We start from the raw sequence: 114,345 nt of genomic DNA, 5'->3' as shown, positions 1-114,345 counted from the left end.
CTATGTCTTTGGCATTAGGTAGTCTCTTTTACAATTGGATAATTTTAAGCAAAAATTCATCGCCTTATGCAATATAATATCCTAGTAAAAAAGTAAAATTGATTTTCTGTTTAAATTAATCGGAAAAAAATTTTAATTTCCATTCATATCGATTAAAACTTTCAATTAATGTTGTCCCGTATATGGGAAATTCAAGTGTATGGTACATTCACCTCAACTTTTTATTCGACAAAAAATTTTTTGTGTTTTTACTTGTTAATGGCTCGCATAAAAATATTCAATTAAAAAAATTCAAAATTTTTCTTATAAAACCAAGTTTTAAAATGTCGCATATACGAGATATTGGTCTTCAATGGCTGTTAGTAATTTATTAATTTCAAAATCTAACTTTACTAGCCTATATTTGAGATAAAGGTTGTCAACGGGTGTCAAAAATTCATAATAGTTGGTAGTCATAAGGTTAATAAAAAACAAAAAACTAGGGGTTGTGGTACTTAAAAAACGAGACTAGCTGAAATCCAACACGATGAAACGAGAAAACACGATTTATTTTCACGGCTTGTATGACTCGCAGGAAATCCGTTCAAGGCTTTTAATGGTATCTTTTTGTATAAAAGTTTTCGTTGAAAAATAATATAAAATTCAAAAATAGATGCTTCGGAAAAGCCATGAGCGATCGGTAACGAAGCAATCTACGATAATTAGACACGACATTTCTGTTGCTTGTTGCTATATGTACCTTCCTATCATTAGTAGACTGTTTTTTTTTAAATTTGAGTCTCGAACCGAATTCCTTCATCTACACTCCAATTTTTTCCAAAGTATTATTTTATTAAAATTACTATTTTTCTCTTAACTATCGTGGAAAAATTTTTTTTTTGTATGAAAATTCTCAGTCTATACTATTAAGCTTATCCTTCAAATTAATATAAATGTTAATTTGTGTGATATAATAAAAATTTTATCATTGCGACGTTGCTCAATCACATAACTATAAATATATAATAGTGCATTTGTTTGCTTCAGTAATATACCACTTGTTCGATTTACATCTAGGCAACTATCACGAGTATGACAGAGTACATGCTTTAAGCAATGCATCTAAGTAAGAGGTATTATAGATGCTTTCTGAAATTGCAAGTGACTTGTATCGTGGTTTCGATGTCTTTTAGGCTATACAGTTCTTCTGTTGTCAACACATGTATATAATACCTCTCACTTAGATGCATTGCTTAACGCATGTATTCTATCGTACTATTGACATTTATATGCCTAGATGTAAATCGAACTAGTGGTATGCGTTTATTATAAGCACGCGTGCTAGAATACCTTGAATATAAATTATTACAGTTTATAAGAACTGATTTAGAAATACCTCGAGTATAAATAACTAGCTGTGAACTATCTGCTTTGCTGGGCAACATCCCCAGTTTCACCCCTCCCCCTACATCCCCTTGTGCAGGGATTACAGTTTTTAATTTACATGTCAAGCTCTTATTTGATACCCCACTTGGTTATATTTGTAAATATTACATTATTTATTCTCACTTTCTCGCTCCACCTTTCCACCCCCTTCCGAATTTTATAAATAGATAAAATCAATCCGTGAAGCTGGTTGTACATCTTGTCAACATTTGAGCTTAATCGATGCTCAATTTTTTAAGTTTTTGAAGCACATTCCTTTCAACCCTTACTCTACTATATTATACTTGTATTATATATACAAACCTTCGTCTTGAATCACTTTAACCATTAGAAAAACCCGTATCAAAATCCGTTACGTAGTTTTAAAGACCTAAGCATACATAGGGATTAGGAACTGAGAGATGGATTGAAGGTGCTTTGTTTTATACTATGTATTGATGATTAGAGCTTCACTTCTTGCACGTACACTTCGTTGGACATGTCTTTCTTAAATTTACCATTGTCATATAGTAAAAATTGAATAAAAATACATTTTGGAAGAGAAATTTTATTGACTAATATAATCAAAATGATTTCAAGTAAAAAACAATTATTTTTTTTATTATATAATATAATATATAAATTACTTTTTTTATATCAATATTCACACCTTAAAATATAACAAAAAACGCACTCACACAATGAAATTACACTAATAATGAATAAAAAACATGAAATTTTTTCATATTTCAATATTTACAAAAGTCTCCAGCTTGCAAACACGTACGTAATAAAAAATACTACGTAAAATGAATTCTATAGAGGGCAACGATGGTATCATGTAAATTATTTTTATCTTGATGGAATGTCATTCGTTATTTACAATTCGTCGTGTTCCTCTGGACCACCATGAACGCTATCTTCTTCTTCCTGTTAACAAAAAAAATTACAAATAATTAATAAAAATAATAATTATTATTTGTTTGTTTAAGTAACAATATTATTTTGTGTAAGCTAATTAGGAACAAATTTTTCGTGTTCGTTGTTTCAAAATAAGAATCTAGAAATCTGTAAAACTATCTTTTAAATCTTAACAAATAGAAAATTCAAATTCAAGAAACTCTTCAAAAAATATAACTTTTTTGTGAAACATTCTGTAAGAGGAAATTTGTTTGTATTTTAAATAAACTTTAAATAGTTTAGAAGTTAGAATTGCAAACTTTGAAATTTCTTCACTTTCAAATACTGATCCCGAAAAACCTACAGATGAATTATCGGAGGTCTAACCATGAGGGGTTTCATCCTATCGTAAAAATATACAAAACGAGCTTATTTAGTTAGATCTGAATGGAATTTTTTTTTATAATGTAGTCCATGTTATGATTACACAATAAAATTATTTTAAAATTTTGAAAATTGATTAGTAAACGAGTTCTAATTATGAGCATAAACTTCAAAATCGTGAATTAGTGGAAAATTTTACACTTACATCTGCTGGTAACTCTTTTGGTGATTCATCTTCGTCATCTTCATCATCATCTTTAACATCTTCTTTAGTATTATCTTGTTCATCTTGTTTTTCTTTCATTTTCTTTTCACCTTCTTGAGTTTCTTTTAATGATTTTAAAGCATCTTTGGCATAGTTGATGTCATCGGTAACTAAAACATTGTCAAAGATTGTTCCAGCTTTCACTTGCCATAAATCAAAACCAACAGCACAAATTTCATCGCGTCTGTATAAATTGTCATCAGCTGTGAATTCAGGATTGTCGATTAAGGGATGTTCCCAAATTCCTTTGAAGTTTGGATTGTTAATCTGAAATAAATAAAATTTTGTTAATATGTAACAAAACGCTAATTGAAATTAACAAGAATACAAATTCTGTTTTTAATAATTTGGGAGATACCATATAATATTGAATCCCATAAATTTAATTTCTAAAATTTTCGTTTTTATTTCAATGAATTTAAATTTTGAATTAAAACTTACTTGTTTTGGTGTCCAGACTCCTTTATATTCTGGATTATCAATCATTGGTGGTTCCCATTCACCGTCCATTTCATCGTCCCAATCGTCAGGTTTTGTAGCTTCTGGGTCAGGAATATGTTCTGGGACATCCCAATCTTCAGGTTTCTTATCATCAGGATCTGGAATTTTTTCATTATCATCCCAATCTTCTGGTTTCTTTGCTTCTGGATCCTTGATTTTACGTGGTGGTAAGAAATCCCAATCTTCTTCTAAAGAACCTTTTGTATCTGATTCACCATCAATTAAAACTTCATAAGTGTTGTCAGGTCGAACAACTAATGTGTAGTAATGAGTATAAACATCATCTTTGCATCTGATATCTTTCTTGATTAGATGATTTTGTCCTTTGTAGCTAAAGATCACATGAACTTTCTTAGTTGATGGTCCACATATATCAGGTCCAAACATGATTTCGTATGGTGATTCACCATGCATATCTTCTTGATTCAATTTACAATCGAATACTTTAATGTAACCACCTCCGCAATCAATATTTTGTTCATGTTTAACACTAAACTGAATGACTAACTCTTTTCCTTCATTAGAGAATGGTGGAAATTTGTGACTAAGTGCATAAAATCGAGCATCTTGGGAAGTTTGTAAACCTATAAAAAAAAAAAACCATTTGATAAATATGAATTGAATTGTATAATAGGAGAATACATAGTAATTCGAGGAGTTCCTCGATAGAAGTATATGAGTAATATTTAATTGCGACAATTTCATCCATATGAAGAGGAGAGATTAAAATATAATTGTAGTTTTAATTTTTTTCAAATTTTTGAAAAATCCTTTACACGTATGTATATTCACTCTATTTCGTTGGCTTAAAGAGTGACTCGACAGTAGTAGGAAAAAAAAAAAGAGTAGAAAATGATGCGAATTTTTATAGTATGTTATAGTTAAGGAAACATATTATTAAAAAAAGTTGGATACCTTACCGATAAATTAATAGGCAAAGTACCCAAATTTTTGTTTTATATAATATGTTTCGCCAACTTTAACATACTAAAAATTCGGATCATTATCTACTAAATTACTTTTTCCTATTACCGTCGAGTCACCCTGCTTAAGCATATTCAAGCCATACTCAACTTGAAGCTTTCGAAAAATGTATAAATTTTATCAGTTTCTTACTGACTTGTACAAAAAAACGAATAAGCATAATTTTCAATTTGCAATGATTATTATTTGATTTACAAAATAGCAGTTATTAACCAAACTCAAAAAGGGTAAGTTCCCGGTTTCGCCGGTATCTACGAATGAAGGTAAGTGACTGAAAATCAAATGGATAATAATCAATTTCGATGCAAGTTTCACTTATCAAATTTACACGCTAAAAATATGCTCTTTATTTTTTAATTTACACCTGAAAAAGTGCGTTAGTTATACTTTATGTCTACAAACCTTAAGGGAAAGTTTTTTTGATTAATAAAACTTGTATCGAAAAACGATAAGCAGTAATTGCACTTTTAAGGGAACGCAAACAAAATGTCTTTTTGAAGTCGATTAAAATTTGTTCTTTAGTATTCATTTTAAATTAACTTGAGTATTAAAAAGTACGCCTTTCGTAATTTTTTGGTCAATTAAATTTATGGACATCTTATCAGTTGAAAAACTTTTTCTGAAATAGACATACCAAGTGTAAAATACATTCAGTAAACTTTTTCGAAAAAACTATTATGTTAAACTTGTTTAACTCGCTGCCGTACATTTTTCGCCGGGTGATGTTGTAAGGCGTGTATTGTATTTTAAAACATTCAGTAAATCATTAGCTGTGACATAACAATAGTTTTGACGAAAAGAAAAAAGTTTCTAAGTACAAGGTGTTTCTATTAAAGAAACCTTAAAAGTTTGAAATAAGCTGTCTACAAAAACTACACCTCCGGTTAACACCCCTGATTCATATGGGTGTAATTGTTACATTTCAACTGAAGTACTACCCTTTTTAAGAAAGGGTTGTATTGAATTATCAAACATTTACAAGTACAAAATTTGTAAAAGTATTGACTTTACATGCCAAGTATTCACTTTACTTGCCACCTACACTAGAACGTTCTAGAACAATTTGAAAGCAAACATTGTTAAAAATTAAAACCTACCTTGATCTTGGACTTCATCGTTGTAAAACTTTCCAGGAGTTCTTACAAATTTACCAAATTCTTTACCGGGATGTTTACTATAAATCCAATTTTTCTCCCAGGAATCTATAATCATAATTGCATAAATTAACTAACCGGCTTAAATAATTGATATAACAAATAGGAAATATTTTTTCATTAAAAATTAAATTAAATAATATTTATTAAAATCTTACCATCTAAGAATTTCTCTTCTAAATACACTTCACAATAAATATTATGAAAAATCGCAAACGCGACAAATAATATAGAAAACGACCGCATTTTGATCATAAACCCAATCACTCTGCACGGTTAGCCACGAATACAATGCGTTTATCCCAAACCCGTCAATGTATACATTCAATATATTTTAAGAATACTTCTACGGTATTGTAGTTTTATCTCTTTCTAACATTTTATGATACTATGGTTACAATCAAGTTCCGTTTGTCTTTGTGTTTTAAATTGTTTGTACAGATGGATACGTTCGATTGGTTGATATTAACCAATCATCATCTCACAGCGCAACGCTTAGAACACAGTGGACATTTCTATTGGTTTACATTTAAACAATTATAAATAGCGCAAAAATTACAAATTTTAAATTACTGTATGGTTTGTTAAAAGTTGATTAATTATTATTAAATATTTAAAATTATTGTAATTTTATGAATTTTTATTATATGTTTATATATTTGTACTAAACGTTTCAGATAACACCATTATTTAAGTCCTTCAATTTTATTTTTAGAAAATTTCATATTTTTAAACAAAATTATTTAATGTTAACTTCTGATGTGATATTCAATTGTTGTGAAGGGATTCTAACAACTTATTAATTTTGTTCTTAAGACAAAAAGGTTTCCACGGTATAGTATTATAATCCAAAAATCATTTACGTGAGAATAAATTTTAATCAGAACATCGAATTTATAAATGCATACTTAACCAATTCTTCTCATTGACGTTTTTTCAAAACTATATCTTCAGAAATTAATAATGTTTCACTAATCATTCTAGTTTTTCAAATGATTTTTTATCGTCCTACAATAAGAATCAAGAATTTTTTGTTCGAAATTTCGTATCTATTTATTAAAAAATGCAAGTTTTTGTAACTCAAATAAAATATTTTTTTCATGGTTACATGGGTCATTTTACACTAAAAAAGTCTCTAAGCAATAAAGATACTTTAACAGTTTTGAAAACAATGATATGAAATAAATTTTTGAGTTTGGTTAAGTTCTTAAAATAATAATATTTGGTCAAGATCAGGAAAAGTAGTTAATTGCAAATAAAGGGCCTCTTTTAAACAAAATTTGATTCAAATTTTTTTACAATAATTTTTTTGAATCATATTGATTTGACTTTTCAACCCAAATTATTATACCCTGTGTGTATGAAATAGGTAGGATGTCAAGTTTTTGAGTTGACATATGCTTGAAACTCGAAAAATAATTTTCATCGATAAAAATCCTTCAAGGGCGTACATATCTCACGCAGACATTAAATTTGACCTAGACTTTCAAGCTCAATGAAAAGCTCATTCTATTCCTCAACTGGTAATCGATAGTTGAACACTTTAAATTAGAAAGTTGTTATTGTTTAAAAAAAGTAAATGATCTAGCTGTTAAAAAGCGACCTTAACAGACGGACAGACGGACAAACGGAAATGGACCTAGATATTAGATGATTTAATGAACATCTATACCAAAATTTTGTTCATAATACCTATCAATATTTTTAAGCGTTACAAACTTGGGACTAAACTTAGTATATTTTGATATATATTACATTTATACAGGGTATAAAAATGGCTTTTGTATGATGGATAATAGTTTTGTTTTTCATCATAACCCAACCAATAAATCAGTAATATAGTTACAACTAAGCGTTTTTGGAAGAAAAAATTATAAGAATTGAACCTAAGGGGGGGGGGGGGGGTTGGGGAGTAGGTGAATGTTGAAGTGCTTATAGCTCCCCTTATTCATAAACTTAATAAAGAACAACCAAATTACCTGGAAGATAAATAAAAATCTTGCGAAAATCTTAAGCTAGAAAGTATTATTAATAGTTATGTGCTGTAAATAAAAAAAATTTCTAGAAAATTGAAAAAGTCATTGTTCGTATGTATTATTTTTTGCATAGAACATTATGAAAATCACTACATATTATAAAACATAGTCGCTTTTTCTGTCCCTATGTCCATATGTACGCTTAAATCTTTGAAATTACGCAACGGATTTTGATGCGGTTTTTTTTAATAGATAGAGTGATTCAAGAGGAAGGTTTTTATGTATAATACATCCGTATTATAGTAGAGTAAGGGGTTGAAAGTGATATGCTTCAAAAACTAAAAAAGTTGTGCATCGATTAAGCTCAAATATTGACACGATATACAACCAGCTTCAAAGATCTATTGTTTTTATATACTTTTAACCTTCGGAGGGTAGAAAGGTGTAGCGAGAAAGTGGGAAGGAATTATCGAATATTTACAAATATACCTAAGTGGGGTATCAAATAAAAGAGCATGCCGTGTACATTACAAAACTGTTATCCCACGCAAGGAAATGTGGAGGGAGGGGTGCAAGTGGGGATGTTGCCCAGCAAAGCGGGTAGTTCACAGCTAGTATAAAGATAAGAAATGTTAAATTTTAATTAATTACCGTCTCTCTACTTTGTATTTAAAATAAAATATAAAAACATTTTTAAACAAAAATTCGCTGCGTTACGTATACAAGGCTAGTATTAATAAAATTTTGTTTGTATTTCAAAATTTGTTACGATTTATTTGTTTGTATAATATTTGTTAAAATATATATTTAAATTAATTTATGGCAATTATCATAATCTGGTATTTAAAATTATAATTATAAAATCATTAAACTGATAGATACCTATATAATTTATATTTAATTTATATTACTGAATTACCAATAACCAGGATCCCAAAGTCTAGACTTTAAGACAGATTATTCTTTAAATTTAAGAAGTTTAATTCTTAATTAACTTTAATTACCTACTATTCTTAAGGATTTACGAGTACCATGGCAATTTTGGATAATAGGTTTGATTTATTTAATATGAAGTTGTGCTAAGTATTAATCAGTTCTGAAAATTTAAGGGAGATTAAAAAAAATATTAAAACCTTAATAAATTATTGAAAACAAAAATACCCCGTTGTACTCGACTAATTAAGGATGTATGAGTACGGTAGTGTGGAAACAAATTTAAAAAAATATATATTTTCAATTTTGATGGTGAATGGTGTTATAACTTGACAATATAATACGAAAACTAAGAATAAAATTTTCGATATCTGGAGTAATTTTCAAAATTTCGAAAATTTTGTTTAATTATTTAGTTTTCAATATTTCGAAAACCGTAAATATCAAAACATTGCATTCTTATTTTTCGTCTACATTCATGTAGTTTCGTCTACAAAATTCATCAACAAAGTTGAACATAATTTCAACCACAAGTATAAATTTGCCTTGACGTTCATACTACCTTAAGGAGCCACATATATGACAAATATCATTTAACGAACATAGACAAGTGTAAAATATATAACATCACAAAATTATTGTAATCCATTCTTTATATTCCAGCTTTACTTAGGGATTTAGTTTCTAGGAAATACATTTTTATAATTATAATTTTATTGATAGGTTCAGCAACATTTTACTTCTGCAGTAAGATGGATCGAGATGCGAGTTTTTTGCATTCTATTCACGTTAATAAGATTTATTACAACTTTTTTTGTAGGCGTGTACTAGGGCGCCAGGATAACCTTGTCCTAGAAAACCACCTAATGAATTTTATAAATTTGCTTCAAAAAGTATCCAAAATTGTTATTAAGAGATTTTTATGGTGCCCAAAATATTCTAAAATAAACATGAAAATCAGTACATCCTGGTTGAAAGCATTAGCTGTATCGATTTTGGAAGAATTAAAATAAATTTGACAAAAAGTCACGGTGATGATCCTTATAACCAGGATGCTCTTTAGGTTCATTACGAAATATTCTGGCTAGCATGTCCTTTATGGCGACCTCTAAAAGCATGTCCTTTATGGCGACCCGTGTAACGATACTGGATGCATTTTAAATTTAACTTACACAAAAGCTATCTCTTGAGGAAGAATTGATTCTCAGGTTCATTTGGAAATATTTTAGACTCAATATTCATAATTAGCTCTCTCCAAAACCCTGTGGTCACTTTGAATATATTTTACAGCAAAGGACGACGTCCAAAATTACATGTGATTTTATATACCTGTCGAATTAATAAAAAACCACATGCTAGGATAGATTTGAAGGTCAGCCAACTATACCTACTATAAATTCGAGTTATTTTAAAATCAAAGCAAAAGAAGAAAAACAAGGAAAAATGATACGACTAGCTTACAGGGGTAAAGTTATGTAATCATAGCGGTAACCAATGCCGATACCCAAAAATAAACTAGTTTTCTCAAGCTATTTTTGAGTAGCCGTTTACCATATTCCAGAAATCATTAATTTTCAAATAAATTTTTGGCAATATGCAATTCAATTTTTAATTTTGAATTTTATAAATTATACTGAACTAATCCCTATATATCATCAATGTGAAAGTAAGGTGGTTGTTTGTTTATTACGCTTTCACGCAAAAAATAATGAATGTATTTCATTGAAACTTAACAATAATATAGCTCATACATCAGAAAAACACAGGAGCTATAATTTATAAAGATATATTTAAAAAAAAATTAAATTTAATCTGATAGTATCATAAATTACAATGACATTTTTTTTTAATATCCTCGATGAATCAGGTTGGTTTGCAGGAATTATCCAAGGAGGGGTTCAAACTTTTGTTCGCCATGTAAGGTCAAAATGTGATATTCAGTCACTGTTTTTCAATAAGTTAATTCTGCGATCTACAGAAAAAACTTTTCCAAAACTCTGTGTATATCGACCTCTATATCGCTTTGTACAAGTATATTGAGTGAAGATTATACCGTTTAGCCGATCTTCAGACATTGTCGATCTAAGTTATGTTTTTGAGACGACGCAAGGTTGAAAAAGAGCGTTTATTCATTGCTGTTTTATTTTATTATTTGTTTATTGCAAATAACGAGTGCTTCGAGTGAATTTTTGGCCCGCCCGTCAATGCGTTTTAGCCAAAGTTGACTTGCGTCGAGAAAGAGTTTTAATAAAAATTTATCATTTTATTGAGAAAGAGAAAAGCTTAATTTGATAAAATATTGCGATGATTAAAAATTCTATCTATAATCTTCAACTGAATCAGTCTGTATATTCTAGGAGTTTGTTTGATATAATAGATTGAGTTTGTTTGTTCTGAGCTGAGACTTACTCAGTGTAAATACAAAGATTACCGAAAGGTTTGCGGGCTAAACTTGTGCCTTGATAAAACCAGTTAATATTTGAGAGAGATCTAATAGTCCAGGAGGCAGCAATCCTGAAAGCTCCGTGATCACGGATTTTAATATTTTTAATAAAAAATAAAAGTAATTGTTCAGACGAACAAGATTTGCTTGGTCAGCGTGGATTTAATTAGCCGGAAATATTTAAAAAAAAACATTTATTATTAAATTTCCGGAAATTTTTTCCGTCATCACGGATTTTGATCAATCTTATAGAATTTTGTGCGAAATATTATAGTCAACAAGAAAAAACCCGGCCGACCAAAGATTTTTAGCCGGAAAGGTCCCGCATACTTATTTGAATGGTATGATAAGGGGTAAAATTTATCCATTATCACGGAAACCTTTTTTTTTTTTTTTAATTGAAGCGTTTCAATGTTACATTTATTAATTTCTTGGTATGCGGGCTTACAAACGGCCGGAAGTATCGCGCATACCAAATTTTAACGTGTAAATGAGGATTATACTATTGAAGATTTTACTTACTTAAGGACAACTCTTTTAAGATCTTTTTTTTATCTCTGATTTCTTCCTTAAATTTTTAACTATTTATTCTATTAATTAACTCAAATAAGAGGAAAATGAGGAGGATTTTTATTCAACTTGATCATATAATAAATGAAGGTTCGGACGAAGAATATATTTTATACTAGTTTATTGATCAATAATCATCTACATCGTTATCATCGAAGTTATCATTTCTTTCTTAATATGAACACTACTCAATAATATGAACACTACTCAAAAGGACTTCCCCTCGCTTTCAAATATAAAAATAACCTTGTGGTTGAGAATACGGCCTTGAGAACAATCTCTAAAACATCTGTTCTTGATAAAATGAGTTGACAAAAACTACGCTGCTCGTAAACATAATATATAAGGTTAGTACGAGCACCAGGGAATTTTATGTTCAGGGTTGAAATTATTTGTACCTTATTTTAAACTTTGATGACTTTGATGAATGAATGTAGGCGAAAAATAAGAATAATATTTTTCGATATCTGCCTTGGTTTTCGAAATACCGAAAGCTAAATAATTAAACAAAATTTTCAATTTCCGATATTTTGAAAATTACTCCAGATATCGAAAATTTTTATTCTTACTTTTAGTCTTAAATTGCCAATTTATAACATAATTCACCATCAAAATTGAAAATATATATTTTTTAAATTAGTTCACAACCGTGCTTATACATCCTTCATTAGTCAGGCACAACGTATTTTTTTTTGTTTTCAATATTTTATTAAGGTTTTAACTTTAATTTAAATAGTTTTTTTTTTTTTTTTTTTTTTTTTTTTTACATTTCGACCAATAGTGTGATCAAATAAAAAAAAAATGGCGTCAATTTTTAGATAATTCTGAGTTCGGAGAAAAAAATTGAATTTAGTAGATCATTATGATACAAATTGAGGAAACTAAAATCCAACATTTTTTGATGGTCGGAAGGGGTCCAAAAAAAATGGTAAAGTGGCCTAATCCGGTCTTTCGCGTCAGACACCGTCGGATTGAGTTAAAAATAAAAAAGTGTTCAATGAGCTTACGCGCCTTAAAAAGGCGAAAAGAATGAGCTGCGAATGAACCCGATTGGTCCATCGATGTCCCCACAAATTGCAAAAAACCATCGATTTTGCTCGAAATTTCAAAACTTCATAGCTCTTGTTGTTTTAAAGATTCAAAGCTGAGATTTAAATGGATTGTAGCTTTTGTACCCATGAAGTATCACACACAATTTCAGCAAGATCGAATGTATACTTTTTGCAAACCGCAGCTGAATGCAAAAAACAGGACTTTTGTAAAATGGCCCTAAAAAAGTTGTGGTGCGGTAACGCGCTATTTTTTTTACGCGATCATATGCTTCAATAGTTAAAGTAATACCTACTTAAGTGCCAACCTCTCATCTTAAGTAAAAGTTAATAAAATATTAATTTTAAATTACTATTATTTTAAATTATAACATTAAAAATAGGATGGGAGTAATGGGAGCAATTATTAAGACAATAATGTCACATAACTTCTGTCTCTTAATAATTGCTCTCATTACTCCCATCCTATTTTTAATGTTATAATTTAAAATAATAGTAATTTAAAATTAATATTTTATTAACTTTTACTTAAGATGAGAGGTTGGCACTTAAGTAGGTATTACTTTAACTATTGAAGCATATGATCGCGTAAAAAAATAGCGCGTTACCGCACCACAACTTTTTTAGGGCCATTTTACAAAAGTCCTGTTTTTTGCATTCAGCTGCGGTTTGCAAAAAGTATACATTCGATCTTGCTGAAATTGTGTGTGATACTTCATGGGTACAAAAGCTACAATCCATTTAAATCTCAGCTTTGAATCTTTAAAACAACAAGAGCTATGAAGTTTTGAAATTTCGAGCAAAATCGATGGTTTTTTGCAATTTGTGGGGACATCGATGGACCAATCGGGTTCATTCGCAGCTCATTCTTTTCGCCTTTTTAAGGCGCGTAAGCTCATTGAACACTTTTTTATTTTTAACTCAATCCGACGGTGTCTGACGCGAAAGACCGGATTAGGCCACTTTACCATTTTTTTTGGACCCCTTCCGACCATCAAAAAATGTTGGATTTTAGTTTCCTCAATTTGTATCATAATGATCTACTAAATTCAATTTTTTTCTCCGAACTCAGAATTAAATTATTCAAAAAGTTAATTTGATCATATTACAACTAGTTTTTGAGAAATCTATGAAAACATCATCCATCTACCGTTTTCCTATAAGACCAATTTTAAATATGCCTACTATTGAAGTCATTTATTTATTTAAATAATCGGGCAATCTCCCCTTAAATTTTCAGAATTGATTTAGACTTAGCACAACTTCATAAAAAAAAAATCAAGCTATTTATTTAAAATTGCTTTGATGCTCGTACAGTCTTAATACCTTCAATTTTTAAAGTGGACCATGGATTTTGTAGGATAGCCATTGTCCACTCTAGGCCCTTTTTTATTTACAACAATGACTTACTAGATATAGAAATTATGGTCAGAATAATAGATAAACTTTAATTATATAAAATTTTATAAATTTTGTAATTATTTGGATTATAACTATTTTATGTTCGAGGAATGAGTCGTATTTTTATACCATTTACAGCAGTCAATACCATATATGTTTTAAATTGTGGTTCGTATGGCGTACCATCTTCTTCATAAGCGGGTAATATTTTGAAATTTCTTATTATTTTACTGACAGTTAATTTCATTTCAAGCATCGCAAATTTTTGACCTAAAAATTAGACAAAATCAAACTTTAATAGTTATATTTAGATACAAGTGAAAATAACATCTTTCCAATTAAAAGTTTTTTTCTATCTCTTACCAGTTAAAAGTTAGAGTTCACTTATCAATGGTTTATCAAATTCTAGCTTACTTCAAGGCCAGAGCTCAAACGAAACCTTTAGCTCTACAACTTTTGTATGAAACTTTTTTTTAAATCGAATTTTTGTGATTTTTCCATCTGTTCTAATTTCAGCTCGCTAACTTATTAGCGTCAAAAATATAGACTAAATTTATAACAAGTGAAAACAAACAATTGACTGAATTAATTGTTGAAATACCATGTATAGACATTGATGATTACTCTATCTCATTACACATGCACACATGTCACATATACATAACGGATATTCCCATATAATACATACTATAGAATTTGCGCCTAATTTACGCCTTCACCGGTAGACAGTGATGTTTACGAAAAAATGTTTCAAACAAAAATTGTTTATTTTTAATTAGAACCTTCTTTACATTTAAACTTTTGTTCTATCTCTAACGGTTTACAAGATGGGTCTTACGGACCCAAGACTCAATTAACCTATGTTGCTCATTTAAGAACTCGACTTCACTTTTTACGTCCTGAGTACGCTGTAAAAATTTCAGTTTGATATCTTTTTTCGTTTTTGAGTTATCGTTTTCACAGACGGATGGGCGGACAAAGGGAAATGATCTAATTAGGTGATTTCATGAACACCTATACCAAAATTTTGTTCGTAGCGTCAATATTTTTAAGCATTGCAAACTTGGGACTAAACTTAGTATACCTTGATATATATTACATATATACATGGTATAATAAGTTCAAGTAATACAAATATGCAGGGTACAACAATATATTGAAATCAACATACCTATACAATTTCTGGAACCTGCACTAAATGGTATAAATGCGAATGGTTCTCTTTTTTGGACGTTTTCTGGTAAAAAACGATCTGGATCAAATTTTTCTGGATTTGGATAGATTTTTGGATTTTGATGTAACGATGTAACAAATATAGAAAGCATAGCACCTTTTGGCACAACATAGTTATCTGAAAATGAAAACGTTTTTTAAGGCATTCCAACGTCTTTTTCCTTAATGAATTTTTCGTTATACTTACTTGTTTTTAGTGTAATATCTTTATGAACATGACGAGTTAGAAATGATACAACCGTAAAATATCGTTGAGATTCTTTAATGGTCCGTTCTAAATATTGCATTTCTTGAACTTCTTTAAATGTGGGTTCTCGATTTTTGTTCATTAAAACTGTACATTGTTCTTTGAAAATTTCTTCCTATAATTTTAACTTTACTCATAAGTCCTTAGTTTTCCATATTATTTTTGTTGGATAAAATGTGGGTACTAAACTAATATCATATCAGTGGCCAGAAAAAAAAGAATAATAGTAAGGTATTTCTAATGACATAAGAGAGAACGCGATATCTTTAAAAGAGAAAATCATGTATCAGCATGTCATAGTCAACATCACACAGAGTAAATTGAACAACGTTGTCATTTATACAATTCACTTCTGGATTGTACTAAACATTTGTCAAAAAGAAATCTTTTTTCATTGTTTTTTCGTAAATTGAACTGTTAATTATCCCTGATTTATTTATTTACAAATACAGAGTGTTTTATAACTGATAGTAGAAAATTATACCAGTAAATTAAGCTTATCGAAACAAATGGAAAAGCTTTTTACTAAATTTCGATCCGAGGCGTACTTTCTGATATTATTGACAACAAACATTTAATTAAATATCAATAAAATTGTCCAATACAGAGTTAAGGTAATACAAATTCTAAGCAGCATACAAATAGTCCGAAAATGTAGTTAATGGTATAAGTAATTAAGGAAAAATCGACTCAACTGACTCAATCGCGGCTAAACTATTCTTTATATATAAAAAAGATAACAGTAAAAGTAGCAGATAGTAAAAAAATCTAAAAAAATTTTGCTGGAAATTATTGACCTCAAAATAATCGCGAAAAATGCAAAAAACCGATTTTTGTGGAAAAAAATTTGATATTTTCATGAAAATTGGTGAAACTGTTCTTTTTTTATAAGGACAAACAGGACCAAAGATTCGCTAAACACGTGTAAATGAGCAAAAGTAAAATGAAAATATATAAATTTTTGCGATAGGTATAAATAAAAAAAAGTCGTAGCACAGGAGCTGCGTTAGATAAGCAATTTCCCTCAGAGATTGAAAAATAACATATTTTTCTTAAAATCGAATATTGCATTTATAATTTTTCAAGAATTTTTATTTCAAAAACTAAGCGTCTAGATAAAAATTCACAAGAGTACTTTTTTAAAATATTTCATTTTGAAAAAATTCAAAAACTTGTACTTGGCGCATTCATTGGTCATTTTTAACATCTATTAGGTAGGACCGATGTTCATTCGAAGAAATTTTTTCAAAATTCCATCATCAGTGCAAAAGCAATAGCACCTTTTCCTTCGGAAATTCGCTAAAACGGTTTTTTGCTTTTTAATCGATAATTTTTAGGTTATGGTCAAAAAGTTTTAGATTTTTTCATTATCTACAACTTTTACATTTAACTTCTTTCGATAAGATGCATTGCTTAGCCGCAAATACATCCCTTAACACCATTCTACCCTCTTTCGGGACTTTTACACAGCCGGGTCGATTTTTCTTGAATTACTTACACCATTACATTTTCCGACTATTCGTATATTGCTAAGAATTTATCGTCTATTACGATATTTAAAACGTTTTGGCCCTGATGTAATATGTTATAATCAAAGTTGATTTATTGGGTAAAATTGACTTTATGTAGAGAGAATTTACTTACTGAAAGAATTTTATCTGTTTGTTTGACACTGTCGAAAAATACGAATGTTAAAGTGTGCGTCTTACCTGAACATTGGGATGTTTAGACAAAATGTAACAAAGCAAGGACAATTGCGTTGAGGTTGTGTCATGACCCTAAAACACAAAGTTTTGAGTAAAGTAAGGAGTAAAATTGAATTGAGGTATTACCAGCATGATATTTGCAGTTCTTATACTAAAGCTATGGTAAAATTTTTTTCCGACAGAATTTAACGAGAAATTAAATATAAAACTTAATAGAGCCTACTATGAAATCCCAAAATTAAAGAAATTTTGACTGTTTAAAACACAAGATAATTATGCCCACGTTAATAATTTTGACTAATTTACATCAAAATTAATATCTCGAAAACGTTCCAATTGTTGTAACTTGTAATGACGCAAACTTGAAGTTGCATTTTTGTTTTGTAATGTTTGGCTCATAATCAAGTTTTGAAAAAAAACCATTAGCACTATCCGACAGAACATAACAAACGTGCTATTTAAAAAAAAAAAAAAAATTAAAATCGTTTTTCTCAAAATGGAGGTTATGTATCTGGCTAAAATTTACCACCCTTTTGTATTAACGAAAATTACACCTTTTTTCCACGATTGCAACTCAATTCCTTCATTGAAAAGTTATCAGAGAAAGTTGAATATGAGGTAACAGCGGTTTTCTTCAGATTTTGAGGTTATTTTGCTGTTCGGGGTTTAATATCAGGCAAATTCGATGCAGAAATTCTTAACAAACACTTGCTTTTTTATTCGTCTCAATCTGATCAATAGAAGCAGAATATATTCAACACAACGTCACCAAAGAAAAAAATGCAGAGATAAAAACCGCGTGTAGAAGGTCGCGCGGATCGTTCCGGAACCGAAAATATACTTGGCACATTCATTGCATTTTTTACAACAAAAGAAATCTACTACAAAAATTAGCTATTTGCAAAAAATTTTCAATTTCATTATCAAAATCCGCTAGATTTATCCAACTATACTTTTTTTTTCAATTCCGCCGTGGGAATTTTTTAATATCGTAAAAAAGAGCTGGGAGGATAGTCAGTTTTACAAGCTTTGAAATGGAGAAATCGCGAACTTCTGGACCTCATATTTAACATTACTCTGTGAACAAAAAAAATAGGCCAAAACCTATATCAACAAATGCATTCATGCTGGAAATTAAGCTTAACACATACGGCAAAAATAAATGTCGCTACTTCTTCACGAATTTGTTTATTCGTTAAAGGTGTACCATCAAGATTCTTTGCTTGAAGTAACAGATCTATAAAAACTAAACGTTTTTTAGTATACTCAGAGCTTTCGTCTTTGATATTTGAGACATTCGATGTAGATAGATTAAACGAATACTTTTTTCGCTGGTGTATTATCTAAAAAAAGCAGAAAGGAATATCATTGAAAAATTAATAGTAGAGAAATAACGTATTGGAAAGATTCAAAATACTTCGTCACTTTTTTCGTTCAAAATTTGTAATGATTTTCTATGAATACGTCCATTTTTTGTGAATTGAAATATAAAATCGCTTTGATGAAGGGGAGTATATAATCGTTCTAGCAATATTCTTTGCATTCTGGAAAAAAAAAATGTTATGCATATTTGGGAATGCTGTAAATTGTAAAATAAAATGTATACAGATAATCATCTTCACAAGAATTCTTTTTTACCATGAAGTCTAAAAGACTTTAATTTCGTTGAAATATTGTTAATTCAAGTTGATCTAAATTCTTTCATTTTAAATTGACCTTGGCAATTCGAGGTTTTTATATTTTTAATACTCCACCAGCTTCACTAAATTTGAGATAGAGCAACTTACAAAAATGTTTCTAATATAATAAAAACCAACAAATTTTGTTGAAAACAAAAACGGTACACATTTAAAAAAAAATTCTCAAAGGTGTGAGGTCTGTAGTTCAGGGAGCAAAAACGGAATGCTTTTCAATTATAAAAATTAACACACAAAGTACAAAATCTTCATATTCGTATATGCTTCAAAAAGCGGAGGGGCTCGGAAAATTGTGAGAGTGGCCAGATTCAAACGGAGGCATTCCTTAAATTTTGTTTATTTTTTGTAATCAAAATACTTTTAATTAGAGAGGAAAGTTGGTATGTCGTAAAGATCTATTTTTCAAAAATCTCCATCCAACGAGCCTTTCACAATCGCTTCAATTCTACATGACCAGTGCTTGTTTTTTGCTGAATCGAGTGGATAATATAAGGGGAAGTGCATTTGCGGTCTTAAAGCAATCGATTATTCTGGGTTAATATTTTCAGGAAAAATAGAAATGTGATCTCATCCCGAACAAGAGATTGGAGGAATTCGTTGAATCACACAAAAATATTGAAGAATTGAGATTTCCTCGGTGCTCGCGAAACAAGCATGCAATTGCCTTGTTTGTCACTATGCGAATTGGGATGAGATTTTAGAGAAATTACTTTGATTGACGCCTTATTTCTGAAATAACCAATCCTTAGAGGCTGGCGGGGTCGCCCGAACCCACTCTATGAGTTTTTTTTTTATGGAGGCTAAGGGCGTCCTATGTGGTACAAATGAGTTAATAATTTCAGGAAAAGTAAAAATGTGGTCTCATCACGAACAAGAGATTGGAGATAGCTGTTGGATCATCCTAAAATTTTGAACAATTGAGATCTCCTCGGTTCTCGCGAAACAAACAAGCAGCTACCTTGTTTGTGACGACGCAAATTGGGGTGACAGTTTAAAGAGATTACTTTGATGGACGCCTACTTATCTCTGAAAGAGACAATCCTTAGAGGCTGGGGGGGGGTCGCCCGATCTCGCTTTATGAGTATCTTTTTTTATAGGGTTAAGGACTTCCCATTTATGAATATCCGATTTTCCGTGCTGCATTTTGTATGATGAAAGTATACGCAAAAAATTATCTTCGAACAAAAGCGAGAAGTGTTCCACGATCGTGTTCAGATATTACAATATATTTAAAATTTGCTATTTAAAATAAATGTTTTTATTAAGACTTCTTAAAAACGGGTTTGTGAAAATAGAAAATTAAAATTATTTCAGTTGAGAAATTCATTCCTTTCGAAAGGTTGAGTTTACGAATTTTTACTTTATAAAGGCACATTCTATTGAAACTATTTTTCCAAAATATGGGAGGAATATCGCTGTAATTGAATACTGTGATACATTAAAAGAAGTTATTTCAAAATTTTTATGGCAATAAATGCGACCAAACGTATCAAGATCTACTTCAATAATTATGAATAAGTAAATTACTCGTTAACTGCAGTAACGTAATCCGTATCAACTGATATTGTTTGGGAATGCATTTTAGTTCCCATAGCTGTTTCTACAATAAAGAAAAAAGAGAAAATTTTAATTATAGAATTTGCAATAATTATTTATAAAAAAATAAAACTTACCACAAATAACATCTAACGCAAGCGCTTTTATGAAGTCAAAAATATCTAAATTGGTTTTGCCATCTGCCTTTTCTTTCAAAACGTTTATTAAAATGTCACCTTGTTCGTCAAAAACTTCGAAAAATTTTTCTAATATGGAAAAATGAAATGTGGGTGTTATTAATTTCCTTTGTTGTCTCCAATAGGATCCTTAAAACAAAGCAAAAATATTTTGATAACGTCAATATAACAAGATCTTTCCTTTTTTTCCATTACCCTCACTAAATAGCAATCCATCTCCAAGCCAATCGTTGACAAACTTCTTTATTATGGGAGGTTTGTTTATCATTTCAGCGTCCTTTAGTATTATCTTAAAAATTTTAGCTGTCTTGTTATTTAAATTATTAATATCTGAACTAAATAAACCTTATTCGCCATCAATGTTTAAAAATTACTGCTATACAAAGATCAGTTTCACTATCTAAAATTTACTCAATTTCCACTTTCTATGGTAGAACATTCTTTATCTTCCGGGCATGTGAAAATAACTATTTCATTGTCATCATCTTCGTTGTCTCGAATTCTTTTTTTACGAGGTACACTAAGTGATGGTTCACCTTCTTGTAAGCGTCGTTTCAGGCCCAAGCGAAGGAATTACCCAAGGGACGATTCAAACTTATTCGCCATGTTAGGTCATAAAGTCAATAAAAACAATAAATTCTTTTTTCGAGTAAGAGAACATTTAATTAGTTAATTCTGCGAGGTATAGAAAAAAATTATGCTTTAAGATATGTTTTAAGACGCCACAGAGTTGAAAACGAGCGTTTATTCGTCGCTGTTGTTACAAGCAAAACTACCAGAACGCAAAGCATTTGGTAGACATTCGGAAACGCATTTTCATTGCAAATATCTTGTGCGCTTCGAGTGAATTTTCCTGTCCAGCAATGCGTTTTCACTACAGTTGAATTTTGTCGACCCAGATGTTACGGGAAACATTGCTCAAAATTGAATATTCTAGTTCAAAAGGTCGAGCAAGAGTATTCATAAAAATTTTCATTTTATTGAGAAAGAGACAACCTAAAGTTGATAAAATATTGTGATGATTCAAAAATCAATTTAAAATCTTCAACTAAATCAGTCTGTATATTCGAGCGTTGAGTCTGTAATGACGCGAACCTTGTCAGCCGCAATTCTATGACGTATTCATCGCAGATATCGCTCATGGTTTTGAAAATTTTTCTGAATTGCGTTTCTTCTTCTTTCAAAATATGTTCCGCAGCATCAGCCAGTTCGATAGCCTCGCCAAGATTCAGGTTGTCTGTTTGAAGTGCTCAACTCCAAGACAGAGCAAAGAATGTACCGAAATCAAAATATGCATGGATTTCTGATCCATCAGTGGAAATGTGTCTCATAAAGGGGTGCCTTTACAAGACTATATTGTTGGTTTTGACCCCCAAAATCCCTCCCTTGCGCACGGGCCTGTTCACAGAGGTTAGTGCAGTATTTAAGAAATCTATGTGTCCATCATTTATTTCGATACTAGCAGTTTTTAAAGTTTCAGGCCACGCAATACATTAACAGCTTTAATTTTTCACCCTTTTTTAAAAAGATCCTTTTTTGCAATTATTTTCTTGATAGAACAAAAGCCTTCTATCTCAAAAACTTTTGGGTCCATGCAAAATCTTTTATAACAAAATTTGTCTCATATTTTAGGGTCCACAATTTCCATAATAAATGTTCATTGGAGCTATAGAAACCGAGATAAACGCAAAAAACTGATTTTTGTGACCTTTGGCTTTGAAAAACTTACATGAGACTTTATGAGACCTTTGAGACAACCCCTGACCCCTATTTTTGGCTTATTTTTCTTATTTATTTTCGTTTTTTTAAAAGTACAAAAATGGAGCTCAGATAGCATTAAAATAAAGTAAACAGTAAAATAACAATAAAGACTAAATAACAAAATCCTCGAATTGAGTAGCTTAGGCAAATGACATCACCAACTTAACATTTTCTCAAATACTTATACCGATAATTTGTAGTATTTGAATTCCAGGCAGATGTAATAAGCTGGAGTATTAACAGGGAGAAGAAAAAGGATTGCGTCATAACCTATTGAACGTAATTAAGGTAGTACCAGCATGAAATCACTTTTCGACAGATTTGGCCGAATTTTTTTTCTCGGGTTTATAATAGCTTTATTTATGAATTCCTAAAATTTCATAATTTTTGACCGTTTAGATCGCGAGATATTTAAAGACAAAGTTCGCGATTTTGAGGGTCATGTCCCATTTAAAGCATGTAAAATGTCCGGTCTCTCCAACTATTTTTTTATGATATTATTATATATTGAAGAAAAAGTAGAAAAAAATGTTTATACAATACAATTCTAAAAAAAAAATTTAGAAATTAATTTTCACTTTCGAGATATTAATTTTGACGTAAATTGATCGAAATTGGGACGTTGGCATAATTATTTCCCATTTTAAACGGTCAAAATTTCTGAAACTTTGGGAATTAATAGTAAGCATTATTAAATTCTTAAATTTAATTTTTCGTTAAATTCTGTCGAAAAAAAATTTGTACCATTGCTTTAACATAGAAACTGCAAATACCATGCTGGAACATCCTTAAAGACTTACTCTACTTTCTTTAGTCGAAAGGGTGGTTGAGTTAGAAGAGCCTGAAGCTGCATTTCTTGAACGAAGAATCAAAGTTTACATTCATTATTGTATTTAAAAAAAAAATACAAAAAACAAAAGAAGTAGTAATTTTATAAACTTTATGGCGATCAAGGTACAGAAAAATGTATTTGTTACAAATGTACATACTTCAACGTCTGCCACATCGCTAACAATAATGTCCACTCGTGCAATATGGGACACTCGAAATACTGGACCATATTGTTTCACACAAAACTTACAATATTCAAGTAATTCTAATGCAAAAAAAAATTATTTTACTTTCTACTTAATTAAATGATCCAGACGTATTTATTTTTTAATATTGATACGTAGATGTACTTATTTGTGATTAAATAATGATTTTCGTGAAATTATTTTCTCTGAAAACGATTTCTTAAAAAAATAAAATTAGTTATATAAGACCCAGTGGTTTGATATGACAAATTTGCGTAACCCTTGTGTTTATTGAAAGCTGACCCAATTTTATATTTTAGATTTCAAACATATACTCTCTGATTTTTGCCAAAGTCGATATTTTAATCTCTATATCTCCATATCTCCATATCTATATCCATAACTATAAGAGATAGAAAAAAATGAATAGTTTTCTCTCGATTTTGGGGACAAGCTCATTGACGTCAACAACATCTGACTCGCATTTTCTGTTTTCTAGTTATAAGCAAAAAATCGATTTTTCGATTTTTAAACTTATGTGAATAAGGCCGTTGTTTGAACTGTTAAGAGACCATAACTTTGACATCCTGAAGGCACTTTTTTCTTTAGAATTCAAAGGCGTCACTAAAATTTAAATAATCGGTCGGTCGGTTTTCAAGTTATGACCCAAAGTTGTGTTTTTTAAATAGGAAGCATAGTGGTTATTGCTTAGTTATAATATATTTTGTTTTCCTTTGTAACCATGTATTTACTTGCTGGCGTCGCTTTGACCTAAAAAAATTTTTTAGGTAGAGTAATAATATATAAAATTATACAAAAAAACCAGCAACAACTTAAATGAGCTGAGACAAAATTTTGTAGACTGTGTAAATTCCATTTTGAGTCTACAAATTTATAACGCTTAGCAGAGTGTTACAAAGAGATGCAATTTATATATCAACCAACAGGGCCATCAATTTGAATATTTAAATTAATTTGTTTTTTAAAAATTGACCGTTTTATTTAAAATTTAATGACGACAGTGAATTCTAAAGAAAAAATGCCTTTATGATGTCAAAGTTATATTCTCTTAACATTTCAAACAACGACGTTATTTATATAAGTTTAAAAGTCGAAAAATCGAGCTTTTGCTTATAAACTCTAAAAAAAATGCGAGCCAGATTTTGTTGACACCAATGTACTTGTCTTAATAGTTGAAATCGAGAGAATACTATCCATTTTTTTCTATTTCGTACAGTTATGGAGATACATCTAACATCGAATTTGGCCCATTCTGTACACTGTATATCTTCTGTTGATTTTACAATTACAGCATTGGTTAGTTTATAACCGAATTTTAAAAAAGAATACCTCATAGCATATTGCATCCAGCATCTTTTAACAAAATTTCCTCTGGCCAGTTTGTTGATTAAATACGAATATTATTAATATTGCGTGAATTAGTTACATAATTTAAGTAATTCTTATCTTTACCAAAATAAAAGTTAATTTTCCACGCTGTTCTAAATATTTTATTCAACAAAAAGTATAATTGTATTTCATCAAATCGCACGACACATGGAATGGAAATTTTATAATTCCACAAGCGATTTAATCGAATTTCGTATGTTCAATCCATAAAAATATTTTTTATCATAATTGAAAATTTTAAGAAAGTAGTAGTCCTGGCTCAATTAGACTGTGATTACATTCAAATTTTCGGCTTGAAATTTTAGAATCCAACGTTTTCGACATGTGCTTCTGTATATGAAAGTGCGTGTTGTTACTCACAAATATGGTCGGTTATTTTTTCAACTAACTTACTTGACATACAGTTTTTTGTTCCGAAATAAAAAGCCCTTACATATTTTTGCCTAAAGTTAAAAAACTTGAAAAACTTTAATACTTAACTTTTAGAATTAACTTCAAAACTTTTTAACCAAATTTCGAATTATTACAATTAATTTACACTGTTTTTTAAATAACTACTTTTCAATGGTGAGGCGCTACGTTAATGGACATAAGTGAATAGTGCTAGCCTTAGACAATCAATCATAATATACATACGTAACTTGAGCAATTTTTACAACATGAGCTCTAAATAACTCGAAACAGTGGATGTCACTAAAGTATATAGTTTTGAAATTAAATAACATAGGCAATGACTGATACAGAAATTTAGAAAACTGTTGTTTATATTCATATAATTTGATTGAAATGTCATATCAACCGTCTCCTCTAGTTGAAAATTAAGAAAATAGAGAATAGGCCAAAATTTTAGTTTCATAATAAAAATGTGCATACAAGCATGGGTACTTAGTATCACCTTCAAAGAAGAATACAGTCAGTTATAACTATAACATTTTTATATTTAATAAAATTAAAAGAAACAGATATATGTGAATTAGTTTTGTCTTATTGGAATATGAGATATGGTGATGAATCGAAATGAAATAATGTATAAAAAATCCACACTCAAACATACCTGTTACGTCTATCCAGAGTGCTACACTATTAGGTCCCGGAATATGCTGTGATAATTGTTTAATTCTTCTTATTGGAAGTGCAAAATATATCCAGAACACCACAGACAAGGTTGCTACTATTACAAATATAATTGCCAAAACCTGTTAAAAAAACAAATCAATTCAACAAATTCGAAAATTTGTTTCAGCACATTAAAATACGTAAGGGCAAGGATAATATTTATGTAGTCTTGGAGCTCGACTATGAAAAGTTTCCTGTTAGCAATTTTTTATTTTTCCACATCAGTTGAAAAATATAAAGAATAACTTAGCTACTGAAGATTTGTGGACACAAACCAAAATCGGTTTCTTAAGGTACTGAGGATATATTTAGAGCTTACAGAAAAACTTGTTTGGAGTTTTTTTGGATTCATTTTTTCACGTAATTTGTGCACTATTCCGTGAACACGCTACAGGACACCCCTTTTGATTGTTGATAATATAATTCTGTAAATATAAAGTGTGGGCCATTGTAATCTATACACCTAAATATCTCGTTTTGTAGCTAGCCAATAAAAAAATAGTTTAATGGGGGGCATCGTGTTCTGACATCAGATTGAACCTAGTTCTTCGGGTTTCTTTACTAGCCAATTTTTTTAAAAAGACTTTAAATTAGAAAGTTGTTCCTCATAAAAACAAAAAATTATGGTTAAAAAACTTTTTAAAAAAACGTTAGCTTTCGGAGGAATATTGACTTAAAAATAGGTCATTATTGCATTTAATCGAAAGAAAACACACTAACTACACAAAATGCTTTAGCCAAAAGTTGTCAAGGACAATAGAGGATATTCGCCTGTGTCCATGACTGACTATCAAAGAAATAGAGATTAACTAATTGAAGAAATAAAATAAAGTTCAAAAACTAAAACCCCACCGATTACAAAATTACACTCTGAAAAGTATCATAAATAAGAAAACATTTTCATCTGAAATTGTTATCATAAGTAAAATCGTCATTACAGTCGAGTGACCTCTTTTCCGTCCTGTGAAAAACGTTTTAATCTTAGCGGCCCTCCGATTGTCATGATGATTTTACTTATCATAACAATTTCAGATGAAAATATTATCTTGTTTTCATACTTTTAAGGGCACGATTTTGTGGGGACGGCTTAAAAAGTTTTCTTCTTAATTCATGTATGAGGCTTGTAGTTAACAGGTTGTTAGAAATGTTAGAAACAAAACTAAGAAATAGATAAAAATATTACCATTTTTTTATAATTTTACACAAATTTTTAAAGATATTTTTAAATTAAAAAAAAAAAAAAAAAAAACAAAAACAAAACAAAAAATATTAAAATTTTTATAAAATTGTGTTTTAAATATTAAAATACTGTCCAGATACAAATTTTAGTAATAATGACACGTCTTATCTCAATGCAGTTTTCATTATCTTTTAAAATTCTTGATAGTCAGAGATAAAATAATACCAGAGATAAAATAATAAAACCAAAATCACCGCAAACCATTCGTAATTTGTATAAAGAATTTAGTAAGAGTACCTAAATGAGAGATGTATATATACCAAATGTCGTTTTTACGCGATAGATTTTTTCCCAATGCAGACAATGTACGTGAAAATACGTACATAAAAATAGTACGCGTAAAAAGTTATGGCATCCTTACTTAATGTTTCGTACATCGTTCTTAGGATCACTGTGGTACCAAAAATGGTCCCCAGCTAGGAGTTCCACAATTTTAATTTTGAAAATTCTCTCACTTTGACAATTTTTCCTAACATTCTACAGCGTATTTTGGGGTTAAAGTGAAACTACGTTTTAAGGGTTCGTTCATCTTGATAAAATACAAAAGAAACAACCACAGGAAAGTGATGTTGTGGTTGATAATGAATGATTTCTTTAAAATTGGCATATTAAGTATTGGAGGTAAGCGAAATTAAATAAATTAAATTATATATAAGCGATAATGTCGAAATGACAAATTGGCGGCTATTCAACACCTAGAGGTACTACCAGGCAGTCAGACTAAATGGTCATAATATATATTCAAATCACAATCACAGTATATTCTCAATTTTCACACCACCTTCCTCTTTTAGCTTACATAAGTAGACCCCCGGAATAAAAAATTCAATTTCATCTTTTTAAGACATGAAAAGTTTCTAAAGTCGCTGATCTCAAAATGATCTTTGAGATCTCAAATAGTTGGAGGAACAAATTAAACATTTTGACTTAAAATTCTAGATCAGCGACCCCAAAACCAAAAAAAGGGGTTAAAAATTTAACGAGGTACCTGAAAATATATACCGCTATACGTCATTAAAAGTCTTAATTTGCAAAAAAAATGTTTTTTCATCGATGGCGCTTATGATCTGTACTATAATGTAATAAACTTGCCACATATAAGAATAATATACTTGATTGTAATATATTCTGTAAGCGGAAGCTGTGTATAAGAGAATATAGCGTTCTAAATGCTCAAAATTTTGATTTTTCTCGTGACCGTGTATAAAGTGCATCTATAAATGTCAACTTTTTACATTAGTAAATGTTCATAATTTAGATTCTTTCGTTTTTCCAGATTTTGTCGAGAACGATAACTTACTTGATGGCAGTATAATTGATAATTTAAACGCTCAGTGAAAAATTTATCCCTAAAATTCTAAGTGATGGTGAGTCATCAACTGATGATGGTCAATTTACATGATAAAACCACCCTAAACTGCATGTTGTATTGTTGTATGAGAAAAAGCTTTTTAGAGGTACCAGAAAAGGAAAACTAATTCTAAATAACTCTAATTTTATGAGCATATATCCACGCAAGGGAAATTTTACCAAAATTTAATCCAAAGGTGGAAATGGCAACAAAATCAGTGCTATATATTACATATATAAAGAAAAATGAGCAATTAATATCTTAACAGACTCAAACCACGAAGATTTTTTATAAGCCCCAAATTTACCCTTTTCAGGGCACTTATATCTAATCTCTAAAATCGAAAAATTTTATCAGGGATTCTTCAAACATCAAACATTGAGAAAAACCTCAACATATGCTTGCATGATTACTATAAGCATTTACCTATACATATAGATATTTTTTATATGGTAAAAGTAAAAATACGCCAGTAATATCTTACAAAGAAAAAGCTAAAATCACAAACGCGATGTAAAGTTACTTTTTTGGTATGTTATTTAATTTTCAGACTTTTTTCAGATTTTGCAGTTCAATTCAAAAACTATGAGTTTTTGACATAAGAATTTAGTACCTATCATTTTGAAATTATACTAAATTTGAAACAATTGAAGCCGACCTACAGTTCCGTATGTCTAATGGTTTTTGATACATGATATGCTAAAATTTTGAGTTTTGCATATGTTAAACCGTTAGAGAAAGAACAAAAGTTTAAATATAAAAAATGTCTTCAATCCTAATTATGGAGTTCCACATAAAAGTATAAAAGATAGAGAGATGAAAATTTGTTGGTAGCTTAAACATGCGAGCTTCATGAAAAACAACTAGTATAAATGGCGACCGGAAGGTGATATAAAGCTGCTTTTTTGGTATGTGGACACCTTAGGGGAGTGTGACATTACGTTTTGCAAGCAAAAAAAAACTTGTGCTACCTGCGTAATACTTGAAAAACTGTGCTACTGGCGTAATACTTGGCAAATTTTCGGATTTTTTTTTTCAGTTTTCGCAGAATAATACAAAAACTATGGACTTTTGAAATAAGTTGCATATCATTTTCAAAGTATATGAAATTTGAAACAATTGAAGTCAATCCCCAGCTCCGTATGTCTAATAGTTTTTGAGTTATGGTGTTTAAAAAATTGACATGAAAGGTAATTACCTTTCATTTAAGCGCAAAATAGGGTCTGTAAACCATAATTATCTTCTAATCGTAAAAAAAAAAAAAAAAAAACTGACAAAATTGTGGGCATTATGTGAAAAAAAGTTGAAGAAAGTGATAATTTTTGTATTTATCTACAAAAACTGAAAAAAGTCCGATAGTTTTTCACGTATTTCACGTATTTTTGCTTGCAAAACGTGGTTTCACACTTCCCTAAGGGGTCCAAATAACATACCAAAAAAGTAGCTTTACATCGCACTTTGTTATTTGAATGTAGGATTTGACTGTCGATAAAAATTTCAGAATTATTTATCAAATCATAAATCACTACAATTTTTATCAAAAGATTCGCATAAACACTATAGTAACAATATTCATGTCGTTTAATTTCCGCTTTTTTCACAGGAAGCTATAGCGTGTAACTACTCACTATTGATAAGGTTATTAATAACCACAGTAAAATATGACCTTCGTTATGTTATGTCAATGTTTTAAAAATGCATACAAATTGTTTTTTTGTTGGTTAATTAATACACGGTATCAAATGAATTTAATTACGTTTTCAGGTTGTAAAGCTAAAAAATAATTATTATAAAAATCCAATGAGTCTAATATATAACCCATACTATAGGCGCTGAGTAGGTTTCGTATGCATTTACAGGTCTCACCGAACAAGGAACAAAGTTACCTATACTTTGTAGTTATATGGCCCGTAGCTCGAAAACTCCTCGTTAAAAATTTTTGGGGCCATTATGCTTTTGATTAGAATGATCCAAAGAATATTTATGGATGGGTTTAAAAAAATTTTCACAAAAAGTTTCATTTTCCTATCTTATCTTGCGGGGTCCTTTGCAAGATTCAGATTGCGCTGTCCTTTCAAGATTGTTTTTTCTCAACTGCAGTGTCTTTTTTAAACTGTTTTTATTTGTTTTCAGGTAAGAAAGTGCACGTATTTTTGCGTCTCAACTTCGGTGGCGTGTCCTATTCTTGTGTTGAAAACTGCGATGAGTGAATAATCACACCAGAAATATAGCACTCCATGGAACAAAATATGTTCTTATTTCTAAAATCAACTCGGGCGTAATGGTTTTGCTATACCTCACTATACAAAATTTTGTTTTGGAATTTAGAAGTAAAAAAAAGGAATACAATAAACAAATTAACAATTTATTTTGCACAAAATATACATTATACAATCAATCTATTGTATGTATACACTTATACAATAATTTTATAAACAAACGATTTTGGACGAATTCAACTTTATTTTGCTTCCGTCCATTTCGATTTTTATAGTAAACTATTAATAATATAATGTGACTTATATATTCTCCAGTGATATAATACATTGAGAGGTATTCGTGAAGGTCGGAGAAATTTATATGGTATAGTTAGAGGATTCACCTATTACACATTTTCTATCTAGTATTCCAATAATTATCAGTATCATCTCGAATTATGTTAAACAATTTTCATCGGAACCTCTTTTATAATTTTTTATTTATTTAAAAAAAGTTATAATGAGCTTTTAAAACCTATGTTTAATTTTACGAACAAAACTTCATTCAGGGTTGTTTGTACCTACCCAAAAAACAGTCGTTCTTACAAAGATAATTAAGTTAACCATAAAAATTGTAGATCAAGGAAGCACGTTATTATAGAATACGATGGAAAAAATTAAGTAGAGTGAACCAAGGCCTTCCCCAATCGTTTTGAAGTTTTCCAAACTTCATTTTTTTCGATGATATCATGTATTAATATATATTATCAAGAGATATACTATTAGGATTCCTATTTTTATACCATGCATATATGTAATATGCAAGGTATAAAAATATTGATGCTACGCATAAAATTTGGCTATAGGTGTTCATAGAATCACCTAATTAGTCCATTTCCGGTTGTCCGCCCGTCCGTCCGTCCGTCTGTGGACACGAGAACTCAAAAACGAAAAATGATATCGAGCTGAAATTTACATTTACAGCGTACTCAAGACGTAAAAATTGAGGTCGAGTTCGTAAATGAGCATCACAGGTCAATTGGGTCTTGGGTCAGTAGGACCCATCTTGTAAACCGTTAGAGATAGAACAAAAGTTTAAATGTAAAAAATGTTCCTTATAAAAAAATAAACAAGTTTTGTTCGAAACATTTTTTCGTAAACATCACTGTTTACCCGTTAGGACGCCCATTAGGCGGAAATTTTATGGTATGTACTTTACTTGAATATCAGTTATGTATGTGTCACATGTATGTATGTGTTATGGGATAAAGAAATCAACACTGACTATGTATGGTATTTCAACAATTAACTCAGTCATTTGTTTGTTTTCACTTGTTAATTATATCCAATATTTTCATATTTCACATTCAATTGGAGCTTGTATGTAAGCTTTAAAAATTATAAGATCTTCGAAGCTTTCATTAGCACTTTATTTTTTAATAAAAACGGACTGATTTATGAAATATTCAGTTTTAAAGATAGAAAGAAGCATGTAGTCACACAAATAAATAATTAGTTTTGGATATGAGGCTATTTATGCCTGTTTTTATTATTTGCCTTTGATTTTAACAAAATTTTCTTTTCATAATTACAGGATCGTATGTATCAAAAATGTACTTTTTTTAAATAGAACATCCTGTTTCTCATTTCATTTTTAGGTTCTACGATCAAAATAAAGGTGTTTTTCATTAAGGTTTACACTTTAACTTCACGGTTTTCGAAATATTCTGTATTTTCTTAAATTATAGTAGCATTTTTAACGTATAATTTCTCAAAGTTTATACCAGTTTTTCAGACCAAATTTAACTAGGAGTCTACTATCGATTGAGTTATTTGTCGCAACTGTGAATAATTGAATTACCTACAGGTTGTCCGAAAATTATAACTAAAAAATTACAAGTTTTAAGCGACGACAACTTTAACTTAAATACAGCACAGGGTTTATGTCAATTATTCACAGTTGCGCCAGAAAACTCAATCGATTAGTAGACTCCAAGTAAAATTTGATTTGAAAATCTGATATAAGCTGTGAGAAATTATATGTAAAAATTGCTAGTATAATTTCAGAAAATACAGAATATTCGGAAACCGTTAAAGTTAAAGTGAGGTTAAAGTGAGGACCTTATAATGAAAAACACCTTTATTTTGATCGTAGAACCAAAAAATAAAATAATAAACAGAGTGTTCCATTTAAAAAAATATAACTTTGATATAATTGAATAATCCACCCTGTATATTATGCAAAAAATTTTAAAACGTACAGCCAACAACTCTGTATCTTTTTCTTTAAGGAATCTTTTAGTTGTAATATGACAAGCGGGACTGTCTGATGTTTCGATTCTCCATTGGTGCCCCCTGAGAAAAACTTCGAGATTCGTAATAAGTCTCGTTTTCGTTTAAGAATTAACAGATTTATAATTGAATTATATGAGTGTTAACCTTTTTGAATGTAAAGGACAATGTGAAATTATACTAGAGTAGAAAATTTCGTTTTTCAAAAATTATAATTTTAAAGAACAATCAGTGGCTGAAAACGCTCCGCTTGAATGGATATCTTGGTCAGAGACTCGAGGTTAAAATTTTTGATGACGCTAATTTAGACATTATGCAGCAAGAAAAGGAAAATCCACTACGTGAATGGGTGCTGCTGGGTAGGGGATGGCAATTTTTTAATCATTTTGTAACTGAGACACAGTGCCGTAAATAGGGCGGTGCCACCGGTGCCCAGGCACAGGGCGTAGACTCTGGGGGGCGCAAGAATGATCAGACCAGGCAGGACTATTATTTTTTCGGTTTGCTATATGTTCCCGCTACATACGTTCCTGCTCGATTCTAACACATACGTACATACATGCCAGTATCATCAAACAGTTCGCGCTCAGTTTTTAGTGTTTATCGGAATCAACCGGTCGGCCGGCCACACGGTTGGTCTGAGAGTAAGCGGTGGGCGAATAATAAAATACTTTGATGACCAAGAAAGGTTGATCGAACTAGTGATTTTGCGAAAGCACGAAAAGTAAACCTTTAAAAAAGTTTATGGCTTGTTTTAATAAATCTTTACTTTCTGAATTCATTCATTTGTCGTCTCATTCATTTATGGTATTATTTGTGGTATTGTGTAGTTGTGAATAATCTTGCAAAAATTTTCAAATAAACTTTTTTTCACCAATTCATACTTAAACGCAATTTATATTATGTTACCTTCCTTATTCAATATTCTATCATATCAAGTACTTAAATTTAAATTAATTTTCAGTTTACTGAAACTTTGCAGGGTGTTATTTTATTATAGAAGTATGAAGACCATAGTGGCCCAAAAATTAAATCCTTAGCACCAGGGTGGGCAACGCATTTGTACTAGTGTAACATCAGATGGCTCGTCTGCTTGTTTGCCCCCATCAGTTCTTTAAAAAATAGATTTTTCTTCCAAAATATAAGATAATTGTTCCACCAACATCAAGTTCCTTGTGAATTACTTTATCACTCTGAATGAAATAAAGTATGCCTATACATAAGGGCGCAGTTATACAAGCTCGCACACGGCGCAGAAAAGAGTATTTACGGCACTGCTGGGACAATCTCCCGTTTTTAATAAAATAAAAATGGTCACATTAAGCATTATTTATTATTGCCCCTCCTAGACTCACATTTGTATATTCGCTTTTGGATTTGCTTAAAGCACTAATACTGCAAATTTATAATTATATCTAATTATCAGTATCATTTTTATTTTCAAAATGATTATCAACAGCAATATTCAAATGTTTTGCATTACATTGTAAGCAACTACTTAAATCAGTTGTATAGCAATGTGGTAAATAAAATCCAGAATTGTGCTGTTGCAAGAATTCATTAGCAATGGATGGATTTGCTGCTAACATTGGAAAAAATGGATAAAAATTACTCATTAACAATGAAGATGGATTATTGTGATTCCCACCACTAATCGTGGTGTTATTAATTAACGTTTCTGTTGATGGATTACATAGACCAGTATTCACAGAATTTCCTGCAGCACTTAATGATAGTAAACTTGGCAATGATGGAAAAAAACTTGATGAACTACTGGCAGTAATATTTGGTGTTGTCGAAGATGATGTTTTAACCGGTTTAAATGCTGATGTGTGTTGCATGATCGGTCTGTTGTACAGTAAAGGTAAATTTGTGGTGCTATTTGTTGATGTTAAAGTATTTGGTAAAATTAACTTTGTATTTGAATTATTCTCTTTGGTTGCTGGTGGAGTGATAATTTGTGAGTCATTAAAATGTTCAATTGTCTTTAATAAATCATGATTACAACGTTTCAAAACTAATTCTAAAACTGAACGTTTTCGTTGTGGAAATAATTTACTTAAAAGATCTAATGAAGCCTGATTTACAATTGAATTATTCGTGGTATTTCCGCAATTTGATGTCGAAGAAGTTATATTGTTTATATCAGACTTGTTTGTTGTATCAATTACGTCAATTGGTGTGGCTGTAGATGTCGTTGCTAGATCGTCTTCCGCAGTTGATGTCGGTTGATTATCACTACTCGATGGTTTCTCTGATAATTTTGAATTTGACGAATGTGAATCATCTTCGTCATCGTCGTCTGTACATGGAGATGTAACTGACATACCATAAATTCGGCCTGGTGGTAGGTAGTCATACGATTTACCACTTTCGGCCGCCGCCAAATGTAAAGCAATTGCATCTTCGGCGGCTTGTTGGCGTTTTAAAGCAACCTGAAACAAGCATATATGATTAAATTATGGAAATAATTCTGGGCGTTCAAAAAAAAAAGTTTTTTTTCGTTGGGAAAATAGTATATAGTTTGTAAATCTACCGGATATTGATAATCAATTCGGGAAGTTTTGGAAGAAGACTATTTTTTTAAATAGGTTTCTTTCGTTGTAAAAAATACAGAAAAAGAGTTTTCCTTCTGCACGAGTTTTTGGGATAGTTTATTTCTACATTATTTTCTATGGTGGCGTTTTCTTGCATATCACAGATTCTATTAATTTGCTATCGAAACCTGAACATAGCAAAATATCATAAGAAAGGGTGGTCAATTTTAGCCCGATGCATTACCACAATTTTGAGAGAAATGATATTTCAGAAACTTCTAAAGATATTTCAGATGGTAGGAATAATCACAGGACCATACGGTATATTTATTTACACACGGAGTCGGAAAGTATGATAAATTGTAAAAAGACGCTAATATATAGTAAAACACTAGGTACAACTTACACACTGGCAAACAAAATCAGATAAAATACAAATAAAATAAAAGCTAATGTAATTGATTCAGACTCATTGAGTTTCATATCAAGAGACAAGAAGAATAAACAAAATGAAACAAATATTGTTTTTGTTGTTACTGGCTGTGGCTGGCTGGCTTCTAGCTATAGCTCAATATGATAAGATTAGAACAAAACATTGTATACATCAGAGATATGTTTTGTGTATGTTTAGATCAAGTTACTAGGTAAACTCAATTACAATTCTATATATTCATCCTCTGCTTGATATATATTCTCCATACCATTCCATTCTCCATTCTACACCTATCGATAACGTCATCATCATCACAATAAAATGCGATACATATAGTGATCGATTTACTATGATAGATTTCACTGCGCAACCATTTTCCTGTGCTTGAGATTTTAGAACTTTTCCAACATTACGCATTAAGCATCGGTAAATCAGACCGTTTTTAACTTGCTTTTATTAGCTTCATACGTATGTTACTATGTTGGTATGTTAGTATGCAACGGAAATTTTGAACATTATTTTGACCCCATTCAAAACGTCGCATTAACTCGAAATTTGGCATACTTATCAAGGATTTATGACAATAAAATAATTTAATAAGTTTATTTGATTATCATGATCAACATTTTCAGGAATAACGATTTCCATATCTGAAAAATATACATTTATTTGAGCTCCCACCATATATATACTGAATTTTTGAGAAATAAATAATAAAAAACTAAAAAACAAAAAATAAATAATAGTTTAAAAAAAACTAAAAATTCGCTTTTGTAACTAGCTGAACTAAAAGGTAGCAAATAATTTCTTTAAATTCAAAAAAATCATTTTATTGTAAAACAAGCGTGGAGTGCTTTTTCAGATATTTTATAATGACTTTACTTTTAACAATATCTGTCTATCAAATATTTATAATCATTGAAATTTAGCACCCCACACTTTTTTGCGATAAAATGATTTTTTTGAATTTTAAGAAATTATTTTATACTTTTAAGTTCAGCTAGTTACAAAAGCTTGTTTTTTAGTTTTTTGAAAAAATTTTGTATACAAAAATCTTTCGAAGATTTGATATTCTAGCATAAAGAAAATATTGTATTCGCGAGTTGGTGTTGAGTTTCCAACGGAAATATTTCGTCGTTTTATGACGCATACATTATAAGCCATTAGCCGTAGAATAACCAAATTTTGCATTTAGGACTGTTATAAAATCTTGATGTGTGTCTCTCCCTTTATACTATATCTAGTGCATAGTGATCATGATAAATTTCGATTATCCAATTTCAATAGAATTAAAAATTATGAATAGGTCTGAATATGGCTAGTTTAAATAAGCGTACAAGTTTGTTGGTAGGTTTTAGGCAGTTTAAGTGATTAAACAATTTAGTTTCTCTTACAGCCTCGTCTTCAAGCTAATGATTTTTTCTACAAGCAATAATCTTCAGTTTTCTAGTGATTAAACGACATATTCGAGCAAATTGTAACGCCCAAAGAGCCCCATAATTTGGTAAGTTTAAGTTTTAAAAAACGAAAAATCTGTTTGTTCTTTTATGAGCTTTATTTTGTGAAGTTTTAGTAAAGATTAATTTTGTTGAATTAGTTAAGAAAAAATAGCAGCCTAAGCTGAACAAGAAGATAAAAAGAAACGAAATCTACAGAATAAGGAATGGTTTCTGCAGTGAAGTGTTTCATCATCCGCTTATAATTTAGTTTAAGAACTGAATGATACTTATGAAATTGATTTGAAAAACTACTTCGGAATGAGTATGTGCTTGCTTTAACTATTCTTAAGGCAATATTCTGGTCTAGAAATTTGAAAAAAAACGATTTTCCCCCTATATTTTCAAAGGTTAGACCTTTAATTTAAAATTCGAATTATTTTTCTGGTAACGAAGTACGAATTGATCGCTCTGAGCTGCGAGCTTCTGCTGCTTCAAAAGAAGGCAGAACAGCTCGGTTAGCAAAAATAAATTTGCGAGACATTACATATGAACTAAAAGAAAGTCCAATGTATGGATCTGAGATTGTCGATAAATCTAAAGTGAGTAATATTATTATGCGAGTTATTCTGGTGGAATTGTTTCTTTCTGGAACCTAAAACGCGTTTTTCTCGAAACTACATTTTTCAGGGTGGTTGACATGATATCTCAAGTTCCAGTCAACCGATTTCTTTGAAATTTGGTGGGAATCTTTTTTATAAATCTGTCTATATTTGTGCCTTGGATTTAAAAAAAATTCAATTTAGATTATTATTACAAAAATTTGAAAAAGTCAAAAAAAATTGAAATGATTTTTGATTGTTTTTGTTCAGAGGTAAAGATTTTAGGGACATCTTTACTGATTAAGAATTTTTCAAATTTTTACTAGTAAGACTGGAATTGTGTCAGCCAGGATGCTTTGTATTTATTTTGCAGCCTCCACTTCACCGGAATGTAATTCGAAGAATTTTTTATTTAAGAAAGTTTTTTTTATATATTTTTAACATTTCAAAAAAGATCATAAGACTACAAAAATGTTTTTCATTTCTTTTGGTTTGAAAAATGCCTAAAATTTAGACTTATAGACCAGAATATCTCCTTAAACATAATTGTATTTTTCATTAAGAAGGAATACATAAAGAATTTTTTTAATACAGAGAAGTTTTGAAGAATGAAAGTTAATGCTAACTAAAAGTATAGTGTTACCCATAGACTTATCACTGCTATGAATACTGATCAAGGATTTGAAAAAGGCAGCATTATTGCATGCCCTCAACTAGCCATCTTTGTATGCCTTTTGTTTCCATTCATATTGAATATTACATTAAAATTTCAATTACATTCAAAATTTTATTGCTTTAATGAAAAAATCTGTTTTGATCTGAGAGATACAATAAAAATCAAAATCAACGTAAGATTATGCAAATAATTGTTGTAACAACTCTATTCTAGTATATGAAATTACTTGTGAAACTAGAAGTTACTCGAATAAAGTTGGAATCAAGTGGGTGCGCAGATTGGAACTTTTTAGCCAAAATCTTTAATTGCAAAAAATGTAAATTTAAAAACTTTGAACTCTTTTATACTTTCGATTAGCATGCTAAGAAAGAAAGCTAATCCTGAAAGCTACTCCTTTCATAATAATAATAAAAAAAATAATAATAATGGGGTTTAACCTCCGTTTCTCTGACATATGCGCCTATAACAGAGGCCACCCACATCATTATTTGTTAATCTTTATTCATGTAACTTCATACATGTTTTACAATTACAATTTGATGTGGGTGGATTCGGCTGCTACGTTCTTATCCAAGCGACGACAATGTAATCAATTCTACCGCCCTCATTATTATAATTTATTAAATTGTTCACACTGCCGCTGCCTGGATTCGAACCCGCAACCTTGGTCTAAATACACGACCGGTCTGAGTCAAATGCCTTAGACCGCTCGGCCATTTAGGCTCAACTCTTTTCATACAAAAGGTTCTTTAATTTCGGGATAAAGTAGAATAATGATAATTAGTTTTATGTATATAATTAAAAAAAAAAGAAAGCTAAAACCTATGTATTATATATTAAATTTTCCGGAAGTTAATTCAATGCTTTGCCTTACTTACCTACCTATCGTCTAAATCATGTTATCAGAATAAAAAAATCATACTGTACTAAATCATTTATCCTACAGGCATTATAATACCACCACACTTTACCAATTTATATGAATCGTCTCTATGTATTACGACTATTGAATATAAAAATTAAGCATGACAACCCTAAAGCGGTATTTGATACTACATAATTCTATAAATTAAATAATATCTAAACATTTATATGCTTTTGGTTTGCGTTATATTTTATTTCAAGAACGATATTTACATTAAAAATTACCATTTTCTTACAGTTATCGTTTCTGGGAGTAATAGATTTGGAATTCGCGTGCAATAGTCACAAATATAATTAATAAAACTTTAGATCCAACGAAATTTACAATATTTTAACAATATCCTACTAACGAATTTTCTGAAAGAATAGTTATTATTACGGTAGGATCCATGATATGATTTCGGAAAATGTTTTTGTAATGTCTATCGATACTACCCTCTAGTGTCAAAATCTTACATACTTTTTGTCGTAAAAAATTTCGCACTCTTTGAAGTCTAATTTACAGGTTTGAAAGAGTATATATTGTTTTCCGTGGATGATTCTGTAAAAGTTGAATTAAAACAGGCGTATCTAAGTATGAAGTTAACCCTGCGCCAGTCCTACAGTATATTCCAAGAGATATTGATCCTGTTGTCAAGAATTAGAAATGCGTTTATCTTCTAGAGTTTCTTCTTTGGAACTATCAGGCAGCTCTCTGCTAGTAGCCTGATAAAGAGGAGTCAGGTGGAGGCACCTTCCTGCCTGCTCAGTCCAGATTTTTGTATTCATTATCAGTTACCGTGGTGGAATTCGTCCTACTCTAGAAACCAATCTTTCTCAAATTTTGGTTTTCATCTTAGTTACTTCTATGAAGGAGACTGTAATTAAAGGCACCCTTCGTATCTTGAGCTCCCCTAAGACTGCCGAAGGTCTGGTTGGCGAGGACATCAGACATGGCTAGGACATGCACATTCGAATGTATTGATTACACTAAACTGACGAACGTAGTGATTTCATGACTACAAGTTAGTTAAAGTTCTTCAAAGTTCGTTGTTTTCTTGTGAAAATTTATGTATCCCAAAGAGATAGGTCGCTCTGGGATGCAAAACTAGAAGTTGTTGCCTAGTCAAATAGCACAATGTGACACCAGTTCAAGAAAAAAAAATCCGCTTTAGTCAAAATTAGTTTGGTTGGCACTATGATATTTATATAACAATTTACTAAAAATCCTGTAGGACTCTTTCGTTTTTGCTGAACATCTGCACATCTTATGAGAAATACCCGTATACAAAATTAAAGTGGACAGAAAATTTCCGTCAAAACCTTTTCTTTCTAGGAATCTTTGTTGGAGTGAAATTTTCAACTTTTGTAGGAATCACAGTCAGAGGCTTGGCAAGTTTCGTATTTATGAGGAACTTAACTTTTTTACTTTATTATATTATAAATATAATAAAGTATTGTGATCGAAAAAAAATCGATATCGGGGTTTCAACGGAAATACACGTTTTGAGGGTCCCTGATTCCAAAAAAGTGGTTTTTAAAAAATGTTGCGTCCGTCGGTATGTCGGTATGTCGATATGTCTGTTACCAAGCTGGAGAATTCAATTTTCAACCGATTTTTCTCAAACTCGGTACATAGGTTCAGTTTGGTCATAATTCCAGACAATTTTTTCATAGGCCTTTTTTTATGGGTACTTCCCTCTAAGCCAAAACATTTGATTGAAAACCCTCTAAGCCAAAATTTTTGGAGTTTTCTCAAAAACGATTTCGATTAAACTTGCCACAAGGCTAGACCTTCAGGTGTTCGTAGGATTGGTATAGGCTACATATCCAGGAAAATTCGAGAAGGCCACACCCTAGGTTTGATATAACTACCCTCTGGGACCCCTTCCCCTGGAGCCGTGGAGCTGGAGAAAAAAAAACTTAACTAAGAAAAATTAGTGAAGTTAAGAAACTAAAGCTTTTCCTTGTTTTTAAATAATTCTTACAATTGGCTGCTTTCAATCAAAATATTACAAGAATAATATATCAATATATCAATTTTATACTAAAGTCTTGTCCTATGTTTCGGACCGTTTATTATAGTTTTATCTAAAATCGAATTAGAGGTTGTTTATCATATCCAAGCAATTGAAAATCATTCTTCTTAACCTCACTTCAATGTTAGTAGTCCAAGCTCACGAAAACACTTCGGTATTTTCGTTTTAAATTCAAAATTTTTCAAATTTCGATCTAAATTTAACAAAAAAGCACACTTAATTACAATTCAGTATGAATATTTAAACTTAATGTTTTATTTTTTTTTGATTTCATTAGAAACTGGAGTTAATCAACTTATTAGTTGTGATGTGATGATGTAAACCTCAAATCGGTAGGAGATGTAATGTTTTAGAGCTTTAACAGTTTAAGTAAGTTCGTGTGCTTTGTAGCTTTGTCTGTCTAAAAGTAAGTTAATGAGATTTACTCTGTAACTATAGTTTTTTGATAATGCTACCTGAAAAAAAATTAAAATACGTTTAACGATGTTCCAGCATGGTATTTGCAGTTTCTATTGTATTGAATTGTATTGTATAAACATTTTTTTCTTCAATATATAATAATATCATAAAAAATAGTTGGAGAGACCGGACATTTTACATGCTTTAAATGGGACATGACCCTCAAAATCGCGAACTTTGTCTTTAAATATCTCGCGATCTAAACGGTCAAAAATTATGAAATTTTAGGAATTCATAAATAAAGCTATTATAAACCCGAGAAAAAAATTCGGCCAAATCTGTCGAAAAGTGATTTCATGCTGGTACTACCTTAATCATTTAAATGATTGTAAAAAATTTAACAGCACCTCACCTCACTCTTACATTAAACTTGACATAAAAAAACAACTTAAACCAATTATATTGCTCGTATGTTTCTTATGTACTACAAAATCATTTCTCCAACATTTATGGAATCTGAAAAATCCAAACTTTCAGAGATATATAAGTCTTGTGCAGGTTCAGGCCTATTCCAGGCCGACATGTTATACCTTGCGACACCTACACCGTGTCTCACAGCCAGCATTCACTCCTCATTTCCAACCGAATTTCTCTGGTGTCAGAGTTACGCAACCACGTTTACATTTAAAATTACTCATGCTTCTGTGCAGAACCTGTTGTTTGCGAGATCTACCTTTTTATACCATGCATATATGTAATATGCAAGGTATACTAAGTTTAGTCCCAAGCTTGTAACGCTTAAAAATATTGATGCCACGCACAAAATTTTGCTATAGGTGTTCATAGAATCACCTAATTAGTCCATTTCCGGTTGTCCGTCAGAAGGATATCGAGCTGAAATTTTTACAGCGTACTCAGGACGTAAAAAGTGAGGTCAAGTTCGTAAATGAGCATCATAGGTCAATTGGGTCTTGGGTCCGTAGGACCCATCTTGTAAACTGTCAGAGATAGAACAAAAGTTTAAATGTAAAAAATGTTTCTTATCAAAAATTAAACAATTTTTGTTTGAAGCATTTTTTCGTAAACATCACTGTTTACCCGTGAGGGCGCCAATTAGGCGGAAATTTTATAATATGTACTATACTTGATTATCAGTTATGTATGTGTCACATGTTTGTATGTGTTATGTGATAAAGAAATCAATACTGACTATGCATGGTATTTCAACAATTAACTCAGTCAATTGTTTGTTTTCACTTGTTTAGTTTCTATTTTATGTTCTTGCTTTCGGATTCTTTCGTTTTCAAGATAGTAATTTGATAGACTCCTTTTTTATAGATAATTTAATGCTTTTAAATTAGTAACATAACTTTTTAAGTTTGAATATTTTTGACCATATTTTCTATCAAAATTTATCTGAGCAACTTTTTCTTTATTTGATTCTATTTATCAAACAGTATATTTATCCACTAAGTTTTCACGCATTTGCATTTTTTCGGAGATGAAACACAAAGATGGTCGTACTAGTAGTCTAACATGGGCATAGACTTATTTGCTATAATTAACAATGTCTTTAAACAAGTAATACCATTATACACATAAAATAAACTACCTCCCAAAACTTTGTAGCACAAATTATGTTTTATCAGGTTTTACGAACTAGGAAACGACATCTTTATAAACCTGTTGGCGCTATTATTTGTTTATAGGAAGAATGAAGTCAAATATTTAAAAAAAATTAGTGTTTCACCAACTATTAATAAAATAAATAAGTACTATGCCAAATTTATCTAATATGCTATGGATTTCTTTTCGTAATAAATTGAGTAAAATTAAAGGTACAATTTGCCAATATAATTTAAAATCGAAGATGATGCTCGCCGCACTTGAGTAGTCTAACAAGCTGTTAATTGAATTTAAAAGAAAAAGTGTTAAAAATTTTATTTTAGTTTCCGTTTCGTTAACGCTTTTTATTATAAAAATTAGAGGAATGGATTAGAAAATATAATGCTTTCATTAGCCCATTATTTATAACATTTATGCAGATTAATTAATAGAATATTAGAATAATTAAATTTTAAGTCCTTAATTATATTTATATATTAAAATATTTAAAAATGTAAAATTTGTTTTGTTTTGAGCTAAGAAAAGATACATAGTTAACCTTTGCTCATTATTTATTGACAAAGATATTCAAATAAGAAGAAAATAAATTGAATCAAAAATGCAAAAAAAATTTTACGTCCAATGCTCGAAAGAACGAGAGGTCCGCCGCTCGACACCTTAATAATTACAATTTTCAAAGTATACACGACAGACACCCTGCTTTGCTGAGCGTCGGACAATTTTTTGGTATTAATCAATTAATATCTTTCTTGTTAAAAGTAAGCAATTATATATCGAGGTTTTATTTAACTTTGCAAAATTTCCTCAAGTGTATTTTGTATTTCAAAATAGTATTAACAGTAAAAACTTCCGGATAAAACTTTTACTCTATCGATTCCCTCTAAAAAATTTAGATATTTAACCCTCGAATACTGTGGAAAAATCGTATATTTTGAAAAACATGTACACAATTTAAAAAAAAAATGTACTACCTTAAAACAGAAGTTTTGACAGAGACGCATTTCAAATTTTCCGATACATTTTATATATAAAATATATATAGAACAAGGGAGAAATAATCAAACACACAAAATTTTAAAAATGCTTATATCCAACACCTACATGTATTATTTTTAACACAGTACATACCAATTAAGAGCTTGATAAAGTTTTAATAAAAGAGAAGCAAAACATGGCAATTTAACAAGTTTAATTTTTGCCGAAAAAAATTATTCTCTAAGGTTGTCCATTTTATTATTTTTCTCTACGCTTAGTTGCGTCAATGGATACATAAATAAGGCAATCATCGGAAGGTCCTGAGAGCTTCGATTTTGACTATTCTTCTTTTTTTAAATTTTTTATTATTATTTAAAATCAGATATCTTTCAGATGTGGGAAATATTTATTTATTTTTTATTTTTTTTTGCTACATAACGAAAGATTAAAACTATTATTTTTATTAAAATTATATTAATTATATAAAGTATTTATTATATTTATTATAATTATCACAATAATAAAATAATAAAAATAATAATATTTAAAATTATATTATAGTATATTAAATACCTATATTAATTTTTTTACGGCATAACAATAGATTGAAACTATTAAATGCGTATATGCTATATTAAAATGATGATATTTCAAAGATTTCGCCTGCTGCAATAGTGGGTGATTATTGCAGTTACTTCCACTGCATACAGTGCAGGCACTTGAGCAATGTAGGCCACTTTTTCTGCAGCCACACGCAGCTTTGCATGCTATTTTGGAGAGCAAAATATAATTTTTTAAGTTTTGGATATAATTTTCGTTTTACCAATCCCGATTTTCAGGAGGTATTAATGAAACATGCTTTCATGCTTTATATGTCTTCTCTGATAGAAGTAACGAGCTAATGGTTTTAGGCGCAGGTGGATTGTGCGGGAAAACATTCATCATTTCGTTCCGAGAAAACTGACAATCAGGATAATGTAATTTCTCTATATCTTCAAGTTCTTTCGCTAATTTTGTTGTTGTTGTGTTAATTATTGTAAGGAGAAGGTTTATATGAAAGAAAAAATTAAGGAAGTTGAGCGGAACATTAGAAAATTTAAGAAAAAATATTAAAGCAATAAATGGTGGCAAACGCAAACAAATAATGAATTTATTCAAATACCTGTTCACAGTTATAGATAAATATGGTGGGAGCGCAAATCAAAACATAAAATATAGGAAGATTAAATATCCTATGTTTTTATTTGCGCTCCCACCATATTTATTTATAACTGTGAACAGGTATTTGAATAATATTGATGTATTATTTATTATCATTCAGGTATTGTGAATAGGTATTTATTAGATCTATATGCGAGACCAGAGAGCTCCACTGCCTTAACGGACTTAGCGGACGGGCTAAACATAGTACAGCTATTATTGAATTGGAGCTGCAGGTTAGTTATAAGATTAATAATCGCTGATGAATAGCTACAATTAAATAATTTGTAGGTGAAACGAAGTTCACCGGGTCATATAGCATTCGCAATGTCGATAAATAAATCGTAATTACTAAGTGTTTGTGGCATCAATCTTGAAAATTCATGTTTTTCACACGGACAATTGTGTTTCGCCTGTTCTCGTGCTGGTTTGCCAACAAATTCATACACGTACCAGAAAATAAAACGAAGAATGTTGTGTATCGTAAAGCATTACGTATTTTTTAAATAAATTATACCAGTTCGTATTCAATATTCATAGTTAAGAACGGACAACGTCTGTCGGGTCAGCTAGTTAAATATAATCAATTGGATCCATAGCGATTTATATTTCGTGTATCAATTGATTTTTCCGGTGTTTTTTACTGTTTTAAAATATTTATATAACACGATTTATGGTATCTTGCATCTATGGACCTTAAAGCATTGTCATAGTTCATTCTTAAAAGAAGATATAGACAGTGGTGGATTTACACTAGGGGCAGTCGGGGCTAGTGCCCAGGGCGGCAAATTTTCTAGGGCGGCAAAATTTGGAATGTGAGAAAATATTTTCAATACAATATATAATTAACTAATTCTTTTAAATAAACATTTTATTTTTCAAGAAATATAATTTATGCATTATGTATCAAATCAAAATTTTGTATATTATAATATAGGAAATTTAAGTGAAAACTATTAAAATAGTTTAATTAATTTATTTCCATAAAGGTTTGCAAAAATAAAATTTGATATTTTTATTTTCTGGAATTGATAAATTAATATAGTTTTTTTGAAGAATTAAAAATATTTTCAAATTATGTATGTCTTTTTGATAACAGAAACTTTAATTGATCAATGAATTTTCCTAAAATTGGAGAATTATCAAATAATATTAATTAATTTTAATTTAAAAGAACAGTAATAATAATATGTAATACATAATAAATTTTCTGCAATTAATTAGTTATTCTAATTTTTTTAAAATAAGGTATCAAAACTATTAAAATAAAATTTCAGTCATAGGGCGGCATTTTCTAAAGTGCCCCAGGGCGGCAGAAATTTAAATCCGGCCCTGGATATAGAGAAAACTCGTCTCTACATGAAGTATTTTGTATGATGTGAAGTGATACTGTTAAACTTTTTTGTGGTCAACTAATAATTTGGGACACATAAAACAATTACGATTCCAATCAAAAGAGAAATTTAAAGATCTTCTTAAGTTCGTCCCTTTCAGAGAAAACTTTTCGTTTCATAGTTTTTTGGTAGAGATTTCCAAGCGAAGTACCGTTATTTTCGACACTCTTAAGGCTTTTATTATATCTACACTCACATTCGCTTATCTGCTCAATGAAATTGAGATGGTTGGTTAAAAATTGGAATATAAGATGAATTAATGCCAAAGAAGCAAGACAAACTTTGCGCCCGTATGCAGTTTCAAAAATTAGCGCCCCCTTAATAAAAATATATTATTAAAGACTTTTGTTTTAGTCGTCGTGAATCTACCGCCGGCATTTAGTCGTTTATTTCTTTTGTTGTTATAATATATTTACATGCTTGAACATGGAAATCCACGCGGCCTCTTTGAGAAATATCTGACAATGTATGTGTGTTATAAAAGCTTAAAAGAATTTCTTGAAGCAAGAAAAATTTTCTGCGTCTACAGTTCCCATGCGCGCACTTTTTGGAATCTCTTATTACATCACTGTGGGGCTATGTATATATGTTCCCTATGTGTTTATGAGACGCTTTTTTTCACAGGCCCCGGAAAATTTTTGATTGCGAACCCAAGCTTCAAATTGATGAATATCTATCATTTGAATCACCAAAAGGGATATCCATCAATAATTGGCGGAAGTATTCAAAATATTTTCGAGATATGTAAACTAGAAAACCGCGAAAATTTTCTTATTTAAATTTTCCTAGCTAAAAACTAGAAAAAAGCGAGACTAGCTAAAGTCAAATCCGTTCGAAATTTTACGAGAAAACACGATTTTATCGCGAAAATATCGCGTTTTTCGCCTTTTAATTTCTCCGCTTGCATGAAATCGGAAATTCTTTCTGGCCAGAAATTGTAGATTTTCCTCAAAAGATTTCCTCAAAATTTGCGAAAATGCAAAAATAGTTTTCCTAAAACCTCTACATAATTATTGATCTCGTATAGCAACGGGCCAAGGGTGGAGCAAGTGGAGCGGGCGCTAAAGGCTTTAGATTGCAAGGTGCGCCAAAACCCCAAATTCGAAAAACAATTTCACAAATTAATTTTTGGAAAAAAGGTGCCGAAAGACGATCTCGCTCTACCTTGATTCTGGGATAGTATCGGCGCTGATCTCGTAGATGTATGGTGAAACCGTGAAAAAGTAAAGAAAAACGGGAATTTAAAAATTGTAATAGTTAATTGACACAACACTCTGAACTATAGTTTAATTGTAAATTACCGTTTTTTGACACAATACTCTGCACTAAACTTTGCGTTTTCAGGGTTCGATTATGCTTCTACGAGGTTAATAATTATGTGGAGGTTGTAGGACAACTCTTAAAGAAGAAAATATTTTTCTATGTTTGCATTTTCGTAAATTGTACATAAACCTTATATTATTTTGCAAAAAGATACTATTAAAAGCTACAATTTCAGACCAGAAAAGATTTCCCGCAAGTCATATAAACCGAGAAAAAAAAGGCGAAAAACGCGATATTTTCGAGATAAAACCGTTTTTTCTCTTCGTAAAGTTTCGAAAGGGTATTTGAGTTTAGCTAGTCTCATTTTTTTCGTTTTTTTTCTCTGGAATCCTCTATTTTTTGTTTTTTACAAAAACCTCTTTTGGTTTTTTTTTTTTTTGTTTAAAAAATCTGTTTAAAACAACCTCCTACATTCCGAATTTTCTCAAAGTATATTTAAAACTGATAAAACTGATATTTTTCTACTAAATATTTCGTTGAAAAACCGGAAAAAATAATAAGTAGGTAGATATTTGGTGCATAATTACCTGTGCAGCCATTATTCTTTGTCGTTCTTTGATCAAGTTACACTTTGCACATTTACAGTTTTTGTAAACACACATTTTTTTATGACCACGTAGACTTGAAATCATACCATGATTACGACATCGTGCACATTTTGGAATTCGAACATTTTTTGGTGAGCACATATTACCACGTAACATAATTTATTCGGACAATAATATAGATAGCTTTGAAATTGATTTATTATTATATCATTCAAAACACGTTACTGTTTTGAGATTTAGACACAAATTGTTATCATGCATCATTTACCTCCACTGTTGAGAATATATTCTTCTTTTTTTGTAACTATAGCGACGACCATCGACGCGAATTATACATTTATTCCTGTATATTTTAAACGGGATATAGATACAACATGTTTTAATACATATGCTATGTTATTCGATTGGTTACATTTTAATACCAATAAGATTGTATATTTTATTGAAACCACTCCCATCTGTTCGAAAACAAATTTGTCTTATTTCGTTTTTTATTACATATGTGTATGTATTTTTCGCGTTTAATAACGTCGAATATGATACAATATTAGTTTTCAAATTAGTTAGACATCTTAAATGTGTTAAGCATTTATAACTAATGTTTTTTTTTATTCTCATTAAGTATATTTTTTCTCATAATTGTATAGTATCTATACTATATAATAATTGTTTTAATATAATGTTTTTGGAATCATTATTTTAAAACCTAAATAGTACCTAATTAATAATTTAATAATAATCTAATCATTTTTTTCAAAAAGGGGTTACCTTGAAACCAGTGTTTTTTAGATTTTAGGTGCTCTTTTCGAATTTCCACTTTGCTACCTCGTATCCTTGCCGCTTGCGCCGCCATAATGAAAAAAATGGCGTCGAAAAGCAGTTTTTTGACGATAAATACTTTCTTAATAATTATACGAGGAAAAAATCTTACTACAAAATTAAACTGGTAAACATGTTCTACAATTTATTACCATTTTTAACCACCCCTTCTAAAAGGTAGTAAAATATATGTTGAAAATGAAAACGGGAATCGATAGAGTGGTGAAATTTAAACAAAAAGTGTCATTGAAACACATTTCGAAAAGTCAATTCTTTTCGAGTTATTGATGATTGAAATTTGGAGTATTTAACGTTAAATTATATAGAAAAATTTTTTTAGAAACGTTTTATAAAAAATCTTGAAAATGAAAAACGTTTCAAGAAATTTGCACGAAAATTAACGGTGTTATAATGAAAAAGATGGTTTCTGGTACCTTTTTTTTTATATTTTATTCAGTTTAAAAACTGATGAATTTACTACGAGAACTTAAATTAATACGTGCTGCTTTCCAATTTACTTTATTAAGATACTAACAACATGCTCAAAATGTTCTAGCAGTTTCGGATATATATTTTTTGAAATATTGGAATTTAAATTTAAAAAAATTGTTTCGATAAAGACTAAAAAATGTCATAATTGTTAAATAATTTGAAAAATAATAAAGTTTCAATAAAGTTTGAGAGGTAAAATATTCTGCGGAAAAAGAGCTAAATTTTTTTTCTAAAGTATTTTTTGTAGTTTAATTATTTTTCGAGTTATTTAACGATAAAGACAATTTTTACGTTTCTTCCTAAATTTTTTTTGCATTTAAATTGCAATATTTTGAACCGAAACTGTTACAACTTTTTGACCATGTTGTCAGTACCTAATTAAAGTAAATTGGAAAGCAGCAAGCATTAATTTTAGTTCCCGTGGAAAATTCATCAATTTTTGTGCTGAATAAAACATATAAAAAAAGGTACGATAAACCATTTTTTCATTATAACTCCGATAATTTTCGTTTGACTTAAAAATTTTCATTTTCAAGCTTTTTTTATACTACTTTTAAAAGTGTATGATATACTTTTTTCAAAAAACCTCAAATTTTTCAGTTAAATATCTTCTTTTGGAGTCATTTTTCTCGTAAAATGGCTAGAGAAAGAGATATTGTATTGGAAAACTTATACTATATCGATAAAGTAGAATAAAACAAGCTGGTATAGTAATTAAGAAAATTCAATTTTAACAATTATTAGAATTATATAGTTATATATGCTTTGAATATAAAGATAAATAATTAACCAAAATCATTAGAGCTATATATTGTTCGATAGTTTTTGAACTACGAATTTGAACTGTTTCAAGACCTTAGCGATGTTAAGCTAAAGGGCATAAAATCGAAAACTCAACTATATACATAGATATATTTTAATATAGGTATTTTTTCAAAAATTATTAGTAATTTTTGACATAAACTGATTAAAGTTTATTTTAATAAGCATGTAAGTATGTAACCGAAATTAGCCAAGTACCAAAAAAAAAAAATCATTCAATCAAATTTGATGTTATTAAATGAAAGCAAATCACACAACAGTAGATATAAATAAATTATACAATAAATAGATAAAAGCTTTGTACACGTCCAAAAAAAATGTCCAATTCACAATAGTTTTTTGCAAAAAAAGGGATGTTTTTATTTTAATTTTATGCCACGATAGAAAATCATTCGTATTGAATGTGTAAATATATAAGTTATTTTACGTAAACATGATGTTACAAGAACAACTGTAATTTTTTCTTTAAAAGGGGTAGGGGGTTTAACTTTCGCGATGTAATATTTATAGAAGGGTTGCAAAGCATGTAACGCAGCGTGGCGACGAGGGTGGGACTCCAAAATGACGAAATTCAGGATGACGTAGTTTATGAAAGAAACCAAATAAAACGGAAAATAAGAATTCTAAATTTTTTTTAAACCTTTATATTAATGTTTGTCGTATGAATTTTCCGATTTTACTCAATCTCAGATATTTACCTTTAAAACTGCTTTAATTTCGTAATTAATTTCGAGTTCGAAACATTTAACTATACAGATTAAAAGAGTTTCCTCTTCAAGTTCCTTAAAGTATCATTTTAAAGAATGGGCAAAATTTAAAAAAAAAATAAATGTTAAAATTTAATTAGGAATAGTATACATTAGTTATCAAACACCTATCTAAGGCCAATTGCGGTTTTAAGACGAATATAACAATACCTTAAATTTGAATGCTAAATCGAGAGCGAATCTAGCTTAAGGGTTGAAGAACACCCAGAGGTCTAAAACTAGGTTAAGGATTGAGGTTTAAGTACTTATCTTGTGTGGTGCAATAGAAGCAGAAGGCGAAGAGTAATGACTAAATTTTGTTTATTCTTTGGTTTGGTATTGAATTGACATACATGCTCTTGAAATCAAATCAATATAAAATACAGGGCATGGGTTAGTGTTAAACTGTTAAAATAAATTTTGCATAAAATAAATTAAATTTCGAATTATTAAATACATAAAAAGATGCACCTTAAAAATTCCTACTTATTAATTTTAGTTTTAAAACAACTACTATTTTTTTTTTATTTTAGACGAAAATATCTACCATTTGTTTGTTGTTTTAACAGATATCATATGTTGTGTTTTGGGATAAATTGTAATTGCATATCGGCATTTAAAACTGGATTGAAAATGTTTTTTTGTAACTTAAAAGAAAATATTTATTCACAGCTGGATGTTATCACCTATTAAATTACCCACAAAATACAACATTTCTTGTAGTTACTTCATTTTAAACCTAATACTTTTTAATAATTGTTTTTTTTTTTTTTTTTTAATTTTTTTATGCATAATATTTACTAAATAATTTTTTTTAATTTAATGTTTATATAAAGAATTGGTATAATATCATAGTATTTCCGATATTTCATTGGTGGTCTATTATTATTAAGATTGCTTCATTAGAAGAAGATTAATATGTATATCAAATATAAGTAGAGCCGAGCTTAAAACACAAACTAGGTGGCCACTTAACTGAAAATACATGTCAATTTTAGCCAAACCGTGTTCGAATCGTGCGAACGTATCCTGCCACTGGGTTTGTTATTCCACCATGGGTATAATTGGTATGTTATTATACCTTGGAGACCACAAAAGTCTATCTATTTTAATAATAATAACAAAAATCTTTATTCATATAAAACTATTTTTCATCGTATTGAATACTTACGTTACAAAGAAAAAAAAACAACAACAAAATCATCAATACATAATATAATGCTAGACCTTTAAAACTACGCAACGGATATTGATGCGGTTTTTTCTAATGGATAGAGTGATTCAAGAGAAAGGTTTGTATGTATAATACATGCATAATAGAGTAGGAAAACACCGAGGTTTTACTGGTTAAACGAAATTGTGAACAAAAGGGAGATAAGTGACGGAATATGAAGAGAAGATTACAACGGCGAAGCGAGTAGTTCACAGCTAGTTAGTAAATAAAACTTTCGCTTAAAACTTTTAAACAAATTAAAAAATCTTGGATATGATAACCCCGCGGAAATAAGCAACTATATTTTTCCAATTTCTCGTGTAATATTCTTTCCACTAATGCTCAATATACATAAAAAACAAATGGGGGAAATTGACCCAAAAGAGTGAATATTATTTAACAGTATGGGTCCGGGATTCAGCGAGGCAACCCATTAGCGCTTATCAATTTTATTTTGTAACATATAGGCAATCTTTATCATCATCAAATAACAAATGAAGCTATACATATATTTCTTATACATCTCGTACTAATATGTAGAGGTCCACTGAATTGAATTATGATGTCAGATAACATCTCTTCGCTGCATCTGTGGTATAAATAAATGGATGTTGAATATTATTGTCCTTATATAAATTATTGACCATTAAGTGCCTGAAGTTGCATCTATTCACCTACTGCTTCCTTAAAGTAGAACTTCAATAACAGGCTTAAATTAGGTTCACAACAACTATTCAATGTATGAATGAACTGTCTAATAAAACATTACCCACACTTTTAATGACCTAGTCATTCTTTATACTACTGCCTTTTTTTTAACCCCACAACAAAAAGAGGGGTGTTTTGATTATTTTGTTTCGTTTGATTGATATTTTAACGGAGAGTGTTCTTAGCTATGTTTCAAGTGCGAGTTTAGGGTTTCGTGCCCGAAAAAACTAAAAAATTGACGATGATCTTCAAAGTTAGTTCAGTTTGGAAAAGGCTTTAAGGAAAAATAAACTTTAATGGAAAGTGTTTTTAGATATGTTTCAAGTGCGGGTTTAGGGTTCCGTTCCTGAAAATTTTGTCGGGATTTTTAAAATTTTCTAAATTTCACTTGTTATTGGTGATTTTTGAAATAGTAATCGATTCTTGATTTGGGCTTTTTTATGGTTTTAAACGGTTCCACTTATTTGAACTTTTGATTAGGATGACAATATCGCCTTGTATTTATAGTTTTAAGAAATTTTAACCCAAAACCAAACCCAATGTTTAATTTGCTAAGCCCGTTAAAACTGATAATTTTTCTGTAATTACGATTACTGAATACTTACAACAATTTATGTACTAAATAAAAATGTTGTTGGTCTGGCCAATAACTTTCAAAGGCAATATTCGGATTCGCCATAGGTTCGCCTGACACCGACGAATAATAAATTGTTTATAACTGTAAACATAAATTTTGATTATTTAAAAATAAAGCCATTTATAAGTAAACATTTATTTATATAAAAATCATTTATTTTTAAAACTTAGTAATCATAATAATAAAAAATAATTTTTTGTAAGTAATTTTCTGCAACATATAAATAATATAAAAATAATATAAACATTTATATTTAAAATAATAAAATAAGAGTAATCTAAAAGTAAAAACAAAAACATCTTATATTTGTGATATACGGAGTGTGAAAAAATACCTTGTATCCTAAAATTACTCGGAAAGTAATATTTTTAGAAAATTACGTTAAATAGGTAGGTATAAAAGACAAATAATTGTACTAGGTGAAAACCTTGAACTCCAAAATCGATTTTCAATGTCAATCTGTGCTAACTTGAGTATTTAACTGGAAATTTATATTGAGTATTTAACTGGATACATTTTTGACATCGGAAATGTATCAAGCAAACAATTTTACGTCGAGACATGTGTATAATGTCCCGGGGTAGCCACGAGTCAAATTGTCGTGAAAATCGACTTTAAAGACCTTAAAAACGATGAAAATCAACTTCAAGGTATCAGGCGCGGATCCAGCTCTCAAAAAAGATGATGGGCACAACACAGCCACTCCAAAATCGGCCAAAGGCGATACGGAATATGAACTCGCTCATGATCGATATGATGTGGGCAAAGCCGTGGAGCGAACACTAGTAAATTAATAAACCAGTAAAATGTTAATTTGTTCGCTCACAAAAATTACAAAAGTAAATGTGCGTTTGTTTGCACATCACCTTGTCACATTTAGACTCTAAACTACTGAACCAATTTTGATAAAATTTATACAACTTCATATTAAATTAAACGCCAGTATACATTTTACAATAAATAATTTTCAGTTCTTTACTTAAATAACATATTCAACCTTTCGCGAAAGCGTTGATAATGTCGACTTAATTCAGATTTTTAGGAGAGCTAGCTCGAATAAGTTTTCGTGTTCCATTGAGACACACAAACAATATTTTACCTCGCAAAGTGTATAAAACGATCTCTCTGCGATAGCTGCGCTGGCCGTAAGAGTTGCCATTATTTGTAAGTACATTTTTATATTATGGTACAAATATTGGTCGCATGCTTCAATGAGATGAACTACCGACTCTGGTATGGGAAATTCAACATTAATTTATTACAGTTGATTGACTATCATTAACGAATCGCGGATACATCTTAACCACATTTTTCACTGCCTGGATATCGATATCCATGTCCTTGGCACCAACTTTTGGTTCAGACAGTAAAACTCTAAAGTGAAATTGGTCGAGTACCTCCGGAGACAATCTTTACCCCAAATCATTGGTAACGGAATCTAATAGGGGTAAGTAAATTGATTTCAGAAAGTATTCTCCTAATAATTTCGTCAGGATTTTTTTTTCGAATTTTGTACCCACATGCTTTGAAACGAATTTTCAAACAAAAACAAGCCCCCCCCCAAATTATCAGATGGGGGCTTAGTATGAAATTAGGAACAATAGACTAACTATTTGAAAAGACTCGTTGTTTTTTAAAAATATTATTAAATCATATTATCAAATATTATCAAGTCTACTTAGGTGATGGGCATGCCCATCAAGCCTATATGAGTGGAACCGCCACTGCAAAGCTATCCATCGCTTAGTAAAATTATTTCATTTGTAAAAGAATTACTAAATGCTGATTTTGAAATATAAGTACCTATCTTGGAAGTTGATTTTCAAGATCTTTAGATTCAATGCTATGTTTCGATACAATATTTTATGTACTATTCGTTTGCGATGAAGAAAATTAGTGTTTTTATTTGAAATTCTCAAGTTAGGTAGAAAGTAACCCGACTTCAAGGTCATTACCTATTACAACTCTTTGATCCCTCCCACCTCGGTTATCGATTTTCAAGGTCTTTAGACTAAATATTATCAGGTATACAAGTTTCGAAGCAAAATTTTGTTCACATTCGTTCAAAGTAACATGTTTCCATTTAACTTGTTGTCTAAAATCATTAATTATTTTTGAGTGCCGATATTTCTTTACACCCGGTATGTGTTTTATTAGTAATCATTTGAGATGAGAAAAACAAACGACACAGTGGTACTCAATTGTGGTTGAATCAAGAAGAAGAAATGTTTTCTTTTTCATTTGATTAAATGTATGTTTTCCTGTCATTAGTCATCTGCATTGTGTAACTCTAATATGGTAACAGAATTGTGTAACTTTATCAATTTAGAATTTTGTTTCTTACACTTTATATTTGTTACGTGTAAAAAACTGTTGGGCAGAGATCTTCAATAATGTTTTCACAAAAAATGAGATCCTCTTATCACTTTCACTAATTTTGTACAAATATCTCTGAATACTTTTAAATCATTATAAATAAACTTCCAGTTAGAAATCATTTTGTGTATCGCTTTTTAGGAAACGCTACAAAATCAATGTTTTAGTGTCATTAAATAAATAATTTTTTCATTGAATTAATACAAATAGTTTAAACTAGGTGTCCTCCGGCACTTTGTACTCAAGCTTTTTTTCAAATCAAAGAATAAAGATCATACCTATGCGATAATACAATGAAACCCTCATGAATGAAACTTCCAGCGCAAACATGCTGACAGAAAGACACAAATTTTAATAATATATATGTTACAGTCAAAAATCTTAGGCGGTCAAAAGTACTTTTAACTTACAAAATCAGTCAAAAGTACTTTTGACCACAGGCTCTCGACTATAGCACTTTGGACTGAAATAACAGTCAAAAGTACTATTGCCCAACGAAACTGGTCAAAAGTAATTTTGACTAACTGAACCAAAACTATTTAGGAGTATTAACCAATTATTTTCAGACAAAACTAATCAACATTAAGAAACTGAAAAATAGAAATTTGGAGAATCTAGAGAGAATACTTGAGGAAGCTGCACATATGATAGAAGAAATATGAAATGAAATTTGCAAGAAGATCATGATTTGATGAGGAATATCAGGAAAGCATAATAAAAAGAAATGCTTACACAATAAAATGATTAAAGCACATAACAAATGAAAACTAGCTAACTTGGTATAGTAGCAGAAATTTTAAAAGCAAAAGGTGATATTTTGCGAAATATTTTGGTGACATCGAGCAGGAATAAAGAATTTCTTCTTCTTACCAGTACATAACAAAGGTGATCGAGCAATCGGACTGTGAAAATATAGAGAAATGCTACACTAGACATTTCCTATAAAATACTAGCAGTTTAAAAGCAGGATAGAAAGGAGAGTATATGAGAGTGATAGGAGAGTATCCGTGTGAAAATTTTTTTGGAGTAGCGGATCAACTACCGAACAAATAAAGCATATTGAAGATAAAAAGTTTATAGATCCATTTTACAGGCACAAGATTTATGAGAAGATGGAAAAGCCAAAAGGTTCCAACAAACAAATACCAACAACAATTAAGACTGGTAAACATGACGCTCTGACTGCCAAAAAAAGACTAACACATTTTGAAATTCTAATCGCAGGAAGTGGAATAATAGAATTTATTGATGACAATCGATACAATAACTTATGTGGAACCCATATTGATCCTTACCAAAAGTTGAGCATGAGCTTGAGAAGGTTAAGTACATGAAACTAAAAAAAGGAAATTGTTTGGGGATTTAGATGTGAACGACGATTTAGATGTGAAGCAGACAAGCATACAGTTATATTAGCGCGTCTAATATTAGTACGTATTATAAACGTATCGATTTTGGGAACCAAAATCCATAGTATGTTCATGGTATACTGAATTGGATTACAGGTTAATTAACTGGAACGTATTATCAGCCCAAATCACTAGGCCACGTAGATTTACTTCACTCCAGTGATGTTTCACAATATGTTTCATGTTATGCTACAACACTAATCGGAATGTGGTGCTTAAACCATTTATTTAGAACATCGTATAAATACCCCACTATTTAAACAGTATTAGTATGTTAGATTCACACTTGAGAAAAGTACCGTATGGTTTGAATCAGTGTTCCCCTCTACCGCATATGACTCCTTGTACGAAAATTGCACTTGTGGTTTCAATTTTTAGCTTTGGATAATTTGATTTTTGAAGAGTAGGTATACATACTATCAAGCTAAATGCAAAAATAGAAATTAAATACATACCCATGCGTAAGTTATTTTATCATTTTTCTATTCTATTTTATATATTTTTCAAGTATAGGAATATCCGTGGATAACTTACAAAAAAAATCCATATTATGAATAGTAAAATATATTGATGCTTGAAAAATATAATTAAAAAAATTTAAAGACCAAATTGATTATCAAATATTCAGATTTGTTTTCTAATAGTTAATACTAACAATTTTTAGGATTCCGTATCGGAATGACAACCAACGGCACCCTAATACTAAGCTCCGCTGTCCGTCGGTCCGCCTGTCTTCCATAATTGGCAATAATTAGACAGCTGAAATTGTGTGAACAAAATGTCAAAAAGGGAACCACGAATGGAAATAAAATGTTTTTGATGGTAAAAATATTTTAGTATGGTACCAACATTGTAGTACTTTTAGCTATCAGTATCTTAAGTACCTAAAATATATTTTCTTCGTAAGTGTTAAGTTTTCATTAAAATTTCATTATTTATCTTTATTAATTGTACTCAAAAATAGCATTTTAGTACATTTTTATATCTTTCAAATGGCTTTGAAGTTTCTATCTTGTGCCCTGTTATATTAATTTCTAAGGTTTGTTTTACAATACAACTCAAAATACAACATTTTGCAATCCAAAGTGACGGTAGTGTCGGTCACGTTTTATTCTGTAGTATCAGTCACGATTTATTTTTCGAACAAATTTTACTCTTAAATACTAAGGTTCTTTACTTTACCTTTTTTCAATAATTTGTTTTATGTAATTTGGCCCGAGACACAAATTAAAATCCAAATCCTACATAGAGGAAGGTATTCGAAGATTAAAAACATTATCGATCACTCGAATGAAAATTTCCAAATTCTTGAGATTCGATTGAGAATGCGGGTTCAGTCATATTGCAATATTTTGTACGATGATACGTAACCTTTTCTGTGCTAGTCCGACTTACCTGATTTTTTTTATATTTACGAAGCGACTTCTTATTTTAAAACTTTTCTTTTTTTTTAATTTGTACAAGGTTTAATTTCAAATTCCATCAAGTGGCCAGATAATTGATATCATAGCTTTATAGTTACATGAGAATCAAGGTCTGGGAATGTTTCCAAATAGGCCATTCATTAATTACGTAAGCATAATTTTGACGATTTTTGATTCTGTTCATTACAAAGTAGAAACAATAATTTGTTTAACACACTTATAGATTTTATTTTCCTTACTATAATCTTTGTCTTTCACGTTGGCGGATTTTAGACGGAAGGCCGAATGTAGAAAATCTGTTAATAGGGCCGTCTTTTTCATTTTTGTTAATCAACTTGGTGCCCCCTTGTGGTGCTCTTTCCTACGAATTTCTTCCCCCATTTTTTTTTACTCTTCGTTAATGAACTCTTTTGAACCCCTAGTCACGCCGTTTTATGCCAATTTGTCTTTTTCCTCTTTTTTTGTCTTCGTAAATGCACTTCGTGTTCCCTTGTGGTACCCTGCGATGATCTAGTGGGCAACTGCTCCTTTGCCAACCCTTAAATCCGCCACTACTTTTGCATATTAATAATCATTACGAATATTTTCATTTGCAATTTTTTTACACCACATGAATTAGGCTCAAATGGTAAAAATGCTACCTATATTTGTTGCATTGTATTGGTCACTATTATAGTTGTTTGCTTATAAATAAGAATAAATAAATCATGTTTTTGAAGATGAATAATTCGGTATTTGCAATAACACTAACTGAATGTATACGTTGTTATATTATGGTATTTGCTTTTTATTTTCGAGATAGGATAAGATATAGAAAACACTATATAAATGATCTATATATTACAGCAACAAATATACAAAAATGAATTTTAGTTATATTAGCTGTCTTCTATGTTTATTTAAACATATCACTGTCTAGATTGTCAGATGTCTTAAACAAATATCAGTCCATTAGTATTGTTGCATCACACACATGTTACATATAACTAACATAGTGTATATTGTATTTTGTGTATATGGAGTCTCCGCCTGGGGCCACACACGCTCACTTGGTGCTCTTAGTTACTTACTTATATTCATTCAATTCTATTAAATCAATGAAATTATACATATCACTCACATATGAATGTATATATGTATATTGTATATATTTATATCAATTTATTGAACACAATGTTACAAAAGTTTATCAATAATGTTATCAATATTACCTAAATTATTAAAGGTAATTAGTGAGAAGATTCGATATTTTAATTAAAATTTTTAATTCTAAGTATTGTACGAAACGAAGCATTTGACTCAGGAAATACTCTGCGCCAGCTGATTTTTATGGTAGCCGGTGGAAAATGTTTGTCTGAGTGTCCTCGACAAAATAATATTCATGAGATCTTGTGTATTTTCGATTTACGCCCATGGGATGGGACAGAAGTTCTCTACTTACGGACACCATATGATATTAAATTTAGGGCTATTTTTTTTTACGTCATGTAAATAAAGAAAAATATCCACTCTTAGATAGCCACACACGTGTAACTCATATTCTCATATGATACATACTAAAAAATTTTCACCTAATTCCCTCGCGGGTAAACAGTGATGTTAACGAAAAAATGTTTCAAACAAAAGTTGTTTATTTTTATAAGCAACATTTTATCCATATAAACTTTTATACCTCTAACGGTTTACAAGATGGATCCTACGGACACAAGACCCAATTGACCTATGCTGCTCATTTACGAACTCAACCTTACGTTTTACGTCCTAAGCACGCTATAAAAATTTCAGCTTGATAGCTCCTTTCGTTTTTGAGTTGACGGACAGACGAGTGGACGGGCAGACAACCGGTAATTGATTATTTAGGTGATTTTATGAACACTTATACAAAAATTTTGTTTATCTCATCAATATTTCTAAGCGTTACAAACTTGGGATTAAAATTAGTATACCTTAATAAATATATCATATACACAGGGTATAAAAACATTAGCGGAAGGTTTCAATAAGTAAACTTTTTACTTATTAGTATAAGAAATTAAGAAAATCCAAAAAAATCAAAATCCATTCACTATAACTGGGTTCCGAGGTAAAAACCTAATAGTACTGGACTAATATACAATTTTAATTACACTTTATCGACATCTTGTTTCATACGGTATCTTTTCCTGGGCAGCAACGTACGTGGGTCAAATTAGCCCAGTTTTTTGTTTTCCAAATTTTGAAACGGCAATTGGGTGAAGGCTCGGCTTCCATTGTATCGCTTGTACAGTGGCGGATTCACCTATTTGGGCACGCTGGGCATGTCCATCACCCAAATAGACTTATGATTTAATAAAATTAAAAGAAAAAACAATGAATCGCTTCAAATAGTTAGTCTATTGATTCTAATTTCATACTAAACCCATTTTATAATTTTTGGGGGAACATTTTTTGTTTAGAAATTCGTTTTAAAACATGTAGTAGACAAAAATCGAAGAACAAAAATCCCAGAAAATTTTCAATAACTTCCGATTGTCATCATTTTACCACACTTAAATCTTTTGATAGTGAATCAACTGTTATAAATGAATACCGGAAAATACTGGAAACTCTTGCGATCAGCGTAGCTACGGCAGAGAGATCGTTTTCTACACTTCGAAGGGTAAAATTATGGTTGCGTGCCTCAAGATTACAGGAAATATTATCTGAGTTAGCTCTCCTAAATTACCAACGCTTTCGCGAAAAAAGCGAATGCCTGAATTTGTAATTAAAATGTATACTAGCGTTTACTTTAATTAGAAGTTGTAAAAATTTCATCAAAATTGGTTCAGTAGTTCAGTAGAGTCTAAATGTGACACTGTTATACGCAAACAAACACACATTAACTTTTGTAATTTTTATGAACGAACAAACTAACATTTTAGTGTTCGACCCCCACACCAAGCTTTGCCAACATGTAAATATAGACTGCAGAAATCTTGAGCAGGGGGTCATTTATTTTGTAAACATTACCTTTGTAGGAATGCACGAAATCGATCACGAGCGTGTTCATACTCCGACTCGCATTTGGCTGATTTTCGCGTTGCTGTGCCGTCCCCGTCACCTTTTTTGAGGGCTGAATCCGCGCCTGCGTTTGTAGTTTTTATGTTCAAAAAAACCTGACTCTTTTCAAGTTCAATTCCAGCGTGATGAAGCTAGATACTTTGTTTTAAAAAAATCAAAATTCATGTTGCGCCCTTGCTCTTTGTTTGTTAATAAATTTTTTTTTTTTGTTCATTTACGAACTTCACCTTTCAAATATGAATCAGCTAAAAAGGATTAATAGACATTTGAAGAAATTTTTGCGAAATTATATTATCGAAACAAAAGCAATAGCTATATTTCCTCGGAAATTCGGTAATTTATTTCTGCACAACATAAAAAAAGTTTTTATTTAAAATCCTTTTAAGTTGCTTTTAAACGGTCTTATGTAGTTTTTAAACACGCTGTAAATTTGTATTTATTATTTATTTCAACTAATTTAAGTAACATAACGATCTTCTATTTGGTCTATTATATATGTGCTTCAACTAACTTTCAATTTTACCCAAAATATTTACTTATAAATAAAGCAGTTTGTTTTGTAAAAAACTTTTTTAATTTTGTATAAATATTTTGCATTTCAAGGAATTTATCTATGTTCAGGTTGGAAGGACGAGAAAAGCAATCTTATAATTTTCTAAGCCCCCAACTACACTCTCGCGGAGTATCCTCAACGAGTATACTCGCCAAAGTTAGCCGAAGTGAAGCACCCACCGCGTCATTCGTCTTATTTCACAGGTAACTCATTAGTCCAATAAACGAGGATAAAAAAGACGAAATCTCTAAATTTGACCTATAGTACCGATTAAAGTTTGTTTTATATGCATCAACCCTCCTGGGTAACCATTATAGTGATCCAGGGGGCAATACTATATGTGACTTTCTTGATTACACCAACCTCATTTTATTAAATGATAGTTCGCCTTTTCCCTGTAAGCCCCCTCCGACCCGTTGTACGGCAGTTGATCTCAGCATTTGCTCCTCGAATTTGAGTATCGTTTCCCAATAAAGCGTGTTGGAATGACCTCTATACACCAAAGGCAAAGGACTGTCTCCTTAATCCTTATTTTTGTAAGGATTTTATGCATTTACATTCAGAACGTGATACTGAACCTATTTAAATAAAAAAATTACTCCTATAATTTAATGCAGAAAAAAATTCTCTGTAGTCTGAGGTGATACCAAATTAAACCAAAAAATGATCGTAATATAAGATTTCAAGTTGCACTTTAGGCTTCGATTACTCGAAAATCAATCGTAAAATCGAAAATTTCCACTCCTGATTTTCATATTGTCTTGCTATAAATGGAAAAATTCTACCTAGAAATTGTGGTGCCACAGATATCGTAATCGTGAGAATTAAAATACGTAAGAACTCTTTCTTCTTTACCTTAATGATTTAATTTATTTTATTGTATAAAATAATTACAAAAAACTATTACTAAACCTTATCTGCTAAATCAACTTGATTAAAATATCGTGCAACTAAACATATGAACAAATTCAAAGGTTCAACTTTTCCATTAATATCTTCATTCTCTACCGGTAATACAGCTCTCAATTGAATACATTTACGTGCGAGCTGGCGTAGTGACGAACATGTGTCTGGTAATAATGGTATAGGCAATAATGCTAGAGCAGTATACATCCATGCACCAAGATGATGTGGGATACTAGAGCCGTCTGTTGGTAAGTCTTCGAATAACTTAACTAAATGATATACAAAACCAATGACTTTTTGTTGTCGAATACGAATTGCTTCCGATAGAGATGGTTGATATTTCTCACAATTCACAACTGACCATTCCACATTTTTACGTTTATTTTTCGGTGTCGCTTCTTCATCATAATTATTTCGTAAATATTCTAGCCGTTCGCGTAATTTATTGAACAAATTTATTTGATCATTTTGCCATTCTAATGATGGTATTAAACATTGTGGGGTATGTACTAAAAATTCTTCTGAAATCTGAAAATAAACATTCTTTTTAATATTACGCCAATACACTATTAAAATCTCAATTCAATTTTTAAAAAATTTAATTTTTTTGCTTTTTTACTATTTAATATATTTAGAACGCACTCCAAAAATTATAAAGCATAAATCGTATTATTTTTGAAGTTATAAAAAATACAAGTTTATAACATATATGTAATACTAAAGGTATATGGGCAGTTGGTACGGGAAAGAATGTCCAAACTTTACGGTGCCGACAATATTTGTTTTCTCTCTCGTTCGAGACATTTTATCTATACTGCGCATGCTTGAGAATTCTCTAAAATATGGTAACCATGGTTACCATTAAAAAATTTTAAATAGTGCGCACGAAAAATGCGCAGAGCTGACAAATGCGATCGGAAGAGTGAGAGAACGATACACTATCTGTTTCACTTAGTCCGAACGCCTTCCACTTATAGGAACTGCCCATATACCTTTAGTATTACATATATGGTTTATAAGTACAAATCAAAAAATACCAATTTTTAGCGCGTTATTTAACGCGCGTAATAACAATCACTTCTCAGAAACTAAAAAGCTTAAAAACTGCAATTTGTGGAACATTAATAACTAAAACAAAAGTTTCAGAATTAGATGGGGAACTTAATGCTCTGACATCAGATTGAAACTGGTTCTCCTGGTTGCTTTTAAAATAAGGTAGACGATACGATTCTAAGCATACCGCGGACGGGATTGGTTAAGCCTTAACCAACTGAGCTAATAGGGCGACAAGCGGTTGATTTACCCAAGTTAAGTTTCCAGAGGTTTTTTACGAAACACGCTTTGAAACGCATTTTTACATGCACTTATTTTGGTCGAAAACAAACATCGGTCGTAGAAATTGAAAAATTGCATTTTATCCGCTTAGTTTCTCTTACGGTGGATATTCTGTATATCCAGTACTCTATAGAATTCTTTAGCCACTCGTTTAAACGAAATTTGTAGCGGGATACTGAAAATATTTCAAAAAAAAGTTGTTCTACATACACAGTTCTGTTAAAAAAGTATCAAATTCGTATAGAAAGTTTTAAATTCTCCCTAATGCCTAGATCCATTTTTTTAAATTAGAAATACATATTTTTCATAACAAACAACTTCCTAATTTAAAATGGTTTTCTCTTGTCATTTAAAAATTCGAATCGACTTTTAGATAACCTTAAGGTATCTAAGTTAAATTTTTATGAACGTGTTCATTTTGAGTTCAATAACTTTTGTTAGAAACATTGTTTGATATATAATAAATCGTATCAAGATACTTCTCATTAACTAGTGGTTAAGGACTTCTGGAACATACTCTATACAGCAAACAATAATGAAATTTCTGTTTTCAGATTTGCTGAAACTTCAACAAATTGTACTGTTATATCTGATCTCTTACGACTTCTGCTAGAATTCATTGTCAGATTGTTACCTCATAAAAATTATACAATCCCTAAATATAATTGTTTCAACCAAGCAAACTCACTCACATCATTGCCAACCACTTCATTTCTCTCCACATTCTTCAGTTTCAATTTATCTAAATTTGCTGTAACTACTTTATCACATTTTGAAGATTCATACATAACATACTGTAGAAAATCATCCCCTAAAAAAACCAAAACAACAAATAAACTATTATATAACGGAAATTTATTATTTTCTCTATAACCAATCAAAAAATTACCACACATTGGAACGGCTGTTGCAGGATTATAGCTTTTAATATCATAATCAGGACTAAATGTTAAAGCAGTTTTTAAAAGAGAATCAATTTCTTTTGGTTCATTTTCATCATCTGAATCAAAGCTTTCATCAAAACTCATATTTCTTGGTGTACAAATGACAAAGATTTACTGCGCAAAAATATTTCTTGGTAGTTGGGAAATTAAACTTGGCTTAGAATTCTAAAAAAATGAACATCAAATAGTATCGAATATCAAAATCATCATACATAAACAGTGACATACAACTGACAACAAAATTGTCTGCATTCAGGTTAACTCATAGATAAAATATAGTTGGGGTAACTTAACTATCAACAAAACCATAGCATCGTCTTATTAGAGCTCTAAATATTTATGTGGGTAGGATCGTTCACCATTTTGGTGCTAATGCCAATTATATTTAAGATAATTCTTCAATATTATATCTAAGTTAAAGTAAGTTCTTTTTTAGTTAATAACTTATTTTATCTACGATCGTGAGATAAAATTTTTATTATTATTATAATATTTTATGTTATACACTAATGTCAATGTCTATATGTAATAGATATTTGAAAAAAAATATCAAATATATTTTATAAAATGAGTCTGCAATAACATAATAAATTATTAAGTAAAAAAACTTAACTTTGATAAAAAGTAAAGTACTATTTGAGAATATTTGGTATATTTGACATTAGCATCAACATGTACACATTAAGGTGGTCCAAATTATAGCAGCAGGACTTTATCTAAAGGTAGACAACCCTTGGGCTGTTACAACTTTAGAATCCCAATCCTGCTAAGGAAGACTATCTACCGATATTAATTGAACCCAATTGAATTACCGTTTTACAGATAACTTTATAGACCGTTTTACAGATAACTTTATAGTTGTCAACATAGATAACAATATGTAATATTGACAACCAAGTTGAACGCGTATGTATAGGTTGATGGTTGAAATTTCATGTTGTCAGCTATGTTGAAGAAAATAAAAAAGTTTTTATTTTTAGTGGGAGTGACTTTCTATTGACAACAATGTTGATGCGTCTGTGGCTAGGTTGACAACTTTTTTGCAAACATCAGTTTGAAGGTTAAGCATATAATCAGTGTGACTTTAGCAAAATTATAATTTTATTATTAAGTTAATTACTATATTTCTCAAAGCAATAAAAAATTATTTTGTTACTGTAATAAATATGCCATAACTGATTTTAATGTATTTCAGGCCATTTATTTATTTTCGAAATTATTTTTTCTATAGTGTTTAATATTTTTTAAATCAATATTTAGTTTAAGGGTACATTCTTTGAAAATACACTACAGGAATCGGCAAGAGAGTGAGAACCACGTTCCAAAGTAGATTGACAAGGATAATAAATGCGAAAGCATGGTTATTCATGCGCATGTCTTGATATACAACATAATATCCTGGCACGTATTTACAACATAAAAATTGCTTTTTAATAAATATTATTTAATAATTAAACTTTCCTAACCTGTGAAACAAATATTCCTTGCAAATAAAACAACTACTAACCATTTTTTAGAACTTTTATACAGAATTAACTCTACAAACAGTAACTATTGAAGCAGCTGACTTCCGTCAATACGATTATGCGCATTGAATACCATGCTTTCGTATTGTGTTTCTTTGTCAGCTGTTTGAATATTGTATTTTTGTCTTTGTTAATCTGTGTGAAGTCAAAATATACATACTTGGTATACATTCGGCTTACCTATTAAAATATATGATCTAAGGGTACATTAAATTTCTAGTAATTAAATATTTTTGTTGAAATTAGAATGGTGGTAAAATTTTATAATCGGGTAAAAAGTTAGGACATTATTTGGTTCATTGTATCTACGTAATTTTCTGGAATGTCGAAAATCTTGATTCGAAACAGTATTTCAGAAAATTCTGTTGACTAATTTATCTGAAACTTTTTTTATTGAATTTTATAAAATATTCTACAATTTTCTCATTGAGAGTATTTCAAATAATTTTATAAAAGAAGAATATTGGAGAAAATTTCATTGGAATATTTTTAAAAAAAAAACAATTTTCTACAATTTGACGTAAATTAAAGATTTTTATTGTATAGCACAGAGAATATAGTTCGCGATGTACATAATTTATTTCGAATAATAAATTTCAATTCAGAAAATCTTATGTCTCTAATCTTGCTTAATGGGTTTTATTTAAATTATTTTAAAATGTATCCTTCGTTTTTCTAATTTGTTCACGTGCATATTTTTATTATACCCTGTATACATGAAATAAATATATCAAGGTGTACTAATTTTAGTCACAAGTTTGTAACGCTTCGAAATATTGATGTTTTTATATTTTCTTATTTAAAAAAAACGAATTCAAAAAGTTATCTTCTGATAATTTCAGTTATTGAATTTAGGGGATTTTGTTTAGGGGAGTCTATATCTGGCAAAATGGCAATACTGATTCATTCTGATTCATTCATACTACTCATACAAGACTCATACACACATAGGGTGTTGTCATTTTTATTTGTATACAATTATGTTTTTGTAGATTTTAAATTATTATTAATCAATCACTTAAAATGTGTTCAACAAAATTTATTACTTACTTTTTAAGTATAGTTGTTTTAATATTATCATACGGTAAAATAATTTGTTACATTAATATTTAAATTAAAAACTATTAAAATGCATTTTATATTTCAGAAGAACTGTCTTGTAATGCAGAGTGTAGCGTTCCACTTATTATACGAGGATCATGGTTTTCATGGGAAGGAAGAAATACCCTTACAGAGTTAAATGCAGATACCATGACTGGCAGAGGACATTGTGTCTTAATTAAAGAAGATTATCATGTTAATTATACAATGGTGTTTAAAAATAATCGATGTTACACATGTGTTAAATTTTTAGTGCGCACCGTTAATGTTCTTGAAAAACTCGAAAGTATGTTTATTCAAATTAAACATTTTGAATGTTTAGTTATTATATTAATATTTATATTCCAGCTTCGTGTGTTAATTTACCTGAGGGTGAAGAGCCTACGTTTGAACGAGTATGTAATAATTTACCAGATCAATTGATAACGTTGTTCTCAGAAAATTATGTTCCGGTTAATTGTCGATCGTCATTAGAAGGTGTATGGAACTTTGCATACCAGGTAATGTGTACTTTTTGGTAAACGTTTAATTCAGTATTTAGTCGGTGGTGATGGTGAAAAATTAGCAGTTTTCTTTAATTAACGAAAATAATACGGTATTAAATTCCACTACCATTTTCATTCATATTTTGTGTCTAAAAATGAATAAATGAGTTAAAAAAAATTAAAAATAGGCTATTATAATTAACTTTTTAACTATTAAATGTGCAAAAATTGTCCAAAAATTATTTTAAAATATTTTTATTGAATTTATACATGTCAAAAAAAAGAATCATCGAAGTGATATTGAGTTATTCGTCCTCTTGTCGTGCATACTTAATGCAAATTTCAGACTTTTATGATTTTCTCATGGATGTCGTTGTCAGAACTAGACCAAAATGAAATGGAACTAAACGGGAAGCACCAGCTTTCAAACAGATAAAGAATCATCAAAATCGGTTCACCCAGTCAAAAGTTCTGCGGTGACAAACATAAAAAAAAAAAAAAAAAAATACAGTCGAATTGATAACCTCCTCCGTTTTTGTTTGAAGTCGGTTCAAAATACAGATAAGAATATCTACTTTATTGATATGTCTATTCAATTGTTTTATTTCTTGTTTGACGGTTCGTTATTAACCTGTTATTTTTCGTTTAGAATTGTGTGAATTTAACGTAAATGTATATAATTCTTCTAATGCGAGTTATCAAAAAGAAACTAAAGTGAGTAAATTCTACGTACTGAAACATAATAAAACTACACGAGCACGACCTCATTAGAGACATGGACAACCCGTAGAACACCTGCGTGTTTTTATCCCTTTTTATAACATTGTGATTGAAATTTAGATTTTCTGCGGGCTGGCCATGCCTCTAATGTGGTCGAGGTAGCATGGGTTTTTTGATTATTGCGTTAACCCTGTTCTTAAAATATTCAGATGATCTAATTCAGTTGATCATGTCTTACCTGCCTTTCTTTAATTTGAGCGATTTCGCATGGATCTACGAGTGTTTTTTATTTATTCGGCACGATTAAGATATCCATGGCGCCACGATTTGAAGGTGAAATTTGACCATTTATAGCATCAATCGAAGCCAAAAGTACAGCTTGAAATCTCATGTTACAACCTTTCTTTTGATTAAATTTTTTAGGTTCTTGTGGTAATCGATAATTAATTAACATTAAAAATCCCCCAAAAACTCGAATTAAATCGAAAAACTAATTTTGAATTATTAATAAAATGAAAATAAAGGATTCAATTTTGTGATTTTCTTCGTTTTGTATTTTCCTGTGGTTCATTAACTCTTTGATTGAAATATCTTGTGGTCAACGATTTGGCTATAGCTCTAATCATGTTCAACGAGTGCCATGCCTCTAATGAAAAGGCGGGGGAGAATACGATAACTGTGGCGCCACGAATAATGATCATACATTCACTTTAAATTCACACAAAGCCATTTGAGAAACAAATCTATTACATAGTATAGTCTCAATGGGCGCAATTAATGCATCAAATGGCTTGAAAACAACCCGGGAGGAAAGTCATCATTCTGGTGCATAAACTTTCTGATATTTACCAAACCTCTCTTGTCTTTATTAATCATATTTTATATATGAACTTTTTTATATTACTTATACTCGTTTTTTTAGAATCGTTTCCGGTTTACGGGAGAATGTCGTCATCCTGATGCACAAATTCGATCATGTCAAACAGCTGGAACACAATTTTTAATTACGAATCAAAAGTTTAATATTACATACAAAAAGTGTCAAGGAATGACAGGAACATTTGATGGTTTAGTCGAATACAGTTGTCTAGGCGATTGGTTCGTAGGAAAGAATCATTATTTTGCTGTAGCCAATACAAAAGAATCTCGTAAAGATGAAAAATACCGATGTTTCTTGAAAAATCGTGATGATGATTTATATATTGGTGTATCAATTACTGCAGAATGTAATTCACTGAAAACACCTGAAAAATCACCAGAAAGAATGCGTGTAACACCTGGTAAATATGATTACTTTAATAATAATGATTCATGAAGACAAATTTCTTGAAATTAGTAGAAATATAACTTCTTTCAAAGAAGGAGTCCAATAACTTATACACCAAATGCCTTATTTTAATATATATTAAAGTAACCTTTTTTTATTGTATTTTAAGAGAAGCGGCTAATCGTTGACCTTATCCAATTTTTCTCTGCTAATATTCATAAATGATTTTAGTGAGTTGAATAAGGAACCATCCATACATTACGTCTCCTAAGTTTTATGATTTTTGAAGAATCGGCCCCATTTGTCAATTTTTAGTAGGCTGAGTTTAAAGTTCTTATTTCGGTTAGGTATCTTAAAAAATGTGAACCATCACCCTATGGATATGTATGTATGACTGTGCAAAATTTAAAATCGATGTTTTTGTAAATAACGAAAATATGGGGGTGTCTTCATCTTAAATGCGACACACTGTATATACTAAAATAATCGTTTTTTGTGATACAGAGTGTGCATTGCGCTTTTGTCCGTATATACAGTTTTCCTTTTTTTCGTTATACTGAATAAATATTAAATACCTATTTAAAAAATTTCGAAATTTTTAGCAATACATAAACTCGATAGTATCGATACATTTACTCCAGACAATTGAAAATAAACTTCAAAACCGCCTAGCCGAAAAAATTTACCTTTATTTATAAAAGTAAAAAAAAATATATATTGTTTTTGTATATTAACTAGTTATTTGAAATACAATTTCAAATTCGTCTCAATGCCTAGATTTAATTTTTATACCATGTATATATGAAATATACATAGTATATTAAGTTTAGTCCAAAGTTTGTAACGCTTAAAAATATTGATGCTACGAAAAAAATTTTGGTATAGGTGTTCATAGAATCACCTAATTAATCCATTTCCGGTTATCCGTCCGTCCGTCCGTCCGTCTGTGGACACGATAACTCAAAAACGAAAAAAGATATCGAGCTGAAATTTTTACAGCGTACTCAGGACGTAAAAAGTGAGGTCAAGTTCGTAAATGAGCATCATAGGTCAATTGGGTCTTGGGTCCGTAGGACCCATCTTGTAAACCGTTAGAGATAGAACAAAAGTTTAAATGTAAAAAATGTTCCTTATAAAAAAATAAAAAACTGTTTACCCACGAGGGCGTTAATTAGGTGCAAATTTTATAGTATGTATTAATATAGGAATATCAGTTGTGTGTGTGTCTATTTAAAAGTGAATATCTTTTGTTAATTACGTGACGTCAAAAAAACAAACGATTGAGCATCAACACTGTCTATACATGGTATTTCAACAATTAACTCAGTCAATTGTTTGTTTTCACTTGTTTATATTATAAATAAGTACTTCGACCACATCACATATAGTCCTCACCAGTATGAATGATTCTGCTTGGAATATATTTGGCGATTATTTGAAAGTGTTACCAAATTAGAGACGAGTAACATATTTCTCAGGATTTTGTAGCTTTCCTAATAGAAAGCTACAAAAAATATATTTCGGCAAAATAAACATGTTTTCGTGCCATAAAATTATATTAAATTTTAAACCTTTTGTATTCTCGTAAAAACGCTGTCAGCCATTTTGGTGATGTAATATTGGTAAAAACAACAGTCGTGTATGTACAAGTAAAATTTACAAAATTTAAAAAAACCCCGACAAATTTTTCGGGTACGGAACCCTAAACTCGCAAAAATCAAAATCGGTTCATCCGTTTAGGCGCTACGATGCCATAGAACGTACTTAATATTTTATAAAACCGGTTTCTACACAAATATCAGGAAATTCATGAATTGTCTCTTGCATTTTAAAAACATTCAAAATTGTTTTTAATACTTATTTTATTATACCAATGGAAAATTAATTATAAAATTTTATTATTTCAGTTAAAGCTGAGGTAGTTGAGCCGGGTTGTAGGTTGCCACAAAATTTTAGCGGTGAATGGATCAACACTGCAAATTTAGATGCTGATGTGTATATTAATGAAACGCATATTATTGAAACCTGGCATCCGGATGAAGGACGTTTTCGAAAAACAATTTATGTATGCAGAGAACAACGCGATAGCCGAGTAATGATGGCACGTTTAACAGTCGATGGATGGTAAATTTTATTTTAAATACTCAAGTTCTAATATAAGATGGTTCACCAAAAAAAAAAAAATCTAGTTTTATACTCTGTATATGTGATCCGAAAATATTTTTAACTTCAAATCTTGGTTTCTTAAATCACGAATGGAAATTTTCTTGATATGATCATACATCCCGAATATTTTCTTTTCCTGTAGTGTTCAAAACATACACTCATAACAACTCATCAATTTAAAAACTCATATTAACTGTTTGATTTTGTTATTGGATCATTTACAAATAGCCTGCTGAAAAAATTCACTTTTTCCCTTTGTCGTGTAATGTTGTCAGAGTATTTGGTAAACCAGGTAAAAATTTCTAACGAAAATAAATATTTGAAATTTGCTCTTTCGATTTGTTATTAATACATACGGGTGGATATCTAATATTGCAGCTAAAAGACTTTCAGATGTGGCCACAGTATTTTCTATAAAAAAACGAACTTCAATTCTGGTGGATCATTCTTAAAAGTTATTTAGAACATTTTAATGAATTTATCTTATTTCTTTTTTCAGCCAAAAAGATTTCGTATGCTTTGATTTTGTTCCACAGCATCATAATATAATTCGATATCGTAAAGGAATCGCTGTAATCAAAGATGATTTTCACACTGTGTGTTCATGGGTACAATTTCCAAATAAACAAAAATGGAAGTACGATTTATTCTTAGCAAAACAACCAGTAGCTGTCCGCTGTCCAGTTGCTGGCAAATTTAATTTTACACAACGTGGTGACGTACCTTTCGAAACGCGTATTCTTGGTGGTGTTACCTTAAGTCCACGACCAAATATTTATTGCAAACAAAATATATCTGACTTTTCGGTTTGTGATACAGATCAAAAGGAAATTGCTATTGATGAAACGTACTGTTTGTCGGTGGATCACTTAGGTCGACCGGTAGATATTTACAGTGATCCTGATTATAAAATGAAATGTATTGGCTTTTGGAAAGAAAATTTGAAATCGTACTTAATCACATACGATGAGTTGGATGCATTTTCCAGATATCGTTGCTGGGTATATCAGCGAGCTGATTTAAATCGTGTTTTAATGTCATTAGCTATAGGACCATTTTGTGATTTGAAACAAGATGTAACATCTTGGAATTATACAGAAGGGGCTGCTGTTGCCATTGAAATGCAAGAATATGAAAGAGAACGTAAGTTTGATTACTTATGCAATTTTCAGTTTTATTATAATATACATTTCAGTAGTTTTTAAATTTTTGGATAAAAAATTAATTTTCTAATTATTAATTTTTCTAATGTAAACAAGAGTCTAAACTCACATTGTATTTGTTAACATGCCTTCGGCTTAGAAGACCGCTTTCAATATTTAACAATCAATATTTACAATGATACAGCTATTTAAAATACGAAAAGACAACATTTTTTAGCAATTTAATAAAACAAAATTACAAAGTAAAGCATTAGAATAAATTTGAAAAAAAAGTTTAAATCTTGAAATAGTGTACTGCTGAGCACAAAAAAGAACCAATGTACAGAAACCCCATCTTCAAAAAATTATATTTAGATAGTGTGTGGAAGAATTTTATTACATATTATGAGGTATGACTCAGTATAGATTTCGTAACCAACTAGTTTAATTAGCTGTTCAGTTAACAGCCTAACCTTTTAGTTAACACCCTAACCTTTTTACTAAAGATATTCAATCGTAGCGTCTAATACAACATTTAATGAACTGCTGTATATTTAGCCTCTGACATGTACTTAGACCATTCATTCAATACGGTGGCCATTTGACAAAAATAGATGATATAGTTGATATTAGAAATTTTATATTTATGTAATTTAAAATGAGATGATGAATGATGAGTGAGATCAAATGGTGTAACTTAATAATGAAGTACACATGTGAATATTTAAAATATTATTTGTTAACGCTAGTTGAACTTCTATGGCATTTGGATCCGCAATGAACTTTGTATTTAAAACAAGTATATCTATTATTGTGACATTGATTCATAAGAGGCTTACAACTACATTTTTGGAATCCCTGGCCACCAAAAGGAAACTGACTTGCAACAGCCTCTCTCAAATAAATTGGACCTAATTTCGTAACCATAGTTTGTATCTAAGTATCGAAACTCTTGCCATGAAAACTAGTTTTTAATAGTACCATATTAAGTTCCAACTTTTTTGTCACCATACTCCTCAATTGTTTTTTTTTATTTCGTAAACGCAATCAGACTGAGAAACTCCAACATTATCCTAACAACTCCATTATTAGTATTTGTGTGTGGATTTCAGCGCCAGGTGGCAGAAAGTGGAACTAAATTTTAACGAATATGTTATCGATCCTAATCATTTGACTAGCTGTTTGATTAAATGGCTGATACCGGCACCGTTTAGTAAAAAGTTAATTAAATTGCTAACTAAGCTATTTGTCTGCGGCATACATATTAAAATAGTTAACTAATAATATTCATATTCCTACCCACACTATAACATCAATTTTTTATGAATATTTGGTACATTGGTTTATTTTTTTGCTCAGAAATATGTATCAAATTGCTTTGCATTAATGCTGTAGTGGAAAGTACAGTAATCACAAATCTTTTCGCTATATGCTATTATGTCTATGCTTTGTGGCTCAAATTTTTTAATCTATGGCTAAAAATATTTCTGTAACAAATTCTATGATTGATTTTAGGTGATCAATGTCCAATGCATTTTGATGATGGTGCTAATCCATGGATTAAATCCGAGAGTTATATTAAAGTATTTCATTTTGGAGCATATCATGGTGGAGCCAATTCTTTACTTTTGGAAAATACTGTTTTTATATCAATAATATTTTATGCTTTAATTCATTTATTTTAAAAAGGAAGTTATTCTTATTTCCAATCAAGTTCAATGAATTCCAACTCTTTTTCATTTTATATAATGAATCTCATTTTTATTTTCACAAGCAATAATTTATTGTTCGAATGAATCCGCCGAAAATAGTTCAAATTATTTTTTAATTATTTCATAATCTGGATAATTAATACTTTTAATTCAGTTATTTTAATCTGCAGTTAAATTTTGTGATAGTTTAGTGGAATTCCATTGAATTTTCATTTCATATGATGAATCTCATTTATTTCGTCCATTTTTTGATAAAATGAATCCGTCCAAACTAGTTTTAATTTTTCGATAATATTGAACACTGTTTGAAGGTAATTAACAGAAGTTAATAAAATTATGTATATTGAAATAATTTATTACATGCATAAAAATTGCTTTCAGCATAGAAATTCTATGGCAAAGTCAAAATAGTCATTTATAAAGTTTTATATGAAATATTTTATGTGTTTTAAAAATTATATAGAATTTAGAATTTATTTTGTATTTGGATTTCTCTCTCTAGTTATAAATTTTTGTTCAATATTTTATGACTATTGACAATTGAAAAGGTTTAGTGTCGACAAGGCTCTATTTTCGTTTTATTTTGAAGTAGTAAAAAGTACAAGCTGTGTGTTTTAAATTAAGACTGTTATACTGTCTGTCCGGCCGCTGACTGGCTTACATTAAATATGAACAAGAAAACTTATTAAAAAATTATGTATAAAAAAAGAACAAAAAAGAACATTAAAATATCTTCCTAAGGAGCCGTTTTAAGCATCCTATACTTATGTTTAGTCTGAAAAGCGGTAGGTTTCACATCATTTTTAAATTGCAACCACTTTAGTCGGATCAACATAAATATACAAAATGTAATCTATGTTGCTCAAGTCAAAAATTTACAGAGTTAACGAATTCAAAAATTTTCATCTCATTCAAAAGCTTGTATTGTTGAGAATAAAAAAGACGTCTTTATAAATAAATAAATTAAAAATAAATGACAAATTTAAAATTTGTTTTTAGGCGGGAAATGTCTATCTTGGCTAGTTTTTATGTGGACGCACAAAAAATAAGCGGTTGCTTTTAACTATTTAATTTTCTATTAGCAACAATATATTTTTGTGCATCCACATAAAAATGAATGCGCATTAATTCGCTAATTTCTGCTGTTCAAAGCCATTGTAAGCCACAATAAATTTTTATTAATGAACTTAACGGTAGTTAGGGGACCATACTTGAGCTACACATCTTGTCCATTTTATGCATATTTCTGTTTGGACTTTAATTTCATACCGTTTTAATTTAGTCTCCTTGGAAGCCGTAATGGAAACGCAGTCTTTCACAAACTAACGGTACTTGTGAAAATACAAAACATAATAAGATTTTGTTCATAACGTGTTGTATACTTGCAATCTTAAAAAATTAATAATACATTTGTAAAATATTTGAGACGAATATAAAGTATTTAAGTAGAAAAACAAATTTTATGGCGTGAACTGTAAATGTAAAGGCCAAGACGAACAGTTTTCAATATTATGAAACAAGGAAATGATTATCTTATAAATACTTAATATAGGGTTGACCAAAACTTTTGGTCCATCAGTGTGTTCCCGGTTTAAATTGCTAAACTAAAAATATATATTTAAGACTTGCTAAGTTATATTATTGTACAGTTTCATCGAAATCCATTCACTGTGTGAAAGCGCAACAAGACACAAAAAAAAACACACAGCTTTCACATTTATAATGTATAGGGATTATCTTAACAGAAAAAATTTTTATTCAAAATTAACCACAAGTAAAAGTGAGCTAGCTATAGCTCGTGAGAGAGACAGCACTAGCAAGTGAAAAAGTAATTAATAGCATAAACATATCCTATTATCCGATCAATCAACTTTAATTAATTTAAAAAACAAAAAAATGGTTGTTTTTAAAAAAAAAAAAAATTTGTTGTTTTTTAAATACTTAATAATTAGTTTTTATAATGGTAAGCAAAAACGATAAATCTAGGAAGAATACCTATTTTGATATTATTTAGTCTAATGATTACATAATCTAGCTAATTCAAAATTTAGTGAAAATTGTTGCTTATTTTGAGATTTTTAATAAGTATTATCATATAAGGATGAATTTTTGTTGACATAGAGTTGAGATATAGCTATTGAAATAAATACCACGATACTCGAGTTTAATAACTATATTATCAGTTTGGCTATTTAAACTGGGATCACCGTAGGATAAAACACTGATATAAACATTTTCTTAAAAGATTAAGTCAATAAAATTAAATATATTGATTGACTGAAATCCTCATTATACAGAGTCTTCGAAAATTAAAGGACTATTTTGATATTTAAAAAAAATATGCACTTTAATAATTATATCAGAGATTTAAGATCTTAAAAGAATTTCTATTCTGTGTTATGAGGGAGAAATTTTAATATGACTTTAGAGACGTAGCTGCTGCTCTCCATTTTTTTTATAGTAGGAAATAGCTTATTGTTCGAAGACCCCGTATTTAAGTTGTTAATGAGTGAGATAAAGTTTTATATAATTTTTTTGATATTTTGTTAAAAATTTTTTATTTTATTACTAAACACAAGTGTTTTATAAATATTTTAGTTATATTTAAAAAACGATAGATATTTTTAACATAATGCTAAAAATATACCTTTTTGTACATACATATTTTTAGTGCCTTTCGAAACACAAAATATGCTATAGATGTGTTCATGTTAATACGTACAATATTTTATTTGACAAAAAGTGTCCTTAATTTTTTTTAATTGTAAAATTTTTTAAATCGTTATTTACCTGTTATTGGCGTTGACAAACCATTTGCCAGTTCCAATGGCAAAAATACAATAAATAATACAGTTTTGTGAAGTGTTTTGTTTGCTTATTTCATTAAATTTTATTTGGAGAAATATACGAGATAAGCCTGAAAAGTTTCAAGTCTTCAATTTGAAGATGGGATTATTTTTTTGTCAATCATTACGCCAGTCTTGATTATTGCATTAAACTTAAAGGCCTGCAAATCGCTGATAACAAATTCAAAAAGGGAATAATTTTTCTAAACTCTTCGAATTAATCAACTTAAATATATAAAAACTTATTGCTATTAGAAGCTGGTATTTATTGCTATTAGAAGCTGGTATTTATTGCTATTAGAAGCTGGTACTATTAATTGAAATATACACGTAATATATTTATTAATTTGTATACCTGTATATATGTAATATAATATCAAGGTATACGTTCCAAGTTTGTAACGCTTAAAAATAATGATGATACGAACAAACTTTTGTAGGTGTTCATAAAATCACCTAATTAGTCCATTTCCGGTTGTTCCTATGTCTGTGAAAAAACAAAGGAGATATAAAGCTGAAATATTGATAGCGTGCTCAGGAAGTAAAAAATGAGGCTTAATTCGTAAATAGACAAAACATAGGTCAATTGGGGTCAACATTGGTCATAGGCCAATTTTGTAAACCGTTAGAGATAAAAAGAACAATGTTTAAATGTAAAAAATGTACCCTATAAAAAAATAAACAACTTTTGTTTGAAATATTTTTTTGCATAAACGTCACTGTTTACCCGCGAGAGAGCAAATTAAAACAAAACTTTGGTGTATACATGGTATTTCAGCAATTAACTCAGTCAATTGATTGTTTTCACTTATTTTATTTTACTTTGCAGTAATCCACTACAATCATAATATTTTTTAATAAAAAACTATTTTAACTTATATTTCGACTTAACACAAGACATTTTCAAACAATAAAAATTATATTTGATGGTTGCTTCTATTTATACTAAAATGATATATCATAAATTAAAAACAAATTAAGACTTGACAAACAAATTCGTTAAAAAAATAATTGGTAAAAAATATAATACATCACAGACAAAATAATGAGGGTTAAAATCATATAGCAACAATGTAAAATGGCATAAAATAATTATAATAAAATGATTATATAAACATAAATAATATGATTTTAGTAAACATAACACAATAATAAACAAAAATATAATTATAAATAATGCAACGGAGAATAGTTTATCTTAAGTAATCACAGTGTTTAATAAAAAGAAGAATATGTCAGGCCCGTTCGGTCATTTAAAAGTTTTCTAAGATTATTTTTATGTTTGTAAATTTCTAACGATTCTAAAAGAGAAATTTTTTCCTTATTTGTGTGGTGTGAAGTACATCGAATTTAAAGCTTGGTTTGTGATCAAATTCTCTTAAATGGTTTCCAAAGATTGAGTCCGTTTTTCGGTTTTGATAGGAACTTGTTCCCATGTTCCCATTGGCGAATCTTGTTATTGAATACTGTCTTCTGCTGGTTATTGTAGACTGCTGGTTAGTTCAGTTGTTTTTTTGCTATGAGTCTGTTGATTGTTGTATCAGTAAAACCATTCTTGCGTGAATGTATTTAATGGTGTTCAATTCTCTTTCCAACATTTCTAGTGACAGGCGAAAGGATAACGCACGATGATGAATCATTACATTATATGCAGCCATTTTGTGACTAAGTGGATAAACGTCGAATACTAACTTATTTTCTGATCTTGTTATTTTAAGATCTAGGAAATTTATTTCATTGCATTTTTCAATGTAAATTGCACCTTGTTGTTCTTGGTGTTACAGAACCGTAGAAAATTTTCAAATTGCTTACCTGAGCCTTCAAAACATATAACAACATCATCAACATACCTATAACAAAATTTAATATGCTGTTGCGCTTCATTGGTGTTAAGAAGATTTTTCTCGAAATTATCCATATAAATTTCAGCTGATATATGGGACTTAAGGGGCTTCCCATTGCCAGGCCATTTGTTTGCCAATAAAACTTATTATGAAATACAAAATAATTAATTTTTTTGAGGATTTGTGGTTTTTTCATCAAATTTGTCGAATACTATGCAAATACTTTCATTAAGTGAAATTTTACCAAACATATTTGTTATGTCAAGTGAGACTAATTCGTAACTGCTACGCATTTGAAAATTATCAAGTTTTTCGATTAAATCCAACGTGTTCTTTAGTTTGTGTTCTCTCTTTGTGTTCCCCAATCCAACGTGTTCTCTCTTTGTGTATTTTTACTAGTCCATATAACGTTGGTAGACGAGGGTTCATCTCGGTCAAAAATAATTTTTCAAAATTTGAAAATTTAAACATTGGTTTCTTCCTGATGCTTGTTTGCTGTATTGGTTTTTAATCTTCGTATGTTTTCTTTTTGTATAGTCACCTATTTTATTAATGTATTCTTATTTTTTTTTCAAAATAACTGGCGAGTCAGCTTTATCAGCCGGAAAGGTTAGCACACTCAACCTTGGCAAATTATTTAAGAGAATTTGACTACAAGTTAAGCTTTAAATTGGATATACTCCAAACCACACAAATAGGGAAAAAATTGATCCTGCAAAACTGTTAAATGACCGAACGAAGCTGATATATTCTTTCCTTTTTGAAACACTGTGATAACTCATTTAAGATATACTATGCTCCATTGCTATATTAATATTTATATTATTGTTTATTATTGTGTTATGTTTACTAAAATCATATGATTTATGTTTATATAATCATTTTATTTTAATTATTTTATGCCATTTTACATTGTTGCTATATTATTTTATCCGTACTTATTTTGTCTGTGATATATTATATTTTTTACCAATTGTTTTTTAAAAGAATTTGTTTGTCTAGTCCTAATTTGTTTTTAATTTGTAATATTTTAGTATAAATAGAAGCAATCCTCAAATATAATTTTAATTGTTTGTAAAAGGTCTTAAAAATTAAGACGAAACATATTTTACAATAAATTTTTATTAAAAAAATATTATTATTATGCAAAGTAATATAAAAAAATTAAAAATATAACGTGTATATTTCAATTATTAAGGTAGTACCAGCATGAAATCACTTTTCGACAGATTTGGCCGAATTTTTTTTCTCGGGTTTATAATAGCTTTATTTATGAATTCCTAAAATTTCATAATTTTTGACCGTTTAGATCGCGAGATATTTAAAGACAAAGTTCGCGATTTTGAGGGTCATGTCCCATTTAAAGCATGTAAAATGTCCGGTCTCTCCAACTATTTTTTATGATATTATTATATATTGAAGAAAAAGTAGAAAAAAATGTTTATACAATACAATTCTAAAAAAAAAATTTAGAAATTAATTTTCACTTTCGAGATATTAATTTTGACGTAAATTGATCGAAATTGGGACGTTGGCATAATTATTTCCCATTTTAAACGGTCAAAATTTCTGAAACTTTGGGAATTAATAGTAAGCATTATTAAATTCTTAAATTTAATTTTTCGTTAAATTCTGTCGAAAAAAAAATTGTACCATTGCTTTAACATAGAAACTGCAAATACCATGCTGGAACATCCTTAAAATACAATTCCACAAATTTAAGCTCGACGCAATAGAGAAGCTAGTACAATAAATTTTCACTGGATACTAGTACTTTGAATGCAAGCTGCTTAAAGTTGGATACAATACGACACTAAAAATTGAACCAATTGACAACAAACAGTGAATTATTTCCAATAAAGGGCAAATAGAACAAGGACATACCCTGCATCATAATAGGCTGAACGTATAAATTGCGTAAAAAGGATTGAATTTGGAGAAAAATGAAGACAAAAAAAAAAAAAGAAAATTTTATTTTGCTACATCAACTTAGTGAGAGCCATGGAAAAAACGACGCATTGTGATTCAAAATTAGCAGTAAGTGGAAGAAGCGTAAGCTCAGCGAAAATCAACAAAATGGTTTTGATACTGAGTTACTTCAAATTTAGGGGACATTGACGAATTTTGTTAGTTTTAACATTCTCTTTTGTATTTTTGAAGGCCAAAAAGTTCCTGTAGCAAATATCATAATTTTAGGCACCATAGTCTTGGTAAACCTTATAATTATTTTGTGTTCCTCTTTCAAGGTACATAAGTGGAGTTATGCCTTCAGTTTGATTCTTTTCTCTGTGCTTTAGTGTTTGCGATTGGTATAATAATTTTTACTATAAAGACAGCCAAATTAATTATATTTACTTTTTTATTTCTCTCTCATCTGTGGGCAGTACCAAGAACTAGTAATGTTGCTAAGATTTCAGACAAATCTTTCAGATTTTGATTTTCAGTTATCTTCAGTATTCCACGTAGTGAAATATTTTGGTGTAGAAGGCCGTTCGTTTCTAAAGATTCCTCTGAAGAATGGTGATATGACATCATCCTCAGATATGCCAGTTTAGTATAAGTTTAATGTTACATAACTTGCGTTTTCATTGAACCTTTTTGTTAAAAATCAATAATATTTGCACTAGATTCTTATATGTTTTATTTTTTTTTTGTGGTTTTTTGAGACATCAGAAGAAACTAAAAAACGACTTTGTGTCCGTTATGTGCTTTCCTCCGAAATTTAATGCGTACCGAGGCTGAAATGAGGTCGAGGTTCACATGAAGTTCATTTATGATTTTTTCGTTTCGTGTAGTAAAATGGAAAAGCTCCAAAGTCCTAACATAATTTAGGGCCCAATAATTCACAAATTATAGCATGATTGAGTGTTTTTTGAGTTGGACCTTTCTTGAAGAAATCTTACTCCTTGGGGAAATTGGTCGGCGTTAAGGTCTACTCTGATTTATTTGTAGCTACTGTATGGAATGGAAATGGTCACGAAGATCGAACGAAATAAGATTGTATATTAGACTAGCAGCCGCTCGCTCGCTTTACTGGGCAATTTCATCTTTTAAAAACAAAGAAAAACTACCGTGTTAAAGCCCTCACTTTCCGTGACTTCACTTATCTTCGCTGTTATTAACACTTTTATGGATTTAATTTTTGTGTGCGGAACCCAAATTTTTTAGAAAATAAAATTTAGCCCATGTTGCTGATGATGCAACTCTCTACAGGTGTATTAATTTTTTAAATCGTTTAACACTTTAATTTAAAAATGACGAATATCAACTTCAACAAACATACATAGGCGATGTGTTTCATATAAACTTTTCCATCCTCCAAGTTTCAGGTCTCAACGATCAGCAATTTAGGCTGTCCGTTGTTCCATCAGTCAGTCAGTCAATCTGTCGTTCAGGATAAATTTGTATACATTTTATATGTATAGATCATATGGTCATCAAAGTTACCATTAGAAAGATTTTGAGCAAACGTAACCTTTTGATGGGTTGATTTTTATACCAAATTTGGTTTGTATACCAAAGGTTGCTATTTCGGTGCACTTCAAATACAAATGGGTATATTTGATCGGCTGCAACTAACTCGCAGAAACCGTCTAAAACACATCTATCTAATGTATACTATTATTTTGTTCCATGATTGTTGCCATGATGGTAATGAGACATACCAGCAAATTCATCCCAATTGTTTATCTCATGACGTCGCACAATTTCTTTACGAATATCCATTGAGCTTTCTTTTTTGTGTCGCATAACAAATAAGAAAGTGTACGGAAAAAGCATGCGCTATTCTCCATTTATTGGTATAATAATAAGGTTTATTTATTTCCCATTGATGTTAACCACTTTGCTCCTATTTTTAAAAATAGACAGGCAAATTTATTAATGTAAAAAAATTGCGAAAAATAATACACAGTAGTGATAATTTGTGAGGATGTATGCATGTATCAGACTATAACTGCTTACCCATAGGTATATATTTAACATATAGGTATATATTTAACACATATGTTTCATATGTCGGTTCATGTAGAGAAACGATTGTCTAGGACACCGCTTTTTCAGTATTCGCTTTTACAACATTTTTGTTGCTGTTGCTTGCACGTTTACAAATCCTTACGAGTTCGTTTCAATTTCCACATTCAATAAAAGAAGTTCTTCCCTTGTGCTTTGTTTTAGCATCTTTTGGCCCACGCGAATGAGAGTCACTGAAGTAATATTTATTATCATAATTCTTTATGCCAAATGACCGCCCTTTTCATATTAGTAATCCTGCACTATGATCCTTACTGATTGATACTTGAGCATTAAATATATGAGAATCTTTAAAGATCTCATTCATAAATTGTGGAATCGCTTCCCAGACATGCTCAATCATCTCGTTCTTCAATCTATCCATACCTGGGGCTTTTCCCCTTTTCATTCTTTCAATTACAGACTCGATTCCATTCACCGTGTACTCTTCATAAATTGTTCTATTCTCCAATGTGACCGGTACCTCTTCCACTCCCTCATATTCGACTGAGTTAGGGAAGAACTCTCGCATGAGGGCACTTACTGTCCCACACCAATTCCTCGTCCATACGCCGTTTATAAAAAGAGTATTAATACCAGGTTTTCTTACATTCTTACATATCTTGTATACCTGCCCCCATTAATCGTCCCTCTTCGCCCTGACGAACTGCTCCCAATCATTAAAGTTCGTTTCTCTCATACATCTCTTATACTCTGCTCTTACACGACTATGCTTCACACGTAGCTGACCTATTCTAGGTCCATGCATTCTCCTCTCTCTCTGATATTTCTTTTGTAACTTTTTCTCTTGCAATCGTTTCGAAGACACTTAAGCTGCCCACTATCTCACCCTTTTATTTACATATGTGGACACTCGACTTGGCTCATTCAAGACAGTGAGGTTACTGGTTACAATCCACTATTCTAGGCTATTGCCTCCGGCCTCCACAGACTAACCCCTTCAGTGCCCCTAACTGAGCCAGTGGCCAGATGCCGCTTTTGCATCTATCCCAATTATTAATCTTCCATTATATTTATCGACCATACTATTCATATATTCAATATCGACACCGATATCACCATCAAACTTATAATACACAATACTTACATACATAATTAAATTAATTTATTTTGAAAAACCGGACCCGAAAAAAAAGTCAGTAAAAGTTTTTTTACCGCTAAAAGAATTGCGTCTAATGCGATTGTCCATAATAATTATAATTCGCATAAAATTTTTAGCAAGGAAAAGTCCATTTTTATGTCTTTAATTTAGTAAATAAGCTAGGCTAGAAAAGTAAAAGGGTTTTTTTTAGCTTGCATCTCAAAAAGTTCCATATCACGTAAGGTTTTGAATTTTTTAACAAACGTTTTATATAAATTTTTTTTAGAAATTGCGTATTATCTTATGAATAGAAACTAACTTTTAAGCAAAGAAACTTTTAATTAAAATATTTCTGTTTTACGTTATAGCATCGAATGGATTTTATTTGAAAGACAATGCAAGTAAATAAAACAAGATTTATATAAAATATAATATGCTAAAGGTTGAATAGCATTAGATAACAGATAATTTCTTCTATTGTAAAACAAATGTTACCTGGAAATAAAACATTTTGTTAATAACGAAAAGTATTACCATTTGTATATCGAAAATCATATCGTTACTTTACAACTTTTATTAAGATGTCAATCCAGTATAAAATTCACAGAAAAAATGATATTTGATAAAAAATAACTCATGCTCCATACAGCCAAAACATTGTTATTACTAAAAGACCCTAAACGGGCAGGAGACAAAAAATTATTATCTATCCCAAACCAACGCCCCCAAAAACCTAGAAATGTATTAATGTACGTAATTTTTTCACTTTGTTTGAAACACTTCTGATTTGAACGATAATTATGACATCCTTATCAATAGCTGTGGTGGTGGTGCGACACCGCATCGGACATTCATACCGGAATTCCCTTCTTCAATTCCATTGTATTATTAAATACAATGCCTGCGTCGATCTTCAATCTATTTCAAAATGGCAGACTCAATGAAAGTTGTCCCTCCTCATTCTACAAAAACAAACGTGAGTAGCGCGCAGAGCATTGAAAATCCTCCATTAGTGAACAATCAATTGAAGTGATCGCCACGTGCAATTATCTATCATCAGATCAGATTCCATGATGTCTCTAGCGAAATCTCGTATAGCTACAAGAACTGGATGATCGTTCGTTACTGTTCTCCCTACCATAAAAACCACATGGATATCACACATTTTTTGGATATCACACAATCTAAAATTTTCCTTTGCGTTTCGAAAAATGGCACTAGCTTCCGCACAACCTAGTGTTGAAGCATTCGATGACAGTTTGCAGTGAACAATTTGTTTTTTTACTGATGTTTGTGGACAATTAATTTGGTGTGAATCCGTCGGAGATATTTTTGTACATAACTTTTTTTTTCTTGGTGATGAAGTTGGATTGTAATGCACATTTTACTGATAAATCTCTGTAATGATTTCCATAATCATTGAAGTGCTCTGATGAAAGGAACCTTTCGTCCATCGTTACGAGCCATTCAACCAAACTTTTAGCAAAAGTCGGCATATAAACTTCTTCTGTAGATGCTCTCAGAATTCTTTCCACAACAAGACAAAAATTAAATAAATCTTCCGGCGGATACAAAAACCACCATGATTTTTAATATCAATTAATAAAGAAAATTTTAATATCAATTAATAAAGAAAATTTTAATATCAATTAATAAAGAAAATTCAGGTTGCCTTTCAATTGCGAGCAAACATAAGTGGCCCGTATAGATTTTTGCATTCTCTTTCATTTCTAACAATAAATCCTCCGATGTATCGTACCACTTCTTGGGCGCAATCTTTAGGAATCTCCACGTCGAAGCGAAAAAAATATTCACTTTCCTCGTATTCCATTTCTTCCAAAATAATACTCTCTTTGTTTTTCCCGCTCGACACGACAAGTAGAGGGATTTCATCAGGGCAACAGTTACCATTTCTTGTTTGTGCGTTTTGGGTATGAGTCCGCATATTGAATTTGATATGCGGTGGGATTATTGTTGAAACCGCACCTCATCCTCACAGCCGAAAAAAAGGTTTCAAGGGGATTTTTTGTAGGTAAGTAGATATGCGAATCCATACCGCTCTTTCAAGAAGTTGTAAGCTGAAAAATTTTTTCTAAACAAGTGTAAAAACCCACAAAATCATATTTTCTGTCACTGCCGAGGACAGGACTTTTTTCGATGTTTTTAAACCGACAATGTAAGCATTGATTTCATTGGCTCACGCAAATAGCTTGTCCTTCTTATCTTCCATTAAAGGTTATTCAAAAATATTTAATTTTACACAAATTTTATGACAAAAGCGTTGAATGATTACTTTATAAATTTCTACACGCCAAATGTTGATCTTAAAAATGAAAAATTAAAATTCGCACCGTGAACGATTACATCGAATTGAAAATTTCTTGAAATTGCGATATAAACACATATTGTAAGTTTTTTTTTTTAAATTAAAAGTCATAAAAATCATTAACATAATCTAAAATTTAGGACATTTTTCATAACAACAGTTGATGAAATACAATGTCGATAGTTTAAAATAATATTGTTTATAGCCTACTCGACCAGTTTTATAGATGGAAAAGTGTTGTCTCGGAGAATTTTTTGTTTGTTTTTCGCACTTTCTGTAAAATCAGTCATTTGAAAATGCCGACCACATAAGCGAATATATTTCAAATTGTACTCAACATCATCTAATGATATGCCAAAAAAAATCCATTTTCTGTCTTGTTTTTTCTCGATCTTTAGGAAACCTTTATAAAAATTGTTTTTGTTATTGAAACAATATCGGTCATAAAAACTGTCACCGAAATTGCCAGAAAAGGGGAGATGCCTGGTCGTCCAAATCTTTTCAAATCTAAACTGCAACACATTGAGAAAATCAGAACATTCTCAGAGGAACGATTGCTACCTTATGCAGAATTCATGAGATTAAAAAGGCTCACTTCACCGAACTTAATAAAATTAGTTTTGTTAGGGAAACCCTCGTGATGATTTTGTTTATATTTTTTCCTGTTTCAGAGGATACCATTCTATTATAGACTCAAATTATTTGATTAAAAATATTAAAAGTTTTGAAATAATAATAATTTTCAACCGTTTATTTTAGTTTGTATTGTAGATAGGAAATATGTATAATAATTTTTCGACTAGCTTGTGTAATGTAAGTCAACCTTTAACTAGTTGACTTGTACATGTATTTACATTTAAAACTTTTCAGTGATGTTTACGAAAATTATTACACTGCATAATTGAGGGTATGTAAACTTAAAACTTATATTAATAGTTTTAATAGATATTATGTTATGTACTCCCGTTTTAGGTGTTTTCAACGCAACTTCACGAAAGTGCAATTCTTTCAAGTAGGTATTATTTCTTAATGAGGCTAATGTAAATTGTAAGAGAATCTACGGAAGTTATGGTAACAGTTTAATTTGGTTATTTTTTTATTAGATTATTAATTATTCATTATTTTGTTTTTTCGTTTTATTTGTAAATAATAAGCACTTTTCAGAAATTTAACTATTAGTATAACAGTTTTTGACTCATGAATTACACAATCCACAAAAATGTTTGTGTAATGTTCTCTCTATTATTCAAAACTATTGAACATCATCTTCCGTTAATTTCAATTCTAAGTACGTTTAACATTATTATCATAGGGAAATCAAAATATATTAACCCCCCTAGTTCTGCATCTAGTGGATCTTTTAGCCATCAATTTTAATCTTCAGAGGAAAAAGAAGTTTCATATAGTTTTGTGCAATCAGTATCTGCCAAATATATTCTTTTTATAAGGACCAACGGTTTAATTTCAAGTTTGTCTTCATCTGTTACCAGTTGGCCCTGAAAAAGCCAATTTTAGTTGGAATCAAAATTTGAAAATATGTTTCATCGATTCGGCATGGTCGATTTACTTTTAAGAGGTTTTAGAGTTAACAGTGAGATCAGATAGAAAAATTTCACGAACCCAAAAAGCTATCGGAAGACAAAAACCAATGTATTTTTGAGAATATGACCAAGTTGAGAATTGAATAAACCGAAAAAAAAGATTGGACATTTATCGGATCTAATACGATACAATTGTTTTGTTTCATGAGAAATAATGATTCATTTTGAGTAAATGGACATTCAAAGCGGAAAAAAAATTTACGAAAATTTAATATATTTATTTCACCTGCTATTTCCCTTATTATAATTTTACGACTCTTAATTAAGACGGTTGGCATAGACAAAATAAAATACAACCTTTTTTTTGTTATTTTTAATTAGTTTAAAACATTATTTTATTTAGTTTGTTATAAATGTTTTCAGTTGCCAAAATATTAATATGATTAAATTAATGTTATTCCATGGGACATTTAACTCATTGTTACAAATTGCACAAAAAGCACTTAGTTTTGCTGCACTCAGAACGTAGCAAATTTCTATATAATGTTCCTTACTACAGTTACGAATAGGTATAATGAATGGTCTTATTTTGCTCTTATTAAAACGGGCAATAACCGTCCATATTAAGGCGTTTTAAACTGCTTTGACTATTAGCTGGGAGGTTGCGGGTTCTAATCCAGACCACGGCAGTGTGAAAAAACATGATAATGGGGCGCTAAATTGATCACACTATCGTCGTTTGGATAAGAACGAAGTAACTGACTCCATCCACATCAATAATTAATTGTATATTCGGTTGTAGTTTAAGAAATAAATAAATTTTGCTTTTTTGCACTAGCCTAAGTAATTGTGTTTCAACTTAAAAAAATTCTCCCTGCTAGATGAATTCTCTGAAATAATAAAGGCAATTATGACCACACCCTCAACATTTAAAAAATACTGGAGGGAAATTCTGTACGGTACCTACCATATGGTAGGTTTGTCACTGTACATTTGGTAAATGCAATGCAACTTCTTTGTACGCTTTTCCAGTTTTCCCAAGGTTAAACTGTCAATAACTTAAGCGAACTTAACGAAAAAATCACAAGAGGCCTTTTTTACGTAACGAAAAAATCACAAGAGGCCTTTTTTAAAATGATCCAAAAATCCAAGAGAAGTTTTACTTGATTTAAAAACTGACATTTGACTGTTTATATGGAGGGGAGGGATTATACAAAAATTGGAACAATATAGTTTTTGGCAAAATCTGGAATACTTTAAGATTTTCTGAACAAAAATCAATTTACAAAATGCGGTTTTTACATGTTACAAACTCAAATCAAACTTAATTTTAAAAAAATCAGTTAAATTTTCTATTACAGTCAATTCTATTCGTTGTGTGCGTAGTCATGGTAGGGACAATAAAATCGATGCCAGCGCTTTAAGTGAAAAATTTTGGAGTTAAAGGGGGCTGTTATGACTAATTTGCAATTCTTTACATGTTAATGTAATAGAAATGTCAAATTAAAATTATTGAAAAACACTAATTAATTAAACTTAATGCATTAAAAATTTGTGAAAATAAGAAATCAAATTGAACAAATATTATTTTTCAAATGTAAATTATCATAATTATTTATTTAAATTTGTGAGACAAGAATATTAAATTTTAAATGTAAGTCTTAAATGCAATCCATACAATTATATATGCATCCATACAATTCTATAATTAAAGTAGTGTATCGTTGCCATGGAAACGAAACTCACGCACGGAGCGAATATATCTATATAAAGGAACGGTTCTCAAAATGTACAAAAAAGTTTTTACTTCGATTTTTCGAACAAAAACAAATTTTCAAAGAACCATATTGTATTGGTAGTATAAAATCCGTTATTGAATATAATTATTGATAGTTGATATTTATACTTTTGATATACTTTATTTTAATAAAATCTTAAACCTAGTAAATAGGTTTATTTTCTCTTAAAAGCGAGTTGTATTAAAGTTAACTTGTATATATTATTACCAACCTTAATACCTTCAAAGAAACAGAATAATAGGATTTACCAAGATAATCATATCAGAGACAAACAGCTTCTCTCTGTTTTATCTGTATCATAATTTAATTAATATATAAACACAACCGAACAATCTTTACCAGGGTTAGTTTATAATTACACTAAAGTAAAAAATAGATAATTAGTTCAATTTATTTCTGGTAATAATTATTATGTTTTGAAATACTAGTATAAATAGTGATACCCGCGGCTTTGCTGACGTATAATCGAAAAGCAACTGGTCTAAATTTGTTTCAAATTTGAATTTTTAGTCCATTGAAATGTTACATTGACTGAACATTTTTGGGAGGACGCGATTTTATTTGTGGGACATGTAGGGGAGGTCCATACAACCTTAACCCCAAGTTTGTGGGGTTGGCGCCCTTGTCCCCCGCCCGCCATCTTGAAAAAGGGGTGGAAACATATTTTGCTGTATCTCGTAAAATATTGATTTCTCAAAAAATTTGTAAAGACATAATTTGTAGCAAATTGTCGTGGCTACAATGTGACTATGTCTATGTGACTTTTTGCGATAAACTTAAAATTTAAAAAGTTATGAGCAAAAAAGTAACAAAATCAAAAATTTCTTTTTTTGCTTAATAACTTTTTTTCTTGTCATTTTATCATAAATTTAGGCATTATTATAGAGAATACGTTTATGAACATTTTCCCGTAAATTTTATTAATTTTTAACGTAGTTACAGCGCTCGAGCCGACCGTGATACTGGATGTTATCCATGTACAATTTATTTTCAAACGTTCTTGGGTGTTAACTATTTTTTGCGGGAAACATATGTCATAATAATGCAGAAAGATGTCGTGAAATTTTTTGCATGCGTCGTCTATGTTTTGCATACTGTATATATGATCCCATTCTGTACGCCCTATGAAATATTGAAACAAATTAATTTTTTCTATACTCATTGGTCGGGTAGTTTTGTACAGTTTAGAACGGCAATGCTTAATTTGTATGTTTGCTATCAGGATATTATGGCCGGAGAGAGGTTCTGATTGTTTTTAATTACGTTGTCAATACAAGTTTGAGAGTTTTGAGTAACTCGCGCAGGTTCACGTATCACGTATTTTAGATCGAGAGAACTGAATGTATTATTCAATTTTATTATTACTTTGTGGATCATTTTTTTGCATTCGTGGATGAGATGTGGATCTGCACACTTTAGGCAGGCTGGCGTAGATCTACAATTAATTGTTCCATGGCCCCAAGCCTGACATCGCCTACATTGACTATTTCTGGGGCGTTGTATCTTCTTTCCCAGCTAATTTTTGTATGGTACACATATTTTACATTTTTATTTAAATGTTTTAATGTGATGTTGTTATTTACTACAACCAAGTACAATTCTCTTCGGGTATTCTTTAACTTGAATAGATTGTGCACTACTACTCCGTGCTTTTCTTCAAGTTCTTTTTTGATTTCTTCCGTTTCTGGCTAACTGTCTATTCCCCTAAGTATAAATGCATGATGTTGTAAATTTTTCGGGCTGTACGTGTGATATTCTATTTGTGTTTTATTTTTGATATGGTCAAGATAGGTTTGGTATTCACCCATGTCATGGACGAATAGATTTGTATTATTTTGCGTATATTTTAGGTGGAACCCTTTTTTTACATGTGCATTGATTTTTGCTACAAACTTCTTATGTCGATTGTTTTTTCCATGTATTACTATAGGTGGAGGTCGTTCTTTTTTTGGTTTTCATTGTCGTTGGATGCTTGGGAGTCCATATCATCTTCATTATCTGTGTCAACGTCAGATAGTATTTGAAAAGAATTACGTACTGGCACATTTGGAACTTGTTTTGATTTGTTGAAAAATGTTTCAATTGTATCATTTTCGGTGGTATCTTTTGAGCTTCCTGGCTGGTCGAAGGTATCCATGTTTTCAAGTCCATGGCACAGAATCGAGTTCGTTAGCGAGCATTTGTTGAGGCCCTACGCCCCTCTCGGGATCATAGGACATAAATATAAATATATAAACTACTGGTGGTCTATATATACAGACGCTGATAGTATTAACTTAAAATAAGTTTATCGCGGTGCACTCAAAATTTAATTCACAATTTAAATGATTGAGACTAGTTATTTGTTCGAATTTAATATGATTTTTAACAAATATGCATAATCCACCGTGTAATAAGTTAGTTCGGCAGAAAGAGTTTGCTATTTTGACATTTTCTAATTTTATGTAGTCTATTTCATTCTTACTCAGCCAAGTTTCTGTAACGGAAAGTACATCTATTTCTGGTTGCTCGTTTAAAAGTAGCTCAATTTGCTCGATTTTATTTCTAATGCATTGTATATTTGTATATAATAACACAAGATTATTTTTGTGTACATATACTTTGTTGGGATTCGTCCTTATTTTCAATTTCCACCTTGTGTTTCAGCATTTAAGGTTGCTGTTTGTTTAAGAAAAAAATATCGTTTGATTAAAGCTCCTTTTGGACACGTTTTCATATATTTCATTTTTGAATGACATATTCACTCCAACGTGGAAACTTTTAAATCTTCCCTTACTCATAAGATTCGATTGTAGCCTAATTATTAGGGATAGTTTTATCAGAACGCCCCTCAAACACCCAACATTTGGATTCAACACTTTGGAGAGAATCACTTTCTGGACCACTTCCTCTAATAACCTTACTGTCACTATTTTTCTTCCTTTTGCAGCTCACGACTTGAAAATCATCATTATCCGCCTCCAATTCATTAGGTTTTTGCAAATAATTCGATGCTTCATTTGTTTTTATGTTTACAATATCATTTTTATTATAAATCATAGTTTGTGTATCTGTTATGCCGTCAGCATTAGATGTATTTGGTATTACATTTTGTTGTTGTTGTTGTATCATGTCAGCATTTTGTAACACATCGACAGTAGCGGTTGTCTAACTATTGGTATTATTGTTTCCAGAGGTACACTACGTGTATTTTTATTATTATTATTTTTAAGTTTACTGGCGTAGGTATGTGTATTACCAGTATTAACTTTGTTGTTAATATTCAAATCTTTTTTCAGTACGAATAACTCGATTTTACGTTTAACGATTTTAAACTAGATACATCATTTAGGAGTTGTTGATTTTGCTTTTTTATTTCTTTCAATTCCCCAATTATTTTAGAATTGACCTTTTCTACATATTGTTTATAAACACCTTCTAGCAACATTGCCATTTCTACCATGACATTTTGAATTTTTGTTTGATTGCTCAGGACCAACTTAAGAATTTCATTTGCTATTTCACTAGTTGGGTTCGCCACTGGTTTTTTATTGACAATTTCTTGATTGTTGTCAATAAATAAATTTTTTTCCATATTTTTTGAGGTTAAAATGCAAAAATTACAAATCCAATTTGTGATCCGCTTTTCAATTTTCATCGCATAAAAACTTTCCACATTTATGTTTATGCTCTCACGGGTCACTGCACGTAATTTTACGTAATTGTATACCTCTTTGATTAGACATATTGTATGTGCCTGATAAATATTACTTTTTAATGAATATTTAATCTAATTCAGAAATGAATTGGACAACGTTGTTCAGTTTATTCCGTGTGCTTTGAACATGAAATTAAGTTTTGAATTTTTTTTAATTTAAAAAATAAGCGCTTAAAATCTGTTATTATCAGTTTAATTTCTGGTACGTCCCACATAGTAATATATTACTTTCGTAGAAATATAACTCCATTTGTGTCGGCTAGTCATGCGGTTATAAATTGCATCACTATTTTGCTATAATATTTATAAGCTGTCGAGCCAACTAAAGAAAGATTGTTTAAAACCATGTTGCTTTTCAAACCAAAAATATATGAAATTTGTTATAAAATATATTACTTTCATAGAAAAATAACTTCAGTTGTCCCATCTGCTCATATGGTTGTATCACCTATAGCACTCAAATTCATACTACAGAGTCACATTCGGAGCTCCAGTCGCCATAATGACCGCCTCGGAGAAGTTGGGACTACCTCATATCGGTTGATAATGAGAATTTTTTCGGTGCGGGGAACTAAGATTTTTTAACAGGTACATACGACTGTTTTTATGTCTTATTTTTTCGGTTCTATATTTTTATCTGCATTCGGATGAATTTTTGAAAGACTTTTACTACTGTACGTTTCTACAGTACCTTCGCCTTGGGCTTGGTTGAGTTAAAATAATGATAACCGTTCACATCACTGGACATTGTTACGACTTGAAAGTATATGTAGTTTTATTTAAGTTCAAAGGTGTTTCTACAATCATCAGGTCCGTATCTAAAACGGCTTGGTGAGATGTTATTTTTCCATCATTTAAAACTTGCTTTAGAAAATCGATAAATTCTTTTTGGTTTTTGCTGTTGCCCAAAAAACTTTATTGGGAAACAACAATTTCTTTATCAAGAGTTAAATGGAAAGATTGGGAATAATGGTTTAAATTTCTATGACATTCAGCTGATTTAATGCCGCCCGCAGAGTACCCATCAAACACTACGGCAACCATTGTTCCATAGTTTCGTCCTAAGTATCCTACAATGTTTTCGAAAATTGTGGGAATTTTTTGTTGTTGTCATTATTATCCGGTGTAAACTATGGATCATGTAAGCAGTATTTTGTTTGCCAATAAAACAATTTACTTTTTCTTTTTCAAAAAGTTTTTAAGTTGCTTGTGTATTATTGTGCATGTAAGAAGCTTCGAACATGGTGGTTACAGGGTTAGGCGCAAGCTCGTTTTCCAAAAACTATTTTAATTTAATTTCTTTAAAATTCCTAACCATATTTTTCATCGTTATGATGCCTTTTTCAAACACTTCATGACAGTCAATTGTGTCATTCGCAACTATACCAGAAAGAGATAATAAAGCATCATCTACTAGAAAAGGATTATTTTCTGTAAAACATACATTCTCGGATATTTTTAACTTGAGTTCCTACGCTTACTCATTGTCATATTTCCGTAGCAGTGACGCAAGTTCAAAAAGTCCCAGAGTAATATTTTTCAGTGCGTTTAGACTTTAGATGTGCAATATTTTTTTGTGTATAATTCAAAGTCTTGCGAATGAATTGTGTTCTTAAACTCCTTTATGTGCTGCAAATAAATTTGAGCAGACTTTTCGTACGTAAAGTGACGGGTAGAATGGAAAAATGAAATCATCAATTCCATACTTTTGAGGTGCAAATCCCAGTTACCTAGTCTTTGTTTCCATTTTTCTTGGCATCCTTCTTTCAGTTCTGTTCTCCTATTTGTCGGAGATCTTCTAAGGTGGACTCTAATCATCTTTTCTTCGGCCGCCCCGTTCTTAGCTTATACCACCTTTTCTTTGAGTGAGCAATTTATTCGGTATTCTTTCTTTTACTATATTTGGGAAACTGTACACTGTACTTTCTTTGACAAGTTTTCTATATTTGGGTCACTGTACATTTCCTTTATCTTCTCATTTGTTCTTCTTTTTCATTGTCCACTCTCGTCTTTTTGGCCTCCAAAGATTCTTCGTAGGATGTTTCTTTCCCAAATCAGTAACTTATTTTCATTTTTTTTTTACAGCCCATGTTTCAGCTCCATACAAAATTGTTAGTTTATAATAACTGTCTTATATTCACGGACTTTCATCCTCCTTGAACCCATTTTGGATAATATGACCCCTTTCAAAAATCTCATGTCTCTACTTCCATTCTGAAGCCTTTTATTAATTTTGGTTTCTTCTTCACTTTTTTTCTTCAATTATCACCCCCAAATACTACGAATTACCTTACTCTTTCAAATGCATATGTGTTTTCTTTCGATCGGAATTGCGTACCATTTTCATTTTCCTCATGGTTTTGTAGCTTAAGATACTTTTTTACATTAAAAGTATAAATCATATTTCTTTCCATATTGCACCATGCCTTTAAATAAAGGAATTGATGTCAAAATTCAGTTTTGATATAAAAAAAAAAAACGTTTACGGAGGGGGTGCCGTATTGTGCTCCTGAAAGGCGTTCATGATAATTCACATCTGCATCAAATGATAATTCTCAGTGTAAATGATCAGACATAATGCACACTGCTACTGGTAATTAAGTTGAACCTATCTAATATTTGGAATAATTTAACTTTTGAGTTTTTAAATCTCAATATGATCTATGATACATGACCTATATATCGTAGAATGTATCTTTAAAAATGCAATAAAATTTTTCCAACTTTTATCCTCAGGTGAATATTTCAAGAAACGTAAACTCTCAAAATTTTTTACAAATTGACGATAGCCCTCTTAATTAACATATCATGTTCCAAATAACGTTAATTAACATATCATGTTCGAAATAACGTTAATTAACATATCGATATTTTTTTCAAGTTTCTATATCGCATGGCTTAAAATTAAGACGAGGGTGGGGGCAATTTTTGTATGTTTTGGAGCTTCGTATTTGGCGTATGTTCATTTGATTCAGTTGAACAGTAAAGTTCGTTAAAACTAGGGATTTTCATTGTCAGGCATATCGCATTCATCAAACTTGAGTGTATTCAGAAATTCTGTGAAATACTTACCATGAATCAATCTCTCAATTATTTGTATATGAATGAATTCATTTGAATACTGTCATACCACTTATAATTATATGAAAAAAATGTAATCATAATTTAAAGAAATTATTCTCGGTAGCTTTACGACCGTTTTGACTGGCAAACTTGTATCGTTTATACACTTATGACTATGGAATTCATTACTACATACAAATTTTGTTATTACTACAAACAAATAAACGTATGTGTATAGGTAGTATGTATGCGTGTAAATTGTAATCAACGAGGACCTTGTCTTTGCTGTAATAGTCACCGCTGTTGTAATAGTGATGTTGGCTTGACAACTTTGATATTCATTTCCGTTTGTGTTCAGAATGTTTGTCAACTTAATCTGAAAACTCCTCTCGTGTTACGTGTCGGACATATGTGTATATATATCAACGGCTAACTAAAATTCGTAATTATTGGTTATGCCTAACAACAATCAGTAAATAGACTTCGTTTATGATTTCGCTAATTAATTTATTTAGATTCATGATGTTACAATGTAGTTAAAAAAGTGTATTTATATTTACACCAGTTTTTGCCCACGTCTTCGTTCGTATTATGATTCATTTTAATGTTTTCCATAAATGATTCATTTAATGAATCGTTAATTCATTTAGAGAACCAATTTTAAAGACCTAGAGAATCAACTTTACTTACATCACCTTTGAAAACAACGTGGCATTCGTCCACGGAGTTCGCTGTGCTCCTTTAAAGAATGAAATAAAAAAGTGATACAGTATACTTTTCTCTCAATTGCTTCTGATAATAATTCATTTAGTAAAGCATTGATTCATTTAGAGATCCAACCTTTATCTCACTTATCCCCTCTATTTGTTGCAATATACACAATGTCAACTTTGAAGACCCAAATGTTACTCTTCAACCTGCTTATCTTCACCTAGTCCGCCCCCTAAAGATCTGCTTTACTTACATCCCGTTGGAAAGTAAGGCGGCATTTGGTGATACAGTATACTTCTTTCTCAAACCATGAGCACATATATCAATTTGTATAATCCTACCTTCAAAAATGACCAACTTTCGTCCCTATTTTAGCCCTTTGAACATTGAATTTCTTGAAAATAGTAAGTAATACAGCAAACTTTTCTTTTGAACCATGATCTCAAATATCATTTTTTGCAATTCTTACTTCAAAATTGATAAAATTTCATGCAAGCTTTCAACCCTATTTTGAACCCCTTACGGAATAAATTAAAAAAAAATACATTCAATAAAAGAGACGGTGTCTGGTTGATCTTCACCCATCTGATAATTAATCAAATGAGACAATAAAATTTTTAAATAACTTTTCACTATTTTTTGTGTGTGGCTATTTTTAATTAATTTTAATCAGTTTTTTTCGTGAACCCAAGCCAATACCATCATTTTCTTAAATTAACTATCTTTCTCCTGGTACCAAATTCGATTGGTTAACAGATCGGTGTAGATCTGTTGATATCAAATGAAGAGGTGTAAGCCAATAGAGGTAACAACTACATCGATCTGTTAACCAATCCAAATTGATATAAAAAAAAAGCTAATTTAATTATGAAAATAATGGTATAGGCTTGCCTGTAAAAAAACCCTTCATGGAAATTGGTTAAAATTAATTTCATTAAAGATAGCCTCGAATACTTTTCGTTATAAAAAAAATATAATAATAGGAGTGTTCAAAAATCAATAAAATTTCGTAAAAATTATGTCTCATCGGGTTATCAGATGGGAGAAGATCGACCTTATACAGTCTCCTTCTCTGGATTGAAAACTGGAGTTATAATTTTCCTTTTTTTTGATTAGTATAATTTACGCACTATGGAGTTGCGTTACATATTTTAGTTATCACATTGTAGGTGGTATTCTGTACCGATGAGATTCGTGAGCACTCTGGATGTATATTACATTGAGCTCTGATGTCATATTTGTGGATTTCATTTTTAATTAAGTATTGTAGATTTTCTTTGTAATATTTTATTCCTTTTAATATCAGAATGACATATACAGTTAGTATTTTTAATGTTTTAAATGCGTTTCGACAACTATCTCTGGATTTGAGGTTCGCAATAACTAGAATAATTCTTTTATATGTTAAAAGTATTTTATTCCAGTAGATAGATATTTCGCAGAATAGTACCCCAAACATCAATGTAGAATTTACGTATGCGTAATACGCCGTTATAAGTACATGTATATGGATACTGTTTCAGAATTCTAATAATATAATATTGTTTGTTTAGCTTAGACTTTATGGTCGAAATATGATTTATATCGCGGTACAGAATCAATATTAGGTAAGTTAATTGAGTTTTCATTATACAATTTTGTTTGTACATGTATTTGCAAAATTACTAATATTAATTTGGAGAACAAAATTTCTAATCGGCGTAAAATTATTAAATTGGATAAAGAGGAAAAATCAAGTAGCCATGGAGATATCATGAAAATCAGAAAGAAGTGATGCCCATCTGCAAATTGAGTGAACAATTTGCAGATGGGCAACAACTAAAATAAAAACAAATTTTTTTGTTTTTAAAATAAACAAGGTTATTTCTATTTTATGATGATTACTGAAAATATAGATAGTTCCGAGAACTGTAACAGGTTGGCTGATAAGTCCCCGGTCTGACACATAAATGGCGTCGCTAGTATTAAATGCATATTATTTTTATATAGTACCAACCTTCAAATGATTCGTGTCAAAATTTGACGTCTGTAAGTCAATTAGTTTGTGAGATAGAGCGTCTTTTGTGAAGCAACTTTTGTTATTGTGAAAAAAATGGAAAAAATGGAATTTCGTGTTTTGATAAAATACTGTTTTCTGAAGGGAAAAAATACAGAGTCCGGAAACTCATTATCAAGCCAAGTTTTTGCTTCCACTGTATTTTTTCCCTTCAGAAAACAGTATTTTATCAAAACACGAAATTCCTTTTTTTCCATTTTTTTCACAATAACAAAAGTTGCTTCACAAAAGACGCTCTATCTCACAAACTAATTGACTTACAGACGTCAAATTTTGACACGAATCATTTGAAGGTTGGTACTATATAAAAATAATATGCATTTAATACTAGCGACGCCATTTATGTGTCAGACCGGGGACTTATCAGCCAACCTATTATGTAACATAAAACAGAGAAAAAAAATCTGAGATTTGTAACTGGTAAAATAATTTTTGAAGAACTACAGGGTGATTCAATATACATTGTTAACATAATGTATAGTAATAATATTGTATAATATGTTATCAAAGATATAATTATTTCCCTATGTATTGAAAAAGTATTAATATTAACAAATTAGGACATATAGTGATTAAATTATTTTTTATGTACAGTTTTGTTATTTATGTGTGTTGATTTAGGAATGTTTTCGTATTTTAAATAGACAGTGGTAATTGAAGCGGTTGTTAGGGTTTCCAAGTCAAATACGGGAGGGTCTGGAATATTTCTGTAAATGATTAAAAGATAAAAAGTCTAAGATACACGCTTGATTGCACTTTAGATTCAAATGACAAGTAGTTGAAAAAAATATAGAAGTCGTTAAAAAAATATAGATATTTAATATACTTGGTGGAATATTTATAGTCCAAGATACATCAAACCAAATGATACCAAACACTATAGAAAATGAAATGTATATACGTATCTGTACTCACCTCTTTAGTATTTTGTATTCACTACACCAGAACACAAAATTGGCTTAAGTAACGAGATATAAGCGAAAAACTGTAAGTCCGAAAATTTTGTTGATTTGCCCCTCTCCTTCAAGTTAGCACAGGGTCCTCGAGGTTGAAAACTTATTATAGACATCCTAGAGTACTCCCAAATAGCCTATAAAAATTTCATTAACTTCGGAGTACTTTCCAGGTAGATAATACATGTCTACTGGAATATGTACGATGCATCACATTACGTGCAATGAAGGCTTTCAAAACCAGGCGCTTCTTTTGTAATGCGTATAATTCAAAAGCTACTCGACGGATTGTCACGCAATTTTTTTTATTTTGTAGATAATATTATCAGATTTTATTTAAATTAAAAAATACGTGACCATATCATAGGAAATTTAGTTGTTATTTTTAAAACATAAATATAATTTTCTTTTATATAAATTAGAGGTAAGAATAAATAATAATTATATTTATTATAGAATTTATTTAGTTAGTTTTGATATATAACTGAATTAAATAATTTTGATTAAGAATGTAATTATTATTGCACCTGAAAAACTTTTTCCAAACTTATTACTTATTATTACTAATTCATGTTCATTAATGTTCATTAGCACAAATTTGGTGGCGCTAGAATATATCTCAAATTCCATTCAAATTTCAGCATACTATTTGTTCATTAGCACACATTTGGTGGCGCTAGTATATATCTCAAATTCCATTAAAATTTCACACCAATTTCATTACACGGTATCCTCTATCTATATGTTATAAATCTATGACTATTTCAAGATTCAAATTTACCATACTCTATAGCGCAACACACTTAATACACTGATAATATATGATACAAGGCAATAATATATTTATATATTATACAAGGCACAGTACATACTTAAATTTTTTTAAATCCGCAACCAATTGTCGGATATATTTGTTTACCTTGTTTCATTCTTCGAAAATCTTCCTTTCACTTTTGTCGAATCTTGTTTAATTTGGAAAAATAATTTGTACGCATCCTAAAAAAAAATTTAATGATAATAAACTAATAAACTCATTATTATCAGAAACGAGTGAAAATACCACGTAAAGCCTGGACCTTTATGAGATCTAATCGCATCATGAGTACATTATTGTTTTTATTTCGGTTGCTTCTGTACCCAGTTTAGGTACTGCTTTTTAATATATCTTCCGTAAAAATACTCCTTGTCACATTTTTTATGAATATCGATGGTTTTGCCAAATTTATTCAGGAAGTGAACACCGCTTGGTCGATTCGAATATTTTCAGCCAAATAAATCTGCAAGTAGAAAAAAAATGGAATCAAACAAAATTAATATATATTTGTAAGATAATGAACTATTCAAAATATATATTTAAGCAGCAGTTTGAACGGGTTATAACGAAGTTTTTTATTAATTTAAATGAACGTGCACTGCCGCGGTGGAAAATATAACTAATATTTAAATCTTACAAGGTTTAAGTGAGATAGGTAATAGTTTTAGAATTTCTTTATTTATAAAATTTCCTTAATGGTGTATATTTTAAAATCTTCCATTATAGTTATTAAAATGAGAAGTACATCAGTAAGTGCTTCCATTTATACCATCTTTTCTATCCATCTTAACACTTAAATTATGGTAATCTATTGCATTATTTTTTTGAAATATATATAAAAATATGGAATAATTATGAACAATACGATATATTGTAAGTGGATGCGCGAACACGTAGGTTCAATATTAGACTCCCTTAACGTGACGCTATGAGCTGTGGACTGTATGGGCAATTTCGTTTGGGATAATGTTCCTTATTTTATCTTATCTTAGATAATTTTGTGTCGTCTCCGGAAGGTGAAATAATATATAATAAATGTATCATGAAACACTCACCTTAAATGTAGGTGTCTTCTAGCACGGAGTGAAGTCCATTAGTATTATTCAGCATGGATAATCATTGGAAAAGGAATAAAGGATATGCTGTTTAATGTGATGTTATATATTATTTTCATCCATGGAACCATACAATTTTATAGTAACTCAATACACAATCAACATAGATACACACATAATTGAAATCAAAAAAATATATTCTATAGTCAATCAAAACAATGCCTGCTTGTTCAGTCGACGAATTGCCGTACAAAATTACAGCCTACAACTCTTACTTACCATACATTTGCCTATCGCACAGGACCCACTTGTACAAGCCTTTACTAGCGTTTTGTAATCAACAATAACTCTATATTTATTGAACTAATGAATAAGAGTATATTGGCTCATCCAGTAAGTATATTATTCGAATTTTAGTTTCGTTTGAGCGTAGTACTCTCAAACGAAAGAAAATTTTGCAATTTCACCATTTATTCATCTTTCATATTTAAATCCTAAATGCTGTTTGAATTGCTCACTTTAGCAGAACGAAGCACTTTTTTAAAAAAATTTTTAAAAACTTTATTTTTTGACTGATATTTTGTGGACAATCATATCACCGTATTTGCAATAAAATTATCTTTATTTATATATGTGAGGCAATGAATTAACAGATGAACGTAATTACTATTCACAACTTGTATAAATGCGAAAATAGTGAACGAAAAGAGGCAGACAGCATAGCTGCTGCATATTCTTTATGGCTTTTACTTTCGAGTACATCAATATTCGTTAGATATGTAAGTCAGTGAAAAATTTCAAAAAATTTTACTCTTGATATTTTCACTAAAAGTAGTCTGGACCACATTTTTTTAGGCAACCCATTGCAGGGATATTTGTTAACATTTTATATTTCATAAAAAATAACTTTCATTCGGTAAAGAGAGGGGTGAAGGTCGATCCTAATTGGGATCTTAGACTATATAACATATCCCAATTTAAAATCGATTAGTAAAGAGTGTAATCGCAGTGCTTGAAATTCATTTAACCATTCTTATCTGGAAAACCGTTTTTTTAAAAACATTTTGTTCCACCAATTAATATTTAAGAGGAGTCTAAAAAAAGTATGAAGTTTCACGCCTATCAAAAGAATGTAATATTATTTTGTGAAACAGTGATTCGGTTTCTTTACTAACGCGCATTTTGCATTATTTAAGACCATCGCTTTCGGATACAAGATCTACCCTAACCTTAATTCAATACAAAATAATTGTTAATCTTTTCTGACTAAGCTTAATATTTTATTTCCTGATCAATTAGGATATAGAGAAAATGCAGAGCACTACAAATGCAAATTTGCCGTCACAGATCGTATCCTTATGAAAGTTAAGGAAGAGTTTAACGTAGCTGATCTATTTCTTGATATACCTAAGGCTTTTGATCGTGTGACTGAAAATTTTTCTCTTGTCTAAAATTTATGCAAATGGTATTCGCGGTCAATGTTACTAATTCAATGAATCATCTTTATTTAATAGACCCCAGTTTGTTGAATTAAAAAATAAAATATTATATTTTCAAGTCACAGTGGAGGGGAAAGCGGGCATGCAGTTGATCATGTATGCTCCCTTAAACGTGTTAACTATACGAAATCTTGAAATGCGTGCTTATTGCATAGCTATAGTGTAGACTCCAAGCATTCTATTTACGTTTGTTCTAATCTAAGTAATATCTTTTACTTTGACTTAAAACTACTCATAATCAAACCAACTCTGTAATGACCAATTGCAAATTACTTTAATTAACATTGATTTTTGTTATTGAGTGTTATGGAAATAATAGTAAATTTCCTTACGGAAAGTCAATGTGAACGGTGACATTCAAAAAAATTAAATCGGAAAGTTCTAGGTCTCAAAAAAACCTATCAATTGACGTTTAGTAAGTCAAGTCCGATTTAGATGCGTAGGTGCCGAGAAAACTTGAACACTGAGCGGAAATAGTCGTTTTTACTTTATTATATTATTAATATAATAAAGTATTATATTAATAATACTTTATTCAAGGGTACTTCTCTCTAGGCCAAAACAGGATGTTTGGGGTTTGCTCAAAAACGGCTCTAACGATTTCGATTAAACTAGGCACGAGGCTAGATCTTAAGGTGTTACTAGGATTGGTATAAGCCACATATCCGGGAAGGCCCACACCCTAGGGAAAACCTTTACAAATACAGGAAAATGGGATTTTCTAGGGAGAGGCTGAGGGGACAGGTGTGAAACTTCGTATCAGGGTTTATATCAACAAGGTCCTAGGTTTGATAAAACTCCCCTCTGGGACCCCTCCTCCTGTAGCCGTGGAGCCGGAGGGGATGAAATCGTCAAAAGTGGTCAAATTAATCCTACCCAAAATTGATCAAATATTATTTTAAAATGTCTTTTTAAGTTACTTTTGTAAGAACGATTTTAATGTTCTGCACCTTAAAAGTAAGTTGGAGATAACAGAGTTTGATAACTCCGGAAATAATGTGCTTTGGTTAAACGATTGCTTCAGAATTGATGGCTGACTGAAGGTGTAGTTCCAAAGTCGTGGGGTCTAAAATATCCGCTCATGGAAATGTCGGAACAGATTATGGACAGAGCATATGGAATGATTATGGACAGAGGAAATGGAATGAGCAGGATGCAAAGAGAAACCAACTCCTCATGTATCTTGATGCAACCAGTCGATAAATGCTGTCTACCAGATGAATGTTGAGTGTAATGAAAAGGTAGAAACGAGAATGGAACCGACTGTGGGCATATTCACAGAAGGAACGCAGAAACTGTTGCTTCTGCTTTCCTAAACTTGTGCCAGCCCAACAATAAAAAGAAAGAGAATTGTTTTAGTAAAAATGATTAAACTTTTTGCAAAAAATTTCGTAGAGTACATTGAATGCGTTAAGTAACACAGGTTTTAATTCTATTAATTAACTATATTACAAACAATAACACAGCGACATTGGCTTAGAAATGTAGAATTTTCAATATTATCAGTGAAAAAATTAACATGATAATAACCAAGGTTAACAAAAATGGTAGCAATAACAAGAATGACAAGAATAAGAAAATTAACAAAGATGATATCAATAACCAATTAATAAAAATGATAACAATAACAAAAATAACAAACTTAAAAAACTAACGGATTATATAAATTATGTTAACAGCTAATAATAAACTGTTATAATGTTAAAGACAACAGCAGATTAAAATTTTACTAGGTCTTTAAATTAAAAATTATTTTATATCTTAATGGTTTTTTTAAGGAGCTTTTTTTAAATTCTTTTTTAAACAAGCTTGAATTTTACTGAAATAAATTTAAGTTGTTTTTAACAAATAAAGGTCCTTTAAAAATAAACGTGTCAATCACTGTAATGATACCCATGTTTTTGAAAATAGATGTTGGGGGTTTGTCTGGTTTTGCACTCATTATTACACGTACGCATCTTTTTAGAAGTGTTAGTATTTTATGTACGTTGGGGGAGTTTCCCCAAAACAGTATGCATCTTATATTTGAGTGTATATGGGCGTAGTAAACTTGTAAGACAATGTCTCGAGATACGGTGTCTCTCAGCCTGTATAGCAAATATATTAGCTTCGATAGATTCTTTGATAGATAGTCTATGTGGGTTCTGTGGTTCAAGTTACTATCTATGTACAATCCTAGAAACTTCACATATTTTAAGTATTGTACAAATTTTTTCAATTTCTACTTCGTCAATATCGCTTCTTATACATAAGATATTAATTTTTCAACGCTTAGTCTTAATTTGTTTTCTTTAAATCACTCTTAAAAATAGGTTTGAAAAATCGAACCCGGAGCTTCCACTAATAATATTCACGAGACCGATTTCTTTCCCCTATTTGAAAACTATCCTATCATTAGCGAGCAGTAGAAATGCGTGGTGAACTGAGAAAGTAGTAAGTCAAAAGCATGTATATCACTCGGCCGATCTTCTTCGGAATTAGGAGGAGATGCTTAAACAAGTTCAAATTCAGTGCAGTCGACTGGTACAGAATAAGGTAGAACTGAACCGCTTAAGTATTCAATTAAATCGACCACCCGACTACTCATTCTTGACCGTTGAACCGATTGCATTGACATAAGTTAGGGGTTTTTTGAAAATAAAAGACACAAAATGTCTTAACCCCACGAATGAAGAAGACGTTTTAAATCAGGAAATTTACCTCTTGTTCCGTAGAAACTGAATCTGAAAATCTAAGAAGTAAGCAACCCTTATATCTATATTATTCAATGTTTGGTAAATTTCAGAAAAAGCTTTGAAAATGCTTGATCAATGATTGTTTCCCTCATCAGTCAAAACTACTTTTGACCAGCTTCATTGGGAAATAGTACTTTTGATTGTTATTTCTGTCAAAAGTACTAATGTCGAAAGCTTTCTTTCTTAAGGTGCATGACTTTGTTCTGTGGTCCACGATTTTTTTGAACTTATTTATTATGTCTTTGATTTGTTCATCGAAATATAATTACTGTTTTATTGCCAGGCAGTATAATGTGACAGGCAAAGAACCTATCCATTCATAGTGAATAAACACACCACTGCATCGTAGCTAAAAAATTCAAGTATCAAGACTAAAAAATTTTGGTCGCTTAATTTTATTCATGTAAACTTTTGTTCACTTTGTTGCCTATTCGCATAGCCTTGTTAGTAAAACTCTATTCTTTTGGATAAATAGTTCGTGGTTCGTTCGTTCTTTTCCTTCAGCATACGGTGTTTTCTTCCAACGCACACTTTAGAAACAGATCGAAATGCTTATTAGTATTCCTGATTTGAACTTTTAATCGCATTTGGTCAAATAGTGGGATGATAAATGAAGCCTTGGTTTAGTAAACTTTGAAAAACCCCAAGCAAGGGCTAGTAAACTGATATATGACGCGTCAACCTTGGCTAAGGCTTCGAGAAAAATTGACAAGCCAAAGCTTGGTTTATGAAGGTGGTTAAGGCTTTGGTGAGGGTAGGCAAACCAAGTCAAAAATTGTTAGCCTTTTACAAGAGTTGGCCGTGCACTTGTTACCGAAGGCATTGTTTATTATATACCAGGACTTCCTTTTCTAATACAGGCTAAATTTCGATTTAATCGTCAAGTTTAGCATTTCCTATCGTACTGGAACTGTATAATCGGTCGTGGTACATTTAGTCATAAATTTCAAATTTATCACAATGCTCAGGTCAGCTTTTTCTTATTACTCACGTTGATAATGCTATATAATAATTAAATATATTCTGGTGGTGTTGTTGGGCATGCCACAGTGGAGTATTTATACCAAATTTCAGAAACGTCAGAAAACTCAACTTTTTTGTTTCGCATTGAAAGTTGTTTCTTGGTGTAGTTAGATAACCATTCCATCACAAACAGGTGACTTGAGTTACCTCAACCTCACCCCTCGCCTGTTTTGTAAGGTGCAATCTTCCTGCTCGTACTTGTGCATGTTATTATTGTTGTTGCTCTCGATTTACCGTGTCATTCAACTTACGTTTACTGTTTGTTAGTGCAATTAAGTAAGGTTTTTGATTCATATTTGCTGTTAAAAAAGGGAATTGTATTCATTAAATTGAACAAACTCAAAGCTTTTTGTGTATGTGTCACGTTTTTCCCGACAAAAATTTTTGTAAGAAGGCAAAGTTTAAGTATTCTATAACATGTTTATGAAAAAAAATCTTGCCCGAAATGAAAAAAAAAATTTTCTTCTTGGACTAAGATAAGGATAGAGATTAAGGTAGCTTAAGTTAAAAGTCAAAAAAAAGCCGCAAACAGTATTCCATTGAAAATTTGTAACTTATAAATTCAAAATTACCTTACATGGAAACAAAGGCAAGCATAAATAAGAAAAAAAGTGGCTCAGAAGTAAAAAAAATTGAATGAAATAATTGAAGACGGATATGAAATTTTTTTTTTAGCTAAATAAGGTAATTTTGCATCTAAATAATCTTTTGAATCAATTTTGAGCATAAAAAAAAAACCTTCATTCTATTTTGTCCGGAAATTTGGTATAAATACTCCACTAAGCATCTCAAAGAGGGTTTATCTGAATACAACTATAGTGACTTTTGATGATGATTTTTTTGTAATCATTGTCCTGCTAGGCTTTAGAAAAATAAAGATTCGATATTGATAATATTCTCTGATGAAAAGCAATAAAATATTGGAAATATGAATGTATCGTACGTAAGAATATATGTATATATAGTTCATATTGTTCATATAATGAAACGTCGCGTCGCGCGTTTAACAAAATATCGTATAGTGACGCGAATAGGAACAGTCGAATGTCGGCTGTCGGCCCGTAAACATGATTTGTGTAGTATACATTTATATAATAATCAAATATATTCACAACAATATACTACAACTTCCATGCCTTAGGTAGCCCAACAATATATATACATACATCAAAACAAGACATTGTCGATACAACAAGTGTGATTAATTTATTTATAAATTCAAATAATTAATATTCATAAATCATAAACTTATCTAAAACAATATATATATATACATACATAGAAATAAATACATGTATTTAATGTTCGGTGTTCGTTATTTTTAATTAATTGTTAGCTAGCAATCATTCATTGAGAGAATGTTTTAGAGAATTAATTTTTAAAATAGTGCACAGTTTAGTGTATTTTTTAGTGTAAAATAGTTAAAATAATTATTAATAAATAGCTTATAATATTCAAAAAAAATATAAACTAAAGTTGAGTGCGTTTGCTTATCAATTCAATATATTTATTAATTGTGGTGTTTTCTAATAATATTAAATAGTGAAATAATATAAAATTTTGTTTCTATACATTTGTACAAAGTGGGTTGTTAGTTTTTAGTTTGTAACTTGAAACTTTTATCATTTAAAACAACAAGTGGATTTTTCCTATATTTATACGGATTTTCCAACGTTGAATAAAATGTAAGGTTTTTTTGTTTTCAAATAATTGCATTCCTTTTTTTTTAAATTTAATTGTATTTATTATAAAAAATAATTATATTTCCATCTTATAAAGTTTTATTAAATTTAAGTTGTTGAGATTAACGAGCATATTGATATATCAAATTCAAAATGGCGAGGTAAAATTTAGTGTTTTAAATTTCACTTAATCATTAGAGTAGGTGGAACGAGACGAGCTAGGACTATTTCAATTACTGAAATTTTTTATTGGATTTGATTTAATGAAGCAACAATTTGTTCAATTATTTTAAAATGTTTTCAATAAAATCTAATGAATTAACAACACCATACATTATACAATATATTTACATTTCAAAATACTAAAAAAAGTCTTCTTATTTTTATTATAAATCTATACGGTTGGTGATTAATTGTTTTATTTTTATTTAAATAATGTACCATTATTTGACAAGAATTATTCATTAATTATTTCCTAAATATTTTTTTTATTCGTTAATTTTTTTTCAATTTTTTTTTTCTTTTAATTAATCTTTCTTGTTTATACATAATGTCAAGAAATATTATAATCTGTATGTTAAGGCGTTTGGTGCATTGAACAAATTTAAACATTCATGAATAATTTGTATAGATTTATTTTTTATGTGAAATACATGAAATAAAAGAAATACGAAATGAATATCGATCTTTACCCTACGCTCAAAAATTGCCAAGAATCAATTGGTTTAGCATCCTTCTTCTAATTAATAATATTTTTAGAAAATTATATTGGAAATTCTTTTCCAATCAAATTATCTACTTGCAAAAGAAAATTGTCAAAAAGTTTTGTTCATACAAATTAAAATAAATTTATTATATGTATTTTTTAAATTATACGAAATAAAAGACAAAATACTCAATTCCATAATTGGGTTTTGCGAGAAAAAATTATTAGAAATAAATAGTTTAACGCGCAGCTAAAATGATTTGCACAAAATTGCGTTCTATAAACAAAATTTACTCTTTAAGAGAACAAATTTCAGAATAATAATACTCATCTAAAGATGTTTAGGAGAAATTTATTTTGATGAATATTTTAATTATTATGGTATAAAAATCGGAAATCGGAAAAAATAGAACCAGAATAGACCGAAAAAATAGATAGAAAGTTGTATGAGTATTGCCGTTCTATTTTTTCCGGACTACTTTTTCCTAAATCCATAAAAATCAACAAATTACTAAAACCGAGGATTCTCCATCGATTTTTTTAACACAAGTAGAATGAATAATACTAGGCCAACAATAAACTATACAAGTCCGTGCCGAAAATGGAATTAATTTCGAGATTTTGGGTGGTAAAACAAAGGAAAAGCGGAAAACAAGGAAAAACTATTAGATTAGTTCTTACTAATTACTTAAAGTAAGCTAGTCATAACCAATATCGCTACCCAAAAATGAATTAAATAGGAATTTCCAACTCTTTTTCCATATTTAATATTTTCAAAAAATAATTAATTTTTCGGAAGAAATATGTTTAGATTATGATTTTTTTGGATTTTTCTGGGAAGATACGAGTTTCAATGTAGCTAGAAATCGTGTCTGTCTGTCAGTTCGAAATTTTGATACCTCTCTCGACTGTTTAAAAGATATTTATTTGTAGCAATTTTTTTATAATTACGTTATTTGGAAATTGCGGTTTTTAGTATTTTCCGGAAAAGTAATGCGTTTTAAAGCTGCTTGAAATTATTGTCAATCAGCTCGAAATAAGCTAAATGTTGATACCTTTCTCAATCTTATAATATTTATTTAAAGCATTGTTTTTTTATATGTTAAAAACGTAAAAAACTATTTTCCACGATTATCCGCAAATTTTTTCGCTGTTTCAAAATTTTTCACTGACAGTTTGTAGCTAGAAAAAAGTTGAAAATGTAGACTCTACTAATATCATGTTTATTGTATTTTTTAAATTTTGAAAAACGCTTTTCTTGAATTTTCCGAAAAATTAATTATTTTTGGAAAATGTGGAATATGGCAATAGGCAGTTCGAAAGTCGTTTTTAGTTTTTTTTTCGGAGTCGGTATTGGTTTCGATCATGACTAGCTAACTAATAATTTTTCTTTTTTTTCCTTTGAGTTTTGAAACCACTGGAAATTATTATCTCAGAGCTCGTAATTATGGTATATGTCACTTTTTGATTTTCAGCCTCAACTACCCGAGTTTACTGAAATAACAATTCTAGACATTAAGTATTTGAAATCCATTATGGTAAAATTTACTTTCTTCCTAGCTGAAATCCAAGCTAGTGCTGATCAGTTTCAAAATAACATCAGCTGAAAGCATACCAACCAATATATACAATAACAAAGAAAATATTAAAGCATATGGCAAATGTATAAAAAGAAGCTGAAAAAACAGCTCTTTATTTTCAATTAAAAATAAAGTATCATAATTTACAGGAATTTTTATTGACAAAAAATTATTAATATTTCCATACCATGTGTATGAAATATACCAAGGTATACTAAGTTTAGTCCCAAGTTTGTAACGTTTAAAAATATTGATGCTATGAACAAAATTTTGGTATGGGTGGTCATAAAATCACCTAATTAATCCATTTTCGGTTGTCTGTCCGTCTGTCATCACGATAACTCAAAAACGAAAAGAGATATAAAGCTGAAATTTTTATAGCATGCAAAGGAGGTAAAAAATCTTGTAAATCGTTTGAGGTAGAACAAAAGTTTAAACGTAAAAAATAATGTTCCTTATAAAAAAAATAAACAACTGTTGTCTGTAACATTTTTTCGTAAACATCACTGTTTAACCGTGAGAGCGCAAATTATGCGCAAATCGTATAGTATGTATTATATGGAAATATCAGTTATATATGTGTGACATGTATGTATGTGTAATGTGACAGAGTAATCAACACTTTCTATACATGGTATTTCAACAATTAACTCACTCAATTGTTTGTTTTCACTTGTTAATTATTACGAAATATATTTTTCAAAA

General features: G+C 30.2%; 5 protein-coding genes across 6 annotated transcripts; 1 reads left to right on the top strand and 4 right to left on the bottom strand.

Moving 5' to 3' along the window:
- Positions 1-2,212: 2,212 nt before the first annotated feature.
- On the bottom strand, positions 2,213-5,907 carry LOC123301375 (calreticulin). The gene is made up of 5 exons (XM_044884115.1): positions 5,751-5,907; positions 5,536-5,640; positions 3,395-4,038; positions 2,894-3,220; positions 2,213-2,334 (listed from the first exon to the last, which is right to left on the bottom strand). Exons 1-5 carry the CDS (start codon positions 5,845-5,847, stop codon positions 2,284-2,286), a joined length of 1,224 nt encoding a protein of 407 aa, XP_044740050.1. The 5' UTR covers positions 5,848-5,907; the 3' UTR covers positions 2,213-2,283.
- An 8,154-nt stretch (positions 5,908-14,061) lies between these two features.
- On the bottom strand, positions 14,062-25,950 carry LOC123290800 (cytochrome P450 4C1-like). Its single transcript, XM_044871131.1, has 11 exons — positions 25,822-25,950; positions 23,331-23,437; positions 20,776-20,869; positions 20,521-20,709; positions 20,375-20,447; positions 18,568-18,694; positions 18,302-18,493; positions 17,154-17,222; positions 15,385-15,559; positions 15,136-15,315; positions 14,062-14,234 (listed from the first exon to the last, which is right to left on the bottom strand). The coding sequence occupies exons 3-11, from the start codon at positions 20,846-20,848 to the stop codon at positions 14,062-14,064; spliced, it is 1,251 nt and encodes a 416-aa protein (XP_044727066.1). The 5' UTR covers positions 20,849-20,869; positions 23,331-23,437; positions 25,822-25,950.
- Positions 25,951-34,345: 8,395 nt separating this feature from the next.
- LOC123290799 (doublesex- and mab-3-related transcription factor A2-like) lies at positions 34,346-49,211 on the bottom strand. The gene is made up of 3 exons (XM_044871130.1): positions 49,035-49,211; positions 34,448-35,399; positions 34,346-34,359 (listed from the first exon to the last, which is right to left on the bottom strand). Exons 1-3 carry the CDS (start codon positions 49,209-49,211, stop codon positions 34,346-34,348), a joined length of 1,143 nt encoding a protein of 380 aa, XP_044727065.1.
- An 11,352-nt stretch (positions 49,212-60,563) lies between these two features.
- LOC123300633 lies at positions 60,564-78,694 on the top strand. The gene is made up of 8 exons (XM_044883234.1): positions 60,564-60,598; positions 60,689-60,735; positions 69,173-69,391; positions 69,454-69,605; positions 71,233-71,590; positions 73,485-73,701; positions 74,243-74,886; positions 76,401-78,694. Exons 1-8 carry the CDS (start codon positions 60,564-60,566, stop codon positions 76,568-76,570), a joined length of 1,842 nt encoding a protein of 613 aa, XP_044739169.1. The 3' UTR covers positions 76,571-78,694.
- On the bottom strand, positions 64,175-66,667 carry LOC123300644 (gem-associated protein 2). 2 transcript variants are annotated; one of them, XM_044883246.1, is made up of 3 exons: positions 66,424-66,667; positions 66,227-66,345; positions 64,175-64,727 (listed from the first exon to the last, which is right to left on the bottom strand). In XM_044883246.1, exons 1-3 carry the CDS (start codon positions 66,560-66,562, stop codon positions 64,200-64,202), a joined length of 786 nt encoding a protein of 261 aa, XP_044739181.1. In that variant the 5' UTR covers positions 66,563-66,667; the 3' UTR covers positions 64,175-64,199. The 2 variants fall into 2 exon arrangements, with proteins under 2 accessions (XP_044739181.1, XP_044739191.1); XM_044883256.1 differs by having other exon boundaries at positions 66,429-66,563.
- Positions 78,695-114,345: the final 35,651 nt, after the last annotated feature.

The sequence above is a fragment of the Chrysoperla carnea genome, chromosome 1 (genome assembly GCF_905475395.1).
Source record: "Chrysoperla carnea chromosome 1, inChrCarn1.1, whole genome shotgun sequence".
NCBI lineage: Eukaryota > Metazoa > Arthropoda > Insecta > Neuroptera > Chrysopidae > Chrysoperla > Chrysoperla carnea.
Note: the sequence above shows the minus strand (reverse complement) of the source record. Positions and strands in the feature narration are given on the sequence as shown.

What these genes read in the sequence shown, in the direction of transcription:
- LOC123301375 (XM_044884115.1), bottom strand. Translation starts at nt 5,847, where the DNA reads ATGATCAAAATGCGGTCGTTTTCTATATTATTTGTCGCGTTTGCGATT. An exon ending in AGAAGAGAAATTCTTAGATG is followed by an intron (nt 5,641 to 5,750) that starts GTAAGATTTTAA and finishes TTATGATTATAG; the next exon opens with ATTCCTGGGAGAAAAATTGG. An exon ending in CGATGAAGTCCAAGATCAAG is followed by an intron (nt 4,039 to 5,535) that starts GTAGGTTTTAAT and finishes TTTTTTTTATAG; the next exon opens with GTTTACAAACTTCCCAAGAT.
- LOC123290799 (XM_044871130.1), bottom strand. Translation starts at nt 49,211, where the DNA reads ATGTTACGTGGTAATATGTGCTCACCAAAAAATGTTCGAATTCCAAAA. An exon ending in AAAGAATAATGGCTGCACAG is followed by an intron (nt 35,400 to 49,034) that starts GTAATTATGCAC and finishes TGCTTGTTTCAG; the next exon opens with GTTGCTTTAAAACGCCAACA.
- LOC123290800 (XM_044871131.1), bottom strand. Translation starts at nt 20,848, where the DNA reads ATGATAAACAAACCTCCCATAATAAAGAAGTTTGTCAACGATTGGCTT. An exon ending in TACGTTACTGCAGTTAACGA is followed by an intron (nt 18,695 to 20,374) that starts GTAATTTACTTA and finishes TTTTTTTTCCAG; the next exon opens with AATGCAAAGAATATTGCTAG. An exon ending in AGGTTCCAGAAATTGTATAG is followed by an intron (nt 14,235 to 15,135) that starts GTATGTTGATTT and finishes TCTAATTTTTAG; the next exon opens with GTCAAAAATTTGCGATGCTT.
- LOC123300633 (XM_044883234.1), top strand. Translation starts at nt 60,564, where the DNA reads ATGAATTTTAGTTATATTAGCTGTCTTCTATGTTT. An exon ending in ATATGGAGTCTCCGCCTGGG is followed by an intron (nt 60,736 to 69,172) that starts GCCACACACGCT and finishes CTTGTAATGCAG; the next exon opens with AGTGTAGCGTTCCACTTATT. An exon ending in CGTTTAACAGTCGATGGATG is followed by an intron (nt 73,702 to 74,242) that starts GTAAATTTTATT and finishes TTCTTTTTTCAG; the next exon opens with CCAAAAAGATTTCGTATGCT.
- LOC123300644 (XM_044883246.1), bottom strand. Translation starts at nt 66,562, where the DNA reads ATGAGTTTTGATGAAAGCTTTGATTCAGATGATGAAAATGAACCAAAA. An exon ending in AACAGCCGTTCCAATGTGTG is followed by an intron (nt 66,346 to 66,423) that starts GTAATTTTTTGA and finishes TGGTTTTTTTAG; the next exon opens with GGGATGATTTTCTACAGTAT. An exon ending in ATGAAGTGGTTGGCAATGAT is followed by an intron (nt 64,728 to 66,226) that starts GTGAGTGAGTTT and finishes GTTTATTTTCAG; the next exon opens with ATTTCAGAAGAATTTTTAGT.